We start from the raw sequence: 103,538 nt of genomic DNA on the forward strand, positions 1-103,538 counted from the left end.
GTCTATTCTTTGTTCCACTAATGAATTCCGTTACACTTACACCTGTTAGCTTCAATGTAACTTCCTGGTAACTTCAATGGAACTTCCTGGTTGAATCTCTTTTGAGCAAGCTTTCAATGGGTAGATAAAATTAGAGGGAAAGGGTAGTATTGGGAATAAAAGAGAGTCTATTCTCATGTTTCATGAGGTCTTCCCTTCCAATCTTAACTGTTAAGCAGAAATTACTATGGTTAAAGGGGGCTTTCACCATGCCAAAAAATCATATAATCTTACTGATTTTCAACGAACTACAACTTCATAGATACGTGACTACAACTGAAAAGTCCATTAGCACACTTACCTAGAAGGGACCTCACTCAATTGGGTTACGTAATGGTTTGAATTACTAGGGTTGGAAAGACCACACTATAGCTGTAAGAGTGGAGAAATTTGCTTTGGAGGAGGATGATGAGGCACTTGATGCTACTTTGTCAGGTAGCCAAAAACCTTGGTAATAGAAATCTTTCTCCATGTTAGGTCACTAACAACCTTCGTAATTCTTTAGTTTTATCAAACACGTAAGTGCAAAAGAACAGTTCATTGGGTCCATGAAAAACGTCACACCAGAATTCTAGCCATCCAAAAGTTGAGCACGCAATGAGCAACTGATCAAATTCAAACCGTAGAAGGCACGTGAATTAGATCATAGAGGGCTGCTAGCAAAACGGGACCCATTTGGGGTAAAAAATGAAGACCTTTGAAGTGACAAGAAGGTGAGGTGAGCTCGGATCTCCAAGGAAGGAATGCAAAAAAAAATATACGTGAAAATGACCATATCAACCGTCATTTTCGCCATTGTCATTATTTTCTAAACGGGATCCCATTTTAGAAGTGTTTTCCTAGATGATACATACCGTAGAAGATAAAAAAAAGATTGATTCAATTGTGGGGCAGGCTGAAATGACAAAAAAAATTGTGAAACAACCAGTTACTCCAAAGGCTTAAGCTCTTGGAGAAGGCGTTATTTAATCTTTTAGACTCTGATAGGCCTCGATTTCAAGGGTGAATTTTCAAAGTAACCTATCAATATCAGGCGGCCGGATGCTACCAACGCCCACTGAAGTTTCTCCGCCTGACTAATAGGCATTGAAGGAAAGTCAGGGTGGCGAAAGGTGGTCCGCACGTGGGTGGTCCCCTTGTCACACTCTTACAATAGAAAGCAGGGGCGATGCCACTTGTAAGGGAAGGGGGACAATTGCCCTCCTTATTTTTTGGAAAATATATATATATATATATACCTTTATTTTTTAATATTTTTTTATACTTACCCTTTTTTAAAAAATATGCCCCCCTTTCCAATCATCCCTAAGATAGAAAACAAGTTTAAAATTTTAATGTTACCATTTTTATCTCCCTTCTTTGTGCAAAATTTACTATAATTTTTGCCCCCTTGTGCAAAATTTCAGATAGAAATTTTTTCTATCTTAATTTTAAGATAGATAAAAAATTACTATAACTTTTGCCCCCCTTCTGCAAAATTTCTAGCATCGCCCCTGATAGAAAGGGAAATGATATGAGGGGATGGGCAATGGAAGAAAAAAGGGAGACTATATCACTTCCCCAGTAGAAAATACCAAAGCCACCGCAGTCTACTTATGGTGGGCCTTAATTACTTGCGTACTTACTCTTCTGTAGAGACTGAATTTGGACTTAAAACGTAATTATGAGGCCAATCAGCAGTTTGGGGCCCAAATCAAGTCTCAAAATCCAAAAAACAGGAGTGAGTTTTTCCCTAATGATCAAAATACCCATTATGCAATTGTTTGTTGACTAGTCACCTGATCCTAGTTTTAATCTGACGCACAAAAGACCATTAGGAACGTAGATCAAAAACTCCCCCCCTCTTCTCTCTCTCTCTTTCTAGCTAAGTGTTATCTTCACAAAGTATATATAAATATATTGCTAAAGGATTTAAACAAAAAGAGAGTCTCGTGCTGAAGACGGGATATAGCTTGTGAAATGGATCTGGATAAAAGCATTCACTCCAATGCCTTCCATACATGTTTGGAGCTATGTAAAGTGATGACATGAGCGAAGACAATATTAATTACTGTGGATTTGATCCAACTCAGTGTGAATTGATCTTGATCCGTGTCCCCACCCCCCTTCCATTAGAATGTATTAAATTTGTGAGATCAGATTTGATGAGCGATCATTATGGTGATACGTTAGGCAACTACGCTAAATGTGGTAGTTGGGTTAGATTTGTATTTCTATCCTTAATCTCCTCATATAATTAAGCTAATCTCTTTCTATGTTTGTCCCATTGAGTATTCTACATGGGCATTCTATATAAACACTCATTAGTCATAATTGTAAATCAAACAAGATTAGTAGAATCTAATTATTTTAAACCTTTCAACTCAAGAAATTCGAACGGTGATGGCCAAGTGTCGTCAATTTATGTAGTCATTGCATACTCCATAGACGAGATAGTTGTCACGATCAATAGACACCAAACTTGTTAATGAAGCCAATCAGAGATTCAAAGGAGAGATTGGGGCCATCACAGTAGTAAGCATGTGACGATGACGATGACGATGACGATGACGGTGATGGGTTTCTTCTATAGATGGACTAGGCGGAGAGTATAAAATGGTGCACAATATCGTGAGAGAGAAAAGAGGGAAACGAACCCAAAATGCAGAAAGCCACTCCTATGAGAATCTTGGATATACCACTCACAATTGAGAGAAAACACACACACACAAAAAGTAAAAACATAAATTAAATAAAAGTAAAAACATACATCTCATATCTACCTTGTCTTATCTTAATTTTGGTTGCAACTTAATTACATTTATAATAATTAGGGTTATTTACTGTTACGTGTCGGAGAGTTGCATTATTGACATAAACATGTCACTTGTTGAGAAAAAACGAATAAATGCTGATTTATAAAAAGTCAAAATTTTATGACCAAAATGCCCCTCAGTACATTTATTCTTCTTTCCTTCTTCTTTTTACAGTTTTACTTTTACCCATTTTGTTCGAACCCTGTTTTTAACCTAGTTGAAGTGCTTCTTCTTCTCCGGCGAAACCTACTCTTTTCTCCGGTAATACGTAAGAAGGTAAGCCTAAAATCTCATTCTCCCTCTCTCTCTATATTTCTATTTTTTTTTTCAAAACTCCATCTAACATCATCTCCTTCTCTCTCTCTCTCTCTCTCTCTCTCTCTCTCTCTCTCATTTTTTAGGGTATTCAAAGGTTTTTTTTGACAATTACCAGCGTAGTTGATTTTACAAGCATTCATATGTAAAAAAAAAACCCCTAGAATTTGCCTTTTTTCTTTCATTTTGAACATTGCAGATATAAGTATCTTTCATGACTTAATTTTTATGCTGGGTACTTATTTGAATTATTGCAATTGTAAAATAGAGGATGGAATTTGGCCTCCTAGTTGGTTTTTGCTCACGTATAGAGAAGTCTTGTGAGGAATTCTGAGGATCAACAACTATGCCTTTCTTGAAAGCTAAGAGCACCGATCTATTAGTGTTTATATCGTCATGTGAGCAGAGGAAGAAAATAGAATGGGAAGATGAGAAGGAGAAATTGGATTATGGACATGTTGCAAAACCCCATTGGATAATTTTTTGTTGTGTTACTGTGGCTAATGGAAAACTCCACTACCTCTCTTAACTTCTAAACTTCTAAAAGAGATGCTATGGCATAGTCATATGTTTATCATTTTTGTGCTATCCAATGGACATCAAATGATTAGTTATTTTCAGAGGACAAAATCTTTATGCTAGAATTTGTAGAACTATCCTGTTTCGATTGCAAGAGTCTTAGGTCCAAGGTAGGTGATGTTTACCGCCGTCTGAAGCAAAAAAACAGTTATTCGAAGCCTAAAAAAATTTAGTCAAAGTAAAAAACACAACGGCGAATGCTACTGGAAACACATTTTTGGCTTCGAATAACCTTTTTCGATTTGAGTACTTGTTTTTGCGTCGAGAATGAGAAAAAAAGTTATTCGAAGCCTAAATTTTTAATTGAAGCGAGAAACACAAATGCGAATGTTACTGGACACATTTTTGGCTTCGACCAACATGTTTTTTGGCTTCGAATAACCTGTTTTCGCTTCGAGTACCTGTTTTTGCGTCGAGAAGGAGAATAACAGTTATTCGAAGCCTAAAAAATTTAATCGAAGCAAAAAACACAACTGCGAATGTTACTGGAATCAATTTTTGCTTCAACCAAGTTTTTTTTTTTTTTTTGCTTCGACCAAGCAATTTGGAAGCCATTAAATATTATCTTCAATGGTAAAGTCTGGAGCAAAAGCCACACAAAAACTTAAGAGGTTTTACATAAACATTTAAAACAAAAAAATGGCAAATGTACATAGGAGCAGATGGCCCAAAGGGACTTTGGTTGACTTGTTGAGTTCGTTTGGGAGGATTTTTACATGACCTTTTATTGTGGCCTAGTTGGCCACATGTACTGCAATTATGATGTACACCAAAGAGTGGGGAGGAACCTGCCACTGCAATCGATCTAATGTAGGTAGCACCACCTCTTCATAAGTGTCCCGATACTTCTCGGTGAGAAACCATGGTTGGCAGAAATCATATTCATCATAATTCCTCTTGGTTATGGCTGCCATTGCATGTGAGCATGGTAGTCCAATTGTATGGAATACACCACATGAACAGATTTTCTTCTCTAAGTCCATGATATCAACATTTGTTGACGACAATACTTTAAATAAATACTGCCCAATCGGGCGTGCTATACAGTGACGACCTTTACAACGTGAAAAATCTAAACGGGTCTCTGCATTTGGAGTCAACTTTGTCATCCACTGATGACCCATCTTCCGACGATGCTGAAAGAAGTCAGATATTTTCCATCGAATATGTTCTACCAATGATGCAATCGGCAATGTCCTCGCATCCTTTAAAATTGCATTGAAGCATTATGATCTATTCGTTGTCAACACATCATACCTACTGCCCTGGAGATAGCAACTTGCCCAATGTTCCTTTGGCCAATGTTCAATTATATATTTGTGTGCACGTTCATTCCTTGCGTTAATTTTGTCGAATCCCAAAAAAGTTAGCCGAAGCCAAAAATAGGTGGTTGTAGCCAAAATCAGTTACCCAAAGAGCTCTCACTAGGCAAAAGGGTAGTGGAAGCCAAAATGGTACTCGCACGAGTTATTCAAAGCCAAAAAATAGGTTACTTGAAGCTAAAAAAACATAACTCGAATCCAAAATCGATAACTCAAACCCACAAAGTGATTAGTCGAAGCCAAAAGACGAACTCGAAGCCAAAAACTTGTAAACTCGAATCCAAAATCAATTACTCAAACCCCAAATGTGATTAGTCAAAGCTAAAGGACGAACTTGAAGCCAAAAACATGTTATCTGAATCCAAAATGAGTCACTTGAAGCTAAAATAAGAAGTGAAAATTGGTAGATGAGGCAAAGCAAGGTACTTGAAACAAAATGTAAGTTATTTGAAGGCAAAAATGATAGTCGAAGCAAAAAATAATGCTAGTTGAAGTCAAAAAAAAGTTATTCGAAGCAAAAAAATGTTAGTCGGAGACAAACAAAAATTTACTCGAAGCCAAAAAAATTTACTTAAGCCAAAAAACTAGTCGATGCCAAAAAACAAATTACTCGAAGCCAAAAAAACGTTAGTCGAAGCCAAAAAGTATTTATCGAAGCTAAAAAATTTAAGTCGAAGCCAAAAACGTGTTAGTCAAAGCTAAAAAAGAAGTTAGTCGAAGCCCAAAACGTGATAGTCGAAGCCAACAAATATTTCTCGAAGCTAAAATATATTAGTCAAAGACGAAAAAAAAGTTCTGAATGTTACTGGAATTCAAAAGTTTTAGTCGCAGCCAAAAACATGTTAGTTGAAGCAAAAAAACAAGTTATTCGAAGCCTAAAAAAATTTAGTCGAAGCGAAAAACACAACGACGAATGTTACTGGAAACACATTTTTCACTTCGACCAAGTAATTTTTGGTTTCGACCAAGTAAATTTTTGTTCGAATAACCTGTTTTCGCTTCGAGTACCTGTTTTTGCGTCGAAAATGAGAGGGGGAGATCTCAAAACCCCTTTTGAGAAAGATTTGATGAGGCAGAAGGCCGATGTGTCCAATTTTGTGCATTTCAAGCAAAAAAAACCTTTGAATATCCTAAAAAATGAGAGAGAGAGAGAGAGAGAGAGAGAGAGAGAGAGAGAGAGAGATGATGTTAAATGGAGTTTTGAAAAAAAAATAGAAATATAGAGAGAGAGAAGGAGAAGGAGAATGAGATTTCAGGCTTACCCTCCTACGTATTACCGGAGAAAAGAGTAGGTTTTTCCGGAGAAGAAGAAGCACTTCAACTAGGTTAAAAACATGGTTCGAACAAAATGGATAAAAGTAAAACTGTAAAAAGAAGAAGGAAAGGAGAATAAATGTACTGAGGGGCATTTTGGTCCTAAAATTTTGATTTTTTATAAATCAGCATTTATTCGTTTTTTCTCAACAAGTGACATTTTTATGTCAATAATGCAACTCTCCGACACGTAACAGTAAATAACGCTAATAATTAAATGGTACGTTAATAATACCGTATCTAATATCTACGGTCTTAAATGGTTAAATGGTACGTTAATCATCGTCTCGGCTCCTGATAGTGGAGGGAGATTCCTCCAATGTCGATGATATGATCTCTTGGGTGAGTGGAGAAGCCTAGGGTACTTGAAGGTCATTAATTGTCCAAGTTTCTTACATACTTTCAGATCTGCCATTGAAAAGACCGATGAGCTTGCGAAGACCGGAGTGGATAATCTATGTGTTGAAGAGTTATATTCTAGTGCTGCTCCGGTGCTCTTGGTTGAGGCTTACAAGAAGTATTGTATTTTTTAGCCTTTTAACAATTTACTATATAGTGTCATTATTGTAGGGACGTTTTTACTTAAAAAAGTCACCTTAGTAAAAAAAAAATCCCTTTTTGGATGATTATTTTATTTCATTTGAACTCTCTTACTCTCTTTATGTAGTTTTACTATAGGGAGCTCGTATTCAACCCATTTGTTTTTTATGGGCAAGCTGGGGTTTGGTGGACCCCTACCAGATAAATTAAAGAACAAATAAGAGTTACAATCTTACATGCTCCACCCATTTTCTTTGGTTTGTGCAACATATATCCTTTATGCACAATTTTTCACTGGTTCGTACAACTAACAAAAAAAATAAAAATAAGAGAGATTGGTTTCAAAGTGCCACAAAATGTAGGTGGCAACATCTTTTCCCTTTATTTTATATCTTATTACAATTTTATTTTTGGCTTAGGATAAACAAATAAATCAACTTCTTGTACCAATCCAAGCTATGATGGAAAATCTAATGTCTCTTCTTTGTAGTCTTCGTTATTATAAGGACTGAAAGCTTCTGCCAACCAGTTGTCCTTCCTCCATGATCTCCACCCCATCTCTTCACATATCTCGTCACTATGGTTGATGCTAAAAGTGGATATGCAATGTCTCTTGTAGAATCTGGTGGTTTTTCTCATGACCTCAATTTCTTCATTAGTCTGTTCCAACATCTTTTCGACATTGGGGAGAGCAAAATGATCGTCTAACAGTCGAGCCAGCCATTTACATCGTAGCTCTGCCGAGTGCAGGTTTGATACGCTCTCTAGGTAGCCCACGAAGGCCATGTTTGGTATCAAAGGATGGATTGTGCCCCTGTAACAAATAAAAATTCCACAAAAAAAAAAAAATTATCCCTCTTACTTTTCAAGAAAATCATGAGAGCATATATTTTAAAAATTTTAAGCAAAAAATTCGAGTTTTTAAAATTTAAAATGAAAATTACAAGCTTTTAAATTTTAAGTAAAAAATTAAGCATCACTTAACATTTCAGAGATGGAATTGCCAAAATCCCTAGGGTCTGTTTGGTTGCACAATTTCTAGAGTTTACAAGCTGTTTTGGTAGGTTTCGGGTGTCACGTCAACTAGTTTAGTTTCTTGTTTCTATTCAATTTTCTAGCACACTACTTGCCATGTCTCCCTTGTCTGCCCATGTGGCATGACTTTTGTCCTCCACAAATCTACTTGGAAGGTTATTTGCTAGTAAAGTCTTGTTTCTATTCAATCTTCTAGCAGACTACTTGCTATGTCTCCCTTGAGTTCTAATTCACCACTAGTTTACAAGGCAACTACGTTGTACGTTGGGAGGTCCAAGTAACTATAAGAAGCTGCTTTGTATCCTCTAAGAGTATTCAAGTTAATGGATTACTCGATCAATGTATAACTATGATTCCATCAATATCCAGCCATGGCATTGTGAAACAACCAATTACTAGGTACAAAAGATTAAGTTGTTATAGTTGCTTTTATTTAATCATTTATACTTCAAAACTCTCCCTCATGTGTGGCCCCTCTTTTTTAGGTTTAATATCAAGGAGTTGTTGGGTTTTGAACTCAGGCCGTAGCTCTGATACCATGTGAAACAACCAATTACTCCAAAAGCTTAAGCTGTTAGAGTTGTTATTTAATCATTTATACTTCAACAGGCATTACCCCATTTCAATCAAAATCTATCAAAAAAGAGAAATATGATTTACCTGTATAAAGGCATGATACCAGAAGCATCCTCTATCAAATCACGAAACGGCTCTGGTAATATTGATTTGAGCTTTGTTTTACCATCCCAGCCTGTTGCCAGAAACACAACATCAGCCTCCAACTTGGTTTTGTCTTCGAATTCTATACCTCCATTCCAAAACCACCATTTTGATGCTCTTTTGAAACGAATACGGCCTTGATCAGCCTCTGAGAAAAAGTTCTCCGGCAAGATTGCCATCTGGCACGAAGCATAATCCTCCTCGAATGGGTGATCTGGTATCAACCCATACTTTTTCAATGGAAGTTTCCAAACCAAATAAGATTCAATGAACCTTGAAACAGCCCTTCTCTATGGAAGCACCCAGCAAAACCAAGAATTAGTAGTAGACATTTCTGCATATACAATTGAATTAAATATGGGTATTACAATCTTAGGAACAGTGGCTGCCAATAAAGGATGTCTTACCAATGGTGATGAAAGGAGACAAAGAAGTTGTCTTAGGGGGCTCTGATTGGGTCTTCCATGGAGAAACTGAGAAGATCTTGTTGCGTAGAACAAGTAAAATGGCAACCCCCAAATCCAATAAGAGGGAACAGTCCAATGTAAGGTCCTTACCACCATGGTGCAAGGTTGCCCATCTGGTCCTTTAACAAATACAATTCACACCAAAAAACACAAGTCAATAACAAGTATGTACAGCTGATAAACTGCCGATGACAGTTTCTTGCTACTTCGAAATTTAGGTGCTTGGTTATTCAATAATATTGGCATCTTCTACTTAAAAAATAAGAGGCCTAAATTAAACATCAGGTCTTGGTCTGTTAAAAGGAGCAAATATACCCATTTCACAGAGGAATATGATCCCACCTATACACTCTTAAAGTATAACATCAAAGCTTGTTGGAGATAAAACCTCTCTCCCATCAACATGCCCCTTGATGCAGACCCACCAATAAATTCAGCCATAGCACAAACATTGCACTTTTGAACTACCTCTGTTTCGAAATGTGTATTCAAGAAAAAATGCGGTCTTATCAAATCCTAGTCGAATTGACACGATGCAAATAGAATACTCGGTTGACGCGGTCATAAGTGGGGATATTCAAAGCGGTTTTGAATAGTTTGTAGCTAAAGCAAAATATGTACTGGGACAAGAACGCACCTAAGGTAAAAGGGAGTAGATTCGGCTGGTCGAGGTCCTCGAGGATGACACGGGAGAGTTTTAAAACACTGATTCTAACTACCTTTTTTTTTTTTTGCTAAAAAATGAGGATTAATGTGGTACAGTTAGGAAAGTGATGAAATTTCAGGCTATGGCCCACTCAAGATGTGGTCTAAGTCAGTGCTGAGTGAATGATAGAGATACTTTAAACATCGAGTTCTGGTGTATGGTTTGTTTAGCTCGATGAAAGAGTAATCTTTTTCCTTTATTGAGTGTTCTTATTTTTATATGTTAGATAGACTTTATGAAAAGAATAACTAAAATTAGATAGGGTGGCTATTGTATTGACGTTTCTCTAATAAAATATACCTAGGTCTATTATTTTAGTCCCAATCTGCTGCTTGTACATCTTTGAAAAGGTTTCATTGTCGTGTTGTAGTGAATAAGAAACACGTGGAACTGTTGTTTGAAATTCTTCTTGGCGTGCGTTGGGCTTTGATGAATACATTCAACAATCAAAATTCTCATTGGTCTTTGACCACAGAATCAATTCTTTGAGTCTTACTTTCCATTAATTGGAACGCCAAACTAAAAGTAGAAATTATGGAGAAAGAGGATGACATACTTCCTAACCAACTTTCTAGAAAAGGACTCTGTTTCCCTCACATATAATATTAGGCCTAAAAAAGTTAATGTATGCATTGTTACGTAGAAATTATATGATGGCCGACCGTAAGTCCCGTGAAGGTGGTACTTCAAAAGTACCACCCTTGATATTTGATCCAAACATCAGCCCAGAAAACTGTTCGATCAAATATCAACGGGGGGTACCGTTTTGACGGTACTTGATGGTCGGGCACCATATAAAAAACTCCATTGTTATATGCATAAATACACATATAATGATATTTCTGCTCTCTTTTGCTTATCTTTTCTTTAAAATGATTGCATTTGGACTCCTCCTTTATAATACTTAGGAAAAGACAAACAAAAGAGGTGGAAATATCATTTACCTATTATGCATCACCATGTTTTGACAATGGGACGAGTCGTTTTACACTTTTTTAATCAGGATTTGCTAGGGTCCGCAAAAGGCATTTCGCAGTTGTTGTCTCCATTCACGAGGTGGGTGGTCTGACATCTAACAGACCAGCCTCGAAATGCCTTTTGCGATGGATGCTAGCAATTCCCTACCTGAACAATTTTATATAAACAATTTATTATATAATATTTTGGATTTCTCAAAGTTTTCTCCCAAACAACAAAAAATCACTGAAAAAAAAACCCATAAATTTTACAATTGGCAAATGACAATTGAACATGTTAAAAAGGTTAGTATTATGATATTAATTTGTATACATGAGAAAATTAGGGAGATTAAAATCGAATATTTTTACTTAATACATCTAGATTAGGAAGTTGCAGATGTGTTTATTATTTGGATAGAATTAAAATAGTTGCAATGTTTCTCTTTAGTTTTCTTTCTAAACCCCTTCAAGGGTTTCTTGTAAGAATCCATTCTCATCAATATATTATCGTATTAATTTTCAAATATTCTCACATTTTTGTTAAGCCTCAAATATAGATTATTAATGCATAAATAACAGCAACATTTTATGAAAATCTTAGCCAGTTTTCTTAGATCCATAAAATGCCTTCAAGAAATTAAAAGGCCATCCATTCAATTTCCAATGAAATCCAACATGCATCGAGAAGACAACCTTAATCTTTATTTAAACCTTTTAAATTCTTCTAATTAAAGGAGTAATTTTAAATAAATCAAAATTGGGTTTTTTTCCAGTAGTCATTGAAAATATTGTGAAACAACCAATTTCTCCAAAAGCTTAAGCTGTTAGATTAATAGGTTGTTTCACATGGTATCAGAGTTATTGCCTCACGGCAGGTCCTGGGTTTAAAACCCAACAACTCCTTGATATTAAAAATCCTCGTGCACGGACAAACCCAAAAGAGGGGCCACATGTGAGGGGGAGTGTTGAAGTATAAATGATTAAATAGCACCAACTCTAATCGCTTGAGCTTTTGAATTAATTGTTTGTTTCACAATTTCATGTGTTATTTTCACATTATATGAATACATCAACAAATATAAGTGGTCTCTTGATTGCTCTTCAACACATGATTTTTTTTCCAAGTTATACCTTTAGTGTTTGATATATGGTTCTACCTATAGATTGCATTATATGAATACCTTGGTTAGCCTCTGCACATTCAAAAGCTAAATCGATGGCTGATTTCTTGTAACCGACAACTACAACCTTCTTTCCTTTCATTAGCTGAGTGGTGGCTTCTTGATCGAGCTTGCAGTAATCCAAGGAATGCATGATCTTCCCGTTGAACTCTTCGGGTCCTTTATTCTGTGGGAAAACCGGCAATTTTGGTATGTCGCCATACTTTCCAATACACATCACAACGAACTCAAACGAATACCACTAGAAAAACAAAAAAGAGAGAGAGAGAAAAATACACTATTCAGCCAAAATCCGACAGACATAGTAAAAATGTCAAAAGAATAAATTACTGCAAGATATTTTCACATTAAAGATGAGTTATTGTTTATCCACCTTCTATCGGGTGACTTTTCTTGAATTTTCAGTAAAAGTTAAATAAAAGGGTTGGAGATATCCAAATTTATCAAATTGACCAAAATACCCCTATGTTAAACGAACAAATTACGTACCCTTCCCTCATTAAAGATTAGTAAAACCCCATTCCCTTGTTGTTTGTAAGTCTTCTACTTTGGATGAAAACAAAAAAGACAAAAATACCCTTATTCACTTGGATTGTGTGATTTACCCCCTTAAAGACAAGCATCCCCAAATTGTATTTGGTAAGAAAGTAGTGAATTTAAGTCACATCTTGATGTGCATATTATGGTCCAAAGTCAAAACCAAGAATTTCACGGTAGGGTGTTTCTATTTAGACGACGAAGGGGGTATTCTGGTCAAACCAAACTATTAGGGTGGTCATTATGCTAAGAAATTCGGACGTAAAATAAAAGAAAAATCATCATCCTGCCGATCTTAGGCAAATAATAACCTGAACAGTCTCAGATCCGTGGGTTTTCACTGCAATCTCCCAGACCGGTCGACCGGATAGAGGACGCCCGTCCACAGGCCACATTCCATCGGGAGACTTGCTCTCCTGGTCTCCCACAAACCGTACCTCCACCACCTTAGAATTCAGTTTCACAAACTTTAACACGTCAAAGTGCACAGCATAGGAATGCAAATACTCCAATATCTCAGTGTGAGTTGGGAATGTAGAGTTATCTCTATCTGGCCATGGGTAGTCCGAGAATTCGTAATCGCACCGAGGTGTTTGGAGTCTCGTGGATCGGTATGAGCAGTGTCTCCATACACCTCCGATCGAGTTCGAGGCCTCGAACACCACCGGTTTGAGTCCGGAAAGCTGTTTTGCGGCGGCAATACCGCTTATTCCTGCACCAATTATAGCCACCCTTGAATCCCAAAACTGGTTTTGGTTTTGGTTGCTAGCCATATGAGGAAATAAGAGGAGGGTTTTGGAGCTTTTGGTGTATGTTATGGTTTGATTTTTCTATGCTCTATGGATGGAGAAGGAAAGCTACAAGGTAGGGTTTATATAAGGCACCAAAGAGGAGCCACGTGACATGCACGTGATGTAAGGGGAGAAACTTGGAACGTGGACTAAATGCTAGAATAATGTTGGATGGAGATTGTGTGTGTACAATGTTCAGTCAAGGTTGTAGTTTCCTTGGCTTTGTCTTGCAAGGTTGTGGGAATTGCAAGGGAACGACCATATAACTGTTTATCTACCGCCGTGCAATGCGGAAAACTACTATGCAAAGCTCTTTCTATGAGAAGTTTGACAAGTCAATTACTGAACGGCTGAGACCAGCTAATAAATTTGATTTTTGATCATTTCATCGCCAATATTGTAGGGTCAGCCAAATGAAGGGGTTTGGAGCCTTGGATCAGACTAGTTAGGCTTCTTGCCATAGGTTGTCTCATGGTATGTTTCCCCATTCAAAAGTAGTTAGAAAAATGTAGCTACCAGAGGATTTGGTAGGCAATTTCGCTTTGAATGAGAGAACCTCCACCTCAGATGAATCATATGAACAAGACAAAATCTTTCAATAAATGGCTTTCGGCGAAATTGCCTAGCAAACCCCTATTTTAAAAGGAAGATTAATGAAGTAGTTGCTAATAGTAGTAGGGAAATGTTTGTGATTTTTCGTTGAAAGAGGCACGAGTTTTTTGGGTTGACCTTATCACCATTGAATATGTTTTCTTAAGGACTTTGTTGCCCCCTTGGAAGGGGCTAACGACGGTATCTGAATGCCATTTGTAAAATGCTTAGCTGCATGACACGTGGTGTTGTAGGACGTGATAGTTTGGTATTTGGTGGGCACACAGTTTTGAAATAGAGACTGTTTCTTTTCAAACCTACTACGACAATAAGATATAACACTCTAAATCCATTATAAAATTTAAGGCACCCCTTCCCCCCCCCCCCCCCCCCCCACACACACACACACACACACTCTCCTTTAGAAAATGAAAAGCACACCATAGAAGTGGCCTGAAAATAACATCTTCCTTACAACTTAGCATAGTTCATGTATCTCATTACACACGTCTCTCAGACGCCATATTTTCTATAGTGATGACAAAAAGGAAACACCCAAGAAGCATGCAGGATGCCATAGTCCGTGGATCAACTTTGAATGGACTACCAGTATGGAAAATCAATGAACATGAAAATATCAAGTGGAAACTAGTTTCCTTAAAAAGCTTAGAGATTTAAGAGCATTTTTAGAATTATTTTTTCGGGGATTTGTCAAACCCAAACATGGATTTATTTGCGTGACTCCCATCATGTCATGTCACCGCCATATCGTTAAAGATGCACAAATATATATTTCTAGATTTTGGTCTAAGTAATATTGAGATAAGAGAAGGGTATCCGTGCCATCTTCTTCCATTCCTTGTGCCTTCTACTATCCTTCATGGAAGCTTCAAACATCTGACATCGATTTTGAATTCTCTTTCAACATTTGATGTGTTTTGGACTTTTAGAAAGGTGTCTTTTACACGTGGTGTGAACTTTGAAATTCCATTTTTATGCCTACGTTATTTGAATTGAAATTTCATATTTGCATTCCTTGAACTTTTGACAATTCAATTTCCCTTGCTTTTTCATGAAAGAGAATGAATTGGAAAAGGAGTTAGGTTTGAGTAGAATGAACGAAAAGTATTGGAATTGTGTCTTGTTTCTCGCTACAGACAAGTAGCTAGAGCCTATATATCTTAGTTTGACAGCTGGGAGTCTATTTTTTTCTTTGAGCTTTTCTTATTTTAATAGGAAACAAAAAGTTACACTCTAGTAGCATGTGAAGGACATGAAAGTGGGTGCGCTTGGACATTGGTTGCTGTCGTGTTTTGAGCATTGAGCGTATAAGGATTAGGTTAACAGATTGTCAATTATCTCATTGCAATCTCTTTTGGTTGTTGATCATAGTAGAAGATGGTTTCTCTTCTATGGATGTAGGTAATCTTGCCAAACTGCATAACCATCCAGTTATCTTTGTGCTTGCACTTTGTGTACAACAAAGTAATATTAGAGATACAGTAAGAGTGATCATCGAATAATGAAATCAAGAATGGTAGAGTTTTCAATGCTTAAGCGGAGCTTCACTATCGGATAACCTTCATTTCAGATAAATGTGTGGTTTAGTTTTGATTTTGGAGGTATCTGGAATGATCAAAGGTGATTTGGATGGATTGAGAGAGAAAATTAGGAAATCTTTCATTGTTTAACGCAGCATTCTCTATCTAACGGATTTTTTTTTTTTTAATGGTGCAAAATATATTAATGAGGAAGGAAAAACCTCCAAGACTAAAATTTTCAAAAATACAAAAGAATAGAGAGCAATAAAAAGATGAAATACATATAATGATCAAGGGAGAAGATGATAATTAAAAAAATCTCCAGACTCGCCCTATTAACTCCGACTCTGGCAAGCCGATCCACATTCTCTATCTAATTGATCGGTGTATCACCCGGACAAATGGCCATGGATCATGGATCGGGTGATTGGTCAGATGTTTCGTTAATCAGACGAACCAGGCCAAAAAAATGTCGCTTTCAACGTTTGTGGTGTGAATCAAGATTGATATTGAATGTTGATAATGGGCTCAACCTCAAAATTTGAGATTGATTAATAATATAAAAAAAAGTAGGTTCATTCTATAGTAAATGTCATCCAAGTTCGATAGCGTCTTCCTATCCAAGGCATTGACAAAAAAGAATGACAACGCGAAAAATATGGAACCAGACGAATAGGAAGAGATTGAATCGAGTGCTATTTGTAATATTTAATTGTGTCTTGGTGATAGCGTTATGTTTAATTTCATAAAGGAAGAATATGCGCCAAAAATATGTCTAAAAGCATAAAAAATCGATTGTATCTAAAGCGACAGGTGTATGGGATGAAGATGCATGAAAGAGTGGATCTTTTGGATATGGACAAATATCATGCCAGAGTTATGATATAGGTCCACCCCCACCCATGATTGTAAACCCTTTATTTTAATTAACCATAGCCCTTGAGTCCTAGTTTATGGAAGGAGCGTCGAGAAGCAACACGAGATAGGGATAACACAGTAGCAACTAAATCAAATCGTGGGGATTTCAAAAACCAGCACCACTGCTTTGGAGAAAACTCCAATATAACACGGGGAGGAGCCAAACTCCTTAAACCACGGTGAAGAGCCAAGGCTCTCTCCACAGAGAATGTTCCAAAAATTTACATTATTCAAATCTTTCTTTTCTTCCTCATATCATTACACTATATAGATGGCCAAATCCTAAATTTAGAAACCCTAATGCTTACCTAACAATTATTCTCAATCTTCTACCTAAAGCAACATAAATAAAAATTAGAAATATGACTAAGATAATCCTAAAATAGGAACTACGTCCATAAATAGCCCATAACTTCACCAAATCATGACCAAACAGTATGATCTTGGGCTCGTTAGATAAGTAATTGAAAACTCTAATAATACCAAAATAAAGCCAAAAGAACAAGATTCAATGCCTAAAAATTAGGCTACAGGTAAAATGATGAAAATAGAAGAAAAAAAATAATAGAATTGTGCCACGCCGCAAGTTCTACATAAAGCCAAAAGAACAAGATTTGATGCCTAAAAATTAGGATACAAATAAAAGGATGAAAACATAATATAAAGAATAAAAGACTTGTCCAAACCCCACGTTCTACATCACTCGTATAAGATCCATTTTGTTTATGGATTACGATTCATATGGATGTATCCAAGTCTTTCACACCCTTTGCATGCAAAAGATATGATCAAATACCCTTCTTGGGTTATAATATGGGTCCATTCCTGTTTATCATGGCTAATTTACCATGGACCTTTCGTCCTCATGGAGGATCCGTCCCATTGAATTGATGCATTTGAGTCTTTCAACCCTTTGCTAATACCGTTTTAGGGTCATGATCTATATTTGTATTCACAGGCATTTTATATGACGGATACATGGCTGGACTAATCATTTAGCCTACCAAACCCATACAAATTTTATAAAACACTGATTGATATCCATAAATTTTTCATTTTTTTCGTTTTCGAGTTCTAAAATTTCTCCCTATCACCTTCTGAGATATGACTAGCAAGGTGAACCAATCCTTAATTTGGTGACTACGATAAGAAGTCTCAAAATTGAGAAGCCAACAAGGTGCATAAACCAGACCTAGCAAATGATAAGTAGGTGCTATCATGGAGATTACGTGGTCAGAAAATTACACTTATTCGAGTATCCCAACTATTCAATCAATGACTTGCAGATGGGTTGTTTAAAAAATGAGCAACCCTCAAATTCTAGTCCTCTCTTGAAATTGCTATAATGTCATATTTGGCAACATTGAAAAAATATGCCATGGAATATTTGTGGGGCCAGTTGTGAGAGATAGACGGGTGAACCAGAAATTTGAAAGGGGGGAACTGAGGGGAGCATGAAAAATTCCTAAAACCAAGAAATATATTTCAAGTAGGTATTTAATTTGTTTCACTACTTTTAATTGATTGGTGACGCTTTCTCCACTCCTAAGTCCTACCAAGTAGAGGGGGGAGGGGGGAGGAATATCATTTCCCTTTTTCTGTTTTCCCTGTTTTCCAACCCTCCACACTCCCCACCTCCCTCAAATCTCTCTTTATCTACTGCCTCTTTCACCCTTTGCCCTGCTTTACACTAGAGACATGTTTGGAAACCATGAAAATTTTACGTAACAAATTCTTCGGAAAAAAAAAATCATGTTACCTAACATGCTATAAATGCTGAAATGGAGAGGTTATCTTACGTGATCTAGAAGTCCAAGACATTTTGGTGAGAGAATCTATGTAATGCCGTAATGGTAACAACATGTGGGTTGGCACAGGTCAAGTGCTTCTTATAAAGTGTGTTTCACATACTATTTCTCTTTGAATTTGGTCCAAATCTTCACTTTCATCTTCATCAATCTCCTGTCGGATATAAATTCAACGCTGCAGAGCTAAGAGAATGCTCGGTTGTGTGAACACATTGCCTCAAAGTACATACATAATCTACAGATGCTGGTCATAGTCAGCTAAGCTAGCATTTATAAAGGCAAGGCCTTCTACTGAAAAATGCAGCATTTCCATCTGAAAATAGCTTGTGCATTACAAATTATATATTTTTAAAACGTTCAATGGGGTCTACATGGTTGGATCATCGAAAATTCGAAACCATTCATTTGTTGGGTCCTTAAATAAAAACAAATGAATGGTACTTTCGGATCATCCAACCATGTCGACCCCACTACTCTTAATGTAAAGCTGTCCAGGCAAAGGCCCAAGCCCATCATTATCTTATCCAAGGATCACTATTCTCTGATGGGGTAGATCCAAGCTTAATTTCCTTGCAGTTAAATTGAAAACCTAGAGGCCTCACCAAAGTGTCAGTTTGTCTGAAGATTGCCTCCGGAGTATAATATTTTAGTAAGAAAATCATGCTTCATTTTAATTGCAAATCGAGCCATAAAATTTTCTTCTAAGCACGAAGAAAGAAAATCTGATATATTCGTTCTCGTGCTCTTAAAAAATCCTAAGTAGAGATACTTGTCACGGCCGGGTAGCTAGCTAGTAGGAATGCATAGGCATAGACTTTAACAATCTGTGGTGACGAAAGCATTAGGTCTAAGCACGAAGAAAGATAATCTGATATCTTCATTCTCGTGCTCTTAAAAAATCCTAAGTAGAGATACTTGTCACGGACGGGTATCTAGCTAGTAGGAATGCATAGGCATAGACTTTAACAATCTGTTGGGACGAAAGCATTGGGACATTTTCTCTGTGAGAGTTAAGATCAAATGCACGCTTTGTTGACAGTGAATGAGAGGTGCTTGGGAGAGACAAGATACATTTTTGTATTTTTTTTACTTCTGTGTCTTTAACATCCACCAGTTAAGTCCATTTTCTACTTTGATGAAGCATGAGTGCGCTTTGGATCTATGTAGACATGACTACCTCTCCAAGAACCAACACATCGTGTGATCCAAAGGAGCTTACTTTGACCAAAACCATAGTTCAAGTCGCCCACAATGTTTTACATGACCCAACTGCTTCTCATTTGACCCAGCTATCATGACTACTTTTATTTATTGTTCTTCTTCTTTCTTCTTTTTTATTCTTCGTCTTCTAGTTCTTTATTCTTTCTTGATCTTACTTCTCTTTCTCGTTTTTGCCCAACTTCTTGAACCGGAAATAAAATTTGAATGGCCTTTTGACCATTAGAGTTTGAAATGATGTACCATATATTGGTGGTGGGTCGGGGGGTGGTTATTTTGAATGTGCACCCAGTTTTCCAAAATGCAGTACAGTACAGGTTAAAATGAGAACAAAGCAAATCCTAGTCAAGTCGGCACAATGCAGTCCAGTATTTAGTTAATGTGGATGAGTACTTGGATAACACGGTCATAATAAAGGAGAGTCAAAGGATTTAATGCAAAATGTGGACTCAGAAAATAATGTGGCCCAGCTAAAAGGGAGTCGACCCAGGAGAGTCCGTGATGATGGTGGAGTTGAGATCTCAACCTAATCCTATGACGGATCTTATATATTCTAACATGTCCCCTCAAACTTATGTGGATTAAAAAATTGACATGCATTTTATTACAATAGTATATCCATAATAATTAAAACCTGCCTTCTTAAAAATCTAATTAATCTAGGTAGTAGTTAGAAATCCTACCTACTAAATCTAGTTTAGTTGCTAATCTATCCAAACAACGTATTCTAGCTATCACACACCCAAACCAACGGTCAAGATCTAATCTACTCTAAGAATAAGAGATAGATAATTTATGTCGTAGTCGTATCCAAGTCACGATACTCAGGTCGGTTATTCTAATCAGTCTCTCTAATGCCAAGAAATACAGTAAACTTTCACCACTAATTAAGGCATAGAAAGTCTCTCGTAGAACTAGCAAGTTGACCTTGATTTTATTTTGAAGCCTAATATGTTATTAGCAAGTTGACCTTGATTTTATTTTGAAGCCCAATATGTTATTAGCAAGTTGACCATGATTTTATTTTGAAACCCGTAACATAATGGGCTTCACTGGACATGGATCCAATAGGGGCTCCTATTTTTGTCAATGGTCTTGACCCAATCAATAAGGTAGTTCTTTTTTTTAGGAAGGCAGAAAGTGAAAAACAAAAAATTATGGCTGGCAAAGCCCCATAAATTCTCCAAATCTTGTCAGAATAGCAGGGTAGAATCCGATTTCTACCCATATCTTTATGAGGGTAAATACGAGGGAGTAATCCATTCCGGTGTAATCTACTTACCATATATTGGTTTACTTTTGATCCAATTTCCGTTGTTCTATTCTACAATGTAAATAAGGAGGGTATTTTATTTCTAGTGTCCAAGGCCCACATATTGTAGAGGGTAAATCTCATAAGGGTATTTTAGTCGCATTCCATGACTTAGGGGTATTTTGGGCATTTTCACCCGATATAGGGGTATTTCAATCATTTTTCATGATGCAAGAGTATTCTGGTCATTTTTACCCGATACAGCATATTTTGATCATTTTTATGTTATGAGAGTATTTTAGTCATTTCCAATGACTCGGGGATATTCTAGTTACTTTACCCTGTAAGGGGGTATTTTGATCATCTTATATCATAAGGGTATTTTAGTCATTTCCTAAGATCCGGGAGTATTTTATCTTTTTCACCCAATATAGGGGTATTTTGGTCATTTTCCATTATGCATGGGTATTCTTGTCATTTTTACCCGATACGATACATTTTGATCATTTTTATGTCACGGGAGTATTTTAGTCATTTTTATGGCTTAATGCTATTATGGTCATTTTTATTTGATGATATAGTGGTATCTTTGTTATTTTCTATGACTGAAGGGTAGTCTAATCATTTTTACCCATTATGGGGTATTTTGATCATTTTCAAGTCATAAGGGTATTTTAGTCATTTTCCTTGACTCGGGGTATTATGGTCATTTTCACCTAATATAGGGGTATTTCGGTCATTTTCCATGATGCAGTTTATTCTGGTCATTTTACTTGATACGGCATATTTTGATCATTTTTCATGTAATGGGGGGTATTTTAATCATTTTCCATGACTCGGGGGTATTCTAGTCATTTTCACCCTTATATGGAGGTATTTTGGTCATTTTATGTCATAATAGTATTTTAGTCATTTTCCATGACTCGGGGTTATTTTGGTCATTTTCACCTTATATGGGGGTATTTCAGTCATTTTCCATGATGCTAGAGTATTCTAGTCATTTTTACGATATGGGAGAAAATCTGTTTGGGTCAGGATTTCATGCAACTTCTTCGACTTCCACTCAACGCGACTACATAGTTTCTGTAGGGACTTTAACCGGGTAGAACTCATCCCTAAAAGCTAGCCATTAGAGTGAGGATGCCCATTCCCTTATAACCCCTCCCCATCAATTTCACTTATCCGATGTGGGACTATTTGTTTTTGCATGGAACCCAAACAATCTCCCCCTCCACTCGGAAGCAACGTGGACAATTTCGCCCTCCACGCGGCGGGAACGTGGGAACCATGAAATACTACAATTAGGTTTCCGAGATCTTCCCCGGAGGACATTCCCGCCCTTGGAGGCAAACCGGGGTTACCACGCCCTGAGTTCTAATACCATTTGTAGCGAAATTTATCAGGGTAGAACTCACCCCTAAAAGCTAGCCATTAGAGGGAGGGTGCTCATTCCCTTATAACCCATCTATTTCACTTATCCGATGTGGGACTATTTGCTTTTGCGTGAAACCCCAACAGTTTCTATTTACTACGACCTTGAGTGTACGTCATTTCCCCTCTTTTAGGGTAAATAATGACAATACGAAGACAACTTACGAGGAAAGTTGCCTTTATTTTGATTATTTGAACACCCTTAAGCTTTGCGCATGGGGTTAAACTATTGTTTTACCCCTATCTACCCTCACTGCACTTCCACTCCTGGATTTCGTGAGAACTAGAATCGTTGTCGAACAAGATTTCAAAAGAGATATAAATCCCTTTAGTTATTAAATCTAGGTAGTAGATATAAATCCTACGTACTAAATCTAGCTTAGTTGAAAATCTATTCAAACTATGTAATCTACCACACGCCTGATCCAACGGTCAAGATCTGTCTACTCTAAGAAAATGAGGGAGATAATTTCTATCGTAGTCGTATCCAAGGCACGATAGTCAGCTTAGTTGCTCTAGTCGATTTCTCTAGTAGCAAGAAAAACAATAAAAATCTTATGTGAAATGAAAAAAAAAAAATCACTTTTCTTTCACGATTAGTTACTTAGAAAGGCTCTTGTAAAGTCGACCCGGGTTTCATTTTGATTCCCATATCATCTTGGGCTTCACTGGACAGGGAGTCCAATAGGGCGTGTCAATGGGCCCAGCCCTGTTATGAGGTAAATTTCAGGTCTCTTAAACTTGGGGCTCATTTTTTCTGTAGCATTACTTCTTTCATTTTTTGTGTAGGGAGAATGAGAAAAAGAAAAAAAAGCGTTTGGCTAAGCCCCATGGATTGTCCAAATCCCGTCAGAATAGCATGGTAGAATCCGATTTCAGGATTTCTGCCCGGTTTTTACTAGCTTGGTGGAGTGGCCTCCGGTGATTCTGATTCCACTTTCCACATCTGAGAATTAGAATCGTTGTCGAAAGAGATGTCAATAGATTATGAGTGTGTTAGCCGAGAAATGCTATAAACACTCGTAGGTGTTAAAAATCGGCTCAGTGCCCATTTGATAAACTTATTGTTGGAATTTTTAATGAAATTTTAAGCATTTAATATATTAAATGCTCTTTTGTCTTTTGTGAATAAAAATTTCAAACAGTGGTATCTTTTCAATGATGCTTTGAATATCTTTTAATATTTTATTCCGTTTTGATTATTATACGTTTTCTCATTTCATTATTTTAATGGTTTACAGTTCCTTTCTCTTACGGGATATGTCGTTTGCAGTAACTTTATGACCGTTGTATAACGGCACAAATGAGCAAGTGTATAAAGAAAGTGTGGAGACACTTCTCTATGCACATGAAAAATGACTGTCTCATTTCTTCTACTGGGTGGTTTTTGAATTATGTTTACAAGTTTCATGCTTTGGAAAAATTCGTAACTTGTATTTCATTTGAGCAAATTTGTTCGACATCAATCACTGTTCGCAAGGTCCGAGCCGGTGCGTGGACACCGTCAACAACAAAGATAGTGGTGTTGTATCCTGGAGATAGGTCGCAAGAGAACCCGATTGCATACCAAGCGTGTGGGGGGCGATAATCTATCTTAAGGGTAGCGTTACTCTGTAACGTGCCTCTACCACTAAACTCTTTTCATTCTCTTACATATTTTCTTTGATTCTTACTTACGGATTTGCGGTTTACATTCGGGATCATCAAAGGTAATCCTTTATCTATTTCATTTCAATTTAATATATCACTAGTTTTGTTGAACTAATCTACTTGACCCCAAGATTATTTCCAGCAATCTTAAGATAGATTATTGGATTAGTTCAACATGGCCGGTGAAGATTACACTCGTCCAGAGAAGTTTGACGGATTGAACTTCAAGCATTGGCAACAACGCTTATTCTTTTGGCTTTCAACTCTTAAAATTGCCTATGTCTTGACCACACCCAAGCCTAGTCCCGAAGAGCATGAGCCCGCTCAATCCGAGGTTACTCAAAAATGGGAAAATGATGACTTTTTGTGTCGTGGTTATATACTTAGTGCCATGACGAATTCCTTGTATGACGTGTATTGTGGAATGAAGACCGCCAAAGAAATATGGGAAGCTTTAGATAAAAAGTATAAGACCGAAGATGCCGGAGTGAAAAAAAAATATGTAGTTGGAAACTATCTTAGATTTGAGATGGTAGATGGAAAACCCGTCTTAGGACAAGTTCATGAATTCCAACTCCTATTGAATGAGATCCTAGCGGAAGGAATCAAAATGGATGACCGTTTCCATTCGGCGACCATTATTGATAAACTTCCACCTTCATTGAAGGAATTCGGAAAAAGTCTTAAACATAGAAAAGATGAATTATCTTTAGAAGATCTCCTAGTAACACTCCGAATAGAAGAAGAACATAGGAATCGTGATCAAAATGACAAAGAATCGGAACTCCTTTCTAAGGCCAATCTTGTTGAGAGTAGTTGGAAGAAAACAAATAAAAACTTTGGGTCTCATCAAAACAAGAAGAAGATGGAGAACCGAAACCACTTCAAAAGTAACAAAAAGATAGACAAAAATAAGAAAAAAAAGGGTTGTTTCAATTGCAGAAAACTTGGACACTATGCTAGACAATGGCGACATAGAAAGGGGAAAGACACTTTCCAAAATGTCGGAAACTCTCAAGCGAAACCCGCTCCTCAAGCCAATATGGTGGAATCTGAAACTGTTATTCACGGAACCGAAGTGAAGAAGCTTATAACTGTAGACTCTGAAGTGAACATGGTGTTCAATGTGAGTGATTGGTGGGTAGACACTGGAGCCACTATACATATCTGTTATGACAGAAGTGCGTTCGTCACCTATCATCAAGTAGATGAAAGCAAAATGCTTTTCATGGATAAATCCTCAACGGCTAAGGTCATGGGGAAAGGGAAGGTTGATCTCAAACTCACTTCCGGCAAGGTTCTCACACTACACCAAGTTCTCTATGTTCCAGAAGTCAGGAAGAACTTAATTTCTGGCTACTTGTTGAACAAGCACGGTTACAAGCTCGTCTTCCAATTTGATAAGTTTATTCTCACCAAGGGTGGGATGTTTGTGGGAAAGGGTTATGCTTGTGGAGGTTTATTCAAGCTCAATGTATCCATCAATGAAATCAATAAAATTTCTGATTTTTCTGCTTATATTATTGAATCGTATGATATGTGGCATGGTAGATTAGGACATGTAAATTCACAATCTATAAAAAAGAATGGTGAACTTAAGTATGATTCCAAATGTTTCTATTGAACAAAAACCAAAGTGTCAAATATGTGTTCAATCAAAATTTAGCAAAAAACCATTTAAATCAATAGAAAGAAATTCAGAAATTCTATGACTAGTACATAGTAATGTTTGTGACCTAAAGAACATTATTACTAGAGGAGGAAATAAATATTTTATTATCTTCATAGATGATAAATCAAAATTTGCAATGATATATCTTCTTAAATCTAAAGATGAAGCTTTAGAAAATTTTATAACCTATAAAACTGAAGTGGAAAATCAGTTAGAAAAAAGAATTAAAATACTTAGATCAGATCGAGGTGGTGAATACACCTCAAATGAATTTTCTGAATATTGTAGAAAATATGAAAATTATTCATGAGGTGACGGCACCTTATTCTCCACAACAAAATAGAGTTGCAGAAAGAAAAAATAGGACTCTAATTGACATGGTAAATGCCATGCTAACTAGTTCAGGATTACCACTTAACATGTGGGGGGAAGTCTTATTATCGGCTTGTCATATACTAAACAAAATACCTTATAAAAATGAAAATGGAACTCCATTCGAGTTATGAAAAGGTAGAAAACCAAGTCTTAAATACCTTAAAGTGTGGGGGTGTTTAGCTAAAGTAAGCTTACATCCCCTAAGAAAACAAAGTTAGGATCTAAAATATTGGATTGTGTATTCGTAGGGTATGCACAAAATAGTACAGCTTATAGATTTCTGGTGGTAAAATCTGAACATAATTCCATAGATGTAAACACTATATTAGAGTCTAAAGATGCAGAATTTTTTGAGGATGTGTTTCCTCTTAAACAAACTAGTGTGAGTCAATCTCCAATACCTCAAATAGAAGTTGCATCTAGTAGTCGTGGTATTCCTCAAATAAAAAACCAAGAACCTAAAGGAAGAAAAAGAGATAGAGAAGAAGGTAACCTAGAGATAGAACCTAGAAGAAATCTAAGAGCAAAGAAAGCTACTAACTTTGGCTCTGACTTTTATACCTTCTTGGTGGAGGATGATCCATCTACTTTTAAGGAAGCTATGTCTTCTTTGGATGCAAACTTCTGGAAAGAAGCTATAAATAGTGAAATAGAATCCATTATATCAAATAACACATGGGAGTGAACAAATTTACCTCATGGGTGCAAACCAATAGGTTGTAAATGGATTTTTAAAAAGAAACTTAGAACCGATGGATCTATAGAAAAATTTAAGGCTAGATTAGTAGCCAAAGGTTTTAAACAGAAAGAAGGGATAGATTTTTTTAACACCTATTCTCCTGTAACTATGATTGCAACAATAAGAATATTGATAGCTATAGCAGCTATCTATAACTTAGAAATCCATCAAATGGATGTTAAAATCGCTTTCCTAAATGGAGAATTAGAAGAAGAAATTTACATGGAACAACCTGAGGGATTTGCAGTCCCAGGTCAAGAACGTAAAGTGTGTAAACTTATAAAATCTCTTTATGGTTTAAAACAAGCACCAAAACAATGGCATGAGAAATTTGATAAAGTAGTGTTATCAAATGGTTTTACCATATATGATTTTGATAAATGTGTATAGAGTAGATTTGAAGGTAATTCTGGAGTTTTGATCTGCCTGTATGTTGATGATATATTAATCATTGGTACGAGTCTAGATGTTATAAATGACACCAAGAATCTTTTGTCAAAGAACTTTGACATGAAAGATCTTGGATTGGCAGATGTAATCTTAGGGATTAAGGTAATTAGAAATTCAGAAGGGATTGTTTTAACACAATCTCATTATGTTGAAAAGATCCTTAGAAAATTTAACAAATTTGATTGTACTCCCTTGAGTGTACCATATGATCCTAGTTCAAAACTTAAGAAAAATACTGGAAAAAGTATATCCCAATTAGAATACTCCAGACTTATAGGCAGTTTAATGTATCTAATGAATTGCACTAGATCAGATATAGCTTACGCAGTTGGTAGGCTACGTAGATACACTAGTAACCCTAGTCAAGATCATTGGGATGGACTTATCAGGATTTTAAGATATTTGAAAGGCACAATGGAGTTTGTACTCCACTATGGTTGTTATCCCGCTGTATTAGAAGGATATAGCGATGCAAATTGAATTTTAGATTCAGAAGAAACTAAATCCACAAGTGGATATGTTTTCACTTTGGGTGGTGGTGCTGTCGCTTGGAAATCTACCAAGCAGACCTGTAGCGCACGTTCTACCATAGAATCTGAATTTATTACTTTAGATAAAGCAGGTGAAGAAGCGGAATGGCTTAGGAATCTGTTAGCAGATATTCCTCTGTGGTGCAAGCCAATTCCAGCTATTTCTATTCATTGTGATAACCAAGCTACAATAGCAAGGGCTAAGAGCAGAACATATAATGGTAAATCCAAACACATACGTCTGAGGCATAATAATGTGAGGCAATTGATTTTAGATGGAGTGATTGCAATTGACTTTATAAGGTCAGAGAGAAACTTGGCAGATCCACTGACCAAAGGACTAGCTAAAAAGCTAGTGGCTGAAACATCAAGAGGGATGGGGCTAAAGCCTATCAAATAGAATCACTAATAATGGCAACCCAACCTATATGACTGGTGATCCCTAGAACTAGGTTCAATGGGAAAAACAAGTTATTCGAGTGATCGGTGAAAGCACTGTACTTAAATTTTCAAGAGAATGAAAGACTTCTCTTGGCCTATCCCTAAGATGTAAATAGTGCTAACTGTAACGATATGGAGGAAGAGCTTTGGTCTGAATGGGTCTATAGCTGTTTATAAGCGGGGTGCGTAGTTACAGGTATCCTTGATTGACTCACCTATATGAGTGTGGAAGTGGGGCCGCTTCCTATGAGAATTAAGACTTGTTCTCTATAGCGCTCATGAAACAGGATAAGTGCATGGCCGAAATGTGCTACCCCGATAGAACACGGTTATATTGCCGATATCGTGTGTGTAATATATGAAGGTCTATTACTCAAGGTTCTTAGTTCAAGACGTAGTTCACTTAGAACTTTAATAGACTCGAATATATAAACACTAAGTGGAGGTTCAAGTTCACAAGACACCTTCACCCATTGCATGATATTTCAAAGTTGCCCATATTTGATTTGAATTTTAATTCATGTGGGGATTGTTGGAATTTTTAATGAAATTTTAAGCATTTAATATATTAAATGCTATTTTGTCTTTTGTGAATAAAAATTCAAACAGTGGTATCTTTTCAATGATGCTTTGAATACCTTTTAATATTTTATTCCGTTTTGATTATTATACGTTTTCTCATTTCATTATTTTAATAGTTTACAGTTCCTTTCTCTTATAGGATGTGTCGTTTGCAATACCTTTGTGACCGTTGTATAACGGCACAAATGAGCAAGTGTATAAAGAAAGTGTGGAGACACTTATCTATATACATGAAAAACGACTGTCTCATTTCTTCTACTGGGTGGTTTTTGAGTTATGTTTACAAGTTTCATGCTTTGGAAAAATTCGTAACTTGTATTTCATTTGGGCAAATTTGTTCGGCATCAATCACTGTTTGCAAGGTCCGAGCCGGTGAGTGCACACCGTCAACGACAAAGATAGTGGTGTTGTATCCTGGAGATAGGTCGCAAGAGAATCCGATTGCATACCAAGCGTGGTGGGGGCGATAATCTATCTTAAGGTATTGTTACTCTGTAACGTGCCTCTACCACTAAACTCTTTTCATTCTCTTACATATTTTCTTTGATTCTGACTTACGGATTTGCGGTTTACATTCGGGATCATCAAATGTAATCCTTTATCTATTTCATTTCAATTTAATATATCACTAGTTTTGTTGAACTAATCTACTTGACCCCAAGATTATTTCCAACACTTACCACAATACATATATATGAGATACATGACCATATCATGTGAGCAGCTGGGTGCACATTTCATCACTTTCACTAGAATCCTTATCCATATTCCACACTTTATGGGGTCATCTGATACATGGATTTTACAATCCAGGATTTTACCAGATAAAACTACGATTGTACATGCTAAAAACTGGATTTTATAAGCTAAAACTTGGATGAAAATCTAAAAAATGTACAATCTTATAATATCCGGGTTTTAGCTTATAAAATTGTAAAATCCTGGATTTAAAAATGGACGGTGAAAAAACAGATATCCAGAAATTGGAGGTTTAAAATCAATAAACTTGTTCAATTTTGATGCATGACAAATACATAGCAGGTTCTAACTCATAAATGATGGGGAGTAATATATTTGCCGCCTTTTCTTGCTTGGACCACCCTCTAGTGTATTTATGACCACTACTTTTAAACTACAAGGTAGTTACCCAATTTGAATCATTGAAGTATTGAACAAGCGGGCCTCACTTGTACCCGATCACATGGGCATGCTGTGGCAGGGCACGATCAAGCTTCCAATTATGAAGTTTCTAAGAGCTTTCATATGGTGTCGGCATGTAGCTGCTCCTAATCATGGTGCCACCCTTCATATTTCAAGGTGGCACTCACGTTGTATCCCTCAAAGTATGAGGGCTGTAGATATAAAATATGTGGGTGTGATAGCCTCTGAAAAAGTTGGCTGTCGCTAGTCAAATATCAAGAACAGTACCTCCTCCTTTTAGCACAAGAAGAACACGACACCATATAAAAACTGCAATATTTTATGAGATTTTATAGATTGGGAGCACTTGATGTCCACTATTTCTCAGAACCAGCATTCTTAAGACGAAAGAGTCGGGCAGAAAAAGGGGGAGAGCTCCCCGTTCCTGGTTCTCCTGTAGCTGGATCCTCCGATGGGGTCCACTTTACCGGATGATCTGAATTGTTCATTTGTTAGGACTGCACATTATAGATTGCGATCATAATATGGGGAAGATCTACGATGAACAACCTATTTACGTTATGGCCCCACAAATGAACGGTTTAAATCATCTTGTGAATTAAGTGGGTCCCACTGCACCTTCTGAATTGTACTGGACTTTCATATGCACTTTGCATATTCTTCAGTGCAACAGCTCACTCTCTAAAGCATTGACCACTTGCAAATCACCAATCATATCAAACGGTTGTGGTAAGTTGGGCCCACCGCCCTGCTAGGGTACACCATATCTTTTCAGGTAAAACATTGTTTCCTGGGAATTTTATTTTTTTTCTCTTGGAGATTTGGAAGAAAATGATATTATTATGATTTATAGGGATATCATCCTGAATTGAAGGTTTCACTAAATAAAGCTTGAACGACATTGACACGGGTTCAAGTTATCTTTTTCCAAGTATAACCAAACAATTGATATGCAGGAATTTTTTTTAAAAATTGTCCTTTGTAACTCAATGGAAACACCTTTGAATTTGCATAATTCTTTTTACAACACCTCTTGATGCTTTACTTGTGCATAAGAGCATTCCTAAAACGAACAAGCCACGAAGAAAAAGAAAGAGAGGGTCGCAAGTCGTAGAAGCAATGCTACTGGATTCAACTCTAGGAAAATTAGTGCAATTCAAGGTTTAAAAAACTTCCTACGACAAAATGAGACTCCGATTTTTGGAAAAAATTTCCTTTCCAAGCTTCTCAATGCATTTAATATTTCTATCTTCGATTGTGGATCTTGAAATCGTCTTAGTTGCCAGTTGTTGTGCCACATTAATATCTGGGCTTGATCGTCTACAAGCGATTTTGAGAAGGCTGTGTTTGTTTTGGATTTTGAGAATTGATTGCAAGCTCAAAATTGATTGTTGGACTCAAGATTAAACCTTTTGGAACCGGGTGTAATCAAAACACAACACTTGAGCTCGGAAATTTACACCCCACCCCCCGGCCCACCCAAAAAAAAAACAGTTTTGTTTATTAAACACACACACACACACACAACAACCCCCCCCCCCCCCCCGCGCGGTGCGCGCCCCAACGACACACACGCACAAAACAGTTTGTTTATTATTTTGAACCAAAAGTCGGGTACTCAAAATAGGATGCCGATTACAGTGCCAAATTCTGGCAATCTATACGCACCTGTCTGTGTTGGGATTGTTTGAATCAGAATTGGGAACGAAAAAATAAATTTTAAAAATGTAATAAAAGTATTATTTTGAGTGGTACAGAACAAAAATATCACGGGATTTGCTAGGGTCCATCGCAGATGGTATGTTGCACCTTATAGCAGCCACAGAGGCGCACTTTTCAGCAGATTTTGTCTTCATTCACGAGGTGGCTGCTGTCAGATGCAACACATCATCTACAAAATGCCTTTTGCGATGGACCCTAGCAAATCCCAAATGTCACATCTTAAGGTCTAAAATATAGTCTAGCATTTCCTCCCTTTAATGTTGCCTCCGTGTCATTTCCTCCCTAGAAAATAAAATCACTCGCCCTCAAGGGGAAGGATGTCGAACATCTCCAAGCTAGGTCTAGACACCCCCAAAGGAAAAGGGCATCAGCCTCTCCGTGTGCCGTCCTTCTAACATGATACGAAATATAGAAAGACCCCTATCTGTCCTGAAATCTTAGCTGTTGGAGATATGTAAAAGCTTCATGTCAGCGTAGCACTTGGGTTGGCTGCCACAACAATGCATGGGAACTACTTTTTTGTGCTCTCTTTTAATGCCCTCCCTACCTTTCTGAAAACATATAAGATGCACTGTACTCCGAGAAGTCTTAATCTATGTTACATTTATATGACATGTAGCCTTCAGTCTGTGTTGTAGAGGACATTTCTGGAAAATCCATACTAATCAAATAAATTCTCACAACTATCCTTGCTGTATTTATGATGCCCAAATACATTCAGTGGACTCTATCATGAAAGCAGAAATGACATTTTCGCCCCCTTTTCTTTACTTGGGACACCCCCGCTAGTGTAAAAGAGTAATCATAAATACACTAGAGTCTAGAGGAGGATATCCCTGGTAAAAACAATGGGGGCGAATATATTACTTTCCTCATAATATAATACATATGGCGTATGGACCCATATGCCACATTGATCCTTTACCAATATCTAACGGTCATAAATGATCAAGTGAATCGTCTCATCCACCACTCACAGTATGATCGTCTCCCACTATCTTATCCCAAACAGGAAATTATAATTTTGTGATTACATACAGTACAAAATTAAAACCATCTCTACGCTATAAAACCAGCCCAATGCCTCTCTCTCTCTCTCTCTCTCTCGTCTCTACTAACAATGGCGTCTCCAAAACCCCCAACAAACCCCTTTTTTCTCCTCACAATCTTCCTCTCCCTCCTCTCTCTCTCCTCCGAAACCCAACCCGCTACAGGCCGAAAACCCGATTCGGACCTCATCCGTCTCTCTTGCGTTCACGCCCGTTACCCGAATCTCTGCATAAACAGCCTCTCAGCCTACGCGGGCTCGGCCCAAACCCCTAATGGCCTCGCCCAAGCCGCCGTTTCGGTCAGCCTCTCTCGAGCCCAAAACGTTACGATATTTCTGTCTCGGTTCCTCAACGCCGAAACCGTTAGCAAGAGAGAGAGAAGCACTCTCAGAGACTGCGTCGAGCAGCTTTCGGACTCCATCGACGAACTCCGAAAGACCCTTTCGGAGCTCCGGCACCTCCGTTCCGGAACGTTTCGGTGGCAGATGAGTAACGCCGAAACGTGGGTCAGTGCTGCTTTGACTAACGACGACACGTGTGCTGATGGCTTCAAAAGTGTTAACGGAAGTGCGAAGATGGCCGTTAGGAGGAAGATCTCGAACGTTGCACGTGTCACCAGCAACGCTCTCTATCTCGTCAACCGTCTTGCTTCGACACGTGGCAGTGCTGCTGGGGATCCGTAAAGATGAACGGCTTGTATTTCTCCATGTTCAATATTTTATGATATAATTAATAGTTGTGCGTTTAATGCCGGTGATGTGATGAACTCTTGATACGGCTAAAGATAGAAGTTGATTTCTGTATCACTATCACGCTATATGCATTAGAAGTAAATTTCTGTATCCTTCAATATTTATGAGAAGTAGATTTCTGTAAATATACAAAACGAGTATTATTTATTTACACTTCACTCCTTGAATTTCTCTCAAATTACCGCCACAGCTCTCGACAACACACTTTTCTTGGTTTTTGTTACTTTCTAGGAAAAAATGAAAATGCGTGACCTCACTTTTCATAGAAAAACCAAAACCAAAACACGGGTCTCACAATTCTCATGCATGTTTTGAATGATGGGAGAGCAATGCAGGAGGAAGCATGTGAACGGAAGAGTAAAAATTTAGATAGTGTTTCCAAATTACATTTATTTACGTAGGAATGAAAAGTGAAAGCTGGCCAACCCTTCTCATGAGGCCATGTTTGTTTTGGATTTTTAGAACTGATTGTGACTCAAAAACTGTTTATTGGACTTAAATTTGAGTTGAGTAAACGATTTTATTTGGACTCAGAATCCAAAATAAAAGGCCGGGATAGAGATGGCAACACTTTGCTAAGGAGTTACATGAGTGAGTATTTACATATTCGTATTTTGAAATTACTCTTTTATCTTATTGTAAGTCTAGGAAGAAATCCCCCTTAAAAATTAGGGTTTTGTGGGCTCTTCTAATTGATCTTGGGAATATAAATTTATACATGTTTTGAGACTTTTACAAATGTTTCGATTTTTTTATTATTAAAAACATGTTTATATTCATGTTCCTGAGGGCAAGTAAATGTTGCTTAATAAGTACCCTGCAATGAAAGCCATTTCGCAGCTGGCTTTTGCATGTGAGAACAGTCACCTCAAAATAATTAAATTAATAAGATAAAATCCCCTAAAATGTCAACCTGTGTGGCTGTTCTAAGGTGCAAAAGCCGCAAAATGGCTTTCCGTGAAATTGGCTAGCAAGTCGTTATAAATTTATGTTCCGAAGAGCAATTAAATGATGCTTAATGAGTGCCAAAATCCTATAAATCAGTGTAATATCTACAAAATATGTGTGAAATTTTTTTTTTTAATTTGTTGAACCTAATTAGATTTGAACATGTCCACCGATCTATAATTTTTACTAGGGAAGTGACATATTCTGCCCCTTTTTTCACTTGGGACAACCCCTCTAGTGTATCTCTTTTTAGACTTAGAGGGTCTGTCCCATGTACGAAAAAAGGGGGGCGAATATATAAGTTCCCTTTTAAATATGAAATATGGATTCATAAAGGATCTGGGAGGATTAATATTGAGGTCCAATATCCATTTTATTAACATGCATTATTCTTAATCTCACGGATTTGGCATAATGGCAGGAGTGGTGTAAATTCGCAATGGCGGGAGCCTAGGCTGCCCTTTTTTTGTTCTTAATCTCATGGCCGCTAAAGTCGTTCCTTTCTGACCACCGGATCACGGGCTTAAATGTCGATATCAAGTGCTGGGCCCGGGTGATAGATCTAGCACTTGAATTGCAGGAATTTTTTGAAAAAGTTTGGAATGATAAAAATATTTCTAAAGTTTTCCTACTTTTTATACACGATGGGAGATAGCTTGAACCAGTTCTAATTCAACTTTTAATTATATAATATCCTTCTAGTCATATCATTTGTCTCTAATTCGTGGAAAGAAAAAAAAATCCCAAGAAAAACTTTTCCGTCAGAAATGTTTTTCCTACAGCCCAAACTGGCACTCAAAAAAATCGACGGACCAGACAAAGAAAGCTCCTTTTCAAGGAGTCCGGTGGACCCACGTGGCATGTTCCAATTGGTATCTCTTTTCTCCGTGCCAAGTACGTTGCTTAGTTGGCTCTGACAAGATACACATGCGCACGTTATCTAGGGCCCCTAAAAAAAGCTAAATGAAACAGACAGCTGGCCCCATCTAATGAAAGGTGTCAGCTCCTACAAGTGCTACGACTTGGGAAACTGTGGCCTGAAAAAGATATCGACATGTTACCAAAATTATTGTATTGCCATTAATGCTCTGTCGGTTCGTTGGCTTGCTCTGATAGATCACCACAATTATCGCCGACACGAGGCGTGTGTTCCTAGCATGTGAGTGATAGAGAGAGACAGAGACAGAGATGCCATTCGAACCTAAAACAGAGATTTGTATGGTGGAGTGAGATCAATTCTATCAAATAGAGAGAGAGAGGGAGAGAGAGAGAGAGAGAGAGAGAGATTTTTGTGTTACCATTATTAATGAAGGAGAGAGTTTTTTTTGTGTTACCATTATTAATGAAGGGAAAGATTGTAGGGATTTGTCTTTTGCTGTCCATTAATATAATTCTAATTAAATGTAAACATTCCCTATAATTAAGGAAAGAATCGGTAAGGCTCTGTCCTCTTCTTTTCCCCGGTGCTTTTTTTCCTGAAAAACAGCCTTTTTTTCCTCTGACGACAAGACCTTGGCCAGACATAATTTTTGTGTTCACTTCTTTTCCAGGAAAATATATTATCATATGTGGAATTTCTTATTTAAAAGCTGAAAATGTCGTGGAAATTGACTTTTTCCCTCTTACTCGAGATTTGGTTTCCGATTAAATATATCGGAAATAGGCTTTCCAAGGAAAACGAAACATTTTCCTTGACAGTTTCCCTGGATTCCTTTTCCTTCTACCACGTCACCTGGAAAGGAAAGGAAAATGAAATCCTTTCCTTTCCTTTCCGGGGAAAAGAAGTGAACAGAGCCTAAAGAAAAACTGAAAATTATTTAACGCACTATATGGTAGTATTGATAATTAAGAAAGTTTTGGGGGTTCTTGCAAAGTCTATTGCGAGGAAGAAAATTTTTGGCGGATTGTTATAGATAAGTTTTGATGTAGGGGATTTTAATAGTTTACCCAAGAAACTAGGGCTAAAACTCAGGTCGGGCGAGTCGGGTTTTGAAGAACCCAACCCTACCCGAGAAATATCTCGGGTAGGGCTCGGTCCGGTTTTTTTTCCGGAAAACTCATGATTCCCAAACCCGACCCTACTCATGATAAATCTCGGGTCGGGTCGGATTTTTTTCGTTGACACAATTTTTTAAGGAAATTTCTTATTTTGCAAGGCAACTCAACTCATAGAAGTAGAAAAACTCAAGCATGGCAAACTCTTTAGTGCATTAACTAAGAACCATGGTTTAAAATTTCGGTTTCGGTAACCGTTTCGGACCCCACCGAAAACCAAAATTTCGGCGAAATTCAAAATTTCTGTCCGAAATTTGGTAATTTGGTTTGAAATTTCCGACCGAAATTCCGAAATTTTGTAACACTTTTTTTTAAAATAAATAAATAATGGCATTTAATTGAAATTTCCGACCTAAATTACTGAAATTTCGGTCCGAAATTCAGTAAATGGTGAAAAATGAAATTTCGGTTTCGGTCCCCACCGAAATCCGAATTTCGGATTTCGGTTGAAATTTAAAATCATGCTAATAACTAGTCCAAAGAGAATAAATTGATGCATTACCAAATGAAAATGATTATACTCATATGAGATAAACAATAAACTATTTAGTTGAAACTTGAAACCCTAGAGCTAAAGGGGGGGAAACAAACAGAAGATGGAAAGAGTCCCTGTGATTGCGTGCGTGCTTGCGTGCGTGAGTTTTACTTTTAAGTTTTCACTTTTAAAGTAACAAAGTTTTAGAAAAAAAAAATACATACTATAACTTAAGTAACTCAGGTCGGGTCGGGTCGGGCCTCTTCAAACCCGGCTCGACCCGAGATTCATGCGGGATTTTGGAAATTAAATCCGGCTCGACCTGAAACCCGAGAAACATGAACCCAACCCAAGCTATTTTCGGGTCGGGTCGATGGAGGTAGGGTAAAACCCAACCCAAGTTGCAGCCCTACAAGAAACTATGTAATAAAATGTTGAAGATATACATACTAGTTAAGGATCACCATAAAAAACTCATCCTTTTGTAGAGAGAAATTAATATAGCAGGTAACATAAATAAAATCATTGGCACCAGTCCATGCGAAGAAATATTGATGGAAGATTTCATTAATTATTTTATACTCCATATATCAAGACGAATCACTCTCTGGTACCTCGTCTTATAATAAGGGATAATAAAAGTAATTTCAGGTGGAAAATGATGTAGTATGAAAAAAGAGGTGAAACCAAATCCTATTGAATTTTATTTTTTTTGAAATGACAAATTTTATAAAAGAATCAGAAGGGAGACCCGAAAGGGAACACCCAAAGTTACAGAACAAAAAATAAAAAATTAATTACACAATGAATATGACATCAAATAGGAAATTGATCAAACCAATTCACCGAGTTGCATACCACCCCTCTTCTAGCCAACGCATCTGCCTTCTCGTTAGCAGACCTTCTAACATGAATCAACTCAATATCTGATTCCGCCAATATATCTTCCATTTCGTCAAAAAGATCCAAAAACCTCCGAGATGGAACCACCCCACCCCTCAGCCACCGGATAACATTAAACGAATCTACTTTAACAATTACCCTCTTTAGATGGTCCTTACTCACCTTTTTTATGTCATTGAAAGCCGCTTGGACTTCCGCCTCCTTAGCGTCAGTCACACCTAAAGGGCCCCAAAAAGTCGAAAGAACCATGCCGGCATCATCACGACATAAACCTTCCACCCCGGCTGGACCAGGATTCCCAAAGCAAGCACCATCGAAGTTTGTTTTTAACACTCCTTCAGGTGGTGGTTCCCATCTCTGTTCAACTTTATTAGCCCACTCACTACTCAAACACACCACACCCCATCCTTCCCAAAGATCAAACGCTGAGACAAATCAGAAAGATGGATGGCATCTCGTCCAATTAATAACCAATGCAATTATCCGCATATAAAGATAATGAGGAACCTTGGACATTCCCTCAAACACCCGTGCATTTCTCTCTTTCCATACCACCCACCAAGTGGCAAGCAAGCATACTTCCCACAAAATTTTTCCTTTCTTCTTCCAAGGCACGAAGCGCCATTGTTGCAACCAAGCTAAGGTTTAAAATTTCGGTTTCGGTAACCGTTTTGGACCTCACCAAAAACCGGAATTTGGTAATTTGGTTCCGAATTCCGGACCCAAATTCTGAAATTTCGGACTGAAATTCCAAAATTTTGTATCACTTTTTTTTTTTAATAAATAATGTCATTAAACCGAAATTTGGTAAAGGGCGAAAAATGGAATTTCGGAAAATTCCGGTTTCGGTCCCCACCAGTATCCGAAATTTCTGTCGAAATTTTAAACCATGGTTGCAACAACAATTCAATAGATCTAGGGAAAATTCAGCTAATCCTAAATCTCAGAAATATGCGACCCCATATAGACCGGGTGAACAAACAATGCATAAATAGATGGTCTGCAGATTCCCCATCCGCAAACCCATAAAAAAAGAAAGATTCCCCATTCGCAAGAAATAAGGGCAATGATCAACAAGCCACATACCACGGTTTCTCAGAAAGTTAATGGTTTGTATCCTCTCGCGAGAAGCGGCCCAACCAAAGATACTTACCCGCGACGGATAATGAAATTTCCACACATTTGTTTTGAATTTTGAGAACCGATTCTATATCTAAGATCATCCATTGTAGGAACATTTCTGGATGGCTTTTTCGATCTTACTTTCTCAGTACATTTCTAATTAATCGAATCAAATCGCCAATCAGGGTCTCCTAGGTACTGCTTATGTTGTGCAGATGAAGGGCCTAACAGAAAGAAGAGGGAAGTAACTCGGGGAGTGAGGAGAAGTGTCATCTAAACGAGAATCCAAAAGCCATAAGTACAACATATTGTTTGTCATTTTGAGTAGGTAACGTGAATTTACGTCAAAAGGCGTAAAAGTCGGCACACAATTCATGTTAAAAGGTGGTGCGTATTATCTGCGAATTTATCACCTCCCTTTAAATATTATAAAAGGAGGTATTCTAAACTCACAGGCGCCCTTGATGAAAAGGGCTGAAAGGGTGCCCTCATTCGTTGAAAGCGGATACATTTACTACTCTTTGAATATTTAGGTGCATCTCGCCATAAGATCAACGGCTCACATTGAATACTACATTTAGGAGTTTTACTTTTATTAGGTCTTTTTTTTGAGAAATTCTAGGAAAAGGTAGAGTAACAAATCTTGATATCTATTAGATATTTGCTGTATGAGTAAACGATTTGACTAGGATTGTTCTTTTCTAAAAGCCTATAAATATGGCACTCATATGTTTTTCATCTTTTTTATTGGAATAAAATTTGGTTGCCTTTTTTTTGTTGCCTCTGGTTGCTTTTTTTGGGAACGTACACAGGAGCCATCTGCTACTCTTTTGACCCTTCATGATAGAGCCATCTGCTGCTCTTCTCTTTCATAAATTTAGCCCCATATTATTACCCGATCTCTACCTCTATTGTTCCGGCAAAACTCGTTCTAAAATCACCCTATTAATTTCGCTGTACGCCCCTGCATCACTTTTGGCATCAAATGGGTGTGCCCTTTTCTCCAAGGGTGCCTGTGAGTTTAGACAAAAAGGAACAAAAATATGAAGGATAATTTCGTATTTTGGTTCCCTCCATTTGTATTAGAATGCTCCATTGGATTTTGGGGCGACGTCTAAGAGAATTATAATTGTTTTTCACAGTTTGTTAAATAATAAAAGACAAGGTGATCTCGTGTCATTACGAAAACATGATAGTGGAAATATCGGTAGTCTTAATTTATGGTTGAGCAAGTATCGTAATACGGAGATGTTAAAATTTTATAGTGTATTCTTCTAGATATCTACACTATCTAGTGTTGTGAAATCCGTTATTCTCCAGCGAAAGGTGCATCTACGTACAGCACGTTTAAAATAAAAAAAGAAAGAGTCTCGATTCTTTAATTCACCGTAGGCTGATCCCAACCCTCCGATCTGATGTTCTAGTGGATGATGTGATTGCCCATGGGTCCCACGGGCTCAGCAAAACACAAATCAAACTTTCGACCTTTTTTTCTCCTCGATCAATAATTTTTCATCAGTCAAAGAAAAAAAAAAACACAAATCAAATCAGTTGGTCTGAATAGAAGCAAACACCAAACTTCAAGGACTTGACTACGAAAACCAACTCTTCTTTCATTTCTCTCTTTTATATTTACCCCCTTCCCCTGCGGCAGCCCCAACTAGTGCATCTATGACTACACTTCTACACTAGAAGGGAGCGGCCCAAGGAAGAATAAGGGTCGGATATATCATTTCTCCTCTCATATGTAGTGGTCTAACCCATCAAAAAACAATAGTGGTCTCTTGTTACTGGTATTGAACATGACTTGGAGAGGAAGAGAGGTAAGAAGGCGTGATGTACGTGGAAGAGTATATAGAGAGGCGGCCATGTGTTTTGGAAGTCATTCCACGTGCTCTTTCGGACTCCATGCTTCAGACAAAACAACACTCTAATCAATTTTAATTCAGTCAACATGGAAACTTCCTTTTTAAGGGAAAGTATCTTCAAGGTGCTCCCCAATATCACGCCTAATCTCCATCAAATCATCCAAGGGTTATGATCGCTCCTAACCTCCATCAAATCATGTGACCCGGATCACCCTTATCTTTTGGTATTTCTACTAGTTCTCTCTTATTTCTTATCCAACGGCCGTTATCAGTCTGATGCGAAAGACCAATGCACCCAGTTTATTAGCCAATCAAACCATGCACCACCTTATCTGTCCCGAAACTACGCTTATATCTAATCTCTTTTTACATATATCGCCCTTAAAACATTATTCAAATAGTTTGCATGTTTAAGAGTTTTTATATGGTGTGAGCCCTTATAGTCCTCTATTTTTCAAAAAGTATTGTGCAGACCACACTATAGGATGATCCAAACCGTCCATGTGATGGGCCACAATATAAATAGGTTGTGACCAAAAAATCATTCCTATACGATGGAATCCTCTATACATCAGAGCGCTAGGATCATCATATAGGAATGATTGTTTGGGCACAACCTATTTATGTTGCGGCCCATCACATGGACTGTTTAGATCATCCTATGATGAAATCCGTACAATACGTTTTGAATATAAGGGCTTACACCATATAAAATCTCCATTTTTAATAGTCCTTTGCAAGATTTTTTTTATGACATAGGGTATCCGTACCCCATTTAGGGCAGGACTAATCCCTACGGATGCACGTAATCACCCAAAAACCATGTGCATCGGGTAAGCCCGAGGGGATTCGAACTCGAGTCTATGGGAAGCAAACCCACAACGCCAGCCAACGTGCCAACCCCGTGCGGTTGAAATTGCCCACACGTTCCTTTGAAATCCAAAAGGTAACCTCACTCTTCACCCATTCTCAAATTGCTAATGACATAATTGTCTTCACCCCAGCTTAACCTGCTGTTACGAGACACCCACAGAAGACTAATTCCGAAACAACCAATTACTCCAAAAGCTTATGCTGGTGGAGATGGCCTTATTTAATCTTTTATACTTTAACACCCCCCCTTCTTTCAAGCTCAAGTGTGGACCCTCTTTTTAGGGTTGGCCATTACACGTGGAATTTTAATATCAAGGAGTATTGAACACAGCTAGGGTAATTGCTATGAAACCATGTGAAACTACCAATTATTAGAAAAGCCTAAGCTGTTGGATATGGCGTCATTTATATAATCTTTTATACGTTAACACTAATCACGTGAGCCTCTAAAGAGTGTTCTATAGAGAGAGATCAGCGTACATGTAGTAAAAGAGTTTTTGGATCTACAGACAAAATTATGGAAAAAATATTCCATGGAAAAAAAATTCCAAGGTCATGTTGATAGGTTTGCAGTTTTCTTTGAAAACAGCAAAATATTTCAATTTTAGAAACTAAATACATAGAAAATTTGTTTACCAAACAGGGAATATTTATTTTCAATGGAAAAAAATTTCTAATAAATTTTTTTGATACATCCAAATTGCTAGTAAGAAAAGGTTATACAGAAACTCAATTTGAAGATCAATGGTGAGAATCAATTTTTACGATATGGTGTGAGCCATTTGGCCATGCTATATGAGACAATCGTGGATGGAACCACCTACATCAAACCAACATCAAGCCAAGTAAAACTCCTCCATCAAAGAAAAATAGAATCCCCAAAGATTCAGTAGTTGATGAAGAGCCAACGAATAAGGAAGGCTAGCCGGAGGATGTTAGACCTTTTTTATCGCAGCTCGGCTAAAGGTATCGAGTTCAAACCTCCCAGATAGCAAAAATCCACATGTGATGGTCGGCCCAAAGTGGGATCACATGTGCCACGTGTTTGCCAAGTGGGCCACACGTGCGGGGGAGTGTTAAAGTATAAAAGATAAATAACGCCTTTCTCCAACAGCTTAAGCTAATGGAGAAGTTGGTTAGTTAACAGTGCATGTTCTTTTCCTTTACCTGTTTTGAGTTTATTCTCGAGGGTTTCATAACTCTGGTTGTACTGCCCTCTTCCTTAGAGATTGTTCTAAGGATTGGGTAATGATCTTGATCCTGATATTGTATCATCTTTCTTTATTTGATATGCTCGTACCTAGGGGTCCGCCTAACCCCAACTTACCCATAAGAAAAACATTAACCAAATTGCTTCATTTATTGAAGGAAATAATATGTAACTGAGAGTAAGACAAATGGGAGAAACCAGCCAGATAACATGCCATTTGTGCAATAAAAAACACTTTTTGGGTGATTTTCCTAAACTGAAGGACTGGTTGTACATAACTTGTGATGCGGTGGCAACAACCCTTTTGTTTCCGTCTCCTAAAACCGGTTTCCTAGCATTATTGAGACACAACCTGTGATCTATAAATGGACAATTCAGAAATTAAGGGCTAGCTATTGGATCTAGGAAGAAATTCTTTAAAAAAATTTCCTTAAAAATATTCGACGAGAAGAAAATTTTAAGGGTCAACAAGAATAAATTACCAGAAAACAGGAAAAATTTTGGATTCTAGAAAAAAATTCCACTAAAATTAAATAAGTGATCCAAACGTAGGAACTTTGAAGATTTTCCCCCCCTCATCCTTACAACCCTTACGCTGCATTCTTCAACACTTTAGGATACCAGGTGTAAAATAGTTGGCCTCGCCTCATGCATGTTTCCGCGGGAGACGAACCGAATTTCTTAGGGAAAATGTTTTTATATAAAATAAAATTCTTGGAAAGAAAACTAATGACAAAAGGCATTTTGCAGATGATCTGTTGCATCTGACAGAAGCCACCTCGTGAATGAAGACAAAATTTGCTGAAAAGTGAGCCTCTGTGGCAGCTATCAGATGGAACAAACCATCCGTGAAATACCTTATATATTTTAGCAGAATTTGTAGGTGTGTGGCCATAAAGTCTAGTAATTTTCAAAAAGTACAGTTGGGCCCACTTTAAAGGATGATCCAATTCTATTATGCAACAATGTAAATAGGAAAATCATCTTCATATGATTTTCCTAAGGGAAATGATATATCCGCCCCTTTTGATCACTAGGAACACCCCCTGTCAATGTTTGTGGCAATCAGGGGCATTGAATTCTTCTGACATAAGTACAACAGCCCCTCTTTAGTCATTGATACACTGAGAGGGGGCGTTCCCGGTGATCAAAAGGGGCAGATATATCACTTCCCTTTTCCTAACCCTCTGATCCGTAGAGATTGTCATAATATGCAATCCGTCTATTGATAGAAAGGTTAGGATCATCCTATGGAGATGGCTTACGGGCTACAACCTATTTGCAATGTGGCCCATCAAATGAATTGTTTAGATCATCCTACCAAGTAGACCACCATGTACTTTAAGCCCTAATGTAGCAGGGTGTTTTCAGAAAATCTTCTCCATTGGACAATTAGCATTGTCCTATGGCGAAGATTTTCTAGGGACGCCCTATAGTCAGGACCCAACAAATGAATGGTTTGGATGATAGGAAATGATATATTTGCCCCTTTTCTTTACTTGGGACACCCCCTTCTAGTGATTACTCTTTTACACTACAAGGGGGCTGTCAAAAGGAAAAAGAGGAGATATATATATATATATATATATATATATAGAGAGAGAGAGAGAGTTAAGTGAAGCTACACATACGTGTAGCTAACTTAGCTACACCGACGGCTTAAAATACAGTGGGCCCACATTGTTTGGGTGATCCAAACCATTCATTTGATAGGCCCTCACATTGATAAGGTGTGCCCAAAAAATCAGCTCCATCGGATGATCCCAACCCTTCAAACTGTGGAGGCAAAAATGGACAGATTTGTGAAGGCTTTTACACGTCCATTTTTGCCTCCACAAATCGTAGGGTTGGGATGATCCTATGGAGCCGATTTTCCCTATCTATGTAAGGGTCCATCAAATAAATGGTTTGCATCACCGAAACAATGTGGGGCCCATTGTATTTTAAGGCGTTGGTGTAGCTAAGTTAGCTACACCTCTATATATATATATATATATATATATATATATATATATATATATATATATATATATATATATATATATATATATATAGAGAGAGAGAGAGAGAGAGAGAGAGAGAGAGAGAGGAAAGTGTTGGTGATGGTGAGCTTAAGCGCCCAATCACATTGGGGATCATTCTAACCATTCGAACTGTGGAGGCAAAAAATGGACTAATTTGTGAAGGTTTAAAGACATCCATTTTACCTCCACATTATCTGTGATGGGGCCTTACAAATGAATGGTTTGGATTACCACAAAAAATGTGGGACCCATGTGTTTGGGCCCTCAAGCTCATATAAGCTATATGAGCTTCAAGCTCACAATCATTTTCCTCTCTCTCTCTCTCTATATATATATATATATATATATAATAGTTGGATGGGGATTCCACTGTCCACTGAGTGTTCTTGTGCAATCATGGAAAAAGATTGCACAAGAACACGGGGAAGTGGGCTCGAATCTCCACCGAACGCTAAAACAAATCGAGGAAATAACAAAATCCGTCATTTAAAGAAGGTTCCGTTTTGAAAGAGTTTCCTAATAAATAAATAATGGTATTCATGAGAAAGAGGCACAGAAAACACACGAATCACGTGCAGAAAACGGCAACGTTGAGAATTCAACACGAAGAAAGTGTGTTGGAGAAATGCCCGTGAGAAAGCAATCAGGAGAAAATATCCACCCGTATCCATCCAATAATAATCCACCACGTGGCACAGAAACCGAATGTGTGATACAGCCACACCTACGTCAGCCCCAACGACGACCTTCAAAAACACGTGTTTGAAATCACAAACAGAAACTCAAAGACTATATAACGAGAAGTACGAAAAAAAAAAAAAACTTCATCAGATCACGAGTCACAGAACGAGAAAGAGTTTAACTGAAAAAGACTAGATCCGTTTGTTCGATTTCTTTGAAGGATAAAATCCGATTTTTTCGCCGGAGAATATGGCGGTATTGGCGGAATTTTCAGACGGAAAGAGGTTTTCCGGCCGGAGAATGATGAAAGTGCCGGAAAAGTCCAAATTTTCTCAAACATGCAGCCTCTTGAGCCAGTATCTCAATGAGAAAAAGAGTTTCGGAGATCTCGGCCTTGGAATAAATTGCAATTCGGAAATGAAAGGTATGAACATGTTCCTCTCCCTCTTTAGATGTTAACAACCTCTTGTTTAGATTATTTTTTTTTTTAAAAATAAAAAATAAAAATTTGTGCCTCTCTGGTCGATTTACAAGGATTTGCAAATTTATTTGATTTTTCTGGTAAAGATTGGTGTTTTTTTATACTTTTCTTGATAATTTCTGGAAAAAAACTTGTGATTCTCTAGTGCGAATTATGTTTTGCAGCTCCTGATATTGTATTTAGCATTCATGTTGTGAAACATGAGATCCTTTGTTCCTTTTGTATTTAGCATTCAGGGCTGACAGGGCCAAACTTCCACCCCTCATATCTTTTATGCATTATTGATAACTAATCGAATTTATTTCCTCTTTCTGATAATTTTTCAGAGAGATCTGAAACAATTCGTCCGATAGAAACAAGGAATTTATTGGCTAAAATGGAAATAGCTGGAGGGGAAGTTTCTACACAATTCGAGGACTTGTCAATCACAAACGCCAAATCCATGAACACGTTTCCACAGCTTTCCAATTTTGGTCCCTCCATCTCCAAGGAAGATTACAAGAACAGTGGCCATTTTAGGTAAGATCGGAAAAATCCAATCTTTGCCATTTTTTTGTATTTAAAGGAAAATGAGATTGGATTCGAATAAGGAAAATACGCAATGTAGATTTGCCAAACAATTTAAATCCTCCTAAGGCTATTTTGGTCAATTAACAACTTTCAAAGCAATTAGGTTGGATTTTGCATGACTATCCATGTAGAAAGGGAGATGATAAATTCGCACCAGACTTTAACCTTTTTGACTTCAAAATCAATTTAAAAGGAGGGCGAATTATCCTACAGAGAGTGCGAATTTATCGTCACCCTTAGAAAATGTGATTCATTATTATCAAAACTGGAGCTTCTACTGATTTTTCTTTTATGATTGTTATTATTTTTCAGCACTGCAACCGAGCCCAAAACAGCCCAAATGACGATATTTTATGCGGGAAAAGAACTAGTGTTCGACAATTTTGCGGAGGACAAGGCAAAGCAACTCATGCTTCTAGCCAGCATGGGAAGCTCACAGATTTCCGGCAATGGAAATTTCCCACAACATAATCTCAATCTGCCTCAATCTTTTTGCAAAAATCCGCTACAAGAGAGCGTTGCTCTAGGTACATTTTTATGCCATAATTCATGTATTTATTTCGTTAAAGTGTAGAAAGATTAAATAACGCTATCTCCAACAGCTTAAGCTTTTGGAGTAATTGGTTGTTTCATTCATGGGTGTAAATTTCGGTTTCCGAATGCCTTTGGCCTCACCGAAATTTCGAAATTTCCTATCCGATACACCAATTAAAAATGAAATTTTGTTTTTTTTTTTCTCCAAATTTCGGCCTAAACAAAGTACTGTATTCCCAATTTCGGTTTCAGTACTGACCGAAATCCAAAATTTCAGATTTCAGTCAAAATTTAGAACCATGGTTTCATATGGTATCAGAGCAAAGGTCCTCGAGATATTTTTTTTTTAAATAATCCACATGTAATGGCCTAATCCATCTCCAACTGCTCAAGCTTTTGGAGTATTCGGTTTTGTGATTTATATTTTATCATGCAAGTTTGAAAAATTTTAATTTTTAAGAGACGGAAAACTAACTTTATTCTTCTCTTTTGTGTATAATAGATTTGCCGATTGCAAGAAAAGCCTCCCTTCACCGGTTCCTAGAGAAGAGAAAGGATAGGTAGGTAAATTTATTAAATAATTGAATTATCCAATTATTCGCTACTGTTGTAAAATAATTGAATTTTATTTTTCCAATAAAAAAATGGAACTGATACCAGCACAACCATGTTTTAATAATTGCACAGACCCATCTTGTCTTTTAATTTTTAATAGGATTGTGTGAGAGAGTTTTTTGGTAACTCTTATAACCTTTTGACTGCTCTTTAGATACTAAAAGAATGATGTAGTGAAAATATCAAAACGTGGTTGTGCTGATATCATTTCCCAGAAAAAAAAAAAAACGATATATGATACTCTTTCTGTTTCTTAAAATGACCATTTTGGGTTTAAATATTTTCAGGATTAATGCAAATGCACCGTACTTCTATAAGAACCTGGCTTGTTCAACTACGGAGGTGTCGGCAGAAAGCAAGCCGTGGCTCAGCTTGGCTTAAGCCGTCTCTTTCGGCTCGGCTTCAAAACTAACTCGCTCTTCGTGTAAATCATGTTCTCTTTTGAATAATATGAGTCAAAGGTGTTGCACAGCCGTTCCTTTTTGGATGGTGTCTTTTCTTCCTCTTTTTCAAGCACGCTTAGGATTGTATAAACTAAAGCTCAGTTTATTAATACTATAATTATTAATTTGCAAAATGAAAGTTTAATACATGTGTGAAATCGCATAATTAAAGAATTATAAATGAACTAGTTCAAAAATGGCTCTGTTATGACATCCTTAAGTTCGATTGGGTGCAACATATATATATATATATATATATATATATATATATATATATATATATATATATATATATATGAGGAAAGTGAAGCTACACCGCCGGCTTAAAATACAATGGGCCCACATTGTTTTGGTGATCCAAACCATTCATTTGATTGGCCCTCACATAGATAGGGTGTCCACCAAAAATCAGCTCCATAGGATCATCCCAACCCTTCAAACTGTGGAGGCAAAAATGGATAAATTTGTGAAGGTTTTTACACGTTCATTTTTGCCTCCACAAATCGTAGGGTTGGGATGATCCTATGAAGCTGATTTTTTGTGGACACCCTATCTATGTGAGGGCCAATCAAATGAATGGTTTGGATCACCAAAACAATGTGGGCCCATTGTATTTTAAGCTGGCGGTGTAGCTAAGTTAGCTACACCGGCGGTGTAGCTTCAATTTCTTCATATATATATATATATATATATATATATATATATATATAGGGACACAGTGTAATGGGGACCATTTGATGTGGTGGACCATCATGGTTGCCACATGGTCCTAGTCCAATGCCGAAGGAACACTTTTGCAAGGGATGCTGCAACAAAACACTACTTATCACTATTCTACTAGGTAAATCCTAGGTAGATCAAACATTACTATTGTTTTATCCTCCTTTTTGACTAGTTATACCACTAGTCTACAAGGTAACTATCTGCATCGAAACACACCGCAAGCAAAAAAAAATTGCATGTTTTAAATTATTTGGTGTGTTTGTTTGCCAAAGTAACACCAAAATCCTTAGAGATTCCCAGACAATAAAAATGTATAATAATCGCATTTCTGGTGATGTGGCGCCACTTCTTTTTCTATATAAAATATCTTTAAAAAGACAAGATTTCATAGGTAATCCTCTCTCTCTCTCTCTCTCTCTCTCTCTCTCTCTCTCTCTCTCTCTCTCTCTCTCTCTCTCTCTCTCTCTCTCTCTCTCTCTCTCTCTCTCTCTCTCTCTCTCTCTCTCTCTCTCTCCAGGTTAACTTGCATCTAAACAGAATAAAGCTTATGATCCTCCCTAAGTTTACATGACATCCAAAACCCTTCTATAGATTTTACATCCATAAAGAATGCTTAAGCATCCAAACATGGCCCAAGTTTCTCTTCGTGGAGCCTTAGATGAGGCCTAATAGATCAAGAGACTAAGATCATCTGACAAGATTGCGCTTTAGTTTCTTTTTGTGGAGCCTTAGTCGTCTAGACAAGGTCTAATACGTCAAGATACTACAATCATCAAATCAAAGAGCCAAACAACAATTGTAAGGGGGATGATGATTTCACTGAATCTTAGGTTTACTTTTATTAATAATAATCAGTACTTATATAAAGCACGGAGAGATATGATAAACATAGTAAGAGATGATGACAAGATTAAGAAAAGATAATTTTAATCAAACCCTAACTGCCAAATCGAACATAATTGCCTAATCTAACAGTCAAACCTAATCTACCAATACAAGGACCAGACATTAATGGATCTGATCTGTTCTTTCTGCAATTGGGCTTTAATTTCTCTTGGCGGTGTCTTAGACTAGGTTTAATAGATCAAGAGGCTAGGATCATCCGATCAAGGGGCAAACGGCAATTCTGGAATTGTGTTCAATGGCCCTCCTCAAATCTAAGTTATCACATAAGATCATGCTAATGTCTTATGGGGGTAGTATCATTCCCTTGCTTGAAATTGGTACCCGACTTGAAATTTAAATTGCAAGTGCTATTCGGGAATAAAATTACATGAACGCGTTTTCCACAGTTTGGGACGGAAGCACGCAAGTCTCATTGACCTTATAAGGGTAGCCCATTCCGAAAACGTGACGAGGAAAAGAGAGTAGTAGGTTTGAAGGTAGGGAAAGATGTGGTACACGTCGCTGACAATGATGAAATTTTCTTCGCTTACTCTGAGAAGGAGGGGACAGGTTTCCCCTTGGGTTCTTATGTTAACTTTCGTAGAAGCTACATGAAATTCTAACAAGTTATTTAACTTTACAAGGGATTTGCTAGCGTCAATCATCGCCAAAAGGCATTTCTTGGATGGTCCATTGCATTTGACAGCAGCCACACAGGCTCACTTTTCAGCTCATTTTGTCTTGATTCACGAGGTGGCTGCTGTCAGATGCAACAGACCATACGCGAAATGTCTTTTGCCATAGACGCTAGCAAATCCCATTTTACAAACACTAAATTGGGGAGCAGATTGCGTGTTTGGGAAGGGTGTCCAGTTGAGTTCGGGACGGGGTCGGGTTCGGGTTCGGGTTGAGATTTCCCAGCCCAGGTTGAGTTCAGGTTAAGGTTGTAGGCATGGGTAACCGGACCTGAGTGAAAACCAACATTTTTAAAAAAAAATATTTTATTAAGCTTAAAAAGTCGGGTTCGGTCGGGTTGAACTCGGGTCAAGTCAGGAAAAAGGTTCCTCAGGTCGGGTCGGGTTGGAACTCGGGTCGGGTTCGGATTCAACCCCAAGCGAGTTGCACCCCTCCCTGGTTTTGTTTTCTAACTGCACTGTCATGCCCTGTCCACCCTATAAGGTCCTACCACTTGGAGATGTTGAATACGTGTCTGCACAGTTGGAAAAAGAGTCCACAAATATAACCCAAAATTTTCCCTCCCTTTCCAAAATGGGATCTCACAATATCATTTCCCTAATTCTTATGTTAGTTTTGGGGTTATATTTGGTATTTTCCTATTTATATCAGCCAAAATGTGAAAATAAATTATTTAAAAATAAAACATATAAATTTCAAAAACAAAATAAGGATTACATAACATCGTGAATTTTATTTGATATTTTTGTGATAAAAGAAACTAAACATGAAGATATCTCAGGTGACTATTCAAAATCTTAGGAAAATTTCAGGATTTTATAGTTCCATCAAAAATCACAAAATATAGGATATTTTAGAAAGGGGAATGATTTCTGCGCTCCAATGTTTTGATAAACATGCGCTCCATGTGTTTCTACACGACAAACACGTGGAGCGCATGTTTATCAAAACATTAAGGGTGTGTTTGGCGTACCATTTGAAATAGCGTTTAAAACGCAATCAAAACTCCGTTTGGCAAAACGGAGGTATTGTGTGTTTGGTTGCAAATGTCCCAAAACGGAGTTTTAGTGGTAAAATGACCAAAAAGGGCATTGTTTGGTTGGCCTCAATGTAACCCAACTACTCTCTCATTAGGCCCAATATTAATAGGTCAATAGGATCTCATTCAAACACTATTAAAATTAAACATCATTGTTAAAAAAAATAATATAGCTATACCTTTGGGGTTCTTCTCCTTCTTCTTCTTAACGGCCGGATTTGACAGACGAGTGAAGGCGCTGAGGCAGTGAGGCGTGAGATGGTTTGCAACTTTGCAAAGTAGATGAAGAAAGTAAGAAATTAGGGTTTCTTTTAATTCTTTTGTCTTTAAAAAATCAAAATTAAGAGATCATATAATAATATCAGCAGCCCCTTGTTTTGAATTAAATATTAACAATTTAACAAATTTGTGTCCTCAAGAATGATATTAACACCCCCACTTTTTTGGTATTTGACGTAACGCATAAAATCGCATGCATATACATAAAAATGGGTTCTGGTGAGGGCAAACATGTAAAAACCCACAGCCCAAAAACTCCGTTCAATACGGCGTTTTGCAAACAGACCTCCTCCATTCGTTTGCAAAACGCCATTTTGAGGGTTCAAAACGGTGTTTCAAACGGTGGTTGCTCACCCAAACGGTGTTTTAAACGGTATGCCAAACACACACTAAATAATTTCCCTCTAGAAAATGTTAGATATTTGTGACTATAAGTCCGTCCAAATGCCCTTAAGAAAACATTGAAGACAAAATGATGGGACTGTTTGTAGGAAAACATTGAAGAGAAAATGATAGAGCAGGCCCAACCGTATATAGTGTGTACATGATGAGATATATTGATCCGATTGGCAACCATAAGTCCGTTAGATGCCCTTGAGAACACCTTGATCGGACGATCCTTCAACTTCGTTCCATCAAAACTAGGTAGGAGTACAACTTGATCGGGTTGATTTTGGGTATTCAGGTTGAGCTTTTACCATAATTTCAGATCTCCTTCGGGTTGATTTTAGTTCATTTTTTATAGCAAAAGCTCAACCCGATCCAACCCTGCACACATCAGTCAGGGTTCTGCCCGGAAGAAAAAAAATGAACAATTGAGTTTTGTAGTCCTTATCGGACGCATGAGATTTTTGTTACCATAGGGATCACTTATGATGCCCTACAAGTTTAAAGGTGTAGATAGCACATACATGTCTACATGTAGTATAGATTGACATTAGTCAAGAAAAAGAAAAGAACTGTCCTAAAGACTTTCCCCATTACCATATAGGGAAAACCATTGCAAGACACAGCTTACTTTAGGTGGTGAAAGATTAGGTAGTTGCACTACAATTTCCAGACAGTTTTGTTTTTTGCCAGTTGAAGTGGCCAAATACCTTGACAGACCATGAAAAAATTGGATAATTATCCTTAATAAGCTTCATTTTTAACACTAATCTTGGCTAGATACACCAAGGTTTGTCACATGTAATATAAAGTGCCCATGCGAGCCGTGATCTTGGACTCACAAGGGGTTTGCTCCATTCCATCAGGCACCGAGAAACAGAGGCTTTTCAGGCCGAGGAAGCGCTGTTGAATTCCTGTTGAATTCCTGCATGTGCCAATGACAATCCATATCAAATTTTACTATTGAAAGAAAGGGATTTCCTACGGACTTCCGTAGAAAGGCATTACGAGGCAGACTGTTGCATGAGAGAGCAACCACATAGGCTCACTTTTCAGCAGATTTTTTCTTATTCATTTAATTTAAGTCATCTTAGGGCAAAATGCCTTTTATGCAGAACTGCAGAAGTCCCTAGCAAATCCCTGAAAGAAATGGGTCATAATGGAAATAACTTGAAGTGGCAGCAACAGTAAGAAATCTGTTAGCTTAACTAACCTGGTATCCCCATGTGTGCTCATGCTGGAAAAAAACTTGAAATTTGCGGATTCTCCTCAGCAAGTGCCCTGAGGCGGTTAAGCTCCGGCAGCACCACGGTCCTCAAATCGGGCCGGTCCCTCTGCCGAAGCTCGGCACACTTCAATGATAGCTTTGCAAACCTCAATGTATCTTCCACAGGCCAGTCTGGGACTACAGGATCTAGCATTTTTTCGAGCTGACCCATCTCTATTGCCTTCTCTATGTTATGGGCGAGCCCCATCGGTGGCCGGGCTGTAATAAGCTGTAGAAGGATAATTCCAAGTGCATATATATCAGATTTTATACCCAGCATACCAGTTTTCTGGTACTCGGGATCTATGTAGCAGAAAGTCCCGGCAGCGGCGGTCATGTGGTACTGAGTGGTGGCATCGGCAGCAGAGGTGGGGATAAGGCGGGCAAGGCCAACATCGGCAATCTTGCTAGCAAAGTTGTGGTCAAGGAGGATGTTGCCGGGTTTGAGGTCACGGTGGACAAGGGGTTCAGGCTTGATCTGGTGGAGATGGAGAAGGCCGGTGCCAATCTCTGCGGCGATCTTAAAGCGAAGCTGCCAAGAGAGTGGAGGAGTGTTGTTTTGGCATAATAGGCGGTCCTCCAGGCTTCCATTGGCCATGTATTCGTATACGAGGCATCCGTAATCAGGACAGGCACCGATGAGAAGGACCATGTTTGGGTGGCGAATGCGACTCAAAACTTCTACCTGAGAGAGCATTTAAAAAATGGTGGCACTTTTAGTCATTGTAACAGATGAAAACACTAGAATGGGAGAAAAAAAGTGAGTGAGCACAAGTGGAGGAAAACAAACAAAAAAGCAAGAAGTTCCAATGCACCTCCTGCTGAAATTGTTTCATTCCTTGAGTAACAGTAACATCGGATCGGAGAATCTTGATTGCAACAACAGAATGATCCAGGTTAGATTTAAAAACAGGCCCATACCCCCCTTCACCAATCTTGAGTGACTCTGAAAAGTAATCTGTTGCCTTCTCAATCTCTTCAAGGGTATATCTCTTAAAATGGACACTTGCAGACATTGAATCCAAGACTTTCTTATTATCTGCCTCCAGCAAAACATTTCTCTGAGCACTATCTTTCATCTTTTGGGCAGCTTGGGCTGTTTCAAGTGTGGCCTTAGACCTTGGCCGCTCCTCTGCAGTTCTAAAAGATGCCTCTTCGGAAAATCTTGCTCCTTCCATTCTCTGCCCCTCGTCGACCTTCCATGAATGGAGATCTCTGGCCTGTTGTAGAAGAAGAATATTTGTGTCAGCACCAAAAACCATAAAATGGGTCAATGCATTCATCTGTTGAAATCATCGAATCTCAGAGTTCTCAGAACTATAGTGATATTTGAAACCAAAGGGAAGGGATATTTCTTCGAACTTAAGTACATTTTCTCCGTAAAATATCTACAATAGAAATAACAGGCTAGTATTCAGGAAACTATTTTGAAAATAAGAACATTGCTTTTATCATTTCCCTGGGACCCAATTGTACCTTCACAATTTTCAATATCTATTAACTAATGGGTTAGTAAGCTACCTTCTGTTTAGTGTTTAATGCTTCAATGGGGGCACCACTGTACATGTCCATCTTTTGCTGCAGTTCAAGATTTAGCCTTCTCATCTCAGCCTCCATGTCTTCCTGCAATACATTATATTCTTTCATCATCCTGAACTGAGAAAACATAATACCTTTTACAAAATGGAATCAACAGAACCTAAGGAGCGCAGATATGCTGTCTCATTTCAAGCAAACCAGTTTCCATACTAGATCTTTTCACCATATTAGTTCCACATTTAAAAAACTGCAAGTATATTAGGAACCTTATTTAGAAAAATAGCAGTTGCTCCTGAATCCTTTATATGATTTTTTTATTGGTTGGATTTTTTTATTTTTTTTAAACCTGTATGTGATGAATTTATTGTCCATTGCATTTATCAAATAAAAAAAAGCTATAAGCAGAAACTGAACAAAAAAATAAGTAACACCATAAAAGAAAAACAAAAGGAGAATATCGAAAGATTCTCAGGAGGGAAGGTAAATCAAATGTCTGGATCTCAGCTCTGCCTTCCTGAACTAGCAAGCCGATTTGTATCACAGTTAGTAGAAAGCCAAACATGCCAAAATTTTGTACCACGTCCCTCAATCACACCCACGATCTCTTCAATAATATCTGCGAACATCCGCAGATAGCTACCCCTATCACTCACCCATCTGATCGCATTGAGGGAATTGCCCTCAATGATATAAGATGATCTGACATATCCTGAACCACAAGCAGGATGCCTAAAAGAAGGCCATGCACCTCCGCCTCATTAGAATCCTTTTCGCCAATAGGACCCAAAAAGCCCACTTAATCTCACTCGTAGCGCTCTTGAGAAGACCCACACAATGCTAGTTGGAGCTGCATTCCCAAGGCTCGAACGGTCAAAATTCAGCTTCATAAACTATTAAGGAGGAGGGTCCCACCTATGGAAAGGGTGATTCTCACTACCTCAGCTGGATCTCCTCCCAACACATGTAGAAAGAAGTCACAAAAGTATCCTTGAAAATAGGGAGCTTCGTCGCCCGTTGGATGACCACATTGAAAAGGTTTTTTTCTTTACGGTTTATTTCAGACCTGTTCCCATAGTTTTCAGGTTTCTTTCAATGTAATCCTTGTTTAGTATAACGGCGGTTGGTCTTGAATACTTTATATGATAAATTTATTGACATGGCAGATTATCATTCAAAAAAAAATGCACATCATTGGCCACAGTCAAAAGTACACCACAAAATAAGAGTTTCTATAAATACTTCCATGGTTAGCTTTTGAATTATTCCCATAGTTCTCAGGTTTCTTTCAATAAACACAACGATTTATTGATCTGTTATGTTAGTCACCAAATTCAGTTGTTAGTTTTCCTGAAAAACTAAAACAGTGAATTGGTGAATTTTCTTAAATTAATTAACCGGACTGACCTCAGGACATCAACATTTTCAGGACAAACTAGACAGATCTCAAGAGTCCAAACACTCTAAGGGGAGGAACTCAGGACAATACCAAATACCAAAGCCAAATAAGCTCTACAGAAAAATCTAGAGACATATACTACTCATCATTATGGTGGATAGGCCATGGTTTTGAAACAAAACATACGTGAAGCATGGCTTCAGGATTCTGTTTTGGGTTATGACTCAGGGTGGACTGAAGCAAGTCTTTTCAGCCAAAACGAAGTGAAACTATGATTTTGTTTCATATCAGGTTGGTCCCAAGCCAAGTTGTTTCAGCCACGATAAATTGCTTTTGGCTAAGTTTTTAAAGCATGGGAGGGACCCATTGATGAATGGCCCCCATCCTGATAGTCGGCAGTAAAAAAGTTTCACTTATCTGATAAAGGTACTTCACCAATCAATGGCCTACAAGGATGAAATGGAAAAACACCAATGGTTTACATTCAGCCATGGTTTAAAAATGGATGGCTATGGCTGTCTGTGAACAAGGAACCCGTCTCTTCAGCCGAGTTTCTCGATAAAACCAAGAATAAACCAATAAAATATAGAATTTATTTCCCATGACTAATCTTTTTGACACTTTTTTTATTAAAAAAAAGACCCAATTTTTTAATGGCACTCAAAAAAAATAAATTGGCATTTTCTGATTTTTCCAGTGTTAACTTCTATAGGTCGCTGATTGACTCGATGGGACCAATCATTGACTACGCACCGTGTCAACCATGAACGGCAGCATGTGATTTTTTCCCCACTCCAAGTTTCTAAAATATATCAGTTTCAATTTCATGACACGCCATGTTAAACTCATAGATGCCAATAGAGGGCCTACATTTTTAGCTTACAATCAGAAATTATTTAAGTTAAAACAAAAGGAAAATGAGGTAAAGCATACCAGTGAGCTTGAGGACCAGGGCACCCCACCAGCATTCTGTGGGACTGGGGGTGAATGCAAGTATCCACTGAATCCAGACCCACTAGACCAGTATTGCCCACCAGATCCACCTGATTCAAAACTTCTCCTTTGCTCATCATAGTAAGAATACTCATCGCGCATGTTCGACAACCGTGGCTGCCGGCTCCCACCATGAAGACGGTCACCTATAAAATAATTACCGGGCCGATCGAGGCTGGTTCTGCTGGGGCTTGGACATGAACTCACAGTCTGATATGAAAGATCAAGAGGCCCACCACCTTGGTTGAATCTACCGATCCTTTCATTTATAATATTATCATAGCTCGAAGGACCAGTGCCTCCTTGAATTTGTCCAGTTCCTGAGCTTCTAGCCAACGGAAACCTGATTTCAGAATTCAAAATGCTTTCTGTCAAGAGAAACTAGAATACAGAAGTCCTAGAACATATTGCAGTGTAAAAATATCTCCTTTTTTTTAATAATGTGTAAAAATATATCCTTTATTTCAAGATCTCCCAAAATTATACAGATTTAAAACAATCCATAAAAGAAACAACAACAAATATTGCAATATGTGTCGCTATTAATTCAGAAATGAGATTCTTAGGTCATGGACACACAGACGCGAACGCATGAATGAACGAGCGCACAAGCCCGACACCTCCCCCCCCCCCCCCCCCCCCCAACACACACACAGTGGGAGATGACATTTCCACTCCTTTTTCATCATTTCCACCCCCTCGTTCGTTGCCTTGAAACCAACTAGAGAAAGTTATTATTTGCCTTTGGTTTTTTTCATTATTTTTTAAATTAAAAGGTCGTAGAAGCAGCTGCTTGTCAGCCCACCCATCCAGCCTCATTCCACACCATCAGATAAAACAGGATCTGCCATCTAACTGCTATACCCTCCCAAATGAAGCTCACAGACATTTTGCTAACCTGCACCCAAGGTGCTAAACTAAATCCCTCTTCTATATTACGAAAAAGTGCGGGAATTTTGGGGAATTTTTGGGGATCGGTGAAGATTTGCGAGGATTCCCACAGAAGATCAATGAAAAGAGTGAGCAATAACATGATAAAGGGAGGCTTGACGAGTGAAATTGAGTGAGATTAAATATTTAGAATTACTAAAGAGGAAATTCTCATAAATAATAAAATTGGTGGAAGAACTTGAGAAAATAGATTCTGGTGAAGATTTGGGAGAACTACAACAGTATTTGAACGAGAGAACAGGTTTTAAGCTTCGGATTCAAGAAGAATGAGGATTATGGAAAGTTTAGGAAAATTACAAAAGAATTTAATCATTTTTGTAAATCAGATACATTAAGAGCTCAAATTTTAAAGCAGAGATGGTGTGATAGGTGAATGAACAGATAGTATAGCTGCATGAATTTTAGAAATTTTGGACCATTGCATGACATTGGCAAAAAGAGTGAGAAATTTCATAAAGAAAAGCAGACCAATGGAATCACAAAATATATGAAATATGAACTATGCAAAGTTTAAGGAAAATAAAAAGAAAGTGATTCATCGGAGGAATCTAAGCAACAGGGTGGGGTGATTTGCAGAGATCCGAACAAATTACACAGAAATCCAAATAATAGAAGACTTTCTTTGTTTTTGTCAAAGATCTCGTTGAATTCCATTCATTTGATCAACATATTCCACCAGCTAGAGTAGGAATGGAAGAGGAAGAGTTTGTTTCTTGAATTTCTTTCTTTATTTATACATGGAGGGAAAGAATGGAAGAGAGAAGTGATATGGGATGATTGGTATTGAAGATGCTAGTGAGGCCGAGGTTCAAGCTGCCCATCAAGGAATTAAGAAACTGGGAAGGGAAGGCTTGAACAAGGTGATAGTGGAGGGCGACTCTCTTAATACCATCCGGTGGCTTAGAGGAGATAAGGTTCCTCCTTGGAGATTTGCCACTCTTTGATGAAATCCATCATAAAATTGAAAGATCGTTGGTCATATTCATGCATGTCAGAAGATCTGCCAATGGTATTGCAGATCATTTGGCCAGGGAAGAAGTGGAGAAAAAGGTCTGGAGTTGTATGATTTCTTGCCTCCGTGATGTGGGCTTTTTGTTGACTCGACGGCTTTTTCTTTGCTCGATTAAGGATTGAGCTTTATATGTATCTTTTCGTATGACCCACTCAGTCATCACTTATTAATGAAATCTACAACCATCCAAAAAAAAAAAAAAATGGAAGAGAGAGAGTGGGGGGGGGGGGGGGGGGGGGGGGCGCACGCGAACTGACAAGCAGATGCTAGAGTAGCTTTTGATTTTAAGAAAGAAAGAAGGAATGGCCCCGGCTGAACTAGGAATAGAAAAGGATAAGTTAGTTTCTGAAATTTCTTTCTTGTTTTTGTACACGGAGAGAGAGAGAGAGAGAGAGAGAGAGAGAGAGAGAGAGAGAGAGAGAGAAGCAGTTGCTTCGGTAGCTTTTGTTCTAAAAAAAGAAGAAAAAAGGGGCAAAAATGATGAAAAGAGAGGGTGGAATCACTTAAATTATTATTATTATTCTATCATATCCCATCCAGTGCTTCCTACATGCATCGTATTGCCATGCTTCATGGCCCTATCATGCACGTATATGGCATACCTTGATTGAGATGAACCATCTTAAGTGAGGTCTACTACATGAATGGTTTAGAGGTCTACCACATGAATGGTTTACAACAATCATGAAGAAGGAAGGATGGTAATATTCCATTCATTTGATCAGCATATTCCACTAGCTAAAGTAGGAATGGAAAAGGATGGGTTTGTTTCTTGAATTTCTTTCGTTTTTTTTAATACATGGAGAGAGAGAATGGAAGAGAGGGAGGGAGGGAGAGCGTGGGGGATGAACTGATATTTTGGGTACACCCTATCTATGTGAGGGCCTATCAAATGAATGCTTTGGATCATCGAGGGAGGGAGAGGGTGGGGGATGAACTGATTTTTTGGGTACACCCTATCTATGTGAGGGCCTATCAAATGATTGCTTTGGATCATCCAAACAAAGATCCCCCCCCCCCCCCCCCCCCCCCCCCCCCCCCTACACACACATATCTATTATATTATAAGGATACGCATATTTGGTTTTTTTTTTGCCTTAAAATTCTATTATGGCGACGCATGTTCTTTCACATCGTAACTGACCGTCACGCTCCCTTCAAAATAGAGAATGCCCATCTAAATCCCGTGAGTTTTGCAGCCGCCACGCGTATGCGTTCGTTTATATCTTTTGCCCACGCGTATCTGTCGTCTTGACCGGCAGATATAGTTTTTTTTTTTAAATGGAAGTAAAGACCGGCAGATATAGTATAGAAAATGCCCATCTAATCCCCTGACCTCGCACCAGCCACGCGTATGTCTGCATTTCTATATTTTGCCCCCATGTTTCTGTTGTTTGGCTGCTTTTTTGGGCGGAGATAAAGTAGTGATCCTCTTTTAACTCTATCAGAGATTTGACAAAGATATACTACTGCTATTTTAAGTCTTCTACCAGAGATTTGACAAAAAGACATGCTACTCCTATTTTAATTCTACTGATCATGTTTTAACTCTAGATATTTGACAAAGATATAGTAATGCTATTTTAACTCTCCTACCATAGATTTGACAAAAATATATTAACCCGAGATTTTATATGGTGTAAGCCCTTATAGTCCCGTATTTTTCAAAAAAGTACCGTACGGACCACGCTGTTGGACAATCCAAACCGTCCATATGATGGGCCACAACGTAAATAGGTTGTTCCCCAAAAAATCATTTCCAGAGGATGATCCTAGCCCTCCGATCTTTAGAAGTTCCCATAAAATGCAGTCCTCTATAGATCGGAGGGCTGAGATCATCCTGTAGAAATGATTTTTAGGCACAACCTATTTACGTTGGGGCCCATCATATCGATGGTTTGGATCATCCTATAGTGTGGTCCGTACGGTACTTTTTGAAAAATACGGGATTATAAGGGCTTACACCATATAATTTCTCATACTAATCCTATTTTAACTCTACGAGAGATTTGACAATATAATATTGATATTTCTTTCCGAGAGAATATTTTCTATTATTAAATATTTCTCTCTCGCGTTTATTTTCCCTCTCCCACCGTCCTCCTTACTTCCTCTCTCTTCATGTCTTAAGCCATGTAGTGGGTTCTTTCTGCCTTTGAAAGATCCAGGGGTACAATTGCTCTTTCCATTGCTATCTTTCTCTTCATCTTTTGGGTCTTTTTCCTGTTTGAAGAAATAAGGTTCCAAGGCCTAATTTAAATTTTATGTCCTTCATCTTCATTTTTAGGGTTTTTCCCTGCTGTTTGAACAAATAGGGTTATCAGACCTTATTTAGATTTTATTTCCCTTTCTCTTCATCTTCAGGTTTTTTATTTGTTTAAAAAAAAAAAACAGTTCCTTCTTACATCTGCTTTTCAGAACGACTATGGATATGAGCTGTTTTTATTCTTTAAATTCTCCATGTAAAGCTGCAATTTCTTTCTTTCTTTTTGTTGCTTCGCTTCTGCTCTTCTTCTTCTTCTTCTTTTCTCCTCTTCATAGGAATATTTAGGGAGCTTTTTTCCTTCTCACTTTGATCTTTGTTTGCCTTCATCTGTTGGTTTTTTTTCGTAGCTGTTTTTATTCTTTAAATTCTCCATGAAAAGCTGCACTTTTTTTTTTCGCTGCTTTGCTTCTCTTCTTCTTCTTCTTCGTATGAATATTTAGGGAATTTTTTCCCTTCTCACTTTGACGTTTGTTTGCCTTCATCTGTAGGGTTTTATAGTGAAAAGAAACAAAGGAAGAGGAGAAATGTTGAGAGAGGATTAAGGATTTTTTTACCGCAACCTCAAAGGAATTTGATCATCCTTTGTCTTCATCTGTAGGATTCTTTTACTTACTGTACTACATAAAGAAAATCCTTCCTCCCCACAAAAAAAAAATCGCTTGAGAAATACCTAGATGAGAGATTTCACAAAACAAGATATATCCCAATATCTCTGATATCTTCAAAATCTCTAAAAAAAATGGACAATTTATATTATGAAAAAAAATGAAAAATTGCAATAATTTGATACTACTTCTTCACAAGTTACTTTGAAAATGAAAGCATACATATATTAGAAGCCATTAAAAAACATGCATATGTAATAATAAAATTCAGAGAATAATAAATATTAATAAAAAATAAAAAATAAAAACATAGCTGCTTTTCCTACTTTCTTAAACTTGTAACTATATTTATATTTTCTGAAACTTTGCTGTTTCCAGGAACTACCCCAAAGAAACCCAAAAAGAATTAAAACCTATTCAGAAATACCTTGACAAGTAATTTAACAGAAAACAGTCCACAAACTACGATAAATCATACCACAACAAAAGACACATCATAAATCCATGTATTTATTAAAGCCACAGGATGTTTCATTAAAAAAAATCAAGCAGCCATTGGTGTATTTTTTATTCAAGAATGGAACACACATAAAGGCACATTATTATCTTGTTTCAGTTATTTCTGAAGAGAACGATCAAAATTAATATCTGTTAATACTTTTGAAATGCATTAGCCTTTAAAAACCTAAGAATATGCTTGAAACATTAAGATTTATGCTATCAAATAAGAGAAAAAGAAAAAGAAATGCAAACTATCTGTGTAACATATTGAATAACGTGATTTGATCTCAGAATTACCTCCTTAGGTATAAACAATGAATAAAATATGCGTGGTTCTAAGTATAGTTTACAGAATGTAACTACCAAAGAGATCTAGTGAAAATGCTGTTTAAAAAGACCATTTTAGGGCTACTTTTGAACTTCACAAGCAAAATAACACCATGTTCTTCTCAGATATATTTATACACAAGAAACTCTATTCGCTTACATGAAAACTTCTTCCGGATCCGGCCGAGTAGCTGGTTCACCTACAAATTACAAAAAATAGATTTGTCAGGGAACCTCTAAATTAATAAATAATCTGAGAGATACTATTTCCATCCCTTTTTCTACCCATGCCACCCCTTTCTGTTTGTCTGTTTCACATGTAAGATCTTTTTGTTAAATAACGAAAATGCTCTGCCCCCTTCCTCTTCTTCTTGTCCCATTCCTTAGTTCTCTCACATAAGGGAATTTGACCAAGGATGATTTTGCAAACCATTTGCTCCCATCAACAGCCATGGTGTTAATGCTTAGGGGATGTTTTAGACATTTAGGGAAAAAAAAAACCTCCAATGTGCAAATGGGCAAACGGAAGGGGTGTGGTGGCTAGAAAAGGAGGTGGAAAAAAATTATCTAAATATACTATTATAAATGATCAAGCAGATATTCTAAATGACAAACTTTTAGCGGATTGGAATGAATTTCCAACATCATCAAGCTTCTGAATAAGTTGTCTTCTAAAAGGGTTCTTAATAGGATGAGGAGCAGGTCGAAATGTTGACATCTTCCCCTTTGATATAACATAAACAGAGCAGAATTCTGGTGCAAGCTTTGAAACAGTCGTAGGAACGTCTGTCTTAAAAGTTCTGCAAATCAAAAGCAAGACTTCAAAACAAAATTAAGAAAAGAAAAGGCGAGAGTGGTAGATAGAATAAAGTAGACAAAAATAAATAAACCTCACCTGGTAAATGCATTTCTTGATGATGCACCAAGAACTAACTTATCAACAGATTGCTGCACAGCATAATCAACAATAGCCTTTGATATATCTGACCCATCCAAAATGACCTCCTTGCACTGTAACTGAATTAACAGCCACAAAATACACATGAGACTCATGAAGCGGTAACACTAACAATTTACCAACAGCATGATTTCTGTTGGTCACCATTTTGTAAAACAAATTGATGGCCACATTTATTAAAAAATGAGTACATATCATGAGTGGATGTAAATACATTCATGACGGACCATAAATTTTGATAAGTGAAGAAATATGACACACAATGGCAACTAGTAACGTATTACCTCATTAAGATGGGCTAAAAATTAAGAAGAAATCATCATCATATAAGAAGAATATACCAGAATAACACTCACAATACCCCAGGCATCATACCTATGTTCCAGGCTTCACAACTTGGAGAAGATCAAGGCATCACACCTTGACGATGAAGGTTTCACACCCAAAATTTTGCAGAGTAGCAAAAAACAAACATTTTTATTCATTCATCCACGCATCCATAACATTCATCCCCAGAAAAATGGCATAGGGCTTACAATATATAAGAAAAAGACGAGAACTAGAGATTTTTAAAACCCTAAAATAACATGTTTGGACTAAAATACCCTCTAATGACTTAAAGACTCTCCCCACTTAAAATTTCCATAATACATGTGTGTGGTCTATTAAAAATACTCATAACTCAAAGAACTTAAGTGATTTTGATGGAAAAAAACCTATGATTTAGCTGACACTTTGAATTTACTGCTAACACACGTGTCCTGCCATGTCCGACACGACATGCGTGTCCACCCATGTTGACACTCCTATGGACACTTTTAAATGTAATGTTGCAAGTGTTAGACTTAATGTGGGCATGTGGACACGTTTTTGTGTTGTGTCAAGTGTGATATTAGTTTTTATTATTGCATATTGTGTTTACCGCTTTCATTGTTAACTCTTCTTTTATTATTAACTCTTTTTTAGATCTTCTTTAACTAATATTTGTTGTTGCACCATATATATATTTTCTATTTTAGCCGTGTTCCTATTTCTAACTTTTGGGGGTTTGCCGTGTCTGACACTCCGTGTCCGTGTCGACACGCAACACTCGTGTCCGTGTCCACAAATCATAGAAAAAAAACTCTAATACCCCCTATGGTTTAAAAAGACTCAAAATTTTTATGTCTTGGATGGTCCCCTATCAAGGTGGCTGAACAAATAGATGGATTCGATATATTATTCTTGGAGTCACACTTCCTAAAAAAAGACTCTTGCAAGTCACCAGCATAACAAAAGCCTGGAAAAAGGGTAAAGCTACAGAGTAAATCCTATAATGGATCGAATAATAGACTTCATTTACTTTTTCTGTAATGGGGCTACATTAAAGAAAGCCTAACTCCATAATTTGCACCAAGCCTACTAGGAAGCACCTCTATAAATTAGCATGCAATATTCCTTTTATCTAGCATAATTCAACAATCACATAGATTGAGGTAATTCTCCCAAATACAAAAACCAATAATGCTTCAATTGAAAAACTCTCAAACATGTACCCCTCTTCTCCCGCAGAAACATTGGAATGGAAGGAGTGTTTCTTTGGTCTGTGCGTGCATCTGTTGAAGAAAAGCTGATGCGACTTCCTCATCTACTTCTTCAATCGGAACAGGCTGGCCAGCTGCATATCAAAAACAAAAGATTGGAGTAATTTGACATTATTAGAATCAGAATATGTGTGCAACCACCATTCAAAAAAAAAAGAAAAAAGAGAGAGAGTATGTGTGCAACTGGAACTTAGACACCAGATGAGGATAAACAAACAGCCAAGAACAATCACCAGTAATCAACGTTCAAAGAGACTAATTTAACCAAAAAAGGAGAACGTTCATTTTAGTGGATGCGACAAGTCTAATATGAACATATAGAGAAAATACAAGAAAGGAAAAGAAAATAAAAAAATAAATCAAATGACCTACATATATGGATCCTGCAGCAGCTAAGACATGACAATAAAACAAGGGAATATGATGCCATGGCTTTAAGGTAGGTTAAGTGTTCTGACCCAACTGCCAACTAGAAAGCAATGTGGTCTATCTCACCAGAGTGAATCACTTCACATACCTGAAAGGCCAGCCCTACAAATCTAGTAGGTAACAACAACTATTTATTTCAGAACAGTAAAAGCACCTGATAAAAATAAAAATTTCAGAACTAAACCAGCTGGGCAGACATTTAAGCTAACTAGTTTTGACCTATGTTGGTTGGTTCGCACAAAGCCACACAGTATTACAAACTGGTAAGGCACAAAGCGGTTCGCAAAATGATTCACAATAATTTGCCAAACTAGTGGATGACGAACCAGAAAAAATAATGAGCTGGTTTTTTTTTTTTTTGAATGGCCAAAAACAATGAGTTGTTTGATGCTCAATTTCAACTTTCAACCTCCCATATTTAGGGATTTGAAAAGAGTGTAAATGGTTTCCTTAAGTTGTGAACACGCGAATTTTGGGTACCCAAAATAGCCCTAATGCAAAATTCGTCCACTCTCTTAAGAGAGGGGTATTTCAGTCTTTATAAAACCCATTAGGGTTAGGACTCTAATAGAAAAACTATAAATATACTCTTTAGGGTTCTGCAGAAAATAATTCAACCCTAATCTCTTCTGCAGCCCTAAAAGAGAAAGAAAACCCAATCAAGGAGAAGAAGATCAAGATCAAGAAATCAGAGAAGCAATCGCAGAGCCTTTGACTGCGAATCCGGGTAAGAACTTTGAGTATTTTTCGTTTGATACGAACTAAAAACAAGATTGTTATATTTTGGTAAAGTCTAAATCGACTAATATTGGTGTATGACTGATCTAAAGGATGAATTCATGAATCCCTAAGAGAACTTTGATTTTTAGAACTATGATTAGGATTTAGATCGACCCCTAAAAAAATTTGATTAATTTTTGGTAATTAGATCTGAGGATTTTCGAGCGTGGAATTGGATTAGATGGATTACTCTCGTCGATACGAGTCCAACGGATCCAACCACGCGCGATTCCGATGTCAAACGAATGAGTTGTGGCCGTTTTAGTGTCAAAAATGTGAAAAATCGCGTTTCGGGGAAAACTGGGTCCGCGCAGGGGCGGATGACCGGCAAGAATGGCGGACGTCCGTCTGAAATTAGTTGGGATAACTGAGAGTTTCCCGGACGTCCGGCAAAGTCCCCGGACGTCCGGAGCGGCAGTTTTTCCCCCGGGCAGCTTAAACTTCGAAAATTCATAACTTCTTCGTTTCTCGTCCGTTTTCGACGCTCTTGTACTCTACGGATATGACGGAAACGTGATCTTTTTGTTAAAAATAGTTTCAAGAATTTTTGAAAACTTTATAACAGTGATAATTCCAAAATACTAAAAAAACCATAGGACGGCTTACCGATTCTTTTCCGATCGAGCACCGAAGGGTGTCTTGTGTCAGAGGAAGGATATATATGCTTTATAGGACGGAAATTAATAATATAACTTATGAGGAATATTGATAATATTGATTGTAGGTAACCAAGGTATTCTGTGAAAAGGATTTCGATCTTCAATCGAGGTGAGTAATAAGGGACTATACTGATAGGTTACCACTTACCCCAAACCCTTTTTGACAATATTCTTTTGTTCACATGCTTACTGTTTGAAAACCCATTCAAATTATTGATTATTACACCCTATTGAATATTGAAAACCATGATACATTATAGATTGAGATTGTACACATTAACCTCTTTGAATTACATGCTATTGAATACCTAAACTTCTGAATATCGAATCGGTTTTTCTTGAGATGCTAGTTTATTTCTGGACCCTTAGCCAATGAGGGAATGCATAATACCTTTGGCACTTAGATACCATTGGCCAGTGTAATTACTGTCATATAGTAAACAGATATCGAATCAATAAACATAGCACTATCGATGTCTCAAGAAACTCTGACCTATCGAATTTGACACTCATATCGAATATTGAAATTGAACGATGCCTTATTTCTGAAATTGATGCCCATTGAACTACCGATTACTGTTATCATTGAATGCCTTACCGTCTTTGATTGCTTTTGCTTTTGATGCCATATCTATTAGTGTAGTTTCTTATTACATCACATGAGCGTGTTTAGCTCACCCTTATTTAACAATTTCAGATCCTGAGGCGTGATTCCAGCTTGACGTTGGAGCAGCGAGGGAGGATTATCTGAAGATTTCTTTGTTTGCTTTCTTAGGTTACTAGTGAGTATTAGAGAGTTTTAGACTCATTTAATTTATTTTCTTTAGCATGGGGATGAGAGAAGTTGAATATGGATTGCAACAGATTTAATTATTTTAAGGTTGAATGGTCATTTGGATTTAGTTTCTTTGATCATGGTTTTGTTTATTGCTAGCGTTGCATGCTTGTGAAGGCGACTTTGTAGGTATGTGGCGTTGTTGCACCCCTAAGCCTTGTGATTGTAAATTAATATGTTTGTGAGTGGCTTGGGGCGTGACATAAGTATAACTAAAGGTGATGCTATAACAAACAAATTAGTAAACCCAACGAATCCACCCCTAACAAACCAGGTTGATATGATCAGATGAAACTTTCAGATAGAACTGCGAACCAAATCCAAAAAGATGAACTATGTAAAATGGGTTGTGACTATTTGATGTGTTTTTCTTGTTTTTCAGCTAAACTCTATTTGACCTAGATCCAGAAGGTGGGAATGATTGGTCAGAGTGGTCCAGCCCCAATCTTAATTATGCCAGTTGTAAAGGATAGAACGGGACATATATGCAAGAAAAAGCTAGAAGAAACATGGTTTTAAATTGCCCTGAAATTTCCCCGAAATGACCAAAATGTTTCAATTTTCATTCCCTCTGAAACAAAAACTACATGATTTTCTTTCACGTCATTATTCCCTCCAAATTTTGAAAAAAAAAATTTCCTGAAATTCGACCCAAACTCCTGAAATTTGACCGAAATTTCAAAATTCGACTGAAATTCCTGAAATACATAAAAAGAACTGTAATATTCAGACCTAAAAGACTAAAAATTCAGGGTTTCGGACAAGTACCAAAGTTAATGAAACAAATAACCAAGTAAATGAGCAACATATATATGATACTATATTCTCTCTCTCTCTCTCTAGGATCTGAGAGAGAGAGAGAGAGAGAGAGAGAGAGAGAGAGAGAGAGAGAGAGAGAGGGAATTAAATGAAATTTGGATTACCTAGAGTGGGAATGACGCTAGTTCGGTGGACATGGAGAAGGACAAAGATCTGGCCCTTGGAGAGTAGATTGTCAGCTGCCCATCTCAGCGCTTGTTGGCTGTTCTTATCAGCATCGACAGCAATCGCCACCAGCCCATTATCCTGATTATTCTGTGGATTGCCTCCGCCACTCCACATTTGCCAAACCCTAATTCACCAATCCTTTCCTTTATCTCCCCTATGGTGTTTCTTGTTCCACGAATTACCGGCAATTTCCGAGTATCCGCTACTACTCGGATCTCAGATCCTTTATCGTATCTCGGCAGTTCTTATTTCTTGTTCGATGAATTACCTATTTTTTCTATTAACCTTCGAGTATCCAAATACTCTATTCGGATCTCATATTCCACGATTATTTGCTAAAGCTAGAAATCCTTGAAATTCACTGTCGGATCTTCTGAGTTATGCTCCTATTCAACACAAGGTTCGAATTTTCCAGATCTGAAATGCAATCGATAAAGCAAAATTCTCAAAATTTTCAGCTATCTGAATACTCTATTCGGATCTCATATTTCCACGATTGTTTGGTAAAGCTCGAAATCTTTGAAATTCACCGCCGAAAGTTCTGAATCGTGCTCCTATTCAGCACAAGGTTCGAATTTTCCAGATCTGAAACGCAATCGATAGAGCGAAATTCGCTTATTTTGGAATATGAATTCTTCTTCTCCACCCTCTTTTTGCCGAAATTTTCTTCTACCAGAATGATCTGATTGCTAGGGTTAGGGTTTCTGTGGAGGAAGAGAAGAAGAGGGAAAATTAGGGTTTTCCGAGGAGAAACACGTGGAACAGCCATTTTCCAGAGGTGCAAAAAACGGAGCTTGGGTTTCTGCTGAAATTAGGGCTTCTGTTTCGTTCTTCTTCCCTTGTTTGCAGGGAACAAAAAATGTAATCTTCGGACATTCGCTTTGACCAAAATATCCCTATATATAGATGGAATGACCTGGACTCATCATTTACACCAAGTTAGTAGGTTGTCGTTGGCGTGCCATTATCAATCCATCCTCTACTTGCTGTTGGGGAAATTGCGTGTCATCTCTATGATGGGTCCTACCAAATAAAGGGTCTGGATCATTTTACTGTCACGTGGGTGGGCCTGGATACTATGTTAAGCTTGATCTGGGGCTCACCCACATTATGTCAGTATATATATGATACTATGAGAAGCTTGATCTACTCACTTGATCACAGAAGTTCAATCTGGACCGTTGCTCATTTTTTTTAATTGTCCATCTTGATTGTCATTGATGGATGGTGTAGATCACCCGACATTGGCCTAGATAACACATACATCCACGTGTAAGACCCAAAATTTGATCACTGGGATTGAAATCTCCACCGTAACTATCGACCTAATCTGACTCTTCTAAGAGAGTTTTTATATGCTGTGTACATGTGAAGTCACGTAAAAAGGTTGTGTTCCGTACATCATCTCCATAGGATAGGATGATCCTAACCCTCCAATCTATAGAGGTTCTAAATGATGCAAACCGTTTATTTGTTGGCTTACATTGCAACTAGGCTGTACACCGTAGATCAACTCCATAGGATGATACTAATCCTTTGATCTGTTGAGGGGCTGTACATGTGAGCCAGCAAATGAATGTTCTGGATCATCCTACGAAGTGGGCTCCACTGTACCTTTTGAAAAATATTGGACTTCACGCACGCACACCATACACTTTCTCCTCCTAATAAAAGGAGCACATGGCAACGGTTCGGTTTGACCCCCAAACCGAAATTTGAATCTGTTTGGTTCTACCGAACCGAAATTTGAATTTTCGGTTCGGTTTCTGTTTCGGTTCGGCCAATTTCGCCTCCCCTTACTCATAATCATTGGAAATAGGGGGCAACGGTTCGGTTTGAAATTTGAATTGGTTTGGTAGAACCAAATCGAAACCAAACTGAAATTTGAATCGGTTTGGTTTTACCAAGCCGAAACCGAATTTTCGGTTCGGTTCGGGTTCGGTTGGATTGCCACCCCTAAGCACATGCCAAAGTTAGAAAAAACATGGCCAGGTCATATTTAGGCTTAATCGTGAAAGCCCACAACTGGATTTGGTTGGACCCAGGTCTTGACTAACATTGGTTTTGGCTATGCACTGACCTGGCCCAACCTCACCCACTTGTCTTGGTAAAATCCATAGGTCAGTCTATTTCAAATCCGTTGATAGGTACATACAACTGGCAAATGAGTAGGCGCCATAAATTTTAGTCAATTTATATAAATTTGGGGGTGTTGTTATGTGGTAGTTAACCCCACAAACCTTCAAACTTGGAAAGAGTCTTTAAGTCTTAGAATGCCATCTCCTCTCCCTGTAATCAACAAGTTCATTAGTAATCATGAACAACCAATGTCAGTTAATTTCCAAGTGAAAATACCATTAGTCTGTAATTTCTCTCAACTAGGATTCAAGTTGGATATTGTATCAATTTATGTAGGATTCAATCCCATCGAGAAAAATGCTAGATGCCGATGGGAAAAAGCCTACTTCCTCTGTTATTCATCCAATAAGAGCCAGCTTCATTCAATTCAACTGTACAAATGTTTGAAGCATCACCAAACAAGAAATCCACCGAAAACCCCAAAACAGCTCAAAATATAAGTAACAGAACAGCATAAAAAGACATCTTTAACGAAGCAAATAATAATGCTACAAAGAGCCTCAGTCCTGGCTACCATTCAGCTCAAAGAAACAAGTTGAAACATACCACAAAATTATAATGGAAGGAGCCAAGAATCATAATGAAAGGGAGCTGAAATGTGGCCAGACGTTCCACAGAAGAAAAATCAACATCGAAACCAGGAATAATGGGGAAGACAGAGATGAAACTATCCACTCATCTCTGTGAAAAGAAGAGGAACAGCAATACAATATCAAAGGCTAGATGTTGCCTCTCACAAAAATTGGAAGCCCTTGTCATCTTAATGCTATATTTATTTCTCGAATTTGATCCCATATATATTCCGATGCCCCCTACAATTACCAAATGAGCCTAAAGACCCCACGTCCATAATTCCAGCTAGGGCAACACCCCTGAAGCACAAAATAGGAGTGTAATAAAAATAACATATTCTGTACTTGGGTGAAACCTTAGTAGTTGGATTAGGGTTGGGATATTAGATAAGGTCTTGGAGGTAGATCATATGAGGAACTTTGCAATCTTCACATAGTCAAAGCTGTTTGATCGCATTCGCCAATGGATGTAGTCACAGAATGTGATGAATCATGTAAATCTTTTGTTGCATTTCCTTTTTTTTGTTTTGAATGGCTCGTGTTGCATTTCCTTCTAACTCTAGATCCATGTTTTCACAACAGAATGATATTTGTCTGACTGTGCAAGCAACATAACCTCCCTCCTGTGAACTAGAGAAAACTGTGTTCAAAGATAATCTCCATAAGTCATTTTCACCTGTCTTCATAGTCAGACAAGAAAGCCTACAAATACACAAAGCAAGTAGTATGCTGAAAAATCATGATCATATGCTAAATAAAGTAATAAGTGTTGATAGAGTGAAGAATTATCACCATCATCATTATCTTCAACATGAAAAATAAGCAGGGAAAGAACAAAAGAGGAGCAGAAGGGGGAAAATAGAGTGGATAAAAAAATCTCACCAAACAGGGCAGCAGTACATGCCATAGTTGCCAAAATAGGAAGTGGGAGAAGCGGTGTGGGAAGTGAAAGCGGGAAGCGTGGGGTTCAAAAAAGAGAAAATGTGAAATGCGAAAATTTTTAAAGAAATTGTTTAAAAAGGAATTGTGAGAGAATTGTCATTGAAAGTCAACATGAAGCATATAATAAGCCACATTGAAAGAGAACAAGAAACACGTGGAAAGAGCAGGATTGAAGTAGGTTAAGGAGGAAGGACTAATATAGGTAAGGATTACAATTAGAAAAGAAGACTTTGCAATTTATTATAATTAATAGGTTCTAGGAATTTACAGTTTCACATGTTTTATTCTTGTATATTTAGTGTTAAGTTTTTGGAAAAAGATCCACATAATTTTCCTTTGAAACTTAAGATGAGTTTTCAAGTTTGACATGCACACGTTTTTTAAATATGATCCTTCGGCATTATCAAAAGAACAAAATATTACTTTAGGAAGTAAAAATTACCAAAATAGGCCATTCAAAAAAAATAACCAAAATAGGAAGCATTTGGGAAGCACGCTTCCTCTAAATTTGGGAAGCGAAAAGAACTAAGCTTTCGAAGTGAGCTAACGGGGAAGCGAGCTTTCCATCCAACTAGGAAGTTTCCGGTAACTATTAGTTTGAAAACGGCTCTTGGAACTGGGATAAAATCCCTAATTGTTTGAGTCAAAGTTTAATGAATGATATTACAAACTCTAAACTCCAAACAAGCAATAATGATGATTATCTTGTCTGGTGTCCTAATAATTATGTAAATTTTTCCATAAAATCGGCTTGGAATTTGGTAAGGAATAATCAATCTACCTTCACATGGTATTAAAATATTTGAAATAATACCCCTCCTAAGATCATCAGCATTTTCATATGGAAACTATTAAATTGGGTTGTGCCGGTTGACGATCGCATTAGAGGTAATCAAATTCAGATTGCCGTGAAATGTAACTGTTGTGACGGATGAAATTGTGAAAATCTAAAACATTTGTTTATAGAAAGCGATTTGGCTAGTGAACTTTGGAGTTTCTTTTCCAACATTTTGAATGTTAACTTGATCCCTAGCCAATTTTAATAAAAATAGAATTCAATCTCGGTACGAAAAAAGCTAAGAAAGGCAACTCAACATTCAATAATATTATCAAAGTTGCCCCCTCTGTAATAATATGGGAAATCTGGTTAGAAAGATGCAAAAGAATAATGGAAAATCACATGACGATTAAAAATAAAATCAGAACATGGCTTAGGGACCTTGGAGATAATGCGAAAACGACATCCAAATCCAACCTCATGGAAAGATTATCTCTAGAACAGGTCGACATTAGAATTAAAGATCATATCCCAAAAAAATGTCTTTGGTTTATTGGAAAAAACCTAGTGGAAATCTTTTGAAGTTGAACATTTATGGCGCTGCTAGAGGCAATCCTAGTATTGCTGGAGGAAGGGGTATTATCAGAGATAACAATAGCAAGGTCATTTTTGCTTTTTCTCACTACTATGATGTGAATACTAATATGTTGGCTGAGGCTAGAGCTATGAGAGACGGTCTTCATTGCTGTGCTGCTCTAAGTAATAAAAAAATTTGGATTGAATCTGATAGTCTTGTACTTATCAACATCATCAACAGTAAAATCAGATTCCCTTGCGCATTCACTGTATTCTAAGAGAGATAAGAGATATACTATCTGCTATGGATTTCGTTATTACTCACATTTTCAAGGAAGGTAATCTTATTGTGGACAGCTTGGCCATTCATACAGCTTGACCAACACTAATGCAGGTTTTGGGAAATGGGATGCTCTCCCCAAAAACACTAGAGGAGCTATTAGATGTGACCAATTATGTATTCGTTATATTCACACTAAATGAATATTGTTTTTGTTTCGTTGTTAAGCGGTAAAGGGGGTTTTCTTTCCTTTTCTTGTATCTTGTTGGGTTAGAGGCAAGGTTTTATATCCTCTTGCAACTTTTTCTTTATTATAAATAAAATTTAAGGTGCCACCCTGTGTTCCTAGATAAATTCTGGGTTAAAACAAATGGCCCATACTAGGCACAACAGGCCAAAACATATCAGTTCAACAACTAAGCAAAACAGTCCGCCCAGAAGAAGCAAGCACAAACATCACCCAAATGTTCAGCAGTACACACAAGTGCATGTCAACGCACTAAGGAAAGCATGGCAAAGCAGCAGTCACATGGGGCAGCAACCACGTTAAAGTGAAGTACGTCCGTCTCTACACACAACAGAACACACGGATGCAGCAGTCCACACAATTTACTGACAGTGACAATATGGACAACCATCCAAGAATGATGGGAACACACTAATCGCCACGAATCACAAAGTAACCTATGAAAGAGAGTAGAGGATGGGTAAGATTGTGCATGGTGGAGGGGAGGAATTCGAGTATGTGAATTGGAGGAATGAGGATTAAAGTCTATGAATGGGAAAGAATAGGGTTTAGGGATTTGGAGCGGAGGAGTGTTGGGGTTTCGAATGGAAAATAATTGGATTAGGGTTGCAAAGTGGATTCATTTGCTTCGGAGCGGAGGAGTGTTGGGGTTTTGAATGGACAATAATTGGATTAGGGTTGCAAAGTGGATTCATTTGCCACGAATTCCAAAACAGATTAGCAAGGTACTAATGTTTGAATCCTATTTTCTTCATTCGAGTCACAGTTGATTAGGAGTCCCGAACCAAATTCTAGCATTCTAGAATCATCATATAGTTAAACCAATTTCCTATAATCATGTTGCTTTTGAATAAGCACGGATTGCTTGAAATACTTGCATGCTTTTTTTCGAATGATAGACAATTTTATTCAAACAAAGGAAAAGCAACCAATATAGCATTACTCTTTGAATGGAAATATATGTTTAAGAATTCAGACCTCAAGCTGGTTATGGATCCTTGTATGCTTTGTAGAGCTCTCCGACATCCATCTCTTCTTCATCTGCAAGGGAAGCATCCTCTACAGTATCCATGGTCTCCTCATCCTCAAATTCTGCAAAAGCATTTTTGGCATCACGATTCTCATCAAACAGATCATCTCCCTCTACATCTGAAAATTCATTAAAAAGTTCGGGTCTTTTTCTCTTTCCCCGGTAGCCAATAAGTTTTTGAATCTTTTCCTTCCAAAGCACCAAGGGACATTTCTCGACCAATTCAGAACCTTCATATGCTTCTGTTAGATATACATTGAATCTCTTTCCCCTTTCGGAAACATAAAAGATGCCAAAGTGTTTGAGAAGAAGGCGCATCAACTTTTGGGGCATTAGAAATTCCTGGCGAAAGTGAGTAAGATGATCAGTAACCAGCCTCTTTTCTAGAGTAAAGCTTAGCAACTCATGCATAATCGCAATTGCCCTTTTATCAAATTCTTGTGACCCTGCTTTCAATTCTCGTGCATCTGCATATGGTGATAGATATGGACGCTTCTGAAAATGTTCGATCTTTCCACCATACCTGAAAATCTTTTTGTAGTTCTGAGGAAACCTCAATGGGAAAGGAAGGCAAAGCACTCCTGGTGGAGGAGGATTAGCGTCATTTCCTAGCACTGCCTTTTTCTCTAATTCTGTCACTGCCCAAGCCGGATTCCATGAAACAAGTTCCAAGTACTCAACGTCATCGACTTTAATTAACTTGAAATAATCAGGGAACATATGAACCCATCTGCTTCTGAAATCGTAGGGCAGACCCATGTCTCTTCTGAAATGGGCAATTTTATCCACCTGAAGTCTCTTATCAACTGACATCATCAATAACCTTGTGACATACTCGGCTACTTTCTGCCCGTGTTCTTCTATGAGTCTCGCCTCTTCCTCTACCAGATCCTCGGCTTTATTTGTCAGTCCACACCATATCACACCCTTCTCATCCTTGTATAATTCAAACAACTTTGGCGATTTGCGGATAAAATCTGAGACCTTATGTGGTTTACGCAGGTTTATCTGCCTTCTATACTGTTCCAATGCTCTTAGTGGTATGATTTGCTCCTCTTCTTTCTTCAGAACCTCCAGCATAAACAACACTTTTGACAATATTTTCCACTTCTCTGTTGCTATTTCCAGGTCATGGACCCTCTTTTTCTTGCTTCTATCCTGTACCCTCTTACTTGTAGTCATTGATCTTATTTGCAAGGGCAGGGATACCCACCCGAGAGATGACTCTTTACATTCATTTCGTGCAGAAATACAAGGTATCTCATCAACAGAATGCAACAAAAACTGACTTACATGTATATGTTCAACATACCTAATTCCATTGATTTTCTTCCTCAAATTTGCAATGCAAAGTGCCCGACAAATCGACATTGAAATCTGTCTGACACAAGGTCTTGTAAAGCGTTCTATTTAATCGAAAAAATATACCCAAAAATACTTAGAATTTCACCAATCTTTTGCAGACTGTTTCTTATAAACCCTTACAAAACATACCATCATCCCTCAGCAATTTCAAGTGAAAGATAAAGTTGTCAGATACAAGGTCTCAACAATTCAATGGAAAACCCAAATAATCTAGAAGCAGATGTATATTAGAATTCACCTCCAAATTAAGAACAACTCAAATCATTCGAAGCATAGCATAACCCAGATTTGCAATCTTTGATATCTGACCTCAATCTACAATTCCTCTCATATCCTTGGTCTATGTAATTTGTTTGTCAATTGTTTGATGAAATGCCTAAGTGAAATTTAAGGATTTTCAAGAGATACGACATGGAGTTCAGTTTATGCCCTCAATCAATCATGGACAACAAAAAAACAAAAACCCAACAAAGGTCTTGAAAGGCTTACTGGAGTTCGTCGCATTTCTAATGTGATCCAAATCCATAAGAAGACCGGAGTGACGAAACTAGAAGAAAGGAAACGTTGTGGAAGAACTAAAAATACATCTCCGAGGAGGTTTTATACTTGTGCCCCCAAAATTCATTTCCCATAGGATGATCCTAACCCTCCGATCTGTAGAAGATTCCATAAATGATTTTTGGGGCACTAAATATACAGATGGGGGGGGGGGGGGGCGTGGTTTGGATCATCTTATTGAAATGATATTTGGGGCACAACCTATTTAAGTTATGGCCTAACAGATGGACGGTTTGAATCATCATACGGAGTGGGCCATACCATACCTTCCGCACTTCACATGTTTTCACGACCACCCATCATATAATTTCTCCACCAAAATACAAGAATCGTGAACGGGGGACATACTCATACTTTTGAAAATTTGTTAAGAGGGACAAAAAGGGGCTATCAAGTCTCTAAAAGGGGCCTATTAACCCTCTTAATGGGGTTATCAGATTCAAAAAGAAGGTTATCAACCCTCTTTAACAAATTTTCAAAATTGTGTCCCTATCACAATTCTTGTATTTTGGTGTCCTCTATCGGCAATATTTCCATTTTTTCATCAAGTGTTTAAAAAACGCAGTGTACTATCGGTCAATAAGCCAGTGTCCAGTAGCCTTTCTAGTTTCGAAAAAACCTGGACAGTTATATGGATAGGCCACTGTCCAGTAGCCATTCAAATTTTAAAAAAACTTGGACAGTGCACTATTGATGGATAGGCTACTGTCCAAGAGCCTTTAATGGCTTTGCTTAAAGAGGAATGCTAGCATCCGGCGGTTATAGAGCCCGTGTTTTTTGTGCGCGGTGATAGATTCACCCCTAATTTTCAAAATGGACGGTACAGCCTACATCATAGGATGATCCAAACCGTCCATTTGATGGGCCACAACGTAAATAGATTGTGCCCCAAAAATCGTTGCCATAGGATGATCCCAACCATCCTATCTATAGTAGTTTCCATATTGTGAGTCCCTCTTTAGATCCGAGGGTTAGAATCATCCTACGGCAATTAGTTTTTGGGCACAACCTATTTACATCATGGCCCATCAAATGCACGATTTGGATCATCCTATGGTGTGGGCTATACCGTCCATTTTGAAAAATAGGAATGCCCTCTTTTAAAATAAAAATATTAAAAAAAAATCCAAAAAACCCGCGGGTGCCCACGGGTTGACCCGAACTGACCCATGTTTTTGCAGGTTGGGTGACCGCAATTCGATTTTGACGGGTCACTAAAACTCCGATCCGTGCCCACAAATTTGTGGTTGGGTCCGCGGGCACAGGTTGCTTTTGCCAGGTCTAGTTTTATATGGTGTGTGGCAATGTAGTCCACGATGATCAAACCGTCCATTTGATGGGCCACAACATAATTACCAAATAGGTTGCACCCACAAATCATTTCCATATAGAGGTATCCATGATGTGCAGTTCCTTTGTAGAACGTATTGTTAGGATCATCCTTTGGAAAGGATTTCTGTGAGCACAATCTATTTACTTTGTGGCCCAACAAATGGACGGTGTGGATCACCCTATGAAGTGGGCCGTACAGTATTTGCTGAAAAATACTAGAGTATACAACCACATACCACATTAAGTCTCCACGTCCGATAAGCTTTGAATGACTGATTTACCGCTGCGAATGTAAACAACCTCAGACTAAAATGGACATTGTTGTCCTCAATGACGGGGCTAAAACAGTCATTCAAAATAATTTCCAGGATTCATTGCGTGGATTATGCCCTTATTTGGGTGGTGTGATGGTAACTGGTAAGAACATTAGCCTGTGCAAGATAATGGCTGCTTCAAGGACATTCCTTCTTTACAGCTACAGGTTCTTCTTCCCCCAAAGCCCTAAATTCACTGTCATTTATACCTCTCGCAGATCTTTGCAATCCAACCAAAATAGCCTTCAAACCAAAAATCGATATCTGGGTTGTGTTCATCCATCCAAGCAAGTCCCCCAAAACCCTAAAAACCCCTCCTTTTATAACTCTCGTAGATCACTGCAATCCACGCAAAACGCCCACCAAACAAAAAACCAAGATGTGGGTTCTGTTCATCAAGCCAACGTCATTGACATTCTTGAAGAAAGAGGCCTCATTGAATCAATCACCAGCGAGAATCTCAGGTCAACTTGTTCAAACCCTAATTTTAGCCCTTTGAAAGTTTACTGTGGTTTCGACCCAACTGCAGAAAGTCTGCACTTAGGAAACTTGATTGGTATCATTGTTTTATCGTGGTTTCAAAGATGTCGTCATAAAACTGTTGCTTTGATTGGTGGGGCGACTGGACGGATTGGAGACCCGTCTGGGAAAAGCTTAGAAAGGCCTGAATTAGATGTAGAAACAGTTGAAAAAAACAGTAAGGGGATTGAAAATGTAATCAGTGGAATCTTGGGTAGAAGGGATAAAAACACAATTTTTAATGTGGGTTCTGATAAAAACATGAATATGGAAGTAGGTTTTGGTGATTCTTTTGTAATTTTGAATAATTTTGATTGGTGGAAGAACCTTAATTTATTGGATTTTCTAAGAGATTACGGGCGATATATGAGGGTAGGTGAGATGATATCCAAGGAAAGTGTGAAGAGGAGGTTAAACTCTGAGGAAGGAATAAGCTTTACTGAATTCACTTATCAGTTATTGCAGGCTTATGATTTTCTCCACATGTTCAAGTATATGGGGGTTAATGTTCAGATAGGAGGGAGTGATCAGTGGGGAAACATAACTGCCGGGACTGAATTGATTAGGAAAAAACTACAAGTTGAAGGAGCTTATTATGGATTGACTTTTCCTCTTTTGTTAAAGAGTGATGGAACCAAGTTTGGGAAATCCGAAGAAGGGGCCGTATGGTTGTCCTCATCAATGTTGTCTCCTTATAAATTTTATCAGTATTTCTTTTCAGTCCCCGATGTTGACGTCGTGAGATTTCTGAAAATTCTTACCTTCTTGAGTTTGGAGGTGATTGAAGAGTTGGAGAAAGGTATGAAAATGCCTGGTTATGTTCCAAATTCTGTTCAAAGGAGGCTTGCCGAAGAAGTGACACGTTTTGTTCACGGTGAGGAGGCTCTGTTAGAGGCTTTGAAGGCAACTCAAGCGTTGAGACCGGGGGCTGAGACGCAATTGGATTGGAAAACCATTGAAGGGGTTGCAGAGGATGTTCCGTCATGTTCCTTGGCATATGATCAGGTGTTGAATAGTTCTCTTGTTGATCTCTCAGTTTCTACTGGTTTGCTTGGGAGTAAGTCCGCTGTTCGTCGTATGTTAAAGCAAGGAGGACTTTACTTGAATAACAGAAGAGTTGATAGTGAGGAAAAGATGATTGAAGTAGGTGACATTGTTGATGGGAAGGTACTTTTATTATCTGCTGGGAAGAAGAATAAGATGGTTGTAAGGATATCTTGATTGTTCTTCTTGGATAATTTGCTTGATTATTTATCCTAATAAGCTTTGCTTGGGAATACCAGATCTGCAGTCCAAAATCTGCAGTTTGTCATTTATTTTTACCTCTTCCCCCAGTCTTGGCGCATGAAAATTTTAAATTCTTTTTTTAACATGTTGCTCACTCTCAACTGCACGCTTCCATTTGTCTTATTTTTTACGCATGTTCACATTCTAGGCATCATTTTTTTTTCTTTTCATGGGAATTTATAACTTGTCTCCACAATTTTTGTTTGAGTACATTGAGAAGATAGAAGGAAATTCTCTAATGCTGCTAATGCATCCAGCAGTGTATCCCACCATCTCATATTTCTTGCCATCAATACTAGTAACATCAATATTTTGCAGGGAACATGGTATTATCTGCTATGCACATCTACTGATTAAAAATATCTTTCTGTTCGTTTCCAAACTATCCAAACAGATAAAACAACTTAATTTCATGGACAGGACAGTATGGACTGATAAGCCTCTACTATATGACGAGAAAATCTTCTACTGTATGACGACAAAGTCAACCCTATTAACATTTCCCATGCAAGGAACCTAGGTCTAGCAGGAAGAGGCACTGAATTTTCTTCTGGTCAGATCAGAGGGAGCCCTCATTGCTTGCATATCGTCTGGCCAGCAGTGGTTGAACTGTCGAGGACGTTCGACTAATTCCTCGACAACCTGATATTGAAGAATACAATGTTGTAGACAGCTATGGGTGCTGAATTGAATCTTAGGGTTAAAGTCTTGCGGTACTTCCATTGTGGTTTCTTGGGTACCTGCTACAATCGATGGCCGTCGGTGGCCGTGGAGTTCATTGAACCAAAGAAAAGGACAGTTTCTAGAATGATGGAGGCCATTCACAGTTTCTGTAGAGGTGGCACTTTGGGACTGCTCGGATGATGACCTGGTTTCTTGGCTCCTGCGGTAGTCGAGATGCCCATTCAGGAACTTGGAGATCGGGAATAGGTGGAGCAGTTTTAAGGCCATTGAGGTTTGGTGGGAGATCCAGGGAGTGCCTCCACACGCTTGGATGACTAAAATGTTCATCGAGATAGGTAGATGTGCTGGGGAGGTAGTCTTCTTTTCGAAGGTAGTATCCATGGACAGTTCTTGTCAAGCAGGTTTCGGATGCGAGATGGAGAGAATATGTACCGATCAGGGACTGAGCCAAGTGTTGGATGCAGATCGTGTTCACCAAGAAATGATCAGATATTGGATCTTGGTCTATTTGAGATTGTTCCTTTTAATCGTAATCAAAGATCTTTTCTTGTTATTATACAATAACAAATAAATTGTTATACCATTCAAAAAAAAGAAATAATTTTTTATAAAGTAAAAAAAAAACCTAAAAGATCATATAAATTGTAACTCATTGCTTTCGATTAAAAAATCATTCACGTTTATGTTTTCACTGTGAATCTTCATGTTTTGGAATCGATGCATGATCCCCTCACTATTAGCGGTCTTCACTATGTTCTTATCAATAAATGTAACCAAATTATCATTCAATATTGTTGTCATTTGTTTAGAGTTCTCCATGTCTTCAATAGAGTGTGTGACCTACGGAATAGACAGATATGGGGTTGGCCCGTATATGGCATAGACGTTAAGAATAAGTCTAGTAGCAAAAACTATAACTTTTGATGGATACACATTCTAAGGCTTATGGTATAGACTGTAAGAATAAGTCTTCACGTAGATTTTCAGCTAAGTGCAAACACTCTAGATGATGCCAGTCTAGGCCTAGTCTTACTCGAAATTGAGATGTATAAACTTAGAAAGAATCAAACCTGAAAAAAATAGCCATGTGTCGTTGAAGGAAAGCAACACAAATATTAGAGACCCATGTACTCTACGTTGCTTGTGTCATCAGGTATTTAAAGGAAAGCAACACAGATATTAGAGACCCACAAATCAGAAGTAGGATTTGTTGAAAGCATGAAGATACTTCTTTATGATTTTTATGACTCTCAACGATATTATGATTTGATCCGAGTCTTTTCTTCTTCTTCTTTTTTCAAATGGTGATCTAAGTCTTGAGATATGAAGAAAAATGAGACCTAAAAAATGAGAACTTTTCATATTATTGCAGACACTTACAATTTCTATCTGACTCCTTTGATTAAACCACCAACATCGAGCCATATCCAATGTATGAGCCTCTTTTGGCTCCACATTTATCATTCATTATTTCTCCTTCAGAGCTTGGTCGGGCCCATAGGTAGAGGCTACATAGCAAACCCTATTCTGATTGATACATAGAAGAGAAAAACATAGAAGACTAAAAAATAAAGATTCAAGGCATCATCTGTCACGAGGACTCCCCACCACTTTTCAATAAATTAGAGTACAATTACAAAACTCAAGTTTGAAGTGAACCATGAGTCCATGACATCCCCAAAACACTATGTATGGGTTGTTGATAGTGTGTTAGCCATGGCAAAGTTGTGACCCAAACCATCTTAAGGTTCACACGCGCATTGATGGGGCAGCATCCCAAATAAAAAGTTTTGACTCTATTCTCTTCAATTGGAAAGAGTGGAAATGAATATAGTCCTTGCAGCATCCGATTTGGTAACTGCACCAATCTCCAACTACATGATATGCTATACATCTACGGTGATGGGAACCAATTAGCCGGCCCTTCGACGATCTAACCATCCCAAGAAAATATAGTTTTCCCTGTTAAGTGGATATATATTTTTCCCTTTAAATGGCCCATATTTTGCATCCACCAGACTATCCAAACCATCTGTTAACTGAGACTTTTGCTTCCTTAATGCAACAGCTGGTCAGTTTTGTTCATCCATTTGCAGGTCATTAAATGGACGGCCAGGATCATTCGGTTGATGAGATTATTGGGTTGGAACGATCCATGCAGGCACCTCGATAGAAAACTAGATGCAATCACCATATACATGCCATGTTTACAATGAAGATTTTTACAGACAAAACAACCTAGTCAGCTCTTCTTAGGCTACTAAACTGTGCCTGTTTGCAGAGCACAAAGCTGGCTGCAAGAATTCCAGGTACATAAACACTTCAATTTTAGGTGTAATTGTGGTACTAGCATGCAGTCCTTGTATAGTGCTTGGATACCAGCTGGACCTTCAATGCTGAGGACAGCCCAAGTTCCCCACCTAAATTCAACTGCAACTACTGCAAGCCCAATGCACAGAATATATATATATATATATATATATATATATATATATATATATATATATAATGTGTCAATTTGAGGATGACTCACTTATGTAGAACAGGCCCCTCTGCATCAAGGTGAGTTCACAAGGCAGCATTGAATCCTACCAGAAAGTTACCCTGACCATGCTGGAAATGAATTGGAATTGTCATTTTCGCCATTTTGTTTTAGAGTTCTCCATTTCTTCAGTAGAGTGTGACCTGTGGAACAGATAGATCAGGTAAATCAAAGTGGGCCCGTATATGGTGTAGACGTTAAGAATAAGTCTAACTATAACTTTTGATGGATACACCTTCTAAGGGTTATGGCATAGACTGTAAGAATAAGTCTTCATGTAGATTTTCAGCTAAATGCAAACACTCTAGATGATGCCAATCTAGGGCTCTTGGCCTAGTCTTACTCAAAATTGAGATGTATAATTTTAGAAAGAATCTAACCTGAAAAAAAAATACACCCATGTGTGTCGTTGAAGGAAAGCAACACAAATATTGTAGACCCAAAAATCAAGTGAAGTAGGATTTCTTGAAAGCATGAAGATACTTCTTTCTGATTTTATCTGAGTCTTTGAGATATGGAGAAAAATTAGAACTTTCCCTATTATGTCAGACTCTTCTAATTTCTATCTGACTCCTTCGATTAAACCACCAACATAGAGCCATATCCAATGGCTGTGCCTCTTTTGGCTCCACATTCATCATACATAAATTACCCTTTCCCTGACTTTACATAGCTTGGTAAGGGCCGTAGGCGGAGTCCACAGACCGAACCCTATTCTGGTAAAGACGTAGAAGACTTAAATTATCTGTCACGAAGACTCCTCACCACTTTTCTATGAATTATAGTACAAAGCTTAAGTTTGAAGTGAACACGACATTACCAACACACCATGTATGGGTTGTTGATAGTGTGTCAGCCATGGCAAAACACCACATTAGTATCTGTTAGGATAATGGATGAACTGAGTTACCAGACTATGCAGCAAAAAAATGAAGTGGATGCGAGAGTAGGGACTAGAAATGGAAAAGAAACGACGAAGGTTGAAAAGAGAGACAATCAGAGATATCCTTTCTAAGACCTTTTCTAGGATTAGTACAACTGTACAAGACTTAGCTTTAAATGTCTTCTGACACGCCCCTTCCCCAAAACTTACAGATTTCCCTTTCAATGATGGAATCAAACTTTTTGGTGGAACTGTCAATTTTTCCTTTCCAAACGTAAAAGATAATTTAAAATCTGCTTCACTATTATCCAATGGCTCTATATTCTTAGATATGACTGAAGTACCCCCAGGGCCGATGTGGGGCCCACCACCGGTTGGACACTATCCGACAAGGGAACAACACCAGCTTCAGGATCAGGGGCAAGAGATGAGGAATCCTCCCCTACCAAAGGGCTCTTGAAAGACATTAATGACTCATCCACCATCTTAATTCCAATTGCATAGATAGTAGAATCTACCATAAGATTTATAAATGGTGGTAGGCAATGCCACAAAGACGTTAGAACTTTAGCAGAGGCAAATTCCAGACAGTGATCATAACTTCCATACAACTGAGTCTCAAAAACATGTCCAAAGTGCTGACCCAAAACCTCCACCGTGGAGAGAGACCAAGCATGGAGAGGAATATTAGAGAATCTTAGCCTCACCGTTCTAGCTCCCGAGCTAACAACGAGAGACCACGCATGAAGGGATTGAAGATAGCCCCCCAAGGCTTCACCACCCCGCCGCAGAATAGATGTAGCTTGATCCTTGGACTCAAAGCAAAAAAGCATCATGGAAGGGGAGATACAAAAAGGCTTTCTAAGCTGCAGGAGGGCCCATTGTCTCCTCGCCCAAGACCAAATTTCTTCCAGCAAGGGTCTATTTCTCAGATTGCCTATCAAGCAGCTTTCCAGGGTCGGTTTTCCTCCTATCCTTAACCACATCTATTGGGACGGTGAGCAGGGAGGGTTTTCATCCACTCTTAGAGAATAGTTCTCCTTAGTGGACCTCTTTGGGAATCAGATTTTAGCTCTCTCACCCTTATCACTAATCTTTGGTTTTAAACATTTCCTGCAAATGCTTCGTGATCCAAAGTTATAGTAGTTGCATTTCAAGCTTTTACAGTCACTTTCACTTTGTTTTGGGTCAGGTCTCCTTCCTTTGTCAATACCATTTCTGAAATCTAACCTGCTAGACATCGTGCCCGCCCAGGTCCTCCTGGCTTCCTAGAGATCGAGAAAGGGGTCTGGGGGGAGCCATGAAGACTCTCTATTTACCCCTTGACTAATGAAGATCAGAGATCTCTGGCAACAACTTTTAAAGATACTAAGAGTATAAAAGGCTTCCTGAGCTGAATATCCACAATCCATAAGATCTAAATAGGACGGGGTTACCCATTCAAGGCTGCAACCACAAATACACTGGTCTGTGATATTGAGACCAGATGGTAACTATGCATGTTGGCCTTGGTTAGCATGTCGATGATTGAAAAAATCCCGGACATACATATTTTCTTCAACCCCCACTTGGGTTTTCAAATCCCAGACTCTTCCAGCCCCCCGACTATCCACTCTTCCTGAATGTAACAGCTGGTCATTTTTGTTCATTTTTTGCAGCTCACAAAATGGACAGCCAGGATCATTCTGTTCGTGAGATTATTGGGTTGGAACGATGCACGCATGCCCCTCAATAGATGACTAGATCCAATCACCACACACATGCCATGTTTATAGTGATGATTTTTACAGGTAACCCAACCTAGTCAACTCTTCTTATGACTAATTTGTGCCTGTTTGCAGAGCACAAAGCTGGCTACAAGAATTCTAGGTACATAAACACTTCAATTTAGGTGTAAATGTGGTACTAAAAATTCAAAAAAAAAATGTGGTATTAGCATGCAATGCTTGGATACCAGCTGGACCTTCAATGCTGAGGACAGCCCAAGTTCCTCACCCAAATTCAGCTGTAACTACTGCAAGTCCAATGCACAGAATATATTATGGGTGAATTTGGGGATGACCCACTTATGTAGAACTACCAAAAGGCCTGTCTGCATCAAGGTGAGTTCAGAAGGCAGCATTGAATCCTACCAGAAGGTTACCCTGACCATGCTGGAAATGAATTGGAATTGTCATTAAGTATTATCCTCATCTTGTTTAGAGTTCTCCATGTCTTCAGTAGAGTGTGACCTGTCGAACAGATCGATCAGGTAAATCAAAGGTGGGGCCGTATATGACGTAGACGTTAAGAATAAGTCTATTAGTAAAAAGTGTAACTTTTGATGGATACACCTTCTAAGGGTTGTGGCATAATCTTTAAGAATAAGTCTTCATGTAGATTTTCAGCTAAGTGCAAACACTCTAGATGATGCCAGTCTAGGGCTCTACGCCTAGTCTTACTCAAAATTGAGATGTATAATTTTAGAAAGAATCTAACCAGAATATATATATATATATATATATGAGAAAACGGTTCCTACACATATGTGTAGATAAGTTATCTACACACTAGCTTAAAATACAGTTGGGGCCACATTATTTGGGTGATCCAAACCATTCATTTTTAAGGCCCTCACATAGATAGTGTGTCCACAAAAATCAGATTCATAGGATCATCCTAACCATTCGAACTGTGGAGGCAAAAAATGGACTAATTTGTGAAGGTTTAAAGACATCCATTTTACCTCCACAAATCGTAGGGTTGGGATGATCCTATGGATCTGATTTTTTGTAAACACCCTATCTATGTGAGGGCCTTTAAAATGGATGGCTTGGATCACCCAAACAATGTGGGCCCTCACTGTATTTTAAGCTAGTGTGTAGAGAACTCTCTACACATATGTGTACGAACCGTTTTCTCTCTCTCTCTCTCTCTCTCTCTCTCTCTCTCTATATATATATATATATATATATATATATATATATATATATATATATATATAAGAGAAAAGGAGAGAATTACACATCACTTTTTTTTAACAAAGGCACCCATTAAAGCCACATAATTTCAATCCTACCCCCCTCCTTTATGTTTTTTTAATTATGGAAATCTCTATAGATTGGAGGGCTAGGATCAGCCTATGGAAATGATTTTACGGGCACAACCTATTGATGTTGTGTTCCATCACATGGACGGTTTGGATCAACCTATGATGTGATCCGTACAGTTCTTTGTTGGCCCGTGCATCGCACAGGGTTTTTTACTAGTGTATATATATATAGCCATGTGTGTCATGGAAGGAAAGCAACACTGTTATTAGAGATCCAAAAATCAAGTGAAGTAGGATTTGTTGACAGCATTAAGATACTTCTTTATGATTTTATCAGAGTCTTTCAGACATAAAGAAAAATGAGAACTTTTCGTATTATGACAGATACTTCTAATTTCTATCTCACTCCTTCGATTAAACCACCAACATAGAGCCATGTCCAATGACTGACTCTTTTGGCTCCACATTCATCATACATTAATTACCCTTTCCCTGACTCTACATAGCTTGGTCAGGGCCTGTAGGCAGTGTCCGCCGACCAAACCCTATTCAGATAAGAGGAAGTATAAACTGAAGGGAACCCTTGCAAAAAAGAGGTGAAAGGGCTCCCCTTAAAAACAAAGACTTAAGGCATTATCTGTCACGAAGACTCCTCACCACTTTTCCATGAATTACAGTACAAAACTTAAGTTTGAAGTGAACATGACATTACCAGCACACCATGTATGGGTTGTTGATAGTGTGCCAGCCATGGCAAAACGCCACATTAGTATCTCTTAGGATAATGGATGAACTGAGTTAACAGACTATGCAGCAAAAAAATGAAGTGGATGCGAGAGTATGGACTAGAAATGGAAAAGAACATGTAATATGACCCGAACCATTGATGGAGCAGCATCCCAAATACAAAGTTTTGACTATAAGTTCGACTCAATTGGCAAGAGTGGAAATGAAGGTAGTCCTCATGGCACCTGATTTGGTAACTGCACCAATCTCCAACTACATACAATACGTCTACAGTGTTGGGCCCTTGGATGATCCTAACCATCCCAAGAAATTATATTTTTCCCGATTGAATGGCCCAGATTTTGCATCCACCAGACTATCAACTTTTGCTTCCTGAATGTAACAGCTAGTCATTTTTGTTCATCCATTTGCAGGTCATTAAATAGACAGCCAGGAATCATTCAGTTGATGAGATTATCAGGTTGGAACGATCCACGCAGGCACCTCAATAGACGACTAGATCCAATCACCATACACATGCCATATTTTCAGTGATGATTTTTACAAGCAACACAACCTAGTCAGCTTTTCTTAGAACTATTAATTTGTGCCTGTTTGAAGAGCCAAAGCTGGCTACAAGAATACAAGGTACATAAACACTTCAATTTTAGGTGTAAATGTGGTACTAGCATCCACTGCTTAAATACCAGCTGGACCTTCAATGCTGAGAGTTCCCCACCCAAACTCAACTATCACTACTGCAAGCCCAATACACAGAACATGTTATGAGTCAATTTAAAGATGACCCACCTATATAGAACTACCAAAATGCCCCTCTGCATCAAGGTGAGTTCAGAATGCAGCATTGAATCCTACCAGAAAGTTACCCTGACCATGCTGGAAATGAATTGGAATTTGTCAGTTTTTCAATTGCATTGGATCCTTTCCTTCTTATAATGCTTCATCAGAAGCCTGTGAGACCTCAGCGGAGTAATGGTTAGCCTCACCTAACAGACACCCACATGAGCTACCTCAATTACCAGCTTTAACTTCTCCTACCTATATGGTTCTCTTTCTGTGTTTTTCTTTTCAAAATCTGTGTTAAAGGTCCCACTAAAACCACATGCAACTGGGTCCTCAAGAACTTGAAATTTTGATTGTGGGCCAACTACACCATCTTATCAATGATTTTTTCAATGCTTACATCAACCTATTAACGTTGGTATCTGTTAGGGATTGAAAAGTCTCTCTTCTCTTGGAATAACAGGAGCAAGGCATAAACTTGGTGGAGGTGGGTTCATCAGGCCACCATCACATCACGAACGTAACGTACATGTGGCAGCAGTTTATCAGTAGGTTAACTGGAGCATTCAATACAAAAGCCATACCAATTATATTGTGTACACTTATTTTCCCTGGTTGGCTGGTTCATAGTTTCTTATGGCTTGGTTCCGGAATTTATTTGCTCTAGCTCCGTCGTGTACTTAGGAAATGGAGCCTTGCTAGTAAAACAATTCAAATCATCTTTAAATTCTTATATATACAAAGCCTCTGCGTACTAAGAAGTGGCCTCTAAAGCAATTAAATGTGAAAATAAAAGCGCACTTCTTTGTGGCGAAGTAAAAAAAAAGGTTTGTAGGTTACAACAAGGAGGAATTCAAGTACAATTGGACCTTCTTTGGCTTCAAACAGAGGCACCTAGGAGCCTGGTTCAATATTTAGTAGGGGAGTTGAGATATATGGAAATTAGGAGAGTTGAGGTATATGGAAATTGCTACAAAGAATGGGTTGTTGCTCTCTTTCCTTTCGAGTTTTTATATGATGCCCAACCGTGAAAATCACAAGGGCTAAGTGGCAAACCAACTGGCCCTTGATTTTTTATCTGGTCAAAACACCTTTTTTGAGTGTTTTGACCGGATCAAAAATCAAGGGCTAGGTAGCCTAGCCCTTGTGATTTTCACGGTCGGGCATCATATAAACTTATTCTAGCCCACTTATGCCTCGTATACGTGATCAGATCAGATGATCCTTTGTCCTTGTCCATCAGGCCCTATTAGGGTTTTTATTTATTTATTTATTTATGACATTGGATATCCCCACCCAAATTTTTAGGGTTCTTCATATGATCCTAGGCCCTTGGTGGAACTAAACCGTTGATTATTTGCAGTCATCTATCTTACCCACGGTATGTCCAAAGGGGCCAAGACTGTGAGTGGCCTCGTCATGTCCTACAAGATCAACAGTACTGATTTCATACAAGCCACCCCAGTGGGACCCAAATCTTGAAAATATCTTTTTATGTAGTCTCTCTTTCCCTTCCCGCTAGGACACCCCCATTGGATTCATGTCACCCAGCTGTATTTATAATTAATTTAATTTTGCAATTATAAATGGGGTTGGTTGATGTCGATCCAATGGGGTGTCCCTGTGGTCCGGTATTTAGGAAGGGTGCCCACACACATATAGACGGGTATCCAGTATCCACCATGCTTTGATAATGGTCGACTCACTTCTTTAATTGGCTGCTTTGGCGGAAAAGTGGGCCATGATTTAAAGGCCAAGGTCATGCCACATGCAAAGTGGATTTGAAGATTTTGGTAAGTACCACTATGAGAAAACATGTGTGGTTTAACTCAATGACAAGTGACAGTTGTATGCATTAGTTTTGCCCCCCCACTGTTACACAACCCACGAAATATGAAGAGATGAGTAATGAGACGTTATAGAGTCTATTCAAGCACTTATTGTGATTAGTTGTAATCACCAAAGATTAATAGTATTCATTACTTTATTATAGTATAAGAGCTGATATATCACTTCTCGAAATAAGGCAGAAATAAAGGTTGCCCTGTCAACACTCAACGAGCAGAAAGGAAAGTCTTCAAGACTTTTGTCCATGCAAGCCGAGATAAGAAGAATGTAGTGGTAATTATCTTCCATCATCTTTGATTCTTACACCCATTCTTTGTCCTTTCTGTTTTTCATAGGCCTCAGATTTGTGCCTCAAATTAGGGAATTTTAATTGGGTAACTTTATTGTGATATCAAACGTGTGTCAATTTTTCAATCCACATACGTTTGAGGGGACATGTTAGAGTATATCAGATCTAGTGAATTGGATCTGACCGTCTGATCTTAGGTGTTAGATTTGGTTGATTAAGTGGTTAGTTTAGGATTATCCTTTCACATCTTATCCTTATCTCTCCATGCTTATTTTGTAAGGAGTTTATTTAAGCATTGATCAATTATTTCACATTTTACTTTCAATGCAATTTACATTTCCATTGCTTTCTAGCTTTTCACTTTCGAGCCATTTACTTTTCAGCAACTGTCATTTGCTTGTCTTCGCCGGTTTACATTTCTATTACTTTTAATCTTTATCGCACATTTCCCAACCCTGAATTTATCTTTACAGGCGGTGAATTTATCACTTCCCTGAATTTATTAGGGGTTGTGCAAAAGAAGTCCCCTATTTTGCTTTATTTGTAAAAGAAAAATCTTCTAGTTTGAACATTTGCAAATAGGGCCATCGGGTTTGAGTGAATTTTGCAAATCAGGCCATTCCATCATTTTGTGACCAAAATGCCCATGGTGGATTAGTTTTTGACTCATTGAAAAATACCAAAATGTCCTTACATGTGAAAAGACAAAAATTTACCATGTAAAAGATCAAAATACCCCTAGCATGTAAAGTAGTGGGCCACACCCACCAAAACATGGCGTGTAAGTTAATACTTAATAGGCCCCACTACATCAAACTATAAGGGAAATGATATATTTGCCCCATTTTTTCACTCGGGACAGACACCTCTAATGCAAAAGAGTAGTGGCCCCACCCTATGCTCTGCTCCCTCGAGCAAATTCCTGGCTCTGCCCCTGGATGGTCCAGATCATAAAGCTCCTGGTAATGTTAAGGTTTATAGACACTTTCTTTCCAATTGCCAATGTAGCCATTCCAGTCTATGCACATTCTCAACAAGAAAAAGAAGACTTTGTGACCACCTCCATCTCCATTCATCACGATGTGATATGACATGGATAAGATCGACAATTCACATGTAGCAAGCTTTAATTATACCTAATGATGGGGTATAAAAACAGCAGCCTATTAGCTGTCGACACATGGCCCGAGGATGACCCACCGCAGATCCCGCGTCAGCAGGGGTAGTTTGGTAATTACCGCAGAGTAGGTGAACTCGAACCTATAGCTGGCCGACACCTGTCCTGGGATAATAACTCCCCAGCTACCCCATGTTTCCCTCTATAAAAGGGCTTCCAAAGCTAATAAAAAAGGAGAATAACCTCTCAACCACCACTCTTAAAACTAGCTCTGCACTCCTGCTCATACTGACTTGAGTGTCGAAGGGCCTGTCTGGAGCAACATTCCGGGTTGGTCTTCTGACCTCGTTTGCTCCTTGTGCAGGACTCTGTTCCTTAGCCCCTCAACTCCGATCCCTCAGAACTTGGCTCCTTCACTTCGGCTCCTCGGGTCCTCCAGCTCAGCTCTGACGTCACTGCCGTATCTGTTATCGATTTTAGGCCTAACACCTAATTTTTGCAAAGGTTTAAAGCTTGAATGAAAATCTAACTGGCTAAGATAATGTTAGAAATAAGTAGTGAAATCATGTCTTCATTTGGCAAAGTTCGACCCACCTCTTTGACTATGAGTGATTGCAGTATTTTTTTAAGTCATTGTGGGCCCTCCCCAGTGACTTGATATATAACATTGGACAGCCTAGCCGATCCAGGTCAAGCAATACCGATCCTTCATGAATGGATTGTTGGGTAAGTGGCGTAATAGTGACGGCTGTTAGGAAGAGCTTGAACATGGGTGTGTTCTTACTTCTTAGCTCTCTAAAAAAGAAGAGTTTTGCAAGGATTTTTCACAAATAGCGCTCTTAATATTGCTATGTATACCTAAACACAGTAACAAAGTTTGGATTCGGAAATGAATCAGCCAGAAAAAATGTTAAAAAAAAAGGGAAATGTTTGGGGAAATCACATGCTTTGTTCTATTTATTATGCATATATCTACAAGCATATATACTTATTTTTCTAATTATAAGAGACAAATAAGGCATATAATGATTTTCTTTTACGCTAGAAAAAGGCATAGGAGGATGTGAGTTCAACCTTTTTTTTATAGGTAAGCTGGGGTTTGGTGGGGTCCTCTACCGGTTTATTAAAATGTGAAAAGTATTACAATCAGCGAACACAACACTAACCCTAGCACAAGAATAGGGATACAAACCGAGAGAGCAAAGACAAGACCTAACCTTACAAACAATATCTAAGGGAAAGTGAAAACACAAGATATCTCAAGAACCACTTTAGCCCCTAATGTTCCAAAACGGCTTTCATCCTCTGACTCAACTTCCTGGATCACTGGGTTTTCCTCAAATTATGGTGGCTTTGTTGAGGAATGGGAAAGTATTTCTTTCTACTCACCTCTTGCCTCACTTCATTTTCATGGCCGGAGAGACGGATCCAAACTGGGATTGAGCTAAGCTTGAGTTTTTCTAGAGGCATACAAGGAACCCATTTGTGGAGGATTAGAGTTTTGCCTACAAAGTTCAGGTTTGGGGCTTCTAGCACTTGGGTACGGTCTTCTTGGTTTTGTGAACTTGAATAGGAAAAAGCCTCTCGAAAGTTCAACTTTTTTTTCTTGCAAAATTACAAAAAAATATATAAAAATTTAGGGAATTATTTATCCAATTTGAACATTTTGAATTATTTGGGATGTTGTAAATTTTAGAAAAGGGATAAAAATATTTGGGATTTTTTTTCAATTATATGGAGAATTTAATAACTATGTGCCTAAACAAGGGTGCATTTATATCATTTCATTAAAGACGGACTTTTTTTTATTAAAAATTATCATTAATCAGAAGTTGGGTAAGTGACATAAGTGCCGTACCGTCCATCTCATAGGGCTTTGGATCTCCTATGAGGAAAAATAAACGCCAATAATATATAATCATAATATCGAATAATTTATATTTTTAGTTTATGACGGTCTAATTGCAACAACAGCAAAACACACTATTTGATGTTACAACTAGTCCTGGCAAAACCGACCTGTGCCCGCGGGTCGACCCGGCCCACCCGCAAATTTGCGGGCACGGGTTGGAATTTTCGTGACCCGTGAAAATCGACCGCGGGTCGCCCAACCCTCCAATACATGGGTCGGGTTGGGTTAACCTGCGGGTACCCGCGGGTTTTGTGGATTTTGATTTTTGTTTTTTATTTTTATTTAAAAAGATGAAAAACCAAAGGTCAAGATAAAAAATCAAAAGCCAAAACAAAGGGAGTTAGGGTTTTCTCTTTTATACCTTTTTAGACTTAGAGAGTTAGGTTTCTCATTTATGTAAAGAGAAGTGAAGAAGACACCTTCGATCCTGCCACCGTCTGAGAAATCTCATTTCTCTTATTCTTAGAGAGAGAGAGAGAGAGAGAGAAATCCCAAAACCCTTTTCCCCTTCTCCGTTCATCTTCTCCGGTGAGGGTGCCGGAGCTCCGGCAAACAACATTTCTGTATTTTCATCTTTTTTTTTTACTTACACTACTATTTTCATTTGATTTCTTCATCTTTGTCACCTCTTTTCACTCAGATCTGATTTATCTCTAAACCCTAATCCATTTTTTTCTTCTTCTCCAGCCAATCACCGGCGAGATTCCAGCGATCACCTTTTCTTCTCCTCAGTCATCTTCACTACTAGAAACCTCTACCTCCACCATTTTCACTACCATTTCCTAGATCTAACCCCTAGATCTGACCTTTCCTTGTTAGGTCTTGCCATTTTCACTTCATCTTTGGTTAATTTCCATCAGATCTAACCTTTTCTTATCTCATCTCCGATCGTCCTCTATACTTACCATCTCAAGCAAATTTCAGGGGTGAATTTATCACCGCCCGATAAAAAAACTGTTTTGGAAAAAATTACGGGTAACCCACGGGTCGACCCGACCCACCCGCACTGGGTACGGGTCACCAGGTTGCTGACCCGTACGAATGCAGGTCATTTTGACCTGCACCCGCATGACCCGGGACCCGACCCGACCCACCCGTTTGCCAGGTCTAGTTACAACTGGACGAAGACCTTGATTTCAAGGCCACTAGTGATCCAAAGAGAGGCCTACCATGTGGATGGTTCTGATCAGTTAAAGATGGGGCCCATTGTGACCTTTTGAGGCTAAACAATATTCAATGACACCATAGAGAGGAATGTTAGAAAGCCCACGGTTTTAAATTTCGGTTCCGGTATGTGTTTCGGCCCTCACCCAAATTGAACTTTCGGCTGAAATCGGGTACCTAATTAAAAGAATTATATTTTATTTAAAATAACAAATTTCAGGAAATTCAGGAAAATGACAATATAATTAAAAATTTTGAGATTTTGGGTTGAATTTCTCGAAATTTTGGACGTAATTATAAAAACACGAACTTTTGGACGAAATTTCGGCCGAAATCAGGGTACTGGACATTGGCAATTTCGGTTTTGGTTTTGACTGAAATCCGCTTAAAGGAAAACTATCATTAATGAGAGGTAGGTCACTGGTTTAAGTCTACGTCTACAGCTAGTGGCTTGGAGCCAACTGCCAACGGCTCACCTTAAATGAGAAAAGGAGATACGAATAGCACATCACATGGGAATTGTTATATTAACAAGATTTGACCTCGGTGGACACCACATTTAGATTGCCTATATGTAGTGTTTACTTGTTAAGTGCTCCTCTCATTAGGGGACTGGATTTTAGAAACTGGATTTTTAGGCCATGTTTGGCAATCATGAAAACCTATTCCATGAAATGGTCGCAGGCTCTAGTGAGTGTTAAGGGCAAAGAAGCAAGGAGAGAGAGACAAAGAGACTTGACTTGGTGAGAATGGGAAAAGCATAAGCAATTAAGCCATCCTTAAATAATGGGAGATGATAATTTCATCCCCGCAGTACGCATGCACCCCCTTATAACGTGTTTTTGATGTGAACAATGGGCAACTTTAACTCTTTTTCACGTCAAATCATGTTAAAAGGGAGAGCATGCGTACTTGGGGGGCGTACTTGGGGGGTTTGAAAATATCACCGCCCTAAATAAATACCTAATCGAAACTGATTCCCCCCCCCCCCCCCCCCCCCCCCCAACTCGATCGAGTATCAATCCTCAATAAAAATGAGTTTTTATATGATGAAAGGCCTTTTAGTCCATTATTGTTCAAAAGTACCGTACAGTCCACACCATAGGATGATCCAAACCGTCCATTAGATGGACAACAACCTAAATAGGTTGTGCCCCTAAAATCATTTCCATAAGTTGATCCTAACCCACCAATCTGTAGAGGGACATCATATTAGAGGGTTGATCTTAACCGAGGTGACTACCATGTATGTCTACTGGTTAATCATTGCATGTCTGCTTATGTGTCACCCTTGTCCCCTCCCTATGAAATCCATGCCAAAAATTCATAAAAAAAGGTAGAATTTTGCTTGGATATCATGGGAATGCTCTATCTCTCTATGTAGATAATGACATTTCATACCACTGCTCTACATGGTAGACAACCAAACACTACTTACCATTGCTCTACTAGGTAAGTTCGAGGTAAATCCAATGTTTCTCTCCTCTACCCGTTGACGACTTACAACAATAATCTTCAAGGTGAAGACTTGCAACCAAAGAATATATATGCTTGGGAGTTGGGACCCATCTCTAGTCTGCAATGAAAGACCCATGCAAGGAAGAGCGACTCGTAGTCAATTCAGCCGATAGGGCTTGTAAACGAGTGTTTAAATGTTGATTGTGACTATGATACTGATATCTTAATTTGTTACATGATAAATGTCCCCCCCTTTGTCTACTAAGAACACCCCTTCTTAGTGGATTGCATTGATGACTGGCTATGCTACTCAATTCAGTCAATAATTAAAACCAGTCATAGTGGTTTTCATCAAATTTGAAGACTCAAAGAAAGATTGTTCACTCTATTAATTCATCCCTAGTATAGATAAAAACTTAAAAAGTATACCCTCCCGTTCTATATTGAGTTCTATACTGAAGGGAGCCCTTGCAAAAAAAGAGGTGAAAGGGCTCTCCAATTGGTCACACATATCTTAAATCGTAAAAAAGATAACACTCTTAACAAAAAAAAAGTAAGGGCAGTGATAAATCGACTCCCAAATATCTTAAATCGTTCTCTCTCCTCTGGGTTAGAGAGAGAGAGTGTGGATGGAGAAAGTGTGGAGTCGATTTAAGATACTAGGGAGTCGATTTATCACTCCCCAAAAAGTAACTGTGGTGGGTACAAAAGAAGCTGAAAAAGAAGTCCACCGCCTCCTTTGAAACTTACCCCCCTCTCATTCAATGGCTAATTCATGGTAGTTCCAACCACACCCTCCCGTTCGGTGCAAACATTAACTACACCTTCACACCCACTACACTATAAATATCCTTTCCTCACCTTCCTCATTAATCTGCTCTCTCTCTCAAGAACAGTCTTCATGGCCGGAGAACATGCCCTCCTCTCGACTGAGATTGTTAACCGAGGTGTTGAGGCATCGGGCCCGGACGCGGGGTCGCTAACTTTCTCGGTGAGGGTTCGACGTCGGCTACCGGATTTTTTGCAATCGGTGAACCTTAAGTACGTGAAGTTGGGGTACCATTATCTTATAAACCATGGTATTTATCTGGCCACTATACCCGTGTTGGTGCTTGTGTTTAGTGCTGAAGTAGGGAGCCTTAGTAGGGAAGAGCTTTGGAGGAAGCTATGGGACGATACACGCTATGATCTTGCCACTATTCTAGCCTTCTTTGGTGTCTTCGTTTTTACTGCTTCTGTCTACTTCCTTTCACGCCCCCGCCCTGTCTATCTTATCGATTTCGCGTGTTATCGACCCTCAGATGACCTCAAGGTACTACTACTACTCTCACCTCTAACCTTGTGTCTAGAGTGGAGTGCCATTATCAAAAGGGTATGTGCGGATTTTTTTTTTGTTTAATCTGGTAAATTAAAATATATTATAATTTTCGATAATTTAATTTAATCTGAAAATTAAATAAATTAAAATGGATCAACCCCCCAACTCCCCGGTCTGGAAAATTATATTAATGTGGAAAATTAATATAATTTTAGAAGGCTGCTGTATACCCAAAAACATGGGAGTGCCTATATCAGTAGCACAGGGGTAAACTAAAATAGATTATAATTTTCGATAATTTAATATGGAAACTAAATATATTAAAATGGATCAACCTCTCTCTCTCTCACACACACACACACTCGCGTGTCTGCTCACTATATTGATGAAAACAAGATGTATACCCGAAAATTTTAGATAATTTTAGAAGACTGCTTATATTGGCACTACATGATTAGATAATTCCACTAACTCATCTTGTCTTAATTGGCGTCAGAGGTTTTGGGAACCGTACTAACCTTTCATAGCTGTTTAAATAATATTAGACAAGCTTAGTCTGTGCAGTTATTAAAACATGGTAGTGCCTATATCAGTAGCCTTTTAGAAAGCCCATTTCTCAAAGTGTTACTGTTTCAAAGTATTAGAGGTTATTTAGGAAGAGAAATTATATGATGCCCGACCGTGAGATTATAAAAGGCGGGTAGAGACAAAACCTGCTGCCTTGGTTTTTGAACCAAGGAAAAGTCAAAGAAAGGGCTTTCTCTTTGATTAAAAATCAAGGAAGAGATGGTTTTCACTCTCCTTCCTTTATAATCTCACGGTCGGCCACCATATAAGTTCTCAGGAAGGAATTTAGAAACAATATTGGGTTGCTCTTTGGTTGCAAGTCATGTAAACCTTTTCCCCAACTTTTAAATGCTATTGATATTTGTACTACCATGCTTTAATAATCACACAAATTTAGCTTGTCTTTTCTTTTTTAAATGGCTTCTCAGATCATTTTGGGAATTGTAAGAACCTTTTGACAGCTGTTTAATTAGGAAGAGACAAGATGAGTTAGTGCAATTATCAAAACATGGTAGTGCCAACATCAATTGCCCTTTCAAAAGGTAAACCCATACATTGTATTGGCAAATTTACCATGCTTGCCCTTTCGCTTTTCCAAAAATACACACTTTTTTTTTTTTTTTGGGAAAATTACAGCAACACCGCCTCAACTTTCTGACACACTCAATGATAACCTTATAGTTTCAAACTCATCAACTACACCCCCTGACTTTTCAACGTGTGTAAGATAGACCACCTTCGTTGACCCGTCACTTTAACCTGGCGGAATGACTTACAGTATAAGGTAGACCCCCTCCAATTCTGAATTGATTCATATGCAGCCGGGTTGAACCAGAGATCATAATTAGCATTGATAGTGTTTCAACAGAGGAGGCCTCCCTTTGAAACAACAGGGTTATCGTTGTGTCAGAAAGTTGAGGGGTGTAACTATAATTTTCTCTTTTTTTATGGGTACACACCTATATTTTACATGACCAAGGTGCCCTTGACAGTCAACAATTTAATACCTCCATTAATTATAGGGAAATGATTTTAGTGCTCCAATGTTTTGATAAACATGTGCTGACTTGTTTGTCATGTAGTATTTAAAGGATTTTAAGAGCTTTTTGAAAACCATAATATCCTTGACATCCCTTTGAATACTACATGACAAACAAGTAGAGCGCATGTTTATCAAAACACTGGAGCGCATAAATCATTTCCCTAATTATATTCTACTTGTTTTCTCCCAAACGTAACTCCCATATTCTCAGGTATCCAAGGCGGATTTCATTGAGCTAGCAAAGAGATCAGGAAAATTCGACGACGCAAGCCTCGAATTCCAGAGCCGGATCCTAAAATCCTCCGGCATTGGAGATGAAACATACATTCCCAAGGTGGTCATGTCTCGCGAGAACTGCGGGACCATGAAAGAAGGTCGTGCAGAAGCCTCTGAAGTCATCTTCGGGGCTCTCGACGAGCTCTTCGAGAAGTGCCGAATCCGCCCGAAGGATGTCGGAATCCTCGTCGTGAATTGCAGCCTCTTTAACCCGACCCCCTCTCTCTCCGCCATGATCATAAATCACTATAAAATGAGGGGTAATATCCTAAGCTTTAATCTTGGGGGTATGGGCTGTAGTGCAGGTATAATTGGGCTAGATTTAGCCCAGGATATGTTGCAAGCAAACCCCAACAACTTTGCTGTGGTGGTGAGTACTGAGATGGTCACGTTTAATTGGTACCCCGGTCGGAACCGTTCCATGCTCATACCCAATTGCTTCTTCCGCATGGGTTGCTCTGCGGTCCTTCTCTCCAACCGCCGGCGTGACTTCCGGAGAGCGAAGTACTGTCTTGAGCACATTGTCCGCACGCACAAGGGATCCGATGACCGAAGCTTCAGGTGCGTAGGAGTCTCAGTGCTAAACTAGATTTAAGGTGGTTTTTTATCCTAAATAAAAAGAAAGTTTGTTTTGGCTACTGATATTGGCACTACCATGCTTGGATCATTGCACTAACTGATCTTGTCTTTTATTATTTAAACAGCTCTTAAAGGCTATTACAGCTCTCAAAAGCTTTCAGAAACCAATTAAAAAGAAAAGACGAGCTGAGCTTGTGCAATTATTAAAAGATAGTAGTACTGATATCAGTAGCCTTTGCTTTTTGTGATAATATAGGGCTATTTTGGGTATTCAGAAATATAAGTTTCATGCCTAGGTACCAGTCACAAAATCTCCTATATTTTTTGAGGCGAAGTGATATATCCGTCGCCTTTTCTTCCCTGGGTCAGCCCCTCTAGTGTATTTACTATTTATCACTACCCTTTTACACTGCATGAGGCTGCGTTGAAGAAAAAAGGGGCAAATATATCATTTCCCTTTCGAAAATATTGCAATATTTTTCAATATTTTATAAAATGACAAAATTCCAAAATATTTCAGAGCCTAAAAAATCATCAAGATCTCTACATATTTTATATTTACTGCAAAAATATCATGTGATAAAATCATAATATTATCCTGTTGATCTAATGTTGTTCTTTAAATTTTTATTTGGGATTTGCTAGACACCATCGCAGAAGGCATTTTGCGGGCGGGCTGTTGCATGAGAGAGCAGCCACCTCAGATGAATTAAATAAATAAGACAAAATCTGAGCCTTTGTGGCTGCTCTCTCATGCAACAGCCCGTCTGTGAAATGCCTTCTGTGATGATCCCTTGCAAATCCCTTTCTATTTTTATAGATTTTAAATATTTTAGAGTTTTAATCTTTTTTCTTGATACCAAGTAAAAAATAACAAAAAAACATATTTTTAATAAATTCCTGATATCATTTCTCAATTAGTAATTACCAACTCTGAAAATGAAAGCCATCCAACTAAACTTCTCACATGCATGGTAAATCTTATATCAGGTGCGTCTATCAAGAGGAGGACGAGCAAAGACTCAAGGGGCTAGCCATAAGTAGAGACCTCATGGAACTGGGTGGGCACGCTCTAAAGGCGAACATCACAACCCTCGGCCCCCTCGTACTCCCCTTCTCAGAGCAACTCCTCTTCTTCGCCACACTCGCATGGAGGTACCTCTTTGGGAGCTCAGAAGGATCCAAACCTTACATTCCGGACTACAAACTCGCCTTCGAACACTTTTGCGTGCACGCTGCTAGTAAAGACGTGCTTGATGAGCTACAAAAGAATCTAGGGTTCAGTGACAAGAACATCGAAGCCTCTCGAATGTCGTTACACCGCTTTGGGAACACCTCTAGTAGCAGTATTTGGTATGAATTGGCTTACATTGAGGCGAAGGAGAAGGTGAGGAGAGGGGACCGAGTGTGGCAGCTAGCGTTTGGGTCCGGGTTCAAGTGCAATAGTGTGGTGTGGCGAGCCCTGCGTCGAGTCAAGAAGCCCACTAGGAACCCATGGTTGGATTGCTTGGATCGGTACCCGGTCACTACTCCTTAGGATGGAAAGTGGTCTTGTCACATGTCTTGGGCCAAAAAGGGCACAAGGACTTTGTTTTTAATGTGTTTATTTATGCTAATTGTTTGGAATTAGGCTAATGATAAATGTTCCCCATGTTTTAACCATGGCTACCCCTGTTTAGTGTTTTTATGACTACTTTCCTTAGTTATAAAACTATTAGGAGGGGGCAGGCCGTGGTAAATAAAGGGGCGGATTTATCATTTCCCTTTTTAAGTGTTTGTTTATCTTCGGTATTGCTATGGGGTACTTTGAAACTTAACAGAAATTGAAGTGTAGTCTTATGAAACTATTGCTTTATTAATCAATGACTCTCTGTCTCTCTCTCTCTCTCTCTCTCAATTCTTTTTTGTTTCTTGGAATCTTACGCAGCCCTGTTTGGATTGCCGGAATTTTACTGACTTGTAAATGAAAAACTTTTCCAGAATTTTCTGATGTTCTGTTATTTGAGTACATATGAAAAAAAATCTGTGATGATATCCCCTAAATAAGCCACAACCATGTCATTTTCCTCTAAATCATGGAAAGGAAAAATAACTTCTATGAAAAAAAAATCTGCCATAAATATTTCTCCTGCAATCCAACCAGGGTCTACATCAGGTCTTGTAAAATTGGATGTTGTTTCACCTCCCCCTAGAAGTCAGTATTTTCACATGTTTTTCGTGAAGAGAAGAGATTTAAAAACATGGTTTTTAATGAGATTAATCTCAGCCTTTCACAAAG

The 103,538-nt window shown here is 38.2% G+C and overlaps 8 protein-coding genes across 17 annotated transcripts; 4 read left to right on the forward strand and 4 right to left on the reverse strand.

Moving 5' to 3' along the window:
• Window positions 1-7,151: 7,151 nt before the first annotated feature.
• Window positions 7,152-13,340, reverse strand: LOC143880863 (putative flavin-containing monooxygenase 1). The gene is made up of 5 exons (XM_077383838.1): window positions 12,821-13,340; window positions 11,973-12,213; window positions 9,067-9,245; window positions 8,600-8,949; window positions 7,152-7,718 (listed from the first exon to the last, which is right to left on the reverse strand). Exons 1-5 carry the CDS (start codon window positions 13,280-13,282, stop codon window positions 7,361-7,363), a joined length of 1,590 nt encoding a protein of 529 aa, XP_077239953.1. The 5' UTR covers window positions 13,283-13,340; the 3' UTR covers window positions 7,152-7,360.
• A 19,127-nt stretch (window positions 13,341-32,467) lies between these two features.
• LOC143880864 (Plant invertase/pectin methylesterase inhibitor superfamily protein) lies at window positions 32,468-33,333 on the forward strand. Its single transcript, XM_077383839.1, has one exon. The coding sequence runs from the start codon at window positions 32,502-32,504 to the stop codon at window positions 33,111-33,113; it is 612 nt and encodes a 203-aa protein (XP_077239954.1). The 5' UTR covers window positions 32,468-32,501; the 3' UTR covers window positions 33,114-33,333.
• Window positions 33,334-37,476: 4,143 nt separating this feature from the next.
• LOC143881282 (uncharacterized) lies at window positions 37,477-38,188 on the reverse strand. Its single transcript, XM_077384267.1, has 2 exons — window positions 38,116-38,188; window positions 37,477-37,988 (listed from the first exon to the last, which is right to left on the reverse strand). The coding sequence occupies exons 1-2, from the start codon at window positions 38,186-38,188 to the stop codon at window positions 37,477-37,479; spliced, it is 585 nt and encodes a 194-aa protein (XP_077240382.1).
• A 7,276-nt stretch (window positions 38,189-45,464) lies between these two features.
• Window positions 45,465-48,012, forward strand: LOC143881613 (protein TIFY 10A-like). The gene is made up of 5 exons (XM_077384800.1): window positions 45,465-45,765; window positions 46,149-46,341; window positions 46,705-46,919; window positions 47,429-47,486; window positions 47,829-48,012. Exons 1-5 carry the CDS (start codon window positions 45,591-45,593, stop codon window positions 47,920-47,922), a joined length of 735 nt encoding a protein of 244 aa, XP_077240915.1. The 5' UTR covers window positions 45,465-45,590; the 3' UTR covers window positions 47,923-48,012.
• Window positions 48,013-52,552: 4,540 nt separating this feature from the next.
• Window positions 52,553-69,959, reverse strand: LOC143881612 (U-box domain-containing protein 52-like). 2 transcript variants are annotated; one of them, XM_077384798.1, is made up of 10 exons: window positions 69,018-69,959; window positions 65,344-65,465; window positions 63,746-63,867; window positions 63,466-63,650; window positions 63,011-63,050; window positions 57,129-57,531; window positions 54,782-54,883; window positions 54,076-54,480; window positions 53,207-53,945; window positions 52,553-52,907 (listed from the first exon to the last, which is right to left on the reverse strand). In XM_077384798.1, the coding sequence occupies exons 1-9, from the start codon at window positions 69,193-69,195 to the stop codon at window positions 53,226-53,228; spliced, it is 2,277 nt and encodes a 758-aa protein (XP_077240913.1). In that variant the 5' UTR covers window positions 69,196-69,959; the 3' UTR covers window positions 52,553-52,907; window positions 53,207-53,225. The 2 variants fall into 2 exon arrangements, with proteins under 2 accessions (XP_077240913.1, XP_077240914.1); XM_077384799.1 differs by having other exon boundaries at window positions 52,553-52,918.
• Window positions 69,960-71,661: 1,702 nt separating this feature from the next.
• On the reverse strand, window positions 71,662-77,619 carry LOC143881614 (Ubiquitin carboxyl-terminal hydrolase family protein). 4 transcript variants are annotated; one of them, XM_077384804.1, is made up of 2 exons: window positions 75,594-77,619; window positions 71,662-72,415 (listed from the first exon to the last, which is right to left on the reverse strand). In XM_077384804.1, the coding sequence occupies exon 1, from the start codon at window positions 77,014-77,016 to the stop codon at window positions 75,604-75,606; it is 1,413 nt and encodes a 470-aa protein (XP_077240919.1). In that variant the 5' UTR covers window positions 77,017-77,619; the 3' UTR covers window positions 71,662-72,415; window positions 75,594-75,603. The 4 variants fall into 4 exon arrangements, with proteins under 4 accessions (XP_077240919.1, XP_077240918.1, XP_077240917.1 ...); XM_077384803.1 differs by having other exon boundaries at window positions 71,662-72,422; XM_077384802.1 differs by having other exon boundaries at window positions 71,662-72,432.
• A 1,577-nt stretch (window positions 77,620-79,196) lies between these two features.
• On the forward strand, window positions 79,197-90,372 carry EMB2768 (Tyrosyl-tRNA synthetase, class Ib, bacterial/mitochondrial). Of its 6 annotated transcripts, none has more exons than XM_077384805.1 (2): window positions 79,197-80,900; window positions 90,154-90,372. In XM_077384805.1, the coding sequence occupies exons 1-2, from the start codon at window positions 79,212-79,214 to the stop codon at window positions 90,355-90,357; spliced, it is 1,893 nt and encodes a 630-aa protein (XP_077240920.1). In that variant the 5' UTR covers window positions 79,197-79,211; the 3' UTR covers window positions 90,358-90,372. The 6 variants fall into 6 exon arrangements, with proteins under 6 accessions (XP_077240920.1, XP_077240923.1, XP_077240921.1 ...); XM_077384808.1 differs by lacking the exon at window positions 90,154-90,372 and adding an exon at window positions 83,801-83,961; XM_077384806.1 differs by lacking the exon at window positions 90,154-90,372 and adding an exon at window positions 81,415-82,391.
• A 7,976-nt stretch (window positions 90,373-98,348) lies between these two features.
• On the forward strand, window positions 98,349-103,123 carry KCS10 (3-ketoacyl-CoA synthase 10). Its single transcript, XM_077384812.1, has 3 exons — window positions 98,349-98,790; window positions 100,617-101,242; window positions 102,251-103,123. Exons 1-3 carry the CDS (start codon window positions 98,380-98,382, stop codon window positions 102,795-102,797), a joined length of 1,584 nt encoding a protein of 527 aa, XP_077240927.1. The 5' UTR covers window positions 98,349-98,379; the 3' UTR covers window positions 102,798-103,123.
• Window positions 103,124-103,538: the final 415 nt, after the last annotated feature.

Source organism: Tasmannia lanceolata, unplaced genomic scaffold, assembly GCF_043159265.1.
Source record: "Tasmannia lanceolata isolate RefF3 unplaced genomic scaffold, GAP_Taslan_0.1 ptg000007l, whole genome shotgun sequence".
NCBI classification, from domain to species: Eukaryota; Viridiplantae; Streptophyta; class Magnoliopsida; order Canellales; family Winteraceae; genus Tasmannia; species Tasmannia lanceolata.

Bases quoted from the DNA above. Each gene is read 5' to 3' on its own strand.
- LOC143880863 (XM_077383838.1), bottom strand. From the start codon at position 13,282: ATGGCTAGCAACCAAAACCAAAACCAGTTTTGGGATTCAAGGGTGGCT. The intron at 12,214-12,820 runs GTTATTATTTGC...TTGTTTTTCTAG, and splicing joins ACGGATCTGAGACTGTTCAG to TGGTATTCGTTTGAGTTCGT. The intron at 9,246-11,972 runs GTATTCATATAA...TATTTGTTAAAG, and splicing joins ATGTGCAGAGGCTAACCAAG to GACCAGATGGGCAACCTTGC.
- LOC143880864 (XM_077383839.1), top strand. From the start codon at position 32,502: ATGGCGTCTCCAAAACCCCCAACAAACCCCTTTTTTCTCCTCACAATC.
- LOC143881282 (XM_077384267.1), bottom strand. From the start codon at position 38,188: ATGGCGCTTCGTGCCTTGGAAGAAGAAAGGAAAAATTTTGTGGGAAGT. The intron at 37,989-38,115 runs GTATGGAAAGAG...GATTTGTCTCAG, and splicing joins TGCTTGCCACTTGGTGGGTG to CGTTTGATCTTTGGGAAGGA.
- LOC143881613 (XM_077384800.1), top strand. From the start codon at position 45,591: ATGGCGGTATTGGCGGAATTTTCAGACGGAAAGAGGTTTTCCGGCCGG. The intron at 45,766-46,148 runs GTATGAACATGT...ATAATTTTTCAG, and splicing joins TTGCAATTCGGAAATGAAAG to AGAGATCTGAAACAATTCGT. The intron at 47,487-47,828 runs GTAGGTAAATTT...AAATATTTTCAG, and splicing joins CTAGAGAAGAGAAAGGATAG to GATTAATGCAAATGCACCGT.
- LOC143881612 (XM_077384798.1), bottom strand. From the start codon at position 69,195: ATGTGGAGTGGCGGAGGCAATCCACAGAATAATCAGGATAATGGGCTG. The intron at 63,051-63,465 runs GTTTGTCATTTA...TGTAATTTGTAG, and splicing joins TTCATTCCAATCCGCTAAAA to GTGAACCAGCTACTCGGCCG. The intron at 53,946-54,075 runs GTGCATTGGAAC...ATGCTCTCTCAG, and splicing joins TGAAACAATTTCAGCAGGAG to GTAGAAGTTTTGAGTCGCAT.
- LOC143881614 (XM_077384804.1), bottom strand. From the start codon at position 77,016: ATGTCGATTTGTCGGGCACTTTGCATTGCAAATTTGAGGAAGAAAATC.
- EMB2768 (XM_077384805.1), top strand. From the start codon at position 79,212: ATGGACATTGTTGTCCTCAATGACGGGGCTAAAACAGTCATTCAAAAT. The intron at 80,901-90,153 runs GTACTTTTATTA...TTGGAATAACAG, and splicing joins GTGACATTGTTGATGGGAAG to GAGCAAGGCATAAACTTGGT.
- KCS10 (XM_077384812.1), top strand. From the start codon at position 98,380: ATGGCCGGAGAACATGCCCTCCTCTCGACTGAGATTGTTAACCGAGGT. The intron at 98,791-100,616 runs GTACTACTACTA...CCATATTCTCAG, and splicing joins GACCCTCAGATGACCTCAAG to GTATCCAAGGCGGATTTCAT. The intron at 101,243-102,250 runs GTGCGTAGGAGT...ATCTTATATCAG, and splicing joins TCCGATGACCGAAGCTTCAG to GTGCGTCTATCAAGAGGAGG.